The 144,179-nt window shown below is 40.4% G+C and overlaps 2 protein-coding genes across 2 annotated transcripts; one reads left to right on the top strand and one right to left on the bottom strand.

Moving 5' to 3' along the window:
* The first annotated feature begins 60,961 nt into the window (after positions 1–60,961).
* Positions 60,962–120,208, top strand: sema3fb (sema domain, immunoglobulin domain (Ig), short basic domain, secreted, (semaphorin) 3Fb). The gene is made up of 19 exons (XM_062415429.1): positions 60,962–61,174; positions 63,364–63,529; positions 97,730–97,890; positions 98,255–98,317; positions 98,852–98,971; positions 100,398–100,487; positions 102,201–102,294; positions 104,931–105,050; positions 105,321–105,460; positions 106,670–106,784; positions 112,025–112,094; positions 112,222–112,366; positions 112,579–112,801; positions 113,956–114,044; positions 114,212–114,253; positions 114,845–115,004; positions 115,392–115,472; positions 115,774–115,907; positions 117,410–120,208. Exons 2-19 carry the CDS (start codon positions 63,412–63,414, stop codon positions 117,857–117,859), a joined length of 2,415 nt encoding a protein of 804 aa, XP_062271413.1. The 5' UTR covers positions 60,962–61,174; positions 63,364–63,411; the 3' UTR covers positions 117,860–120,208.
* Positions 120,209–127,873: 7,665 nt separating this feature from the next.
* On the bottom strand, positions 127,874–134,927 carry camkvb (CaM kinase-like vesicle-associated b). Its single transcript, XM_062416090.1, has 10 exons — positions 134,833–134,927; positions 134,577–134,708; positions 132,641–132,715; positions 131,911–132,049; positions 130,957–131,077; positions 130,765–130,840; positions 130,046–130,182; positions 129,767–129,845; positions 128,463–128,550; positions 127,874–128,260 (listed from the first exon to the last, which is right to left on the bottom strand). Exons 1-10 carry the CDS (start codon positions 134,925–134,927, stop codon positions 127,874–127,876), a joined length of 1,329 nt encoding a protein of 442 aa, XP_062272074.1.
* Between the last annotated feature and the right edge of the window lie 9,252 nt (positions 134,928–144,179).

Below are 144,179 nucleotides of genomic sequence, written 5' to 3'. Positions count from 1 at the left end.
ACAAGTTGTGTAAGCCACCACACCTTCCTTCCTTCTTTTTACATTGGCAGCTTTCTACATGGCACATTCTTCCGATGTAATTATGGGCAGGTACTCATGATTGAATCATTTCTATCTGTGCTTTATTTTTGGTGTAAAAACCCTTCAAACACTAACATAAACTTTAAATCCCAATAGTGACAATTTGTTGGTGTCAAAGTTGCAAATTTTTATTCCGTTCCTATTCTGTGGTTTGTGAGTAAATAAAAAATGAGATATTTCAGGGTCTAGGTGTGAGGAAAAGGCTGCAGTCCATTTTAGATCCAATGTCATCCTCTCTGCAGCTGTTGGTGGAGGAGTTCCTTTATAGCCTATTACCTCACCATAACCGGGTTATGAAAATATCATCACTCTTTATGTATGTGCGTAAGGACAGAGGGTGGCGCTTCGCTCAGTGCTAAATCGAGAGTAGCGATAGATCCTTGTGGTCCACTCAGCTCAACTTGTCACTTTATAAGAGTTAGAAACCTAACAAAGACATAGTGGTACACAGGGGCGATTCTGTGTTGAGTGTATTCTCAGTGAATTCTCACATTTTTCATTTCTTTTCCTGATTTCAAATTGAAAAGCCAATGCGTTCACTTATTCTGCATGCCCATCGTGCAAGGAAAAACTTTGAAAGTTCATTTCCATTTCACAGGACATCTATTTCTCTTCGCTCATGTTTCCATCCTCCACTTTGACATCACTTGTTGAAAGCCAATGTCACTTCCATTTTCTTTTCACACTCTCATTAATGTTTCTCACTGTTGCAACACAATGCCAAAAATCTTCAGCGTAGAACTTTCAGGGGGGAAAAAACAACTTGTTTACTAGAGCAGAAAGTGTAGAAAGTGAGTCTCAAAGGGGGTCCGAGTTGCTATGTGCGTAGAGGTAATTATGTCAGAATAAAGGATTATTCCTCCCTAAATTATCTTTCAGTTTTCCAGCAGCTGTCGAGGGCAATTACAACTCTTGAAAAGACAGAATGAGAGAGAAAAGGAGAGAAGGAAAAGGGCCCAGGAGTCATATTTAGACATAAAACAGAGAAGCTTATGACATTTACGATATGTGCCTCAAGAAGAATTAGCATCCATTAGTTACAGTGCAACGTGTGAGTGCCTCACTGCCTTTCTCCAAAACTGTTTCCCCCACTTCTCTCTGGAACGAGGCTTTGAAATCTTTCAGAACATTCTTCCCTTGTCCCGATCTTCACCTCCCCTACTTATTAATGTCAGTAACATTGCCTTAATTTGTCTTGCGGTGCAGCATGCACCCATCCTGAACCTCAAAATTATAGCCTTACCTTCACTTTCTGTCCTGGATGACATTCAAAACAGTTTTTTTAAAGGAGAGAATTTGGTTTGCACCAGGAAGGACCTTGGAATTCAGTAAAACTATGAGTTAAGTGTCAAACCTCTAATGCCTTGTCGGCAGCTTCCACATAAACAACATGAGCAGGCACGTGGCCTCGCAGCACAGTCAAGCATAAATTAGACAGAGGTTGTGATCTGGGGCCCTCAGGCCTGTCAGCCATGGGAGTGAATGTGTGTTGGTGGAGAGGTGAGTAATAGATTGTCCAGAGGTGGAGAGAGAGAGAAAGGGGTCAGAGCAGGCTGGGGTGAGGGTCCGGCAGCAGACAGGCTCCCTCACTGTAAGTGTCTATGGAGCGAGAAAAGGTAACCAGAGCAGGGGAGCAGTGAGAGTAAGTGGACCCCAGAGGATGTCTGAGAGTATCAATAATGCTGGATGCTGTAGCTGCTGTAGCTGTAGCTGTGTGTGTGTGTGTGTGTGTGTGTGTGTGTGTGTGTGTGTGTGTGTGTGTGTGTGTGTGTGTGTGTGTGTGTGTGTGTGTGTGTGTGTGTGTGTGTGTGTGTGTGTGTGTGTGTGTGTGTGTGTGTGTGTGTGTGTGTTGTGTGTGTGTGTGTGTGTGTGTGTGTTTCTGTGTGCACAGTCACCAATCAGTTAGATATACCTTCAGCTTGGTCGTAGGAGGTCAGTCTTTTCTCATGTCAGAAGCACAGAGCATTGTAACTTCAGTACTCTGGGCCTCTGTTACCCTGTTTATTCTGATGACCAACATACAACACATGACACTTTATCATTACAAAACAAAGCTTCCAGCACCATAAAAACATTGCATGAGATGTAAGTGTAAGGTAACCTTAAGGGAGTAAGTAAGTAACTTTTTCTTTGAGAACCTTTCTAGTGAGCTATTTCTTACTTTTACTTGGGCAAAATTTCAATTAAGTAACAGTGCTTCTACTTGAGTAAGATATTTCAGTTCTGTCTACACCTCTGATTGTTAATATAAAAATATTGATTATAGTTGTATAACTCATAAAAGACTATATGCATTTAGTGTTCAAAGGTTACCAGTTAATTGCAACTTGGATCTTATCTTCATAGTTTTGGCTGTCAAGTCTTTGGATTATAATAACAATATGCGGACCAAAGATATTGCTATTGAGACTTAAGAAAATGGCAACATCACTACAATCAAGTCCAACAGGACAAGAAACACAAGTCGCAACAAGCCAACAATCTAGCCAGATTATCCAAACCACTTTATTTAGATGTAAAACATAAAGTAAACAAATAATTCGTCTTTACACAGGAAAACACAACTATAGGAAGTACTGTAGGCTGAATAAGTTGAAACATGAAATTGGTCTGTCAACTGCTGGGTGTTCACAAATAACAGTTTGGGTAATAATTTTCCCTCTCAGCCTTAATTTTCTTTTCTGCCTTCTGAGTCCAAAGCTATTGGTACTGATTGGAATGAGAGCCAAAATAAAGGTCCAAGGTGTAATTAATCAGAATTATTCCATAACCGGCTCTTAATAATTAGCTAGATTTGAACTTTGGAACAGTCAGGAAATCTTCATAAACCCAGGCTAATACTTGAACTTTTGAGCTTCATAGTTGTGGTGTATTTATATCTGTAGTATTTTCAGAACTATTCATGCATAACACACACAATGCTTGTGGATTATCATAATTCAGTTAGTTCAGATCTGTTGAAAAACTGTAATAATTAAATACTTTCAGTCATTAAACAGAATTAGTTTCCTTTTGAATATAAATCTGAACAGCATCTGCAGGCACGTACTCATACACAGTGAATTACGTGGAAACCCTGCCCTTATGACTCATGAGCAGAGGCCATTTTCCACATACTGAAACAAAACACTCAAAAACAGAGGAGTGGGTGCAATAACACATGCCTTTATGAATCACCTGCATGTAACCTGACTGTAATATAGTCTCATACTGTAAGACTGATATGTTAAAGTCATGAAGCTGATGAAACCTTTACTCTTTTACCACAGCTTTCTATGAAATATGAACCAGTGATTATAAATGGTTTTAGCTTTTTCCTGTGTGGATGTTGATGAAAGAAAGTGAGTGATGTAACCTCGGGGCACTAATTCTACCCTCTTACTGGCATGTGACTGCTTACTACATCATTTTTATAATGGGAGAAACATTGTTCACCCTTCCTTTAAGGGTTGCATTACATGCTGGAGGTGCCTTGCTCTTTGTGACTGGCTACATGTGGGGCCTTTTGTGCCACCGGTCTTTCTCAACTACTGTGTACAAGCAGTCACTGTAGCATTCTTCCTTTACAAACACTGATATCCTCTTCTTTTGCCTGACAATCATAGTGCCACCTATGGCGTAAAGCAGCTAAAATGACATATAGTATGAATCTGTTTCAGAACAAACTCTAAATAAGGAGCTTTTAACTTTTATGCACTACGCCTGCATCTCTGTAATTAGATTGTGGTTAGGGTTAGGGTTAGGGTTAGGGTGATTTCTGTGACCTTACACAATGGTACATGATATGCACATTATGTCATTCGGCAGCCAACCATAACAGCATCATGTCGCCATTTGTTGTTGTCTCTTAAGTATTTGTGTGATATATGTGAACACAAGTGTAACTTTAAAGTATTTTCTAATTTATACCTTAAGTGTCTGGTTAGATGTTTTTTGATGCTTTTTTGTGGAACAATGAGCAGCTCAAGTGCCTACTTTTGCTCTTATGCCACTGTGAGAGACAGAATTCAAGTAAAGTGGATTCAGCATCTTGCAGACTCATCCACACGATTTGAGTATCTGTCTGACGTATCCACTTAAAATGTTTGTCTTCATCATGATAAGACAAAAACAAAACAAAACAAGATGCATATCTTTTTCTCATGAGCTCATCACAGTCCAAACTGATTAAACCTCTCGCTTTGTTCAGTTTTTCCCGGAGACAGATAGGTTACATATTTTAAATCTTGGTGGGTATCTTGATTGCAAAGAGGGGGGAATCCAGACTTTCATCTCTCTGAATGATATCAAAGAGGCACTGATGTCTGTTGACAGAGCTAAAATCAGCAGCATCCCTGTAGTAGTATGACAGTTTCATTCCATCTGTTTGAGTGTGTTTGTGTTTGCCTGTTTATCTAAAACTTTATCTGCCTGTCTCCTGCCATCATTTTAGGTGAGTGTTTTACACGACAATGTCTAGTCCTCTGGATCGGAGACCCTCACAATGACTGATTAAATGTCTCCACTTTAGAGTAGATCATGATCAATGTCACAGAAAAGTAAAAAAAAGGCTGAGTTGTGCAATATCTGAAGGATGATTCCTGAACAGAAATACATTCACACAGAGTCTCATTTGATAAGGTTTTGTACTGACCACACATAACACAAAGTACTGCTGGGCTGAATATGGTAGTCTTTGCAGGAATTTGGTTATAAACTAAAGTATTAGACCACATAAAATATTTGCCATGGTGATGGCGCTACATGCATACACCAAACAAAATGCTGAAGTTCTTCTAGTTCAGCCTGAGTGGGACATGAATGTCTGTACAATCATGTATCCAATGACTGTTATGACGTTTCATTCAAACGAGAACTCAGTTGTCTAATTTTGAGAGAGTCAAGGGTCAAGTAGTTGATGTTTAACTAACATTACCAACATTTAGTTTTACAGACTATAATTCATAGTTTTTCCATTTTATTTCATGTTGATGAAGGTTGTAAAATTGTGTCGGAAGAAGACATATTTCTCTCCACACTCCATGAAGTCAGCCTGAGTGAGAAGTACCATACGGCAAGGATAATAAATAAAAAAACTGCAACAGTTCAGCAGCTAAGCGATCATATGGACAGAGTGGTGTATGAAATGCCATTTTGTTTGTTCCCTGTAGCCTGTGAATACTACATTACATTCTCCAGAGTGAGGTACTGAATATGACCTGTTTTCACAGACTTTTCCTAAAGGGGCACTGCAATTTTCCTTTATTAAGCCTTAAAGTTAGAGAAGAAGACGGATTATATTTCCTTCATATTGGGCATGACTACGTTTGGGCCTTTTAAGGAGTTCACTCAGTAAGTGCACACAGTATGCACACACAAACTTACACATATGTGTATGTGCATAGGAACATAGTTGCATGAATACACTTACAGAGCAGCATTATTTCCCTTGCACACATACCTAAAGCACTTGTACTCTGGAAGTTATAATAGGAACTCTTCATATTTGTGATACAACACAAAAGTCACCTTAACCTTTTCAAAATGACATGCTCTTTCAACTACACCTATTATGTTAAAAGGAGGCAGGGCATTTAACTGCCGATTTTGGACCAAATCTGACACCCACTAATTAACACAGCATTATAAACCATATAATAGGACAAAAAAAGAGATCCTGCCATTGAGAAAGGGTTTATTTGGGTAAGAAGTACTAGCTTTAAACCCTTGGGTTTGAGCTGCTTACAGAATGTTTGAGAGGAAAGGAATTTTAATTTTCAGAAATTCCAACCAACACAAGAAATGATACGTTTCCCACTCCTCCCAGCCCCCTACTGGTTAGCTAATAGGCAAGGGGTGATTGACAGGTCAGAGTCACGCCTTCTGCCTTTCAGACCTCTCCTTGTTAGAATGTATGGGCTTCTGCAAAGTTCATTTTTAAATTAGGTGAGCACTTTTTTTTCTGAGACATATAATCCTCTTCATCTTTGGCTATAAAACACTGGTTTAAAAAAAGAATCCATCGGTCCATACATGTAGCTTTAACAATCAATGTGAGTTTTACCTGGTAGATAACCATGAAAAGATTATCAAGATGTCTTAAAGTGTTCAGCATCATCTGTCTTCATGCCCCTTTGACCCTGACAGATTATTCTGCTCACTGTGTTTAGCACTTCACTTGGTTGTCATTCCTCTTTTTTCACCTCACATGTCCCTTTGTGTCATTGCCTGGTGATCTTCTGCATCCAGATGTCAGTCCCAGAAGGTTCAGGGGCTCCACTATCGGGGCTCTGCTATCTGCTGACACTAATCTACACTGAAAGACCAACAGCTAACTGCAAAAAGCTTTCCAAGTCCCTGTGTAAATCCATTTCTTTCCAACTGACTGGACACACACAAGACAGTTATATTTCTCTGAAATGTAGTTTACATGTCTGCAAATATGTCCTCGACAACTCTTGGAAATTCTGTGCATGAGTGCGTTGACATCTATGGATAATTTTTCCTGCAGTTTCAAATTTTTCAGATTTTCAGAACACAAATAAGTCTTTAACATGGTAACAAGTTGAAGTGAAAGACCAAACATTTGAGGTTTTTATATACAGTGTATCATCAAACAGTTAAGAAGATGAAGATGTGTTGTATGAAATCTCTATCAAACAACATGAACTGGATGTTGGTTCTTATTATCCAGTTATAGACAAAATCAGCTTTCCACATGACACAAACTCATTCAAGCGTTGTTGCATAACTGCTGCAATAGGGTCAAAGAGTAAATGCATGATTTGTGTTTCCACTTGAGACAGCTGACAGCCTGTTATGAAGAGACTCCTCCACGTCTCAGAAATCCCTCAGTTTAAACTTCCTATAACACTTCAAAAAACCCTTCCAAAACAGCCGTAAATATGTCAGCGCACGCAAGTGGTGCTCACAAGCATCGGGGGAAGAGTCGGCGTTGATCAAAGAGGAGAGAACACTGTTGTGAAATGGGAGAGCTTTGTGCATGGGGTTGATGTCATCTCATCACTCTTTGGAAGGATTTTGAGTCTCTGTTTACAAACACTGCATCACATAACCGGCGTCAGTATGATGTGTATTTTGTAAAAGTTGGCTTGAGTCATCACCAAAAACAACACAGAGTAAATAGAAGAAGCTGGTCAGTCCTTGAAAAACCAGTGAAGTGAAAGATACATTTTCCCAGTTTGTCTCCCTGTGTTAATTGTTCATTTATCTCTTGTTATATGACAGATATATGTCAAAAATCAGTATCAGAGTATTTTTGCACAAAAAACCTTGTCACTGTTGGAAGGGGAGGGGGAGGGGTATTCAGTTGGTTGCAATCTAAAACCTCACCACTAGATGTCACTAAATCCTACACACTGGTCCTTTAAGTATAGCACCCAACTGAAGGTGCAGTCAATGAAAAGCATATTTTTTGTGAGTGACACTGGCATTTAAAACTAATGATGTTCTACAATTAGGCACTACAGTCATTAAGCAGAGAAACAGCCTAACAACACCTAGTTAATGGACAGTAAAGCCTTGTCAAATGCATATCAACATACATGATCACCTACTCTGTGTCTTATGTGCTCTGCAACTTTCATTTATCAGATTCCAGAGCTTCTTTCCATTACATTCATGTAACACAAGTAAAACATGAAACAAGATACATTTATTGTAGCGCTTCACCACACTCAAGCACGTTTCAAGCCTCTGCAAGTCCATTTTTGCTGCGTACTGAGACAAAGGGCAAAAACATGTTCAGTGGTTTATAACAATACTTTATGCTTTAGAAAATGACGGAAAGTAATGGTGGGAAAGTAAATAATTTGAAATGACTGATCTTGTCTTTTAAGAAAAGCCAAGATATTGACTGTCAATGGACTCTAGTTGTGGTTTCTTCTGTTCCCAAAACATTCTAGTTAAACAAATTTGGAAGTTTTGTGTTTAGATTAGAGAGAAAAACATTTATTTATCAAAATCAACTTCATATAAAAAGTCATAACAAATCAGTGAATGTGTTGGCTGGTTAAAAATGTGGCTGCACATCACAGATGCAATTGGAGCCTAATTTTTCAAAGCAGACCTCAATCAAGGTTGTGGCCAAGGTAACGCTATGTAACCCCTGCTACTAAGTAACTGCCCACCTCCCTGTTCAGGCAATAAGACTTAATTTGAACAGGAAAATGTGGAGAAGGAACTAACATTAATAGGCACTCCTGGTAATTAAAAATGATTGACAAGCAGCCAGGTTAATCCAGCAATGCCAGCCTTGCATAAAATGTCCCCCTGAGCTGTTTTGGGCCCTGGCTCCGGTCTGCCCAGGTCCTAAGCACATGTGGCTTCCAGATGTTGCCTCTGGGATGGATGTGGTCAGGCACGTGGATGACTCTCTTAAGGAAGCACAGATACAGTGGTTAAAAGAGTGACAGTCACTTCCCTCATGAGTGGCCATCAAGGAGTAGTTATATTGGTAAGTCCCTGTGGTTTTCTAAATATGAGTATGAGTAATAAGAGGAATGATAATCAGTAAACATCATTGTCAGGCACTGCAGACACTGAACTGCAGAACTGTACCATCTTCATAACAAAAAGTCAAACGTACAAATGACACACTCAGTCATGAGTGATTTGTGCTATATATGTCCACACACTCACAAACTGCAAAAATATACCCAAAATGTCAACTCTGCTGTGTACATATCTTGTTGATTGGAGGGGTAACGGCATCAAAAGCAGTCAAGCAAGTCACTGCTGACAGCTTCTCACTGAAAATGACTTTGTTTTAATGTAAAAGCTGAGCCAATAATGATCCAGTGCAAAGACTGATGGATCTCTCAGTTTTTAAAGGTTTATTTTTTAAGCATCATGGCAGAGGCCTATGGCCTACTGCTTTGTTTATAGTGGAACGAAGGACAAGCTCTTTTTCTTTTGTTGTTGGAAAAGGTCATGTTTTATTTTCTAAATTGAAATGTTTATATCATCATAAAAAATCTGGTTGTAATACACTAGACCTGCATTACTCACTGACAGCATAATAAATGTGGGGCATCCTGGTGGCATCAAGGTTCAACATGATATGTGCCTACGTCATCCATACATCTCAACAATTTGTGGTAGTCAGGTCCATAAAAAGAAATCAGGCATTATTATCTGCTCTATTGTACTAATACTTCTCTCATATAGAAGACACACTGTGTTTTGCCTATGTGTAAGATAATGTGTTGTTACAATTTATGTTGGCACTGCCTGTGATCCTGTGGTCAAGTTTACTTATTTAGTGGACCAAACATTGACAGCATCCAAACTCCTCACAGTTTTATAAGGAAATTTCCAAGCTAAGTTGATGTATCCAGAGCCAATACCTCTGAATTGGAAAAGTATGGGCTGCCCTCAAGATATGTACCTGTGGTGTGCCGCAAGTAACACTCTGCCACCACGAGAGTCTGTAGATTGAGGCTGACATGATATACTTATGGTTAAATCTTACCAGACAGGGTGATTAAAAAGAAAGATGGGAGTGCAGGGAGAGAGGAGAGGAAAGGAGCAGTAAAGAAAAGAATTTAAGAAAAGAAATAACAATTGAGTGTTTTGAGAGGCTACTTCATTTTAATGTCTTGCTGCTTACCCTTTAAGACATTCTTCACTGTTACACAGATATTGTGTATTCCTTTTGGCCCAAGATGAAGGATGCTCCAGGCACAAACAAACTTTGCTGTCATTCATCCCTGGGATGAGAGCATACAAAGCTAAGACTCGTTCCTCTCCTTCAGACATCAGAGTTTGGACAACTGGACAGCGAACTCAAGTCAGAGTTTGCAGCTCTGTTTGATCATTTCATGCAGTTTTTGTGAACCCTAGAAAGATTCAGAGACATCCTCACCACGTGAGTGCATCCTGTTTCAGAGAAAAAAGTGCACATACCTCTGATCTTGACAGCAATCCCTGGAGAACAGGTTTTCATCTCTATTCCTGATAAATCTCTGAACAAAAACAAGAGATTCTGATATTCTTCAAAGGAGGCTGAGAAAATCTATAACCCGTATGGGCGGAGTCTTTCATCAATATCACATGAGGATCTCAGAGTGTTCTCATGTGAAGCTGGCAATGGGGTTTTGTTTTTCTACTGCAGCTCTGACCGCAGAGAGCTGGGTTTTTGTATGGAGCTGTGGGAATGTGGCAGTAGAAGACATAGTGTGGACACTGAAAACAAAGTAGGTCTTGACAGGTTGAAGGTCCTGCACAACGAAGCAATTGTATAGGTTTGCCCTCGGTTGTAGTTGATTTAATTGGCTGAAGCTGGATGGCAGCGCTATTACAACTTTAAAGCCTATTGCTAAATCATCAAGTTCTCTTGTGCTGTGTTTCTCAAAGAAAAGGTTTTTTACATTACCTGCCTGATGTTGGAAGGACTGGTTGGACCAAAAAAGTAATGTCTCCACCTCCATATCTATCAGGGCCATTTCTGCTCTACTGGCTACAGGAGAAAGGTTGAATTAGAATAAACTTCATTGCTACCAGGCTAGAGCTCACTCAGTGAGACTGTTCAAGAGGCACGCACTTACAAACTGGGGTAAAGAATTACATTTAATTATATTATTATTTTCTGTGTGAGTTTGCCTCCTGTATTTAAAAGCATTTAATCAGTGTGTATTTCTGCATCTAACCTAATCAAGCATATAATAGGTAACTGTAACATTAAATTTGACGTTGGATATTTCCGTATCAGTTAGAGTCTGCATGTCCCTTGTGTGTTTGCCTAAATTAGCTGTTTGTTTGAACTTTGCTTGGTGTTGGGGGTTTAATTTTCAGACCTTAGCCTGCAGCAGTGCTGTGATTTGTGGTCATGGAACATGGAAGTCAACATTGTGTTAACAATGGTGAGGAAAGCAGAAAGAAACAAATGAATAATTCAATCTAAACATTCAACAGAGCTGTAATCAAAACAGATGACAAGTGTTGAAACTGTTAAAATACCTCATTTGTTGAACAGCCAAACAACATTACTGTGGTGATATTAACAAACTGAGAATTACTTGCGTGTATTCATTGTTTTAAGCCTGCATTAATTGACTATTTGGCCATGTGGGGGCAGTGGAACAATCTCAGCTCAACACTGACATAATCACCTCATAAAGCTTTTTTTTATACAAGCTTGTTAGCAAACAGTTGTTTATTTTACACACATGTTGGATGTGAACAATAAGCAGAAAGCAATATTATAAGTCATTTGGAGTTGTGTTTTTGGTCAGTTGATTGGGTCCAATTATTACTTTCCCTTCAGGCCCTGTTTTGTGCCTCCAACTCCTGAGGGAAATATCTGACTTTTTAGCTGCTAAATGCTGCACTACTATATATTCACCAGCTCAACTCTAACTTTGTGAGTCTGTTGTTTGGTTTTGGACAGGCAGCTGCTGGAGTTTTTAAGAGCTTTATGCTTTAAATAAGTGTCTACAGCGTTTCAGAATTATACTAATGAGGGCTGTGAGAGTTAACCAAAATAGTAAAATTGTGAGCCATTAAACCATAATGAGCTGAAAGACACTAAAATAAAGGGGAAGAACATGGTCAGGTGGTAACAGTAAAATTCAGCAAAATGCAGGTGTTGGCTTGTCATGCAAGAAAAAATGGCAGCCTGGTCAAAAACTTGATGTGAGAAATTAGCAATGCAGTAACAGAATCTTGAATTGTATTTGATCAGCACTGCCTAGTTTGATAGTTTGAGTCTTATGAGCCAGGTCCGTTGCAGTGGATGGAATCGTTTGCATGAAGTTTAGGTCGAGTTGTGTTTATGCAAATACAGATACAGAGAACGGTTTATCAACTCACCATGCAGTATCTATCATACACCACACAGCTGCATCTTCTGCTCTCTATAGAAAATAATTTGAATCTGTTGACTTGACATTGCATTTAGTGTACTGTATACGCTGCATCACAACAGTTGTTTATCTTTTAAACATGCGGCTGCAAGCTGCATGAACACACAAAAATGTGTGACAAAATAAAATAAAAAATAAAAAATTCAATTATATCAGCACTTACACACATACTCTATGTTTCTATTTTTCCTACATCCCATGTCTGTGTCTGCTCTCTTCCTCAGGGCCTGTCAGCATTCAGGAGGTCAAGTATTATCCATCCATTCAGACTTTGCAGTACTGCTCATCAACTACAGCCACACCTGTGTGTCTGTCAGTGCTCTGACCTCTCCGCAGCCCCTCGGGTATACACAAAGACATGCACTGTATGACCTAGCACTTGCAGAACAAACAACTTTATTCATCTCCACTCGCTCTCCACCTTTCTGTCCTCTTTCTGCTCCTTTACCCACTTCACAAGAGATAGACACCAAAAGAAGGTCATTATCTGGCAGAGGGCTAAATGAACCACTGCTGACAATGATGAAAATCACAACAAATCTCTCTTTACAGGAAGCGACAGTCCAGTGGACTAGTTTGGGTCCCGCAGCAGGACATTGTGGTCGGTTGACCTGGAACTGATACTGTTCAAGGTACATCATGGAAGGAAATCCTCAAGTCTTACAGAAAACAAAGTAAGGGAAAGTAGCGGAAAGTCCTCTTGTGTCAGATTTGCACTGTGACGGTGTTGCAAGAGATCCTTAAGTCTTCCTGCTTCGGAAGACTTCCTGGCATAATCTCTACGCTCTGCTTTGCACATTGTGATCTTGCAGATTAAGCATGGAAAGAATAACAGCACCTGACCACACATTGCACACTGTATCACTTTCTTGGTACAGTCTATTGCTTCCTCAATGCTGTGTCCCAGAAAGGAGAGACAGGAAGCAGAGTGCATCGGTCCTGTTATGGACGAACAGAGCTTGGAATGTGCAGAATTTGTACAGAGGTTTCTGTGTCTGAGCTGTGGCTTGACCTCCCTCTGGGTCTCATCAGGCGTCTTTTGGCCTGAGACGAGAAGGCAGGGGGGACCGGCGCTTCACCCCAGAGGAAATGAAAAAGGGAAAGGTACCAAGTCACCGCTGACCTCCATCCCTTTACATTGTCAATCAGAATGACCTCAGAGAACCTGCCTACAACTTGTATGTCTGTCAAAGGGGCCTGCTCTGCATGTTTTAAATACTCAACAGTCGCTCATTTAAAAATGCATACACCACACTGGTGCTTTCACATGAATTGGATTGGGGGGAGCCTGCTGTCTATCAAAATGAACATTTCCTCTCTCAGTTTGACACATGACAAAGTAACACCTGTGTGATGCAAAACAGATCCCACACCATTTTCGAACCATCAAGCACTACAGTTGTTTGGATTTAAATGTCATTCAAACAGACCTCCTGTGCACACGTCGTGACTTTAAACCTAACCCTTCACTAAGCTTTGCCCCCTTCATTACCTGGCATGTCTCCCTTTAGTAGTGTATAATTCAGTTTGCAATGATAACAGTGGTAGATTTTACCTCTTGAATTTTCTATTTATTTTTAAAATGGTCCTAAAATGGTCCTTGATTCTGACAGAAGTAGACGAAAGAAGGGGTCTAATGTCTTGGCTGATCATGAATCGTCAGCTGAATTGTTGCCATTATTCTACAGTCTGACAGTCTCTTGATTATATATAATTATTTTTAAATGTAACTTGTAATAATAATAATGTAGTTTCTTAATTATATGATCCTCGGCCTTGGATGTAACAGTTTGTTTACTAATGAAGCTTTTAGTGCAAGTTCAAGCAGGAAGACCACTGCTTGTCATCACACTGAGCTCCGCCTTCTAATGATCATCTTAGCTGAAATTTTTTTTAGCCACCTTAGGTGTTTTGTCTCTCTCTGCTGTCATTGCAGTCTATGCCACATCACAGCTTTACCTCTGCACCACCCCACAGCATCTAGTGTCAGGGCCCTGTCTGTGGCTCCCCTGGGGGGGGGATATCTGATTGGATGTTGGTTGTAGGGCTCCATTTCATTTAATTGATGGGCTTAATACCAAACTTTCAAAATCATGTCATCTTGTGTCTTCCTTGATTGAATTGTAGGTAGTAAGCTAGTTAGCCTGCCCTTTTAACATTTGTACCTTATCTTAAAGCATACACAAACATTATTAAATCCATTCCTTGCAACTGTGCAAAAGACATCAACATTCAAAATCTTTATATACAGAATATTACTCTTATTATAGCCCCATGCAAACCACAATACCGTGCAGAGAAATCCAAAGTGATACAGGATAATATTGGAAATTGTTTTTTTGAAGGAGGGCTTAAGTAAATTTAGAGGCCCAATGATGAGCAAAGAACAGTTATCTTGGGTCTTGACTGTGATGAAGGAGCAGTTATCAGCATAGTGCATGAGTAGTGTTGTGACTCAGGTTAGGTAAATATACTAATAATGGCTCTTATTTAGTGCAATGGGTTTAGGGTGATGCAAAGAGGGTATGAATTGAGTCAGTGGTCTCGCTGTGCGTCACTGAGTAAACATGGAATCATCCGCCACTTCCTCCTATCTCTTCTTTGCATAACCATGGCTATGACCCTCATAAAAGTGATGAACAGTGTGTCTAGAGATGCTTACTCATGTTAACACTCAAAATCTTCGAAAGGTTAGACTTTCATCTCGTAGAGCACCTTTTACTGTTAGCTTACCTCAGATTGACAAAAACATACAATAAGTTCTCAAAGTCACATGACCTGTCTCTCAGTGCCTCCTCAAATCAGTATTTAAAAGCTCTCCTGCTGTCTTAAAGTCATAAATTACGTTTTAAGACATCTCTGGGCAGAACCGCCCATTGCTCGGTAAACATATGACATTGGTTAATGCACAGCCAGGATGGTTTCATGGGGTTCACTGTAATGCTACACCACAAGTTGGAGGGCATTAACTTTAATGGAAACAAGGGAGAGTGGAGCCTTTGCCTACAAGCCTCCAGTTCTACAGTGTGTTGGCTAACAAGTTTGTTTAAACATTTTCCTTCCTTCCTCACAAAAGACATACATTTCCCCTCTGTGTCTGCTAACAATGACTTTTATAGATTAGAGTTGTCAGGCAGCTCATCGGTTTATATATTGTGTTGTCTCGGTTTGCTGTTTTTAAAGGTCCAGTGTGTAAGATTTAGTGGTGTCTAGTGGAACCGGCTTGGCAGAAGATGGATATAATATTCATAAATATGTTTCAATTAGTGTATAATCCCATGAAAATAAGAATTGTTGTGTTTTCGTTACCTTAGAATGAGCTCTTTATATCTACATAGGGAGCGGGTCCCCTTCCACAGAGCCTGTCATGTTTCTACAGTAGCCCAGAACGGAGAAACCAAACACCACTTCAGGGTGACGGACTTTATTGATCTAGGATGGTTTGTCAGGGTTTCTGTGTTACTCTCTTATTTATTGACAGTATTAGTAATCAACATAGACAAAAGATGGTAATATGGTTTTAGCTTGCATGGTTTTAACATGTATCCAAAGAATTTGCAGCATTGTCAGAATCCCAAAGTTATGCTGGTCCCACAAGTATGACAGAAAATCTCAGGGAACATTACAGGTTAGAAAATGAATATTGTGATCGTTTACATTCCAGTGTCTTCAGTAGCGTCCTTGTTACCTGCTCTGTAATACTTTTCGTAATGCATTTCATCCTACACATCCTACAATCTAGTACTACTTTGCTTTACTTATGCGTTAATATGTGTGCTTGCACATTTGGTGTAAAATATTGGTTATCCTAAAAAATATCATACTTACAATTCGGCCATCTTCCTGCCTTGTATTTTGCAATAACTTTCATTACTTCCTTCGAATTTTACTTGGGTCGGCAGTAGGCCAGCATGGTGGCAGACAGGCTGTACCATCCACACCTTAATTGCCATCCATCACTTTAATGGTGGAGTAACCTAACACTAAGAAGCATACCCAATAAAGACAAAGTGTTCCCACCCTTACCTGTTCCTTTTAGCAAGCAGTGGTAGGAGGGCTCATTACGGCTCACATGGGGCACAATGTCATACCACGACTCATAAAAAAACATGGCCACAGCAGCTGTAGAGGCTATGCAGCTCACTTACACAGGCATTATTTATGCTGGGGGTGTGCAGGGGGGTTGTAACCATGGTTTGGTGCCCTGTCTGTCACGCTGCTGGAAGGGTCCAACCTTGAGTCGGTTTTTTTTATAAGCCCTTGGTGCCAGGGGCCCCCAGCTCACACTGGCGTGGGAAATGAGCCTACCATCAGGTTATGTGGAGGTTTTTCCAGTGCATTGTCGGAAGGACTTGGAGGTAGCAGGCCCAAAGACCATTCACAAATGTCCACTTGCACGTATTGCTCACAACCACAAACATTCAAATTGTCCCACTCTTCCTGGTGATTGTAACATTAGCATCAGAGTAATTTACGTGCCTGTTGGAACTCCTTATTTACCCACCATAAGCCTTACCTCTTGAATTGCTCATCTCTCTCCTGTATCAGATATATGTGTATTTGTAGTATGAGCAACACATTTGTGGGCCTGACTAATACACATCTTAGAGCTTCTGTTGTTTCGCTCAAGTCCCCCACTGAATCATCCCTCTCTTGGTGAATGAGTCAGCTGTGACCACAACGGATGTATACTGTATCAACCTCATATCTTCATTTTCACTATGACTGCAGAGGAGTTAATATCAAACACATAACGTTTTGGTCTGTTTTTGCTCTTTTCCCAGAAATTTAGAAAGAGGTGAATAGAAATAAAAAGACATTTGTTTTTAAAGTTTAAAACTGCAATAAAATCACAACTTCTTCAACCTGCTCTGTCCACCACTAGAAAAAAGTACTAATAGGAAGGCAAAGCACTTGAGAAAACACTGAGGAACCTGGTTTACCTACAGCCTTTTTTTTTTTTTTTAAACCTCTCTTTCAAACTCAGTGGACACAAACTGATGATGATTTACAGGTGTGAGGCTTGATTTTGGCAAATTTTGAAAGGTTTCATCTATATGAAGTTACACATAACTGGCATTTTAACAGCATTTCATTGAGTATATCTCCATTTGTGGAGGAATTGATGAATCTGATCTGGGAACCATGGATATATTTCATGGCAATTAATTAATAGAAAGTCAGTCAGTGTTGAGACATTTTACTAAAAACCATAAATGTGTACTTCATTGTTGTGCTATGAAATTAAGGGGGTCATCAATTGTACTCATCCTCTGGGGACCATGAATGTCTGTACAATTAATTAAGTTCCATGTTGAGATATTTCAGGCTAGATTAAAGTTGTGGACTGACTGTCTGACAGACTAACAGGCCAGCAGAGTCATCTCTGGAGTAACTTGCATGGCTGAAAACAGTTTTTAACAGCTGCTACAATATTCTTCAGTCAAATACATGTTTGGTTATGCACACTAAACATATTGGTGGTGCAGGCTGTGTGTGTGTGTTTATGATTATCACAGAAAATTAACAAAAAAGAATGAAATGTGTAGCATCTGGGAGGGTTTGACCCCCCCCCCCCCCCACACACACACACACCAAAAAAAAATAATCAAAACCCAAAAAATACAATCTCTATCTAATGGATAATCTCTCCTTCCTCTTCCCTTTCACACATTCCCAGCAGAGGTTCATAGTGAGTGTCAAGCTTACTGAAATGAACAGGTTTCACAGTATGACCTCATTATATTTAGTTGATCTAGTGTGGATCCAAGTTTTAGCACTTGCAAAGACTATGACTTTACTAACATTCACCCTGGGAATTAATAGAAATCTACAGAAGGCAACTGAAATTGGGATTAATTGACAAGTTAATTTTGCTTTGAGTTTTTCTAAACATCCAGGTTGTATCTGTAAAAGGAAAAATGGAAAAATCTGGTGGAATTCAGTATATTCAGTATTCAGTACCGTATTATATCTGTGAACCTGTTAAGGCCATAAAAAGTAATTTAAAACATCAGTCCAAACCCTTGGAGTACAAATAAGTTATCAGAAACACATTTTGTCCCACACAAATTAAAAATATTGCATTTAAAGTATGATCTCTTGAGAAATAAAAAAACTACACCACATCCTGTGTTTTTTAAGATATTATGATGATTATGATATGCATCATGCAACATCTGAAAGCTTATTTGCTTTTCACTCAGTGTTCCATTTTGTTTGTAGCCTATATATAAAGAGGACACAGCAAAGCTTGTCTCTTAGCAGGTGTCTCTTCTTCAAGCAGTCCCATATGTTCACTCCATCAAAGCTTAACATTTGACTCAGCTTCCTTTTGCCCATGGAAGTGCACAGACACAGTTAAGTTCCCAGGGTAGAGCATGAAAAAGCCTTTAGTGGGGTGTGTTCATGCACCTGTCGGGGTTGTATTGGAGTATTTATGTGCGTATTGTCAGTATGTGTGTTTATGCTCATTGATACACAAACTGCTGAATGTGCAGGTTCAAGACAGGTTGAAGACTGATGTTGGGACACATTTGTTTAAGGATTAAGTTGTTTTTGCACCTGTTTCAGTACTACATTAAGCCTGCCTTAAGAACTGCCTTGTATTTGTAGTAGAAAACAGAACATCCTGGTTTTTTTTTTTTTAATTTGAAATGTGTATAAACTGATATTTGTAACATGTAACATATACAGGAATTTCGTTTTTGTTAAAATAGCCCCTTTTAATACAAAAATACAATCTTTAATTAGTATCCAAGCAAATCTTATGGCTTAGCCATGATAAACATATTTAATTTCCTGCAGATATATTACTGTCTGGCAAAAGAGCTTAAATTGCGACATCTTGGTTGTTTTAGGAAATTTGGGTAATATTTATTGAGTGGCAAAATGCCATTTAACCAAACAATTTTATTTCGGGGGGGGTGATTAGAGGTTAACTTGAAACTCCTTTTTCTTATTATATTATTTCATTAAGACTATGTAATATTAACTGTTTATGAAGCTGCCAAATGTATTTTTTAAAGTGCAGGGAAATTCCTTTGTTTCCTCAGATATTTCACATGAGTCCCATCTGCTGATCTATATTACACTATATTAATCCTGCCAACTGCCACTTATCTATTCCCTACGCTAAACAATCAAAGATATCCCCTGAGCTTTTAATTCATCTGTATTGCATCATGGCATACATCTGGGACCAGTTGTTTGTGGCATTTGAAGCCTCCCGATGAGCGGATGGAACCTGAGACAAAGTATGTTCCCATGAGTTCATGATGTGCTTCATCTCCCCCGCTCCACCATGCTGCTGAGCCCAAACCGCAGCAGATGTTATTGAGTGCACATTTGTAAATATTTACCCTGGTGAGGAGCCTATGAAACTGAGGGAGGTGCACTGTCGATGCCGACGCTGAAAGAGCGGCAGATATTTGCCTCTGAATGATTCTGTGTTTTTCAATCTCGGAGGTCGCGTTGAAAAGACGCTGCACCAATACGGCACATTCCAATTTCACAGAGAAGACTCGAAGGAAGTTTAAACTCAAACTATTTGAGGCAGCCATTAGGTCTGGTTTTAGAACAGGCAATGATATGCTCTGAACTGAAGCCTATTGACAGAGGCATTTAAGTGATAGGACTGATAAGCTTTAGATAAGTACTTTCATAATACTCCCTGCAATGATTTCACATTACAGAGTTCCCTGCTGAGCTTTGACTGGTTGATATATACTGATTTTATCATGTTAAACATATGGCTGATTAGTCTTATTTTAGTAGCTAATGTTGTTTATGACCGTTGTTTTAAATGAATGGAAGGAGAACCCCGGGGAAGTTGAGGAAAACCCTGCATGAAGCGTGTGCTCCAAGAAACAAGGAAAGGAGGAATTACTCTTTGTCTGATATGAAGCTTGACCTGCTGCCAAGTGATGTATCCCAGGAGAGAGGGGTCAAAATGTGCCCCAGTGCTCACAGCCCCCTTCTTTCTAATGAAGATAAAACAGGCACACTGCACTGTAGTCTTCCTGGATGCAAGCCATTACCACAGCTAATTGGTAATTACTAGATTAATCAGCAAAAAGAGTACCTTTGAAAGAGTCACTCAAAGGCAGGGTTTTCAACTTGGGGAAGTTTAGAATTATTTTGGACTCTGGTTTTGTGCTGGTTGCTAACATTTCAGGACATCTTGTTCTCGTTTGTGCTCATATTTAAAATGATTTATGTCTGCATATTACCAATAAAAATGCACATCAAAGTAATTCAAAGATGCTATTTTATCCCATTTAAAATATGTGTTGTAAGCATTAAACTTATATGAATGTTGTTTCTGAGAAGGGCTTCTGTATGCCTCAGGAATGTTCTGAGCATTTCTGAAGTGCCTACATGGTGTCAGACATGATCTTGCATGTTGTGTCCATGTAGCTGGCAGAATTCCTTCGCTTGCCAACATGAAGCTCCTGGAGGGAATATAAGTAAAATAATTATGAATTATTTGAATGATTATACAAGCATACGAGATTAGGAAGCGCAGTGATCTTCCATGTTGCAATAACAGCCTGTCTATGTTGGTACAGCACGTCTCATTAGCACCATTCCCACAGCTGGATGTGGGCTAACAAGATAGCCGACATTCGCTCTCTAATTAGCTCCTCTGGTACCCCACATTCCCCTCTCGGAGCTCAGCACCGGCCTTGCTTTGCTCTGCCATGCAGGGGGTGAGAGATATTGATTGTGCTTCTTTAATGATAAATTCCCTTTGTGCTACGAAGGCCAGTTAGTGAGGTCTGTAGTACTGGGAAGACCTTTTCTCTGTGAAATGGTTTTGGCAAGGCAAAAGAAAAAAACATCATGACATATCCTTTGAGTTGTGAATCAGGAGAATGTGAGGCACCTCTATGTGTTTTGTCTGGAATTGGCTTTGAGTCTTTGAGCAGAGCAACAATGTAGAGGAGACACAATGAAACTCATGCACAGTATGCAGAAAATTTACAGTAAATCCTCTGTTGAATTTTAATGCATTAATGTGTGTTTTTTTGTTTGTTTGTTTTTTTAAAGCTAGACCGAGATGCTGATTCTTGCACATATACTAATGTTTTGCTGAACTGCCCTGTTGGTGACAGAGGACCATGCTCTACCATTTAGCAACCAATTGTTGGCAGGTCAGACATGACAGGAGCAGCAACGGGCAAAGGAGGGATGATAGGTCAAAAAGAGAAAAGGGAGTGAAGGGGTTAAGAGGGCACATTAAGGGTCAGAAATGGGGTGCTGCGAACAACTCTGGGTGAGCAACCCTTTCAGCCAGGGTGTAGAGTGTCTCCACACAACATGCCAGCGTTTATTTAGCACCAGGCAACAAGTTGTAGGGAAACCCAATCTCCTTGCAGGCAGCCGGCCGCTCCTCCTTCAGAAAGGGCCGCCCTGATCTTCATGGCGTCTCCCCTCTCTCTTGTCTGTCTTTCCTTGCATGAAATCCCCCGTTAGGTGACGTGGGAAGCCTCTTATAGCCCACCACTCAAGCTTTTCTACCGTGGCCAAGTCGCCACCTCTCGTGTTACAGAGGATGGTGGGTACTCTGTCAATGATGGCCCAAGGGCAGATGCGAAGCTCTGAGGGTGAAGTTGTAAGGGGGTGGGGGGGGGGTCATCAGTTACTTTCCAAGTATGGCAGTTTGAAAATACTCCAAAAGAAAGGGGAGCTGCTGGTGGATCTTCCTGTTCGATGTGCTTTCTGGACCACTTTCAGCATATGCAACAAGATCTTGCACATGTGACAGCAGAATAAATGCTCCACACAGTAACACTTTGTAACTGGCTGACCAAACATGCTTATCATTGATATGTGGTATAGTTTCCAGATGATCTCTGTGTACTATTTTAGGGATAGGTAGTTCCGTTTTTAACTGTATATTCAATATCACAACTGTTTAAGGGGGAATACCAGTGCAGCCAGCATATATGTTAGATGACTGATAATTGATCAAAATGATTAAAGCCAACCAAACATCTTCAAGGGAGAGAACCATGTTAATTGAGAAATGCCAGGATTTACCACTAAATACTGTTTCCCATCACTCAAAATTGATTATAAAGTGGCAATGGAGGCTCTGTTAGCCAGCTGTCACCCAGATAGATCATGGACAGGAATGACCTTTTGGCTTACTCATATCTCATTAGCATGCTAACATTGATTAGAAATGATCTGTGTAGTATTTGAAGGCTTAACTGTAGCATGATGTTGTTTGGGGCGGCATGTCAGACACACACAGAGTCGTGCCTGGCCTGCGTGATTAATGATGGGAAAGGTCAGCCAATATCCCTGGCTCTCCATTTCCAGACAACAACCAGAGGTGTAGGGTTCACTGTTTTCAGTCAGCAGTGGATTTATCAGGACTGTGTTATCACCCATGCATGTTGCGAGTCTCTGGACCATGCAATGACGTGGTTGTAAATGGTAACCCTTAAAGGACTTTAAAATAAAACCTAATGTCCAAAATGAAACTTCTGTGGTTATATTATTTTTAGGACTAATGGGTATAGATAAAGTGTAATGTATTACGCACTGTTATTTATGAAAAACACATACTTCATATTTGGTGTTGGTTATCTGAAATTTGAAATTATGTAAACAGTAATATTTTATAATGTTTGGCATGGCAGCATTCATTAAAGTCAAGCAAGACACTTAAAGATGAAAAAAATGTAGACTTAGTGATAGTAAATTGTATGTTAAGTTCCCTAATAGATCAAATACCTAATAAAAACTATTGATGTTTCTTTAAGCCTAATGGCTCAAAAAGTATGTTAGCTTACATTAGTGTCAAATACAAGAATTGACACTATAATGTATTCACAGTGTTATGGTAAAGTCTCAGTCATTAAGCTCTCAAAGTCTATACTATCATGTTTCTTAAGATTTCTTATGCCTATAATGATGTTTGCATACCAATAAGCCTGTCTACATAAATGTGTGTATGTAGCAAATAAGGAACAGATATCCAACATCTGTCCAACTTCCAGTACAATGTATCAGGAATGCCATTTTTATCTTTTTCAACACGTCATCAGCAATTTGACATGCACCACACACTTTTAATCACAAGTCCCATACGAATTCTATTTTCACCTGATAATCTGTTAAGTGACAAGCCATTTGTGGATTTTGTATGGAGACCTGATACTGCGAAGGTCTGTAAAAAATCAAGTGCAAACAGTTTTCTGATGGAAAGCAGATGTACAGAAACAAACAAAAAGTTAGCTGTAAAATGATGTACTATGTGGCAAACCCCTTGTGGTCGTATGACCGACGTGACTGACATACAGTTATAGTTTCTGAGGCAGATAACTGAGAGGCTGTGAGGTTATGGGAGGCCTAAAGCCTGTGCGTGAGCAGTTTGGTCAGACAGGCTCCATGTGCGAGTGATAAAAGTGTAAAACCATCCAAACAAAAGGCATATGAGATGACATCTCTATCTGTGGGGACCTCAACATTCTCACAGTAATGATAAGGGTAGTGCCCTGTGTGTGTGTGTCTGCATCAGTGTCTGACAGACTTCATACGCTCAGTCACTCAGGGGAATATACACTGGTCAACCCTATCAGAAAGACAAATATCTGAAAGAGTTTTAAAAAACCCCAGCAATTGCAATAAAAAAGTTAAAAAAAACCTTACCCTATTTAAATGTAACACATTTTTGAGTAAATCTCACCACCTTGCAATATATTTTTTCTCTTTTTATCTGTTTAGTGTACAGAATGTTTTTTTTTAAATTTATTATGGTAAGAAATTATTAATGTTTGTGCTGAAAGAAATGCTTGTCCATGCATTCCACTGCAGACCGCTATTGAGAACTACAGCGATGATGTGTAGCCACAGCCCACAAGCAATCGCAGAGATCTAAGTCAAATACCCCCATTCCTCATCATAGCACAACAAAGGTTTTCCCAGCAGCCACTTGGTATTCCGTGCGGAGAACTCGCGTGAAGATGCCCCGACCCACAGCGAGAAGAATCCCCCCCCCCCCCCTCCCCTTTTATATCAGGCATTGTTTTACATATGTCTGTCTTTTGTTTTGAAGTCCAGAGATTAGGCCTCACGTGGAGCGAGGTAGGTAATCCTCAAAGCAATACAGGCAATTAAGGTGATTAAAAGATAAGATCAATTTATGAAATAGGGCTATTTAATGCCAGTTATCACCAGGGATATAACTGAAGGCTCCAGAGACATGCAGGTAATTAACAGGGCATAATGGGTGTAAACATCAAGCGGTCACATGGGAGACACACTCAGGTGGAGCTCTGTGTTTTGTTCATTCACTCACACAGGCTGGAATCACTGTGTTTTGACATAGCACAGACCTTAGACATTCAGTAGATGGCTTATTTTCTTTTACCAGAGGGTCTACATACATTAACACTTGGTGACAGTGGGCATGCTGAATTTCTAGGACAGATTGTTCTTGGTAAATCTTGCTTTCAGTCTTCTGTAGACTGTGTGATGAAGCAGTGGCAATAAAGGAGCCAAATTCCTTTTTTAATACAACCAAAGCAGGATGCCTGGCATTGTTTATCTGTTGGTCAGTGCAGAGTGATGCATAGTACAGTTAGTGTGTCATATACCAGCTCAGTATCCCCTTGGCAGTATCCAGCAATATTGGATGTAATTTACACCTATTGGCATCCAACGCCAAGATTAATTCACAGCAAGTGCCAACATTCAGTGCCAATGCAGGAAGTTGTGTGCCCTATATGCTGTGAGGTGGAAAGTAAGTATATTTAGGCTGGTTTATTGGACTACTAACTTCAATGGACAAGGAGCACATCATTAACTCTCTGCTGTACAGTAGTTTGTGGGGTTACAGGTTACATTAAAAAAAATCCCTGTTCACTGTATTTCCACTCAGTGTGCGAGCATGGCCTTGGATGCTACCATATTTTCTGCTTCAGCAGCTATGTCCTGCTCTTTGTTGGTTTTGGAAAGTTACACTTCAGTAACTTGAGCCAGCGTTAACTGAAATAGATTTGCCAAACAAATCCAGTTTGCCAAAAACATAGTGTTTGAAAATATGAACAAGTATGTAAGCTAAGCAGCCAAAGACGGTTATGTTACCATGAAATACTAGTCTAGTCTTACATTTTCCCCCAATCATTCTTTTAATACTGCACTGCTATACATGGATCATCAACTAATGAGGTCTTTTTACCTTTTTATTTAAGAATCCTTTTACAAGATGTTTAAATGAGTTAGACGGAAACCCTAAAGTTATCTTAATTAGCTTGCTAGCCACAGCTGATAAAAATTTGAGAGTTGTAATTTCTAACAGCAAAGTTGAGGGTCACTAGAAATAAGAAGCTGCTTCTGTGGTCCTCAAAGGACCCATTGTTTCAAACATTATCAGTATGTTTGAGTGGTAAATCTGCTATAATTGGAAAGTGTTCACATGTATGAGAGTGCTCCACCTTTTTTGTGCTGCCACACTTTTTTGTTCTGCTGTGCTGAGTACTTATAGTTGAAATTATCTTAATTTTTCAGAAAGGCGCTGGTGTTGTCACTGTTGCACCTTTTTTCAGGCAACCAATCATATTTTAGATGGGGCATCCTCCAGTTGGTGCTCACAGTGAAAAAACTATGCCAAACCTATGAATAACAAATGGATAATAAAAAACAAATGACCGATGCTAGTCTATCATATAACGGCAGTTAGAGTTGTAATATGTTGTCTAAATATTGTTGTCATAGATACAAACCCATGTGCTGTGCTTCATCATTTTTGCCAGAGAAAAATGCTGTATGGACCTGCACCTGAACTATACCTTAACCTTGTTTTATATGGCATAACCACAATTTTTCCAAAACTCGCGCCATAATGAAACTCATAGGGTTTTAAAACTGTATTGACAGCAGAAATCAATGGCTCTAGTTTAGGGTTCTTATGGGCCAAACATGGGTCATGGGCTTATTAGGCGTCCCTCTATCACAAGAGCACCAACTGGTTTTAATAAAGTTCAGAATGAGGTTTTCCGGTTGAGCGGCGGCTAAGATGGCAGCTTAAGAGAGAGTCTCCCCCGACTACTAAGATTTGAGTGCCCATTAACTTGACGAACTCGATTTGAAATTGACGGAAAAGCATGGTTAAGGGCAAGACTGCATTGCGAGACAGGCAAAGGAAAACCAGATCTGGGAAATTTGCACAGAATACCGAAGCACACGGAAAACAGAGTCCGGAGTCGTCTCAAGCTAGCTCGGCTAATGATAGCGGAGAGGAAGACGAAGCTAACATGGAGGCTAACCTGAAAACCATTCTCGCTGAGATAAAAGATTTCCGACAAGACAATAAGCAACAACTCCAGGAAATCAAAGAGGAGATCGGCAAAACCAAAAAGAGACTTGACGAAGTAGAAGACCGTGTTTCTAACACGGAGGAGAGGATGCAGTCACTAGAAGAAGTGACGGAGGAGCTAATAAAACTACAAGCACACCTGGAAGAAAGACAGGACGACCAGGAGGGAAGATCCAGACGAAATAATATCAGAGTCTATTCCGTCCTGGAGGGGTCAGAGAACGAGTCCTCATCAATGATAGAGTTTGTCGGAAAACTGCTAAAACATGGCTTGTCTCTGACGGAAGACGTGGATCTTCATATTGAACGTGCACACCGGGCACTTGGACCCGCGCCAAGAGAAGGAGCACCTCCGAGATCCATAATTATTAAGTTTCTGAGTTACAAGACGAAAGAGAAAATCCTACGAACAGCGTGGCAGAAAAAGGGCTTTATGTGGAAAAATAAACAAATTAATCTGGACAATGACTATGCACCGAGTGTGTTGAGGAAAAGGCAACAGTACATGGAAGCTAAGAGGGTGCTGAAGGAAAAAGGGATCCGCTTTCAGACACCCTTCCCGGCCAGACTTCGAGTTTTTTACGCGGAAGGGACGCGCACCTACAACACGGCCGAGGAAGCAACGAAGGAGATGGCAGAGAAGGGGCTGCCGGTCACAGTGCTGAAACCACCCGAGACGCTGCTGGAGCGGATCCGGAGGCTGTCATGGTCGGTGAGCGGCAGACGGGAACGTACACAGACACACACACGCCGAGGACAGACGGTCAAAGACAAGCTCCAGAGATTCACCTGGGACCCGGAGCAGAGAGGTCAAGATACGGCCGAGTAGAAAATGATCACGCAAGTATTGTTTAAAAGGTGTTCGATTTGATTTGGACGTTTTTGATTTAAGCTCGGACATTGTTCGGCTATCTCTGAGAAGCAGAAAATCACTCCTCACTTCTGTGTTGTTTTATGAACGAGTGTAAAAGACTCTGAATGATGATGCTAAGAAAACACCCCCACTGCCAGAAAGAATGTTTAAAGCAGTAACTTAAAGAGATAGAATTTTTTTTTTTTTTTTTTTCATGTAACCATGTAACCCACGTAGCCTAATTATTACATCAAAGTGACGTATATAGGTGGGAGAGCGTAAAGGTTATTAATAATATTATTTTTATTTTTTGTTTATTTTTCTGGGGCATATTCTCTGTGCAAAGCTTCCCTTTTTTTGACTTCATTCAGTTTTCAAAGAGCCTAATCTAGGGTGATTGATATGTCGGGGGCACACCTGTGGATGAGATCTTGGCTGAATCCATTACAAATGAGGGCCCTCTTGCAGAAGAGAGGCTTTCCCTCTCCAGGGCCGCACTTAAACACCTCACACAGGGTTTTTCTTTTAACCCCACCTTTGGAAACCCTAACGAATGTTCTCAGTTTATAAGAGTTCAAAACCTCATTGGTTGTTGTTCTGTTCATGTGTTTGCTGCAGTTCAAAGCAGACATAGAGATGTCACACAAACTCTATCTGAAAACTGGAAAACAAATCTTAGTAATGGTACTGGCAAGTAATATGTTGAAAGTGGTCTCCTTCAATGTAAATGGATTACTTAATCCTATTAAGAGAGGCAAGATTCTGTCAAAACTGAGAAGGGAGGGTGCTCAGGTAGCATTCCTTCAGGAAACGCATTTATCTGAAACTGAACATGCAAAACTGAGACGAGGAGGCTTCAAACATGTATTTTATTCATCCTATAAATCAGGACATAGAAGAGGGTCTGCCATTCTTATTTCAAATCAAGTCCAATATGAACACATTTCAGAGAATAAAGACAAGGAAGGCCGATATGTAATGATAACGGGAAGGATCGAAGGGCTGATGGTAACTTTGTTTAGCATATATGCTCCTCCTGGGAGTGATTGGACCTTTTATAAAAAAATATTTGATATGATGTCTGCGGAAGCTCAGGGTGTGCTTATATGTGGAGGAGATATGAATATTAGATTATCCAAAATGGAATCTTCCACCTCCAATTTAGGACATAACAAATCCATGATTAATAAAATAAACTTAGTAATGAAAGAAATTGGCATAGTAGACGTTTGGAGAGAGTTTAATCCCACAGCCCGTGACTACACTTACTTCTCTGCACCTCAATCTACTTATTCAAGGATTGACTATTTCTTTGCATTTAAGAGAGAACGATTGAGAATTCAGTCATGTGATATTGGAACAATAGATGTGTCTGATCATGCACCAATATTAATGACAGTTGATATTGGTAATAACCTAAAGTCTACACTATGGAAATTGAACTCAAGTATATTGAATAACCCCCAGGTAAAAGAAGAGTTAGAAAAGGCTATAGATACCTATTTTAAAGAAAACAATAATGGAGAAGTGTCTCCTCCTATGGTGTGGGATGCATATAAGGCGGTCCTGAGGGGGAAAGTAATTTCTATTTCCTCATCACTAAAAAAACGTAGACAGGAGAGGCTCAATTCTCTATACACCAAACTCAAAGAATTCCAAAAAGAACATCAAGCTAAACCAGGGACCAAAGAAGTATCAATTAAAATTAAACAACTGCAAAACGAGATAGATGACATAACCACAGAAGAGATTAAAAAGAAACTGGTATTTCTTAAACAGGGGTACTATGAGGTAGGTAGTAAGGCAATGAAATTGTTATCATATAAATTGAGGAAACAACAAGCAGACGCCACTATTAATAAGATAAGATGCCCCCAGACTAAGAAAATACAGCATAGATCAGAACAAATTCAACAAAGTTTTGAAAATTATTATAGGGAGTTATATTCACAACCGAAATTAGATAATGAAGACGAGATGAAGAATTTTCTCGAATCCCTAAATCTTCCCACAATTACACAAGAACAAAATAAGGTCTCGATTGCGGATATCACTGAAATAGAAGTCAAGGCAGCAATATCAAGACTCAAACCACATAAGAGCCCGGGTTCGGACGGCTTCACAGCCGAATGGTATAAGTCTTTCAAGGACCAGTTGATTCCAAAACTGTGCCAGGTATGTAACGGAGCACTCCAAAAGGGAGAGATCCCCCCCTCATGGAAGCAAGCTATAATCTCAGTAATACCAAAGGAAGGCAAAGATTCATTAGATTGTAAACAATATCGACCCATCTCAGTGTTAAATCTAGATTATAAAATTTATATGTCAATATTGGCTAGAAGAATTGAAAAATGTTTGCCATCTCTCATTCATTTTGACCAGACTGGCTTTATCCATGAGAGACAGACCCAAGACAGTTTGAGGAGGACGCTACATATTATGTGGCATATCCAGCAAAACAAGACACAAGCTATGTTAATAGGATTGGATGCAGAGAAGGCGTTTGATTCAGTAAGATGGACTTTTCTGTATAAGGTGCTAGATAAATTTGGTTTTCACTCTACTCTGATAGAAGCTTTCAAAGCTGTATATAATAATCCAACAGCAAGAATAAAAATAAATGGCAGCCTCTCAAACTCTTTTGTTTTGGAGCGTTCCTGTAGACAGGGTTGCCCCTGTTCGCCACTTCTTTTTGCCCTTTTTATAGAACCTCTCAGTCAATATATTAGGCAAAACAAGCAAATCAAAGGTATAAATATAGCAGGACAGGAACATAAAATATCCTTATTTGCGGATGACGTGTTAATATTTTTATCCCAACCATCAACATCCCTACCAACTTTAATGTTGTCTCTGGATGTGTTTGGTAAATTATCAGGCTATAAGATAAATATTAAGAAAACTCAAGTTATGACTCTTAATTTTAATCTGCCAGATGATTTGGTAACTAAGTACAACCTGAGTTGTAACAAAAAATCAATGAAGTATCTGGGAATTAATCTTACCCAAGATATTACAAAATTATTTGAAGCCAATTATATACCTCTTAACCTTAAAATTAAGTCAGATATCTCCAGATGGAATCACTTACCTTTTCTCAGTCTAACTTCAAGGATTGAATCAGTCAAAATGGTGATTTTACCCCGCCTGTTATATCTTTTCCTATCACTACCAATTGAAATAAGTGATCGACAGTTCATTGAATGGCAGAAATTAATTTCTCGATATATCTGGATGGGTAAAAAACCAAGGGTAAAATTCAAAGTAATGCAATTATCAAAAGACAAGGGAGGAATGGCGCTGCCAAATTTAAAAGATTACTACTGTGCGGCTCAGATAAGAAACCTGGGCTATCTCTGTGACTCGCAGTTTAGAGCCAGGTGGAAGGAAATAGAAGAGGGAGGCTCTGTGGATCCGCCCTTACAGGCAGCAATGGCAGACAAAAAATGTGTAGACAGTCTTGCAAATAAGGATAACCCCTGGATAAAAGTAACACTAAGAACCTGGCACAAGGTTGTTAGGAAATACAATTTAAAGGGTGCAGAAAACATATTACGTTGGTGTGCTTATGACACGGATTTTATTCCAAATAGGACAGACAATAGATTTAAAATGTGGTCAGAAAGGGGCCTTACGGCTTATTGCTGCTTTATACACAATGGGTCTGTGAAAAGTTTTGACGATCTCAAAAGGGAATATGATTTAGAGAGGCAGGATTTTTTCAGATACCTCCAAGTAAGGAATCGATTAAATACAATTTTGACAGAGGACCAGAGAAGTGACATCCTGAAGGTTTTTGTTTCAATTTATAAGTCTGGGTGTGGAAAGAAATTAGTATCTAGATTATACAAAGGTTTCCAAGACGCCTCAAATTTTAACAGCATGCATATTAAATGTAGATGGGAAAGGGAGGGAAATTTGGTCATATCTGAGGATGAATGGGAAAACATTTGTACATTACAATGGAAAACCACATCCTCACATAACTGGCGAGAGTTTGGATGGAAAAACATAGTGAGATTTTTTATAACACCTGCTCAGAAGAGACACCAGGGTAGTGGAACAAATTGTTGGAGGATGTGTGGTTCAGATGTGGCCAATCATTATCATTTATTTTGGGATTGTCCGAAACTTTCATCTTTTTGGCATGACATTCTTGATTGTCTGGAGTATATGTTTCAAATGACTATACAATTTGATGTCAGCTCAATGTACTTTTGTACCACAGCGTTACATATCCAATCAAGAGCGGACAAATATTTAATGAAGATATTATTGATTGGAGCAAAGAAAGCTATAACAAGGAAATGGCTACAACCCAACGCACCGACACTGGAAGACTGGCAAGGGTCTGTTCACCAAATCTACATCATGGAGAGACTGACGTTTGCTCTAAAATTGCATTCGGAGAAATTTAAGAGTTGGTGGTCCAAATGGATCAGATATATGAGACCACGGAGACCTGAACTGCTTTAAATACCTCTATTACAAGGCTTGAAGTACCAGTCCATTAATCTTGATGGAAAAATGAGTAAATGTGACTTCTTTTGTTCAAATGTTCTTATTTAAAACATAGTAAAATGAGGGGGAGTAATAGCTTGGTTGATATGTTAACACAATTGTCCAAATACATGTTTTTGCTCTGCTCTGTATGAGTGTAATGGCGCTGAAATGACTTAGTATGTTTCTCCCTGATAAAAATAAAATTAAAAAAAAAAAAAAAAAAAAAAAAGTTCAGAATGAGGCAAAATTCATTCAACATGTGCTGAAAAAGTTCAAGGACCCCTAACGTGAAGATTGGATTCTCTCATTCTTAATGATTAACATTTATAAAGTGAAGTTTGGGGAAACAGTCCAGGCAAGCTTAGTCATTGAACGCAATCTTTCTGATGGAAATAACTCAATTTCAAAGGAGACAATACAACACTGCTGTATCTAGGCATCACTTTAGTATAACAGATGCACTGTGTTGCACGGCCGAAGTCGTAGGTATTTGATATTCTCCTGCGTTCAAAGTGATAATGAATGCATCAGTTAAACCTGATAACATAGGTTTAACATAGTAAAATGCTGACACTGAGTGACAGGACTTGGATTTTGTCCCTCTGGAGACCACACACACTGACATAATTCTGAACAGTCAATCATAGAGAAATCACTAGCAATAAAGATCTACATCAAATACAGCCAGAGTTAGCCTTGTGCCTCTGGAGCCTTGATGGAATGACAGAGTCAGCGAGCCCTGCATGCCAATGCTTGGTTCAGCAAGAACCTGGGCTGCTATTCAAGTCATCTTTCCTTTTTTCTAATAGCTTTATCTTATTTGTCAGAAGGAACTAATATTAGTGTGGTAAAACATGCTGCACTGTTCAAAAATAGCCAAGCCAGAAGCACTGGCAGCCCATATGGCCATAAATATGAACTGTTAGAGGAAAGAGAACTTGCATGCTAAGCATCATAAATAAAATAGCGTGCGTTGGATTCAGTCTTGAGTTGTTTTGCCTTCAGAGCACGCCTGACTGATAAGAATAGAGAGATGATAGTTGTGATAGCAAGTCCTGTGCTCCCAGTTTGAAGCTCATCAACTTCAACTGAGACATAGAGGCTCATCCCGGGAGACTGGGAGCATTTGATGATGATCATCAAATTATATTCCTGCATGTAAACTCAACCAAGTGAAGGGAAGGAGAACCATGTTCTTTGGAGAATGAGGAGGGTCTAATTATTATGACCTACATTTTCAGTTACAATTAAAAGGAAATTTCTTTTTATTAACCTGGGTCTTATTTCACCATTTTTGCAATCATTTCTATCAATTATGATAAAATTGTGCTCTAAAGGTAAATGCTGAGATTTGGGAACATTACTACAATAGTAAGTCAGATGACACAAGAAACATTAGAGGCCAGTCAGATGATCAGACATGTTGTTAGTACCTTAGCCAAATGATCCGCTTTATTTGGAAGCAAAACCAATGTGAGTGCTGCAAAATATTGGTAATATAACCAACAATTAAAACAAGAATGGCAGGTAACTTTGAACCTGATAATCAGTCTTATCAATGATGATGGATGTTTAGAATTTGACGATGAATTTATTTTTTCCCCTGGCTTTGCCTTAGATACAGAGAGTGAAAGTCCCAACGTCACATCTGAGTCAGCCTCTGTTTAACTATCTTAGAAAACTCAAGGCAATGTCTAATTCATTATATCATTCTAAAAACTTGTTTTCAGGAGAAAAAAACCCTTGTGATTATAGCAAAGCTAGACAAATATTTGGGTAACTGTAAATTGATCCCATACTTTCTCTTCTAAATATCATTTTTCTACTTTTTAGCTGTAATCTGTGTTGCCTAAAAATGTCACACTGTTCAGTCCTCGCTGTACTGCTGTTATTACAAATATTTCTTGAACCATCTGAAGCTATAGGTCAACTCTTTTTTTTTTTTTTTTTTTAGATGTTTAAGCTGCAATGGTCTAGTGCTTATGGGAAATGGTATTTATTAAAGCTAAAACTGCTAAAAACTATTGAATGAACAAAGATCGTGGATTGTCTTTTTTTTCAAATTCCAGTTTTTATCTAGGAGTGAACCACATGCCATATTGTTAAATAAGGCTGAAATTTTATTTTAATTATTTACATGATTACTGATGTCAATGGAATTTTCAATGAATTTCTTTTACCTCTTAAATATAGCCCAGAAGTTTTGTTTTCATTTGCAGGCTCTATAAAGCCCTAAAGACTGTGTAAGAGGCCATTCCATCATTATAATTTATAATGTCAGATTTATCAATCCATCAGTCAAAACAATAACCTCAGAGAGTGGAAATAAGTGGTCATGATTCACATATTCTTTGCCCTTTCTTACTTGTGTTTTGCATTGTAGGCTCATTTTCAATTTGGCAATTACTTTGGTAAGTAAGGTGTTATTGTAACGGATCAAAATCATCAAAAACACAACAATAAGACACATGTTGCAATACACCTGAATTTGAGACTCATGGGAATGAGGCATCATATACGCACTATTCTAGAGAAACTGAGACAAAAGACACCTCAGTTTCAGTTTGTTCTGGGAATGGCATTAACTCCATGATTGAAATATGAATTATTTAGTAGAACACCTCATATGTAAGTCTTTGCAAATATTTCCAAGTGTGGTATGGGAAACTTGGCCATTTGTTTAGCTTGACGATGATGTTGAATGATTCAGATTCCTCAGAGAGAAAGTGAAAAGTTCTTTTTGTTGGTGTGTGTTTCCCGTGTGTGTTTGAGTGGGTGAGAGTGCATTGACCAGACCCCTTGGCTTGACAAGTCTCCAGTGGAGGCGGTTTGCAGTAGAAGAGGGGCTGTAGAACAGGGACCAAGGCCTGTCACACTACATTCAACTGCCACCAACACACTAAAATCCACCAAGCCCTGCTCCACATCCATTGAGTTTAACACTTCAGACTGCAGCCAAAGGTCAATGTCTTTAAGGCGAATATCCACGACACTGTAACATGATGAACCAAAAAGAATGCGGCCACATTTTCTGTGAATGTAAAACACAGGATACTGCTTTGGCTCATCTTTCCAGCCGCACGGAGTGGAATTCATGTTTATTCCCTGATGGAAGTAGGATGGAAAGGCTAACTCATCTAAATGCTAGGTCAGGCCTTCACCATCAGAGCAGTTTTTCCACCCGTCTCATCATGACCTGGCCCTTTCTCAAAGTTCACTCCTTTAAAAAGCTCCATTGAGCTTCTGCTGGCATGAAGGGATTGGACCTCTGCTCCAGATCACACAATGTTGCCAGTCCTCCACCTTTTATTTCATTCATCAGTGACTCTGAATGCAAAGTAGTCATTTATAGGTTTCGAGCCCCCTTATGTTGTCATTCATGCCTTTTTCCTAATCATGCTGTGTTGTTTTGCCAGTGGTAGTGTTTCCCTACATCTGTTTCTTATTCCTCGGGGCAAAGCGGGAAAATAAATGCATCTCTATCAGTAAAGATTTAGAGTGGAAGGGTAATTGAGATACAAGGATATAGGTATCAGATTACTCCTGTAAAAGCCTTTGTTTCAAAAAAGACTAATGACTTGTTTCAATTCCCTTTCTCTTAGTTATGATTTATGTATGCTGTTTGTAAATTATTTTGTTTCACTCACTTCTTTGCCACACACACACACACACACACACACACACACACACACACACACACACACACACACACACACACACACACACACACACACACACACACACACACACACACACACACACACACACACACACACACACACACACACACACACACAATCCTCTAAAATCACTGTTCTACCCTGCTTTTTCTCTCATTGTATTTGTTACCCCATTACAAGCATTTATGATGCCCTGCAGATTTTTGGCCCACAACATTGACATATTATAACTTCATAAAGTTGCTATGGCGATTATGAAAGCAAACAGTCAGCTCTTTAAATATTCAACAGAATTGGAGTAACATTAGCATTTATTTGGAGTCTGCAGTTTCTGGCTACCAGACAAATTTAAAGTCAAATAGTCACATCCTTTTAACTCTGTTTTGGTCTCCTCCAATTCATGAGAAAAGAGGGTGTTTTAGCTGCTACATGCTCCATATGTTTACCAGGTAGCTGCTAACTTTTGTTTGGTGCTGGACAGGTTAGCACACAGTGAGTTTATCAAAGCTATTTTGCTGGAAACAGCTGCCGGCTGTGTCTGGAAACGACACTGACGAGAAGTTTCAAGGCCAGAAAACTAAAACAATGAGCTGAAAGATGCTAAAATACTCTGTAGAGCTGAGGAAGATAATTCTCTGTCGATTCATGACTATGAGTGACATATTTCACATTACACACAGTCATTTGATCCATTGTTCATATAAAAAATATTGATTAGTGAAGGTTTAAGTGACACATTTCATTCACATTAAAAAGATTGATAACATGGCAACAAATAGGCAGAACTGTGTAAAATACTACACCCTCCTTTTACAAGATATTAGGTGTAACTTTTTATGCTTAGAGAGGAAAAACATTTTTCACAAGAGACTTTTTGATGGGAATTATGACTATGGTTTCAGACATGATCAGTGTGGGTTACATATAATGATACATATTTAATAATTGCTAAAATGAAATGACCATCAGATGGGATGTAGTAATGAGTGGGTCAAGCTCTAAAACGTTGATATAGTCTAGACAACAACCGTATCTTGTTATTTATCTTGTTTTTAATTGGCTCATGCACTTACTGACTTGAGAAATGGTGGTGGTGAAGGGTGTAATCAGTGAGAGGGGAAACTGGGAATAAAATGAGGTATTTCTGTTGCAGACCCTGCAATATATCAGCTAAAGTGAAAGTGTAATGTTGTCACATACCAAAAACATGTCAGGAAAAACAGCTGAACGTACCTCCCCTCACCACTGTTGTTTGATTTGAATCAACTCCTCTGCAGTCACTGACCTTTAACTTGACACTTACCAGAGAAGAACAACCTTGACCTTATTCTTATTTATTTATTTTGAGGTCATAGCGATTGAAGTCTTTGGTTGTAGCATATGCTGAGGAATTACAAACGAGGATGCTATTGACTGTGCATCCCTGTGACTTTCACATGTTTCATTGCGTAAAGTCACAGATTAACACAGTATTAGGCGTTGTCACTGCATCACACTGCATCAAACTGCAAACACTGCACTCGTAATTTCACCCAACAGTTGCTGCGCAATTCCACATCTGTATTTGATGATGCTTTCAAGCTGAGTTCAAGGTAAGGTCACTATAGATTACAAGAAAGGTCACTACATTTTATTACAGACTGACAACTGGTATTTTAACTGAAGAGCATGAAATACAGTCATGCCTCCCATAGAGGAGACTAGCTTTCCTGTACTAAGATATTATCTACCATCTGCCATTAAATCTTGTATTCTACACTGAAACCAAATACTAATTTCAACCAACCACTGCTCTGCCCACATTATTTCAGCAGAGGATGTTAAATATTGCTGTACACAGGGTCTCTAGGCAGTCACCACACTGTGTTGTGCAACTTTCCTTGGGGAACAACTGTGGCTTCTAATTGCACCCAAAAATATGGGTGAGGGGGATTTAATAGAGCAGTGTTAGTTGGTGCCCTTCCCCAAACAAGTAAGTTTAGATGACATCAGCTTGTTCATTTTAATTATCCTCTAATCCTCTGTGCTTTGAACAAGGCTCATGCTAAGCTTGGCGGTAATGGGCTGTCATAAGTGAAAGTAGACAAGGTTCGGGCTTGTTGGGATAATCAACCAACTGATGAGGAATGGAAAATCTGGGAGGAAGAAAAAAGCAAGTGGTTTCTTTTGCTTTTCAACTCTCAAAATGTCCAGTGGATTAAATATTTTTGGCTTGTTGTCTGAGTTAGCAACGATAACAAAACAATTGAATGTTACCAAAAAAACAAACAAGTAACTCATATAATTGTAAAGAATATAAAAACATGGCAGTTTTGTACACTGGCTAATTTCATAAGCAGAACAATCAAACTTGAAACAAACTGGTTTGGATGAGAAACAAGTGCTTGATTTCTTTTCAGTGGCAATGTTGTTTTATTTGATTAGATTCATGTGACTTGTTAACATTTTTACAACATGATTTATTAGGATGGTGCTGAGCCGAACCCAGATGCAGACAGGCTTGTTTCAGCTGTAACAAACAAGAGACAACGTTTTTACAAAGTCAACGATTTTTTCTTGGTTCAGAAAGGACTATTAATTAAAATGTAATTTGGTAATATTCCTTGGCTTTGATCTTTTGAAAATGCAGTATATATACTGTATTTAAAATGTACCTGTTAGACAAGCTGCAACTCCGTGTGTGTGCAAGCCCTGTGAGAAAGTTAGTTGTAGAGCCATTTAAATGGTTAATTAATTAATCATATTGTATGTGAATTATTATCTATTATTATTTAAGGTTGCACAAGTTTAATATGTTTAATTACAGTGCTGTGGCTTTCTACTGTTATGCAATAGGATAAATGTGTGTTACCATAAATAATATGTTACCTTGCAGTGCCAATGAGCTAATAAATGTAAAACACATTTGAAGGTGTTTTACTTCCAAGAATTTTAACACGGTTCTGTTGTTAACTTGTTACAAGGCCATGCATTACAGTGCAGCACCGCAAATAGATAATTGAAGTAGTCACTTTAATACAGCACATTGTGAATGAATGTTTTGCTGCTTCCATGATTGATGTAACAGAGGAGTTATAGTTTCACCCTGCCAAGGAATAGGAATCACTGTGGTTTAAAATGTACAAGCTGTAATAAGTGGGCTGGAGCCTAAGTGTAATTATTTTTGTACTTCATAGGTAGATTATATTGTTGTGGATACATTACTCTATTGTCATAAGCTATTAAACTAACAATCTAAAATAAGCCTAAGAAGAACATAGATTGTAGTTAAATAATTACAGTGTTTCAGTGTGCAATTATGTTGGATCAATTTCCATTTGTGCTAATAGGCTGAGTGTTCAGATCTTTAAATGTTTTGTGCATTTGTGCATTTTCAACAATAGTAAACCCATTCATCACATTTTTCTTACAAAAAATGGCCTCTGTGTACTGTCTCTTTAACCTCTGAATGGGATGAAAAACAACTTAAATTTCAATTTTTGACTGAAGAACTAGAAAAAGCACAAAAAGTCCAGTGAAATGTAGGAATTTGACCTCTTGGAGGTGTTAACCTCAGATGATATCTTAACAGCTGTATTCATCTTCAGAGTACAGAGTGTGTGAGGGATGTTCTCTTTTGAAGTGTGAAGGGTAGAGCCAGTCAGTCTTTGCAGGTCAAAGTAATTACAGAGCGGCTTGAAGAGAGAGGCCAGAGAGGTCAGAGAGAAGACTGTTCTGGCCTCAGATTGCTACCTGCTATTGCCTGACTGTGCTCTAAAGGTTACTGTTAATACTGGAAGCATTAATGTGTTTAAAAGTGTGTTGTCACTACAATATGTCTTACTTTGACATCCTGAAGAAAAAGGAAACATTTTTATTTGCACATAAAGGACCAGTAAGAGTCAAATATACATCTACTTTTACACAATGGGTCATGTGGAGTGTTTAAGCAATTTTTGGTATTCTTTTTTGGGTTTTTTGGTTGATATTGTCGCCAACAACTCTACAACATTCACCAACCTTGTTTTCAGCAGCAGTAGAAAGCTTTTTTCAGTGGTGTAATGAACCCACTGTACACACCCCACCCAGCACCAAACAGCAGAGTAAGTAACTAGCTGGTGAACATAATGAAACATTTAGCATCAACATAGCCAGATATATTTCTCAGAAGTAGTTTGAGACCAAAACAGACCTTAACATTTGAAAAATTATTTACATTTCATGTTTATTAAAGATCTGGTATTGTGTTGACTGGTATTGACTTTTTGATCAATTTTTTTTTTTATGGACACTGAGTCTTTTTTTTAACCATGTCTGTGACATTTTATTCACCAGAAGTTGTTTAGATTTCCCCCCCAGCTAATCGGAATACTACCTAATAAATAATGCAAATTCCTACATCTTTACCTGGAGTACTGGCCGCAGCTGCAAACACCATTAGCTCTTGAGACGCAAATTTAAAAATTTAAAATAACAACACCATCACCCAAAGCTATTTTTTCTCAATATCAGCCCTCCTTTTGTGAAAACTGACAGGATTACTTGAAGTATTAGGCAACTCCATCATTTGCTGATGGCTATCACTAAATCATAACTGCAGAGCACATCTAAAGAGGAACTAAAACATCCAATACTGTCAAATGTACAGAAAACAGTCACCACACATGTAAACTTACTTGTAATTGAGATTGCCTACAGACCTCATGTGTTTGCTTTATGTGGCTGTTTAAAATTAGAGTTGTTCCAGACAAACGCAATCTGTTTCAAGATATAGAGATTTATTTGTCACAAGCATAATTTTACATGTACAATACAGTAAGTGAAATGCAGTAAAATGAAATTGCAACAACTCCAACAAACAAAAAACATAAGAATTAATAAAAATTAAAGTAACAGGGGATCAATATAATGATAAAAAAAATACAAAGTTACATAATGGGAAAAATAATATCACATAATCTATATGTACATGATAAAAAATAAGGTACAAATAAAATAAGTAAGAAAAGGGTGTTAAAGTTATCAATTTGCAGTGCGTACCTGTCAGTGTTTAAAAACAGTTTTTATTTGTTTCTGGTCCGTATGGCCTGGGAGAAGAAGTTCCTTCTCAGCCTCTCAGTCTTGGCCATGATGGAGTGGAGATGCTTGCCAGAGGGCAACCACTGAAGCAGTTTGTGGGTAAAGGTTAGGGTTAGGGTTAGGGCTGGTGAATGTCCTTAATGATGTGGTTTTACTTGGACCTGCACCACCTGGTGTAGATGTCCTGGAAGCAGGGCAGAGCTGTCCTGGTGATGCATTTGGAGCACCGGATCACTCTGTGAAAGACTTCCTTGTCCTGAGAGCTGCATTTGTTGTACCAGGCAGTGATGCTTCTAGAAGAGCAGAGACCGTACTGTGGTGGTTTAGAAGGATTTCCTCAGCTGCCTGAGATGATAAAAGCGCTGCCTTGCCTTCTTCATCAGGGTGGTGATGTATGAAGACCATGTCAGGTTATCAGAGAGGTGAACTCCAAGGTATCTGTAGCTGCTCACTTTCTCCACCAGGGTCATGTAGATCCTGAGTGGTGTGTAATGAATTGAGTGGAGTCCATATTCCTGCCTTGGTGTGTGACAGAGCTGCTGCTGGTCCACAGCTGTCTTCTGGTTTTCAGACACTTTGATAGAACACTGTAACATGTGCGCCAACCATGAGGTCAGTGTGTGGGAAAGCATGTCAGTCTGTGTGTGAATGTCAGTGATAGGTCATAACCCTGGTTTGCCCCAGATACCATGAATAGTCCTATGACAAGCAGGATTTTAACACAATCATAAATCATTGTTAGATCAATACAATCACTTGTATTTCATAGGACTATTCATCCTGGTTATAACATCATTTAATGTTTTCTCTTGCTTGCAGCATGTATGTACTACGGAGTTTCCCTTTCTCAGCCAAAATGCTGTGACCTTGTGCATACCTCATGTGCTTGTATAAATAGTCGCCTTTTACTTTGCCCTCATCACATCACTTTTTGATAGTGATCTCAGTCTTGGACAGCTAGATGACACATGTCGCCATTGCAGCTGAGATATCATGTAGTCTGCACCTCTTTTTATGCATCTCTCTCCATGTGAGGCTGGGACACATAAAAGAAAGAGCAAGCCTGGGCCTGAGATGAAAGGCGATGTCAGTCAGCATCCGCAACAAGGCTGCCCACCTGCTCCAAATACCACACAACCAGATAGCTAATGAGATACCTGACTGGATTAGCAAAGGGATGCTGGAATACAGTATTTCATTAAGGGTCACTGCTGGTCGGCTGATTTCAATCCAGCTCTGGTATTGAGCGGTGGCAGGACATGGATGCAGGACAATGAGGTGATTATCTGTCATTCGATAGCACTGCCAAATACCAGCGATGCCATGTTGATTGAGTTGCTATCAAATGCCAGGATCTGTGGCTCTGGGGAACAGGTGGTAAATGCTTTTCAGAGCTTCAAAAAACCCCTCCCATGTCCCCCTATTCTGCAGATGCTTATCTCATATAATATGTAACTACTCCTATTTTATTCCTTTGTGGACTTTTGCTTCAATGGCTGAGTTTACTTGCACAGAATAACCTTGCTACAGGCAATAATGTGGGAAGAGACCACAGGTCTACAGGGTCCTCTCAATTCTGAGGTAATTAATGGGTAGCTGGCGAGGTTAAATGACACAATTTCATTAAAATAATCCAAACTCCTACCAAAAATGTAGAACAGTTTTTATAACTGTGAAATAGAGAGAAAACATGTCTTGCTGTGTCTTGGGTCTTGTATTTGTTCTTTTGAAACCACATACATATTGAATCTACACCACCAATTAATTCTCAGTGCCACGCATTCACACATTTAACTGCTTGAGGTCTGCAGGTCATTGTACATTTATTACTTTCATAGTGAACAAAGAATATTACAATTCTACCTCAATTTAAGAAAATGTAATAAAATCAGAGCTATTTATTTTGCTTTTAGACATCAAGTATGGCAATTCTAATATCTGCTTTGATTAAAATCATTTGAGTGTCATTTCTGAGACATTTTACACACATTACAGCCGAATTTAGTGGAAGTCCCTGTAATCTCATTTGTTGAGTAAGATGGTTCAGCTGAAGATTTCCGCAGGTAACTTATATTCATCTGCAATGCATATAGATATAATTAAGGGTTTAAAAACGTTTAAGTTAACTTTTAAGTCCATACATGTTAAATAATGATATAATGATAACACACTGCTGACATACTTAAGTACTTACATTTGCAAGAGAAAAGCAGCTCAGCATGCAGACATGAGCCCCTATAAACCCCCAGGCAGTCATGACTCACAATTTTTGTCATGAGATAAAGAGCACTTGTCCTCAGTTGTCAGGTTTCTTGGAAATACAACAATTACTGTATATTTTGTACAAAAACCGTGACATTAGCATGGGCATTTGAGAAACAGACTCATTTTTATGATGAGTCTTTTGGCTAGACAACATATTTTACATTCTATAAACCACCTACCTTGGGAGACATACAAACTTACACATACAGTATATTCTCAAATTTTCTGTTTGATGTTGCAACTTGTGTAAGTTTGCTTCAGAAAAGGAGAAAAAAATAAAACTAAATACATTTTTTTTAAAAGAGAGAAGAAGACTCCAATACCAATATTAATGGTGTTATATTTTATTGACATTATTATGTATTTTTTATGCATGTGTTACAGTAGAATAAGTTTGACTACATGGTGAAAAGGTGAAAGAAATAAGATCTTTACATACCAATAAAACACAATTTCTAAAGTGTCTCTCATAATATGGTAAGCAGCTTAATTAGTCTGTATCTTTACTAGAATAATTACCTTAAAAACATAATTTTTGTATGTGTGTATAGTGCTTAAGTGTTGGCTGAAAAATATTTGTTTCAGGATTCTCAAATATGACAAGAGTTTAACTTTTTTTTAAAATCCAGGTTTGAATAGAGATGCCATGGATGGAAATACAAGCAGAAATGACTGTTGTATTAACCTTTTCATTTTATTTCTTGTGTTTTCAAACTCAACACAATGAAAGAGATATAGTCACCATACATCTTGATATAGAACATCTTTGCAGAATCCATTGTGTGCCAATAACTCTGCTGACTTGAAAACATAATTTTTAATCACATTGCACACAGTTAGACATCACATCAACACTGCGTCTTGGACATGTCCGCTCATAGTCAGGCTGAATCTTTGGCAGGCTGCTGAGATGACAGGGTTGTGAATAATAACAGTTTATGAGAGAGACAAATCAGCTCTGTAAGACTCAAGCGGTAAATTATTATTATTAGTGCGGCTATAAAGTGTTCGTGTTAGGACAGATTATGTGGATTTGTGCTGAACTCAAGGGGAGTGAGAAAAGACAACTATCCTCTCTGTTTGAAGCTGTGGTTTTATGTCAGTTACATAAAGACAACTGTATAGAAGCCTGTGTGTGCAGTGGATTATTTACAGCGCATGTCTGTTGGTGTGTATCAAATCAGGCATCTGCATTAGGAGGTTTATAAATACCCGTAAACCCGTAAACTCTGCTCTGATAGCTTCCTATGTTAAGAGAGAGACACCAGCTATTTATGGGAGCTGTTTCTTCTCACTAGTGAAAGTTGGATTTCTCTTTCATAGATGTATTTCTTATTGTCTTGTGAATTAACACACGCTTCAACCTGTTATTAATAATAGGTTCTTTGCTATTTAAATATACTTTACTTTAACACACTTCAAGTCAGTAACTTACCAAAGAGGCCAATATCAATTGCCCAATGGCAGAAAAATAGTTATTAATTAATCACTTTTTATTTCTAAATTAGGTTCTATAAATCACTTTCATAAAGGCAACAGTTTCAATGGCCTGCTGGTTTTGGCATCACTCTCACAAACAAATAAAAAGCCAACTGTGTCATTCACAATCACGGGTTGCTATGGGCTCTCGACAGCTTAAGGGAGGCTGAGCTGAATGGCGCTAATAGTGGTGAAAGTAACATTAGCATGGCTCTGATCTAGCACATGAAAGCAAGACGCGCTGGATTTGCTTCAGCTTCACCCAACTGGAGACACTTGTATGGTCTAGACACACAATGCTGGCAGAGAGTCCCTCCCTTTAACTATGGGGTGGTCGCCATGGATACCACATACTCAACACCAATTTCTATTACTGTACTCTCCACGTGGCACTGTGTGAAGGCCAGGCTACCTCAGAAATCAAACTCAAAGCATCAGAAATGAAAGCTTTGACTCTTCATGTCTGGTGAACGATAACAGGATTGAGGTCATTATCAAACTAACTTCATTTTGTAATGCGTGAGCCACAGGTATGATTTTTAATATGGTGAAAAAATTAAAGGTATGACTGGATTATGAGGGATTAGAAATGACTCGAACATACATATTGCTAACTCTGTAGCTAACCTTAAGCATCAGAGTCCATATGTTACTATAAACCTGCACATGAATATTCATTCATGAGATCCCCCACATGAAACTGTGCATAAACAATCTTCAACCTCAAAATGCCTTAATAATTCAAAACCCAAAGTTTCCCTGCCCGTTTCTCCTCTCTGTTTTTTATCAGATATTCCTTTTGCATGGTTGCTCTCCTGGGAGCAACAGTGCAAGGCTGGAGAATTTCAATCTGGTTTATTCATTCCCCCCCTCCATCTACTTGTCAGTGTGGATCATACAGTGCCATCTCTTCAGCTCCAACTCACCTAACCTGCCATGGCCAAAGTTTTTTAACCACCATCATACCGCAGACCCCAAAGGTCTACTTTTGTCATATCTCACCTTTGTTCTATGATTCCCATTTATTATAACTTTGTCAATCAGTTTGTTCCTAAAGACCTCATATCATTGATTTCTGTTTCTGTTTCAATTAGTGCTTTTTAAAAATACCGATAACGGTATTGGGGTCTTGGGAGAATCCAGTCAAAAGCACCCAATTCCACCTATGCAGTTTTAATAGATGGAACTATTTATTGGGTCCTAATTTAAAGTATCACACTCTATCAGGGGGGCAGGGGCATTCTGACACACACACGGCGCAAACACACATTTCCTCATGTGCTGTGTCGACAACCCTACATTTTGTGTTACACAATATATAAATGAACTGTAATTTACCTAATATAATGATCTGGGTTCTCTGAGCACCATGGATGTCTACACCATATTTCATGGCAATCCATCCCAGAGTTGTTGAGACATTTCACTAAAAACCCCAAATGTCAGTCTCATTGTGGCAGTAGCATCATGACGCTCATTTTATTAGATGAGTGACAACTTTGGCCTGCTGGTGGTTCTGTGAAAAGTCAGAGGATTACCAAAGTCAGTAGAATTCATAAATGCATGTAAGTTGTATGTATATTTCATGTCAATTCATCAAATAGTTATTGTGATATTTAGTTTTTGGAGTCTCGTTTTGAAGCCTTGAGTTTGTATTTGACTGTTGCCCTCTTGTAATAATGCTAATGGTGATTTCTGCTACCAAAAAAAAGACAAATGTACTTACTGTAAAAAACAGAACATCCAACTCCTCAGAGGGTCTTTAAGTGTGGCGACTACCTGTACCAGGTATTTTAACATGGGGTCTATGCTTTTGGAGCCAGCCTCAAGTGGCATTTGAGAAAGTGCAGTTTTTGGCACTTGGCACTCAGCCCCAGAAGTTGCCGGTCTTGATCTGTCCTTAAAATAAAGATTCATGTATTTTTATGTTATGTTATGTACATAGTTAATATGACCTTTGGCTGATAAGAAGAACATTCCATTCCTGGACTAACTTTCACTTCACTTCACTTTAATGTTCCTTCAAGTGAAACTTACCTTGCAGCAGTCATAAAAAATACAACAGGAGACAAGACACATCAATGAATATATTACGTAAAATGCATCAAACATCAGAAGCAAACAAGCTGAACACCTAGAAGCAGGAGATGTGTGGGCAATAATTGTGCAATAAAAAGGAAAAAGTGATCCTAATGCTGCAATGAGCATTCTTCCTGGAAAGACACTGATCTCTGTGTGTTGCTGTAAATAATTCACCATTTCCCAGTGACAGGCACATTCCCTGTCAATGGACCTTCAGTGTCCTCCAGCTACTTGTGATGTAAATGTCCACACAGCAGGAAACCCCAAGAGTGAGGTACAGGTAGTGATCAAATGAGGGTGTGTATGCATGTTTGTGTGTGTATGCGATACAAGGGAGGTCTGTGTGGCATTGTGAGTGTGTGTGTTTGCATGAATGTGCATGAGAAAGAGGGGGATAGAAACAAAGAAAGACAAAAGAAATGGGTCAAAGAGACTAAGCAGGACTTCTGTCAAAAATGAGTTGTGTAAGTCACTCAAGGCTAGGTCAGAGTTCACTGAGCAGCACGCTCACTACAACCTCTGGTGATGTTTGTTTGCTTAGGATGGATGGCCCTGTTTCTGTATACTGAGTGACATTCTTCTTCTTTGGTGACTGACAGGCAGACACAATTTATGTCAATGATCATTCAACTCGTACTTGAGGCGTGTTGAAAATCTTGTCATATTCAATTTGATGTATGAGTGCAAAGCTGGTCACCTAATCAACCAAATAAAACCAAGTGGCAAATCAAAATAATTAGCTTTTTCTTAACTTTTCTTCCTATAAATCTAATAAGACTGAATTTGAAGATGTTTAATGATACGCTAATCACACACAAACAACCCTGTAGTGATTTCTACGTGGTGAAAAATAACATAAAAACACCAAATGGTGCACTAATGCAGAAATACATCCATCTCTCCCATCTCTTTTTGTTGTAAGACAAGGTTAATCTCCTTGTCGCGTATCTCTCCTCTCTGATCACTGAGCTGTGTGTGTCACTATCCAGACCTCCATCGGAGAGGTGCTTGCTAATACTTGAGTCTGCTGCAGGGCTTCCTGCTGGGATAGGGGGATTATCTGATCACCTGTTCCACACTGCATTCTCTTAGGACCTGCTCACACCTGGTATTAAAATTTGTCCTGGGTGATCTGGTCACAAGTGGACAGCTTGACGTACAGTTGTGAATGCACTGATTGTGTATGTGAATGTGTCCTAGGCTACACTTAAAGACTGCCTATTCAACGGACGTCCTCTGTGTAAACGGAAGCACGTACTCATTTGTGCGCCAATGGTGTCATATTAAAGTGCAGAATAACGAGAGGAAGCTACAACATTTGTGCTGATTTGATTTTGCCCATGCATCAAGGTCTTTGCAAACTTTAATTTCCAGCAGACTAGGTATGAGGAGTGCATTGCTGCTTCCTGCCAGTTAAAAACAACAACGCATTTGGTCTTTGCAAATGGAAATGATGAACATGGGAAGTGACATCCGTGGTCACTTGAGACACGTGTGGAGACGTATGCTAATGCCACATATGAACTGACATACTCAGAGCTCGACACTTGTGATCGGATCACACAGGTGTGAACAGGGTCTTACTCTCTATCTGGGAGAGCTGCAGGTTTTAGTTGCAGGTGATGTTTTCCTCCTCAGCCCTCCCTCCGTTATATCCTCCCATTATAGGTGTTTCTCACCTGCTAAGTAGGGGCAGTCCTCCAATTACTCACCATTGAGGGTCGCTACTGACACCATAAATTTGCATGTATCCCCGCAGGTATTTCTCATGAGAAAACTTCTAATGTAAAGGTAAGGAGTCTCTCTGGCCAGAGTTGTTACCTTAGAGCTCACTCTCCTCGGCAACAAAAGATCCTTTCATCCTTTGTTATTCAAGAGGGAAATAGTCTGTGTGCCCTGGAGATATTTACTCACACGTTCCTGTAGTGGGCTATTTCCTACTGTAGGACTTCCAATAAAGGCAAGTTAGCGGTATAAACATTCAAGCCCAACGGCAAAGAATTACATTGGAGCCTTAACAATGGCACTTTCCTCAATTTCTAAGTCAAATGTACTGTACATTGCAGACTAAGCTGGGACAAATCTTTCAAACTCACACCCCAAGATATGCAAACAGTGATCTCCCCAAGGCCAACATGCTCAGCCATTGGCTCCAGTATGTGCTGTTGGGAGCTGATCATCAATCATGCAATGACTTAAACCTGGGATCAGGACACTATCTACAGACTGGATTTATTTTTCCTTTTTGTTTTACTTTTTATGAGGCGTTTATGATGAGTACTTAGCTTGTCATCAATATTGCCTGGAGCGAGCTAACAGCAACGGATCCGCCCTTGGAAGAAAAAAAAAAGTGTTTCTGAGTGCGTTCCATTTGTTTTAATGTCCTGGCACCCATCCGACCGGGTGACATTCATACAGTACATTGTCCTCAAAAACTCCACACTGTATAATTAGATATGAACCTCTGAGGCAGTTGCACAAATATGTTTTTCTTCATGCAAAACCAAAGAGGATGCTTTGAAGTTACAAGGAAAGTATTTTCTAACTGTTGGGAAAGGGGTTTTCAAGTGTGAGTCACTCTAATGTGCCAAAAGTCTTAGTAAATTTCGTGCATCAGGCTAATGTTTGATGCCAGAGAGCAGATTTGTGCTGGAAAACCCTCTTGAGGTGATACTGCCAAAAGGTCGTATAAGGAAAGCACAAAGGGATTTTTAGGGAAGGACAGAAATCCAACCAGGCCTAGAAACCAAAACATTTCTTGGTTCAAAAGGTTCATGCAGAATACTGTTTGATGAAGTCTGCTGCTCTTGTTTTGAGTGAAATGAAAGCCAGTGTAATCTCAAGCAGTGCGTTACTGACAAGACTGCTGAGTTAATGCTAAATTGAAAACTATTAAAGGACATGACAGATGGTATTCAGGAGAGTATGGTCGAGGGGGGGGGGCTTTTGGCACACGCCCTCACATAACCTGCTCGTATATCATCTTAGTAGAAGGTGATCCTCTATGGCACTCAACGCTATCAATAATTAGAAGTGCATAAAACCTAATTACTTTGTCGCCTGGAGCCGAGGGTAAAACATCTGTAGGAGGGTCAAGCCACATAGCATATGGAGAATGTGGTGACATCTGATCATGATGTCTTTTCCAGCTGGGACTTTCACTCACATATGAACAAATCAGAGGCTCTTTGTTATTGTTGCTAATGGGAAATAATTAAAGTTTCTCTGTAGAGAAAAAAATGTCATTGGTTTCTTTTTTATTGATATGATATGACATCTAAAAGGTTCAGCAGTCACAAGTCTTTTTAGAAATGGTGTCAGTGTTACTCTACAGGATAAGCTGTTAACATGTTTTCAAAGAGATTATGTCTTTGGTAGAATTATTATTATTTGAAATTAAAACTTTTCACAGTGACGTATTTGAATTATCTAGAGTACCTGGGAAACAGTTTTTTTTTTCTTTCAACGTAATTTTTTAGCAGCATGGTTTTAGAGATGGCAATGTCTGCTGGTGAATTTGTTAGTCCACCACTTTGGTCAAGACAAAAATATCAAAACAACTACTAGATAGATTTCCACAAAATTTTGTACAGACACTCATGGTCCTCATAGGGTGTATCCCACTAACTTTGGTGATTACATGAGTTTTCATGTAGTGCGACCAAGAGGTTGGCATTTGTGTTTTTTAGTCAAATCTCTTGACGGCTACTGGATAGATGTATCACCCTTATGATGAAAAGCTATGAATTCAGTGATCCTTGTATACCAACACACTAAACTAAGCTGATGAATATGGTATACATTATTCCTGCTAAATATCAGCATGTTAGCTTTGTCATTATGAACAAGTTGGCAAGTTAATATTAGCATTTAGCTAAAAGAGAGCTTCATAGAGTCACTAGCTTGGTTGTGGACTAAATTTTGTTCGGTGCAGCACTAACAATGAAATTCCAATCATCTCCATTGTATTTTGGATTGAGAAATCTCAGAGACTGATGTCTCAACAGTTGGGCAAATTACCAACCAAAACTAACTGCACTGGATACTTTTTTGCTTTGAGAAGATGTGTTTTTGTTTAGTATTTGGGATGAATGGAGCCTTTAACATATTTACCCCTGCCTTGCCTTGCATTGGCATGGCCCTCAATCAAAGTTTAATGTAAACATAATACCTTAGTAGGTCCAAATATAATATTTTGCTACACATTGTCTAATTCCTTGGCACTTGTCACATAACTATGTGGTCATAGAAAAGCAAGTGTTATTGGCTCACAAAGTTCAGCCCAGCAGCCACTCCCATTACATTATTCCTCCCAGTGGGTTTAGTTCACACCCAAACACAATTAGAGATTAATGTATAAAAAGGACTGATCATGTTTGTGTATGTCCACAAATGTAGTGTAGTGATTAAGGATAAATTTAAACTCAAAACCTAGAGTATCAGTGTATCATTTAGCGAAGTTGACAGTGTGTATTCAGTTTCCAAAGAAATTAATTCAATCCAGGCTTTGGGCCTTTAGTAGAGCTGGCGCTGTCTACAAAAAGAGAAGCAGAGCAGCCCAGACATGCAGGGCCCACAGCCCCTCCAGCACTATGGCAGACAATACAAGTAACTCACATAGAGACCAGGAGTTTTCACAGCACTTAAAACACAATGTTACAGCGTCTCCTGTCACGCTCAGAACTGCCATGCAGGCAAGTGGGGTTATTGTACTCAAGCTGAGGGACATCAAAGTGTATATGTACCATGCAAACGCTACAGCTAGAGATTGTTTAGGATGCTTTTGAGGATGACTGTGCAAATCCACCCTGTTAGTCTTGCACCTTAGTATCACCCATTAATCTTCATGAGAGCTTTATGGGCAATACTGTGGTGCCAATATGTGTGGTTTTGTTATTTCCTCAAGCTCACGCCTACTGTATCTCAGTTACAGTACAACAACAGAACGATAACATGAGTCAGCAAACTTGGATTTGGCAAAGAGGAAAACAATTGGTTTTAGGATTCCATTTTGTAATAGTTTATACATTTTGCAATAAGAGGTGAGTTTCCATCGTTATTGGGTGGTGTACATGCAAGCATAGTGTCACCCGATGATGCATGTAAGGCACACCCTTGAATATAAGAACTGTAACCATGGCACTGCTGTCCTGTGAAGAGGAAAGAGGCAAACGTCATCGGGAAAACGGAAACAAGGAGGGTACTTCAGCATCCTTCCTCTATGGCTTCACAGGGTGATTCCCAACCATTCTTGTTAATAGAACACGACTAAATATTTCCGTTTGTCTCCAATCACATGCAGGCCATCCATAACATGTGACCTGACAGTGAATGTGCTACAGCACAAATGGGGCAATGGAATGAAAATTACATTTTTACTAGGAAATCAGTATAGAAATCATTAGTGTTTGTTTTGAATTGTGAATTTGTATTTGAAAAAGAAGTTTGTATTTATTTATTTTATGCCATGATAGCACCTCGTGCCTTAGTGTTCTCCAGGGACCAGGGGCTACAACTGTTACTTCATTTTGTGACTCAAATCACAGAGTAATGTACAGAGTGCCCATTCTTGTGAGTTTTGGGCCATTTGTCAAGAGAGACAGCTACAGCTAGTTTGTTCCCCTTCCTTAGCTCTTCCTTAGTTGTTCCTTAGCTCTTCCTTCCTTGTGGGACAAGTATAGCACTGAGAGTGCAGAGGATTATGACTCAGTGAGCAGAAGAGTATGATTCAGTGACTAAACAGGTGTTGAAATAACATAAATGAAAAATAATGTCTAGGGGGACTCAGTGCTAAGTCACTTTTTTAAAAACTTTTTTTGGTGTACCCACATCACCTCAAACTCCATTGCTTACCCCTACCTCAGTTTGAGGTTTCCTCACGACTCTCCAACCAACTCCTAGAGGACATACCTGACCTTTCCTCCAGCTGTATGTTGGCTCTTCATTTAGGTGAAGACAGCAATATTAAAAGCGAGAGAGCAAGAGGTATGACAGGTGAGAAAAGTGTAGCCTTTTATTTGAGGCTGCATTGCATTCTGGTCCATAGATGGTTTTATAGTGTAAGTCAGGAGGTGGGTCACTGTACCTTTTCCGTGAACACTGGTATAATGCTGGAGGCTGTAGAAACAGGCTGGAAATAAGGCTGGAAATGTTAGGTACACATATAGATTTAACAGTAATATGTTTTAGGTTAATTTTTTAACTGCTATTAGCTGGGCAGGCCTGCTGCTATATGTAGACAATTTTACTTGAGAATAACTCTTCTTTAATATATTTATATCCCGTCATGTTTGAAATCCTGGGGGTGTTTGTGACTTCGTTGGTGGGATGGGTGAGGGTGTGAGAGAGGAAGGGAGTATCCTGTCCATGCAAAAACAATAGTTGTTGAGGCTAGTACTGAGAGTTTGTAGGATTAGTTCCTGTACAGAGTTCAAGATAACCTTTCAGCTCTGGCTTTGGCAACTTCCAATACTTAAACAAGGCTGGTTTACATGGTTGGCATGGAAATCGAGATACAGGAAAAATACAGGCTCAGGAGAACAAAAGTGGCACCATTTGTGGTTTGACTGGGTGGGTTAATTCTTGTTGTTGTCTTGAGTATCAATATAGACTGTTTTATATTAGCTTCACTTCCTGTTGGAGGTTATTAACAAATGTACAGATTAACCAAAGCACAGAAACTTAGATGATACAAGACTATATTCTCTTTTAAAAGTAACAGTGCTTAGAAGGCAATTCATAATGGGAGGGTACTAGGCACTGAATAACATAAAATTGGAAAATAGTAATACATTGTAAAATGAAAAAACATAGAAATTGTTGCTGAGTTGAAACATTTGCAACATTCTGGTTCAGGTCCATCTTTCGTTCTCCTTTCAGACACGGTATGCCTAATCAGCTATTTTAATAAGAAATTAGCCCTTTGAGCAATCCAGTGTCTGTTTGTGTTTTAATACTTTCATGTGTTAACAAATCATTGTGACACTCTGTTGAACTCATCTTCTTGGCTAATGATGTCTACAATCAAATCATGACATGCAGCAACAGTGTAACTGGCCAAGCAGGTCTGAACGGTATTTTTTTCCTAAAGCAAACATGCCAGGGGCTCATTTAGAACAGTGGATCCATGATATAAGGTTATGACCTCTGTGTCTTATCGAAAGGCGGGAAGTGAACGAGAGCTCAGAGGAAACACTGCACTCTTACCAACTAGTCCCATGACATCCTCAGGAAGCATCCATGGAGCCAAGCAGTGCCAAGTCAACAACATAATAGATAAACCGGTGGGAGAGAGTGTACAGATTGTTTTTTATATCACTGATCTCCACCTAAGTTAGGGTTCATTTACACCCTTCCGTTATTTTCAACTCTGCTGGACAGCCATTATGTCTGGCATCTTTTCAGGCAGAACTGAGAAAAGTTTAACTTTGTGGAAGAGGGCTTCTGACATGGACTGAGTGCTTTTCTGTGAGTCAACCTGAAGCACATGGTCTGCTGACAGAAGCAGAAAGACTGGTAGCAGTTATTAGCATGGTGGTTGTGTAATGCTAAGTGTTAAAGACTTAGCAGCTGTGGGAACAAAGAGGGTGTCATACGGCCTGCTTTTTAATATTATCAGCACAAGATGAGGCAGCTCTTCATCAGCAGAAATGTGAAATTAACAGACTGTGCCCGGACTCTGGATTATGAAAAAACACAAATTAGAAACAACATGATTATTACTATTTAAGAACAAACTGAGATATATCAAATGGAACATGTTTATCGGCCTAAAAGTTGGTTCAACATTTTTGGAAACATGCTTATTGTGTTTAAAACTATTCCTTTAAACAAACACTTCTGCCATTTTTGTGGAGTGATTAAAATATAAAACGATTTAACAACTGATTGTCTGACCTCTGTCATTTCCCCCAAGAAGACATCATGGACCACATCCAGTGGTGACACTGTAGTCGAAAGACTTTCATGCACAAAATAGCAAAACTCACCTTTGGCCAAGAAAAGTACTTATGTTGATGAAATATTCCTTTACTGTTAAAGTCATTAGAATTACAGAATCAAGAAACAACAACAGCTAATCATTTTTCAAATCACGTTTTAAAAACCTTTCCCATTTCTCTGTGACATTTATGGCTACATTGTCCTGGGATGGTAGCAGGACCTCCAAGATAAGTAGTTTTACAGATCCCAATACATAATCAGGGTCTTTGTGAACATGATTTCTGTTGCATGCATATCTAAACACTTCAGTGGTCTAGTGATGTAATCCAGTTTATACCTCTCCCAGGGGTTCAAGCAGCACAGCATAAACTCTGTCCTTGTTCAGTACCTCCCAGAAAGTTGGTGTGAAGAGGAAGTATGACGCATACAAATTATGAATCATATATGACCCACCTAGAGGACTTGGTTGTGTTTCCTTTAAAAAAAAAATCAGACCCAGTCCTCTGCTGAATGAAATCACCATTCAAGCTTTGGTAGATGGATTATTTGTTCAAATTTTGCCACTCAACTTTACAGTGACAGCCAAAAAAAGACCCCAGACGGCCAGCCACAGAGAACAGAGGTGTATTGAGAATCTCAAAGTGAATTAGCTATTTCTCCACGGGCTGATGTCCCAGTTTGTGATTTTATTCAATTACAGAATATTTACCTTTCACATAATGTCAACACTGATGTAGAGCAGTGGTGTGCAGAAATGAACTCACCTGTTCCTCAACACACACATTATATTGTGTCTGACAAACTCACAATTTAAAATGGGACACAAACACATGCGCGCACACACACACACACACACACACACACACACACACACACACACACACACACACACACACACACACACACACACACACACACACACACACACACACACACACACACTGTGGCACGAGTTTGTTTATCCAGCTTGGCCAAGACCAGTACAGTCCTCCTTCCCTTCCCCATTTGATGTGTGAAAAGTGGAAGGAAATCAAAGTCATTTCCCTCATTTTGGCCGCTGTGGCTTGTGGTTCCCTGGGGCAGGAGGGGCGAGACTGGCAGTAAAGTATCGTTGAGCCTGCACGGTCTGGGAAGTTTATGGAGCTCCACGTTGCCAAAAATAACAGAGGAAACTGTTGCTCAAAGTCATCAAGCACAGGTAGGGGAAAGGGAAGATGGTCCAAGCACTAAATCGTAATCTTCAGTCCAGGGAGTTGCATACTTTAATTCAGTGTGATCAGAGAACCTGAAATATCCGGCCTCCTTCCTCTCCTACCTAATTTGTTAATTTGCTTGTTTAACTGCCTCACTCACCTCCTGAGATGAGAAAAGTTTGTTCTAAACACTCTTGAATTGTTGAACAAGTTCTACACTGTTGAGAGGTTTCCTGTGATCTTGATACGATGCATTTCTTTTCTCATTTAAATGCAAATAACTTTGAGGACATCATCTACAAAAAGTGCTTGGAGCAAAGCTTTTCTCCTATCTGGCTGCAGCACAAGGTGAATGCTTTCTGACTGCATTTGAAATATTACTAAATCTTGTTGTTGGCACAACAAGGCAGATTTAGTTTTGTTTGATGGCTTTGTGCATGCATGCCTGCACATGCATATGTGTGTGTGTGTATGTGTGTGAGAGAGAGAGCAGTGATGGATTGGCCATCTGAAAATTGGGCAAATGCCACAAGGGCCGCCTGACTATGGCTGCTTTGGCCACTCAGAGTGGGTCATTGCATTCAGAGTCAGACTGGTCATTGGGAGCAATGGGAGAAATCCTAGAGGGCAGTTTGCTATGTGGGCCACTTGAGCACTATTCTACAAAAACAAGAGCAAGTGTGCCGTTTGCCGCGAGACTGATGCATCGTTTACTCAGCAGCAGCAATCCCTGCCCCCCTAGGCCAGTTTGGGTGACAAAAATCCAGGCCTGTTTTTTGTGTCTTAGTCCATCCCTGTGTGTGTGAGAGAAAGAGCGTGTGTGTGTTTGTTCCAGACATAATACTTTCAGGAATCAGTATTACGTTCACATGTCTGGCAATGAGGTAGTCATAGCCAATGTGAAACAAAGAGCACATTGTGATTTAAGTCACGATTGGGCTAAGGTGAATAGCCTACTGCCCCGCTGACTCTGTCCTGGAAGCCAAGCAGCATTAATCAGTCCTGTTAAAGTAATATGATTACTTTTTTCAGTGACAAATAGTAGTCTAGGGGTTGGGGAGGTAGCCTCTACCAAGAGTGTAGAAATGTACATACCAGTAGTTATTTGCTGCCAGCTATACATGAGTATTTTGTCCACAGGACGCTCAGTTGGTTAGCCTTAAATTGAGGATGCTACCATGCTACATGTGGTCACTCTTTTAGGCTAAACTAATGTTAGCTGTTATTCAGAAAATACCTTCTAACCCTAGGCGTCCTTCTTGTTAAACCACATTGTCCTGTTTTCTATTTCCAGGTGTCTTGAATACAGAAGATGTGACTTGCCGTTTGGAGGCTTTGGAGTTTTTTTTAATGCATTTTTGACAGAGATAAGGTAAGTAATGAGCGGTTTAACCTGTTGCTGACTTTTACTTTTAAAAGCAGGGAAAACACAAACATAAATAATAACACTAACAATGGCTCCTTTCCATTAAATGTCCCAGACTACCAAATCCCTGGAACTAGCTCACTGAAAGGATACAGCCATCATTTATGTTATTTATTCCACTTGTGCTTTTCCTGCTTTGACAAGTCTAAATGTCAGCTGTGAAAAGGGTCAATTAGAGATTGCTGTTCTTTTTGTCTGTGGTTGCTTGTTAATTGATACTGCATCATGCTGTTAGCGCTCTCTCCCTATTAGGGTCTGTTTGGGTCAACCGCATTTTGGATCGGGGTAATTATCCTCAGGTCTATTTGAACTGTGCTCAGGTCCCTGTTAGACTTTGTCTTTTTGAAAAAACATAATTTATGCACATTGGGTTTTGGTATGTTTTCCATGGGTCATTTGTTGTATTGAGTCCAATATTCTGGGCTGAGAGAAATTCTATTTGTGATACCAGACTGTCCTCCCATGGGATGCATCAGTTGTTTCAGCAAAAGCCTGATAGACAGAGTCAGAGATGGTTGGATGGGTAATTTAAATGTTGACTGTCACATGAGTGACTGTTTTCATGCCTACTGACAATCAGTCTTGGTTTCTTTTAACAATGAGCATTATTGTTCCCTAACCTTAACGAAGTGGTTATTATTATAAGCATGAAGACCAAGGTCCCTTTTCTTTAACAAAATAGTAATTTTAATACAAGCCACAATGTTTCCCTAATCCTTACCAAGTAGTTTTTCTGCGTAAACCGAACCCAATCTCTATGACAGCGATGTCAGATCAAAAAGCAGTTTTTATTCTTGCTTTGATTCTGATTTGTAACAGCTTTTGAAGGCATCAGATAAAAAAAAAACGGTTGCCGTTCTGAATGACTGTAACAAATGGAATATTTTGTCTTTAGTCTAAACAGAAATAAGAAAGATCATAAAGTTGTGAAATAGACAAAACAAAGCAACAGTAACAGAAAATTCTTGTCACCACATTTGCAGTTCACCATGACAGAAGCTGAAACCCTACATGGGTCAGCACAAAACACAAAAACACAAGCAGCCTCTATAGAGCATGCAACAGTGTGTCATATCTCTCCACACTCATAAACACTGGGATTTTGTTTCAGATGATCTCTTGAACTGTGTATGAATCACAAATGCTGATATAACACCTGGCATCTTTCCATGCCCATGTCCATGCAGAGCCCCACAGAAAGAACTGTTCACACCTCAGCTGGAATGCAGGTTCCTTTGCAGAACATTAAAACAACTTCATACACCACTAGATAGATGTCAACAGCTGCTTGGAATCATGCACTAGCAAGATTTTTATCGCAAATATTCCAGTTCAGACCCACTTAGGAGCAATACATCCTTCTGGGTAATGTACACAACTCACCGTGGGTTTCCATCAAGCAGAAAGTGAATATACATATACAGTATAAGTGCAATCGACTACATGCGGTCGTCACTGGCAGCCAATTGTTTAGTTCCTCAGAAAGCTGGACCAGGTAAGGAATGTGAAGCCATGTGGTTTTGGACAAGCTAAAGGCCCTGCTTCTCTAAAAATCTGCTGTGTCTTTACTGAATAGATAACTTGTCCTGAAGAAGAGGAAGTCTGCTTAGATCCAGTACACTGATCCTTTTCTATTTTCCTACTGCCAAGTCACTTTAAAAAAGAACCTTTATGTTGGGTCAGACTGCAGAGTGAGTGCTACAGAGCCAACATCATGGCTTCATATGGAAGAAAAGATGAGCAGGACAGCTCCTTTTGACCTCATTGAGCTGGCAGCTGAACACCTGACAAACTTTCTCTCTAACTCGCAGACGGGCTTAATGGTGAATCGGGTGCATGCAATTTAAAGCTCCAGATTGAATGAGGTGCAGATAATGCAGGTGTGAAAGGACACTGAATGGAATATGATTTAAAATGGGGAAATGTTTAATTTTCTCAATGAGCTTTAGAAAATCTTCACAGGCGGTAACTATGTGGCTTTAAAGTGTCCAATCAGTGTTTGAATAGAGGAGCAAATTAAGCATTTTAATTGACATTTTCCGTGTACCATCAAATGAATTACATTTCTCTCTCTCTTTACAAATCAATGAGTACATAACCCAGATAAGACTTTTAATTTCTGATAAGTTGGAGCCAACAATCATTACATTGTTTGAGCTCTAAGTCACTAAAATTGACTTTGCAGGTCAAACATTCAACAGAATGAAGCTGATGTAACACTGTAATAAACTTGTACAAATGAAACTTTTACCCAATGAATGATAAAGTTAATGTTATCTCTATAAAACAGGCTTTTAAAAGTATTACTCAGGTAGGTAAAAGTGAACTTGTGAGCATGTAAAAAAAGGTATAAAAAGGATTTAAAGGATTTTAAAGCTGGTCACTTGTTGATTGAGAGAATAAGAATACATGTAGACAGCGTATAAACTGAATCTTGTTGAGCATTTCCCTCTAAACCTTGTGTGTGGGTGGCAGATGGTGGCTCTCTGGTTGTCACAGAGATAGAAAGATGGAAATACAGGCGACTGATTCAAAGCAAACAAACACCTCCTGTGTGGAAGACACTCTGCCATACTATAGCAGCTGTAGAAGGGGAAGGAGACCTGACACAGGATACACAGGAGCTATTTTTTTTTCTATGGTTATCATCATGCAAGAAGCCATCTTGTAAGGCTTTAAGTTATGAACCACTGGTGGTTCGGTGGTTCGATGGTTCGGGCACATGGTGCTAGACCGGTGGTTTATCCAATCACCTGCCAAATATTTTTTTAAAGTGACTGCCCTTTATCAAACAGCTTCCATGGACAACTTCTTAGATGGTTCTGTGTAACAAACCATCGGGCATATCAGGTTAAGTTGTTATTAATAATTAAACTATTCATATTAGTAGCAGTCGCTTAAAAAATACTTCATACATGATAATAGTATGATGATGAACTTGGCTACACTCACAATTTATAATATTTCATCATCATCATCATCATCATCATCATCATCATCATCATCATCATCATCATAATATTACTACAGTAAGATCTATGTCTTTAACAAAGCCATCAAGAGACCATAAATGTTGTATTTGTAATCATTATTTAAGAACGTTTGCCATTCATTTTTGTACTAACAGAATATGGTAAAAATGTCAATGTCCTGTTGTTTCTGTAGTTTGTAACTAACACTATTGGGCCATTAAATGTTGTCTAGTACAAGGCACTCCATCTGCTCATACAGATACAAGTTTGATAGATTTGACATGAATTCCAATTAATTTTTTCTACAACTCTCCAAATGTCACTGTTTATAAAAGTTGTGACTAAGCCTTTATTAAATCCATTAATGAGCGCAGATTTCAGGTTGCCAGATTATTTAAAAAAATCCCAGACCGTGTTTGACCACTTATTTCCAGAGGTGGGAGGGCTGCAGACTGTCTGGACCGAAATAGGCTACATTTATTAACTTCTTTCATCAACATATTTCATCAGTAGTCCACTTACAACAGAGTTATAATGACTATTACATCCATATTATGTATACTTTTAGAACTGCATTATTACCAAATAGAAACCAGACAATAGAATTTTTCACAACCTGAAAAGCCCAAACTTTGCTCTTATTTTGGATTTATAACTGATTTATAAAGTCTAAATAAATGAATCGCTTAACATTTATAAATCCATTAGTTACAACTTAAAATCAATAGAGGGTGCCTTTAAAAAAAAAAAAGGAGAAAAAAAAGGAGAAAAAAAAGTGGTGCCAAAATTTCAGCCACTCTGTGAGTACATGTTAAACATCTAATTTAAATCACTATAGTGTCCATTATTCTTAGTCCATTCTCCAGCCAGCTGACGGCTTTGACAGCATACAGTGGTTGTCAGTAACACTGTGGTAAATCATGTCTCCCCCGGCTGGCTGATGGGCGGCTCGGCTCGGCGCTGCCCGCCCTGTGGGTGTGTTTAAGGCGAATGGGCCTCTGCATCCACCTGCTAGCGCCCTGCCTCCCTACAGTCAGGAGCGCCCAACTTTCCTGAGGAGCACACGCTGCGTGCCTGGACCCTTTTTCCACCACAGGGACTTTGTTTCAAGCTGCTTTTTTCCCCACGAGATGTTGATTGTAGTCGTGACACAACACATTGTCGCCTCGCGATCCCGAAGATTGAACTAGAGAGACAGTTTCTCTCTTTTTTTTTTAAACTGTAATTTTCTTATTGTACACTGACTCCTCCGGGGCCAATAACCGCGCATTGTGCACAGGTACAGTCTGCCCCCCGCAACACGGACTGTCCACAAGCAGCACCGGGATTTTATATTGTTGTTATTGATTTCAACTTGGAGGCGAAAGTGACCGATCTATTGGAATTGGTTTGTTCAATGACTTGCAACATTGGATCTGAAGTTATATTCGGAAAGCTGTAACAAGGTAGGTCAGATTACTTTGTCTTGATGCTTTCAGGTTTTATTTTCTATTTAACCTGCCTCATTATTAATGATATACAGGCGTACCTGCGTGCAGCTGCGCGCTTGTTTAATTCTCATAATTATATTTCTCATATTTACAGCATGTCTCAGTTTATTCTCTTGCTAACATTTTATTAAAATACCAAACCATAATATTCTAATTTAAAATTGTAAACCAGTGTAATTCTTACATTAATCTTTATTACTCTTTATTTAATTGCTGTTCAGTTTGCCGTGCGCTCCAATTCCACACCAGACTGTTTACAGTTCTGTTGTCCATGTGTAGCCAAGCCTTCCAGTCTGTCACACACAGATTTCAGTCTATATAATGTTTCAGCAACATTGATACATGAATACATTGCATGCATTTTGTGTTCTTCATTACAGGCGGTTCACACCCGCAGGCATAGTGATATATTAAGGAAGTTTCACGTTTTTTTTTCTTATTCTCATAATTTTACCTTTCTTGTCAGGCAATCGGTGTATTTTGATTAATTAATTAATTGATTGCGTTTAGTGTTTAGTGTGGAGGATGGTAACAAATAATTAGTCTTCCTCTAATATTTTGGATGGTCACCAAATGCTAGTGGATCCTTTTATTGCCCACTGAGCAGGATTCGGGGGGAGGTTAACACTGTCTGGAGGCATGTTGCAACATTACGCACTGATCAACTTGTGGTTATTGGCTTTTGCCTTTATATATATAGTTTGTTTTTGAATGGTTCTCCAAAATATAGCAATTTAAAACTTGGAGACATAAATAATGGATAACCGTAGAGCATCAGTAGATGTTATGCCCTTTCATCTGTGGGAATTAAGCTATTTAGACTCATGATGGATTCAAATGGTTAAAGTTTTCCATAAATGTTCCTTTAGTACATTTTAAGTGATGTATTCATTCAAAAACACACATTTATTTCAAGAGAATATATTTTTATAGACTTGTAGTGTACAGTTAATTGGCCCCCTGTTTTTCACTCTCCTCAGTACCATTTGTGAGCAGTGCCTTGTTTGATTTCATCTGCTTGTGCGAAGGACTTGGCCTCTGTCTCAGAATAAACAGCTGGATGGTTAACAAATTGTCAGTAAATAGCTGAGGTTTAAACAGCTGGTTATGCTCATAAAACCACTCTAGCCAACCAGTCTGAGCTCAGCCTGGCTCTGCTAACGTCTCCCAACGTGTGTTTGTGATCCAAATGCACTGTACAGTGTCTGAAGCAGAAGTGTGGTTTCAGTATTGGGAGAATAGCCTTGTAGAGTCATCACACTTTCAGAGTCAAATCCGTGAGTTCAGAAGAGTGCAGTGAAAAAAAAAAGTTTGATCAGATCTCATGAAAACAAAGACGTCACAATGGGCTGCAGAAGTGGCAACACTGTAGATGATTAATGGGCCAAAAGTGGATTTGATGGAGATTGGTCAAAGGCAAGAGGTGCCCTGTTAGACAAGTATTTGTAATGATATGTGACGTATGTGTGGATCATTGCGGTTGCACTCTGCTGATCATTCATTAACTTGAGATGTAATTGATGACCATCACTGCATTGTTTGGAGGACTTGTTAAAGTGTTCCAGTCAGTGATTGAAGTTGCGACCATTTGTTACTCCTGTAACAGGCCTTTGGCAAGAAGTAAATATTTTACTTTAAATTGTGCCCATCCCATTTTTTTTTGTCTCTTACTCTACTAAGCGTGAGGACGTGGTATAACCTGGTATCAGGTGAGTCTATAATTAAAGAGCAGTACATATGTATGGTGTCATGAAGTAGGAATGTGTTTGGGGTGCGTGGAGAAGAACAGAAGAAAGGCTTCTCCCTGTAGAGTCAGCACAATCTTTCCATCCGTCTGTCACACGTGCACACAGTCATAAAAACAAAGATAATTTTTTCCAAATGGAAGTGTGTAAAAATCTCTGAAAGTTTGGCGCCTCTGCTTTAGGACTCATCAGTTTTGTGAAGCTACCAGAAATCTGGGTGTAATCTCTACACCTCAGTACTGCGTTGCCAAAACTCACAGAGATTGGTCCCTTGAGACCCATTGGTTTGACATGCCACATAAATTTATAAACAAAAACAGAAACAGACTCTGGCAGATTTTTAGTTTTGGTTTGGAGTTTAGAAGGGATGTACTCATATGTTCCTTTTTGTCCCTGCAGAGATTTTTTTAAAATCACGGTTTGTGTGCTGCTGGAGGTTGGTCGACAATGCAGCTGGACGGTCTGTGGACGGTCCACATCCTCCTGGCACTGTCCAGCTTGGTTCTCGGGAACCCAATGATGAATGACTCACTGGCCGCACCTCGCGTCTTCATCTCCTTCAAAGGTATGACCCGAGCTTTTCTAATTAGACATGCATTCATATTGGTTTGACTGTCAGTCATCCTTCCCTCTTTTATCCCCCCTTGCCTCTCATTCCTGGTTTGCGACTGGTGTTCGGATGTTTCCAACTCTTCTCATTTCCTCCTCTTTTGGGTCTTCTCTTGCTGGTTTCTTAAACTCTGCCATGTGTTTGCTCGTTCTATGACTGATGATATGACAGTTGTGTAATTGGAGCTATTGCGGCTTTGATAAGTGCCGCAGGTTTCTGCTGAGGAAGAACTTACAGCACCACCAGACTCTTATGTTACACCGCAGAGCTACGCTGAGCAGACCACAAACAAATCATACAATTCTCATTTGCTGCCCCCTCCTCCTCAGACCTCCAGGCATTGTAATAATCACCAGATGCTTCCACTGGCCTATATTGCACAAACAATTAAGAACGTAAACAATGACTGAGCAGAATCACACATCGAAAATAATGTGTATATCTTGTGCATAAGCATTTTGAAACAATATACATGATTATTGTTTTACTTAATCAACTGCAGTGTCTTTATCTTCAATCATCTTTATTATGGAATCCCTAAATTGGAGCCACAAAGGGAGAAGGCATAATAAGGAGCATGTAATAACTCTATGAGCATTATGTGATTATTCCCTGGTGAGGCAGACGTGTGCTTTAGGGGCTGTTTTTGTGCGTTACGCTGGCCGTGCAGATGAGGGGAGATGGGTTGCTGGGTTGTGTGGGGTGCAGAGTGAGAGAGGGTATTATCAAGAGCAAATTGCCAGGATCAGCCAAGCAGAGCGACGTCCCGAGGCCTGTCCTGCTAGGAGATCAAGCCTTTGATTAGCATTCAGAGAAAAGCCGAGGGACCGAGGAGCAGCGCCCCTGTTTGCTTTGCTTTCCATTTCCCACCGCTCCCTCGTACAAGTTGACTTAATTAAGTGGACTGGCACAGTTCATTGTTGAAGGCGTTTTCCTGCTTTAATCAAGTAGGATTTAACACATCAGCGAGCGCACATCCAGAGCTCAGCAGTTTTATTTTTTCATTTGACCAAATATCATTTTAGTCAGTTCTTTACACAAAGGCTGTGTTGTTTTTAGAGAAGTGTGTAAACTATGTGTTTTATAAAAAAAAAGGTCTATTCTACTCTATCGGCAAGGCTTGACTGTGAACAGACTCATTGGATGCTTTTGAATAGGTGCATTTTTGGATGGCTGAACTCAGCCGCAATACATTTGAAAGCAGGAGAGTACAGGCACTATTCTTTGGCTGACAAGCAGGTTGGAAAAAGCTTGCCTCTCTTGCTTACCTGTGTGTGTTTGCCTCTCCAGTCAATATGAATTTCACAGTCTACTGCTGCTGCCTCTCTCAGAGGAATGCACCCCCTGCTCCATTCAATATTATGACTCTCTCTCCCTTAATTGCTTTTTGAAAGGCCCATGTAGTCCTTACCTTGGCAAGCTGGTTGCACTTCCCCTGATGTATCATGATGTGTTAAGTTTTTGCTTGAGCTGTTTGAGAAGGCGCATTTTGTCTGAGCTGCAACTTTCATAGAACACAGTGTGACGACAAGTGTGGACAAAAGCAAGTTTTTAATGTTGGACTGAGTTCGAGGGAAAGAATGTTTTTAATAGTCAGTTCCCTGTTTTTAATTATTGATCATTACGACATTGTGTCAAGGAAAAACTTAAATTGCATCTATAAAACTGCACGTTTCTCTCAGTGGTGAACTAAACATGTTCCAAACTGATTAACTCGGTAGCTGAGGAGTGAGGGTAAGAACCATGACCTCCATCTGGGAGGCCCTCACTTCCCTATTAAAGCAGGTAGAGTAAATCATGGGAACTAATTGCTCTGCTTTGGCTTCATGTAGTGTGCACAGCTTTTATGACAAGGGGGAACACCCTCTGCGATACTGAAAAAAAAACGTTCAGAGGATATAAGGTTTAGTAGGAAAATGTATCTTTTTATATACATTTCAATAAGATTTGAGTTTCTAAAGTCTGAGGGATAAACCTTGGAAGGTAGACTTTGTTCAGGCTTATCGCGTCTTGTGTACTAGTAAGCTGAGGAGAAAGGGCAGAGTTAGCAAGAAGTGTACCTAAGTTTAGCAAATAGGTGTAATCAATGTCAGATGAGCAGCCTGAGTGTTTTTGAACAATGAGGAGAGGGAGTGAAACAAATCTGCCTTAGATAATCAGTTGACATTTTAACGTTAGTTGAGACAAGACTGCTGTCGCCAGAAACCCCCAAGAGACGGATCATATCAAATAGTCTGTCTGGAACTGCTGAGAATCTTTTAGTTTGAGTTAACAGTCTTCCATAATGAATCAAAGCTCTGAATGTGTTGCTAGTGGTGAAGTAATGAGTTAAGTCAAGACGTCGGATTGTAAAATAATTAATTGTTTGGGGATGGATTCATTTATGTTTTACCTGAAGGTATTTAAATAGATTTAGATGTAATATTCACAGTCTGAAGTGTTACATTTAAGGGTTAGGGTTAGGGTTAGAGTTAATACAGTTAAGTGCTCAGTTGCTGCATAGGTGTCTAAATTAGTGATTGCTTTTCATCCACAGGGTTGAAGTTGTTGTAAAGTATCATTCTAGGTTTTCTTCTGTTAAAATTTACAGTTCGAACAAATCTGAGCTGTCCATCACTGTAAAATAACTGAAATAAAATGTGAAAGAAGCACCCTGACTCTGTGAGACTCCTAACTCATATAAGTGCATTTGTGCCGCAAATCCATTAAGAAGCTGACCGTTTTATAAGTGCAGTTTTTTTCCCCCCTCATGTATCACACTGTGAGGTATGAGCACAGAAAACAGTACGTTTTCTGAATGGACAACAAACACTGCGGGAAGTTTTATCGACCGTGTTTTGAGTGTAACAATATTGCAGTTGGCCCACATTCCCTCCTTGATATATTTGAGTTCATGCATTCAGCAGATCCCAATCTAAATCCATGCCTGTGGCTCTTCTATTACAGGCCTTATACCACACATAAACATCTTCCTTATCTGGGCTGCTAAACCTTCATTCACTTAAAATACTACAGTCCCACACTCCCATGCAAAATTGAAGCAAGGTGCTGACTACGCTTTATATGCACTTGTTTATATGGAAGGTGTAACTGACGACTAAAAGCTTTCAGAGATATTTTAGAGATCTTTAAACACAGGCTTTACCAAGTTTGCTTAGATAGACAGACAGCAGGTAAACGCTGGTAGAAAGTAAACACAGACACGGGGTGGAGAATCTCTTCAATTGTAAATTTTCACTTTGAAAAGCTATGCAGACGTAATCTTCAGCTGAGGGTGGAGCCGTGTCTTGTGCCACAAAGACCACGTGAGAATGAACACACTGCTCCTCTCACCTTCGATCACTTGCTGTTAATCAAATTTGAAACGGCTGTTGCGACAGCTACAGCAATAGAATTATGGCCCGTCAGTACAAAGGAAAAGTCCTTTAAATACCATAACATTATAAGGATTACAGCACTCCCCGCCGCGTCCCCCACCCCTCCCACCGAGGCCAAATCCACCGGGACAACACCAGAATGTGGGTCAACTTTGCCACAATACATAAGCTCACCGCTGGCTATGCAGGTGGAAGTAAAAGGAGGAAACCAAGCTTGTCATTATCTCAAATATTTCTCATCTGCACGCCCTCCTGTGAAGGGCTAACAGCAGGCTCCTATTTTTACTCCTCAGCAAAGTCTTTAGTCTATATCGGGTGTGAGTGTATGTGTGGATGAGTGTGTTTGTGTGGGTGGGTGGCAGCGTGAAGGGTTAGAAACTCCCCTTTGGGGTTAAATGCCAGGCATTCTGGTATGTGTCGGCCCTTGTTACACACTGGTTATGTTTCCAAAATGTGTTTTTAATGTCTGGTAATAAAAACAGATGAGGATTACATTTTCAAATGTGAGCTAAAAAGCAGCTCAGGAGCATATCCTTACAGGGAAATAGTTGTTTTAATAAATTAACATTTTATCAGTTTATCTCTTGGCCTGCCCCTTTACTGCCTCTCTGTCACTTATGCTGGTAAATATTTAAACTGTTATTACTGTTGTTCACACAATACATTCCAGTGGTTACTTTCTTCTTTGCACTCAAGAGGTGCATTAGTGGTCAAAATTAGATTATTTTAGAGTCTTACCACTGCTGACCTGACTGGCTATGGCAGCATGCATTTTTGACATGGAACTGACTGTTGACTCAATATTCACTTGTTGAATGAACAACTATAATGTTGTTTCTTTGCTGAATTTGCACCCAGGCTCCTCTTGCTGCTCTATGACGTAAATGCAACATGACTTGTATGTTTGCTCAAGGTAATCATCATGCTTGAGGGGCCGGTATACTCAGACATGCTTTTCAGACACACCTTTTTCAGAGGTTGTATTAGGGGTGGCTTTGCAAGGCCATTTCTGTAACTATTCAAAATGGACAATATGACACTCCACTTCCACACCCACACCCACTTCCGAGGTGATTGGCCAGCTGTGTGGAGGTGAGAAAGTCATCGCACTTGTTTACATTCTTGACATAACCATTTCATTTTTAATGTGAACATCCATGTGCGACGCTATGAATGCCATCCAGGTGAGATTGTCTGAAAATGAGCTCATTATCCCTGCATTTAAACGATACCATGTCTCTCCCTTCTTTTCTCACTCCGCCTTTGAGTGTAGCCCTTGGGAGCAGCTAGAAACATTTTCATCGTACAAACCACTTCAGAGCGACTATAAACCAAACTTTAGCCCCCTCTTTTCCTCTTCTTGTTGCAGGTTCGCTGGATACCTCAAGTATACTGGCACAAACCTTTGCCCTAACTGTAATATTGCAGTATTGCCGAACCACATGTAGAAGCCACGAAACCACTGCCCCAGTAGTCTGGCACCACTGCTGATGTTTGGCTGTGATCTCTAATTACTGTTTGTGAGGGCTAAGTGCATATAATCCCACAGCACCAAAGTAATGACTGACAAAGCATTGAAAACCACTATTACTCTGGCCATGTCCCAGACCACAGCTTCTCTCTCTCTACAGCAGCTAAGCCAGGTTATATTTAGTGTAAAACTCTCTTCTCCCTCAGCAGGCACACAGCACTCATTTGTAACGCCGTGGTAAACCATTGAACACAGTCGGCAGGGTGGTGACGGTGGTTTAAGTGCAAACGCAGCTTGGACTGGCGCAACTTGCACTCTGCTGTGATCCAGCTGTCAAGAGCGTCACTTAATTGTTAGGTCCTGGTCGGCCAGAAACCATCCTTAGCTCTGTGCACAACATTTGAAATTTGATTGAGTGGGTGTAGAGAGGACAGTGAATGTTCAAGCAAAAGAAGGCTGTGGTGTGAGGTCTACTCTGCGAAACATTGTTAATCCTCCACTTACATGACTTAAGAATTGAAGAGTCCTTTCTACTTAGTATGTGTGTGTGTGTATCAAGGAGGCAAACCAACAGTAGCTCCCCAAGATTTGTAGAGAGGGATTTGTGGTGCATTTAAATCAGATATCCGACATCACTGTGGAGCAATGTAAAATTCATTCATGCGTGACTTTGCTTATTTATTATTGAGGTCTAGAAAAATGTGCCAAACTGAAAATAAAAACCTTTGTTACACATTTTACTCCACAGTGAGAAACAACCAACACTCATTGTTTTCAAAGATTTAAATGCTTGGAATGCGGCCCACCTGCAAGTGCTTTCACTGCTGCTATAAAGCACTTTAAGCCCGATGAAGCTAAATGTTTAGCACATTATCAAATTTTTTTCAGTAGCCCCTGAAGCCTTTATTGCATTTCAATCTAAATGATGCAGCAATCATCCCTAAATTAACTGTAATCACCGGCCAGGCACTGTCCTGTTTCAAACTGAAGGCATGGATGAGCAACTTGACAGATATAATCGCTGAACGCTCCAGTAGCCTTTAGGTGACAGGTCAGGAATCAGGAATCGATTAGCTGCCTGTCTGCTAGCCCTTATAACCTAATCCATACCCCCTATTTGGTAGATGACTGATAGGACCATGATTGCATTTTATTTCCAGACCAACTGCTACATTTTTCTTTTGATTGAAATGCAATGAAGATGATTGGGGCTGCTGGAGAAAAGCAACAGTGCACTTTGCATGGGATTTGGTCACATTAAAAGCAAAACACAAGTGGGATTGAATACATCTGTGTAGATGGTATTTCATTGTGAGTTTCATAAGATTCTAAACCCAAATTCTGAATTTATTACTTTAAAAACAAACCCCTGTTTGTCATTATAGAGATGAAACAAATTGAAGATAATATAGTGAGGTTTTTGCATTTTTATTTTAGCCTATTTTACACACGCCAATAATTAATGTTATGTGTATATTGCATTCGAATGATTAATTCCATGATTACCATTCTATGATGTAGCACAAATTTGCCTCCGTAAATCTTGGCAATAAACCTAAACAATTTCTAGATCTGTTGGCCACATGCAGCAGTATTATAGAAGACTGCACTGCTCCCATTCGCACCCCTCTCTTTATCAGGTATATGTGTGGGACAAAAATAAGATGAGTGTATCTGAGCCTTTCATCACATTGCCCCTGAATCCAGCAGTAATCTCATGTCCGTCTCTCACAGTGCCAGTTTCCCTCTGCAAATAAAATCGCGGTCAGGGTGTCATCTCAAAGCTGTGTCAGCCAACCATTAGCACTGTCTGCGCCTCCCACCTAGCGCTGATGCTGCAGCTCCTGGAATATCTGTTTTATTCTCTCCTTCCCATGGCTGTTAAATGCACACAAGCCCGTCTTTATGATGGCCCATGAATCGCGTCATTGTATTGGAGTGTTATAGAATATAGTCACTTGGCACCTCATTCTACTTGATTCTCATGCCATATGGCCGCAAAGTTGTAAAGTGTATCACAGGCTCCTTGGGTGGTCCTAATGTTTGATAAAAGAGGAGAAAGAGGAGAAAAAAGTATCCACGCCTGTCTCTGTATTCTCTTTCTCTGACATCTGGCCAATGGTTGTTGGATATATTGTGTGCGTGCAGGTGAGGACGTGTTAGCAGGTAACTAGGATCTTACACCTTTCCACCACAGGGATTAGGGAGAAACTGAAGGTGACAGAGTGCTGTCTAAATATAGTCTCATCTTTGAATGCTCGTTTTCCTTCTGCAGTTCGGTCTGTCTTCCCTATCCCGCTCTCTTCCACCTGGCATGGGAACAGCAATAAAAGCACTGAGACCAGGGTGTTTGGGATTCCTGGCATGGCAGTGCTGCTCACTTTTAGCATCTGCAGAAAGAGAGATATGTTGTGTTCAGTGCATGGTGTTGCCTCTTTGGTCTGGGTTTCACCTGCGGAACAGCCTCCTGAGTCGGGTTACGGGCCCTGTCAGTTCCTTGCCTCGAGTGAAACTGAGATCATCTCTGAAAAAGACTGAGGACCCAGTGTTGTCTGTCCGTCTTGTCTTTCACGGGCATGTTGTTGCATCTGTTGCCCCCCTCCCACCCCGAAACCCTCCTCACCAGACTGGAAAATACCAGCCAAATTGTCCAGATAAAGTGAATCACTTTCTCCCCACTGGTGCAGCATCTCCTTCCATATGTTTTTATTTATGGTACTACAATTGTATCCTTTTTTCCTGCTGTACATGATATGGCCAAAAATACAGAATTAGAGCAAGCACTACAAACGGAGCAAAGCTGCTACAATTATGTCTTTTATGTCTATGCAGAATATGGACAAACATGTTGGAGCAGTAAATGATTCCACATGTTGAAGCTAAGTTATAAGACAGTACTTGGATATTTCCTGTAATCACAAAAGCTGCCATGGCAAGGTTTTTCTCTCTGTATGGTGGCTGGAGAGAATGTCAGTCACGTTGTGGGAGCCCTGTCGGATGTGATTAAACGTTATAAAAATGTACCGTGATGTGGAGGAAACTGTCTTTCATATGCTTTTGTTATTAAACTGTCTTTTTGTTCAGGAAATTGTTAACAGATAATGATGTGTGTTTCTGGACTTGACACGCAGGCATCCAGATTCATTTTAATCTGCGACTCTTTCTTTCGCACACCTGCCAAGCTTCAAGGTTGGTCCTTTTTTTTTTTCTAGGTGGCATAATTAAGACTTCCTGTGGGATTTTGTGTCTTTTCTCACCTGAGAAAACAGGGCATTAGTAGAGACTGGATAAACAGGTTGAGGACTCAGACTGGCTTTGTCTCTGCACCGCCGCTGGGGCTGAACACAGTATATTCTTAGCGCTGGTGTTTCTCTTGTGGCAGATTAAGGTGTCAGGTAGAATAATGGTCCAGGCGGATTAGACAAGTTTGTGGCTCCAGCTCCAACCTGTGCCCAAGTTTCATTATGCATTTACGCTTTGATATCTCCTCTAAAAGTGTTACTTAAAAGAAACAGGATGAATCAGGTGCAAAGAAGAGAAGGTTAATAGAGGTGGAGGTGAAAACATGAGATGGAACATGAATTCTGTGGCCTCTAGGGCTGCCCCCAACAAAAGAGTTTCCTAGTTGACTAGTCCTCACATGTTTATGATATTAAGTTAATTATTTAAATATATATTTTTGGGGCCTGAGAAAATGGTTTGAGTTCCAGGGCTGAGAGAGAATGCTATAAGTTGTTAACACTGTGCTACATTACAGAGAAATAGAAACTATAATAATGAGCCTTTAAAATATACATTTTACAAGCGCACAGAGCAAGCCCCCTGTTAACAGCAATGCTAATGGCTAAAGTGGTAATGAGTCTTGCTGTGTTGTTCCAACAGAGATTAGCTTTTGATCTAGTCTTGTAAATGACAAGACACAGTGCCTGAATGGATTCTGAAGGTTTTTTTCCCTGCGAATAATCACCCAACTGAAATTGCTCGATTAAGACTCTTCTCATTAATTAACAATTGGTCGACTATTAGGGGGCAGCCCTTGTGGCCGCACAGGTGAAAAACTTTAAACTGAGCCACCACTATGAAATGCTCCTTTGTATTCACATCTCGACTCAGTGGTGATTTGACCCCCCCCCCCCCCCTCATTCAGCTACTCACAGACAAATGATGTCCCTCAGATCAGGAGTTAAAAAATTGTACTTGATATTTGGTGCATGAAAATGTTGCATGATATTCAAGTTTTAGTAATCTCCTTTCTGGGATTCAGCAGTTCTCTTGTAGCCAGCCTGTTAAAGTGCTCCCTTCAGCCCCTGCATAACTCCTCCAGAATACTGCAAACTGCCTTCAACCTCTGCAAATTCTCCCGTATCACCTCCCTCCCTCCACACCCTCCACTGGCTGTCTGTAGCTACTCGTATCAAATTCAAAGCCCAATGCTGGCATATCAGCCTCTTGAAGGGATCTACACTCCAGCCCTGCACACTGCCTCTCCATGCTCTCCGTTAAGGTGCTGACTCTTTTCTACAAAATGCCAATTCCTAACATGTTCAATCTTGTCCCTTTCTTTTGGCTCCCCAGTGGTTTCCTCACTCCACTCTGAACAGTAGAGTCATTCCTTTTTGCAATTGTTTGCTTTCAAGTCATCTTAAGAAGTACCTCATATCACCTTCTCTGAATCATATCCGCTTTCAACTCTTTTGCACACTATTGCACTATTGCTTTATTTCTTTGTCCTTTGATCTGATTTAGATCTGATTTAATTCATCTTGCATCACATCTTTTTCTTACTTTGAAAGAGGTGTTTTTGTGGTCAAAAGCATACGGGGAATATCTGATTTTTGCATTTTTGCTTTCCTCACTTGTGGTAATCTCTTGGCATATAAATTATATTACTGTTGCATATGTGGTATGTCACTCTAAATAAGTACATTGTACTCTAGCTTGTGGCTGTCATCATGACATAGATTGTATATGGACAGTGTACTTCCTGGTCAATAGGAGTGCAAGTGAAAGTTTGGTTAAAGACCGTCTTAATGCTTCTGTAGATCCCTGAAGACGTTAAGTACATGGGAGTTTCTCCGAAAGTTCAAGTGGGAGGGCACAACCCTGACTGGGGAGGTCAAGGTTACTGCCCTCCTGTGATCTACGGCCTTCACATAATTTTTCACCCTCTGTCAGAGAAGGATTAAGTTTCAGATGTGTCTTGCTGCCTACACTGCTGAAACTTTGACCCGCTGATGTTAACCCTCTTAAATATATGCTATGACTGATGGCCAAAACACACCAGGCACGGACAGGGTGCGACACGTCTGCTGTAACATGGTAAAAACGGAGTGTGTCCGTTATAATTGACTGAAGCTGCTACACTGACCACGGAAGCTGTGCGTGTACATTGCTCATCTCTATTTTTACACGTCAGGTGTATTGTTTTCGCTCTACGTGCGGCTATGTGGCCCTCCAACAGGTACACATTACATAGAACTATAAAATACGAGTACAGCCTGTTTAAACTGATTAAAATAAATACCTCATTGAACCAGAGGCAATGTAACACAGCAGTGTAACCTTTTGTTTTTTTTTACATCACACATAAAAATAAATCAATGTGTATCCGCGATCCTGTAGTTAAAACGATCAAGTTAATTAATTACCAGTACCAGCTTACTCTTCCAAACCCTGCAAATGCAACGGAACTACATTATCACTTGGCAAAACTCAACATGCATGTAGTGACGGAAACAGAGTTCGTTCAGCGGGTAGAATACCCCCACTCCCTGCCCCGCCTATGTGATACGCCACATCCGTGTCTGGTGTATTTCAGCTGTGAGACTGCACCCAGTACCGTGAAATTAAAATGAGGCAGAAAACAATGCACGTCCTTTAGAGAACACACACAGTCATAGATGCATTTTACAAGTACAGCACAGTACTGTTTAATAGTAGCTGAGACAGAATTTTTGCCATATTAGGCCCTGCAAAAATGGAGTAGTCGGAGAGTAGAGCTATGGTTTTAGGTTGTTTCCAGTAGAATAAAATATTAACTGGTTATTGCAGAGAACATTTTCTCTTGGTAATTAAACATTTCTGATGTCTTGGTGGGATGTGATGATTTTTAATTAAACACACTTTGTAACATGGCACATATTGTGCAATGTTACATATAATCGGTGAGCAGTAGAAGTGCTTTTAAAGAAAATTGCATGGCTAGCATGCTTTGATCAGTTGTAATGTTCCAAGGTTTTTAGGCTTTACAGAAGATACACAGATAGTGACTTCAGAAGTTGGTTAAACCTTTATTATGCCTATGATGGTGAAGCACTTGTCTTACATGTGGATGAAGAAACTTCTTAAATATTTGGATTTCACAGGGCTTGAAATGTGCAGTGTACAAGAAAAGAAGTCATCCATAATCTAAATAAATCTCACATTGTTCTCTATATGATGTTTCTGGTTGCAGTTAATCAGTGGTAAATCAGAGCGGCAGGCTGAATTGATTTGGGTGGATTACGTATCAGATCAAAGCACAAAACGGAGACTGATCAGAGCCAGACCTGGTGTAGTTTAGCTTTATGTAACAATTTCAGAAAATTTTAACTTGTATGATAAAATACAGACACAGTCTAGCATTTTGACCTCAGTTACTTTTAGAATCAACATTCAAAAGCTGCCTTTCAGTGTTTTAAACCAACACGCTCAATATCTAGCCTCATATGGTTTTGTTAGAAGGTACTTTGCAGTTTAAGTTTTGAATTCGTAAATTTTAAGCCATACTGATCATTTATGTGGAGTTCACTCAAGCATTTTAAGAGTAAACCGCAGTCAGCATTTCACCCAACCTCCCAGTCCTATCCTTTCAGCGTGTTTGCCCCCTGCTTCCCACCTCCTCATCTGGTCAATGATGAGGTCATATACTATTCCTCTTTGGTAAGGGGAAATGAGGCTGTTTGGAAGACACACTGAAGAGTTTAGCCCATAAGAGCCCTCAGGCATAATACATTGCATGCACTTTGATGCCTTTGTAGTGGCATGGTTTTGAAATGCTGATTTGGAGATCTCCCTATTGCTGCCTCCTGCCTGTTGGTGGAGTAGGTGTTAATTGCAATGTGTGGGGATGGACTCTCGTTCACATCCATTGAGGCCTGGCGGGGGCTAGCTGTGACCCCCTGGCAGGCTGTTTTTGTCAGCGACCCATCCTTTCAGGCCCCCTCCTGCGGCGGTGCCTCCTCTTGATTGGTGAGGGAGTGAAAAAGGGGGAACCCTGGCAAGCAATTCCCCTTGTTGTTGTTGTTGTTTGGCGTCGCCCACACACTCTTCCCCCTGTGAAGGTCCTATAGCCACAGGCGTTTGTGTAGGTTTGCCTCTTATTCACAGAAGTTCATTCACATTCTGGGAGACCTGGGGGTGGGCGTCAAACTGGCATCAGGCCTTCTTTGTCAATGAATGCAGCGCACAGCATCCCGCAGGCCTTTCTGTGTGCTTCCTATAGATTCCTCAATCCAGGTCCAAGGAGCACCACTGTGGAGCTGCAAAGGGAAGACAGCAGTTTAGAATGGAGGTGAAAAATGAGGTCCTTGGATGGAGGAAAAATGAAAGTCAAGAGGAGCAGCAGAGGAGACTGTTTACATCCTCTGCTCCAGCCTGGCATGCTGCCAAAACAACCAGTGGGCGATGTGTTGCACTATGAAAGCACAGGGGATTATGAGTATCAGGGGGAATATTTGTGAAACTATTTTGTAATGCCCTAATGTTGCTCACTTTGTTCAATCACTCACCCCTCTTCTTTCATTCTCTGATCCCACTGCTTGTCTGAGCGAATGTACGTGCTATTGAACTCTTATTGTTTTGTAAATCTTAACGTGAGAGGGGGTGGTGTTTCTGTGAACACTAATGTGTCCCTGTTTGACTTCTTAACTCAGTTGCTTGTTTCCCTGCTTAGCCATTCAATGGAGGGTTAATGAATACTTTATTGCCACTTTACTGTGTAGATCTTAGCGGCTGTATTTAATTTCCCCCCCAGGGACGTCCTGTGGCGTTTCCCAGAGTTTTGGAGCAGCCTACTTTGCATTTCCTTTCTGTGAGAAGACAAACGGGCCTCGAGTCCAAGATGAACCGCTCTGACAGAGGGAGGGCAAGACATAGAAAAGAGGACGGAGAGAGAAAGAGAGGCAGGGAGAGTACAGGCTAGAATTTCACTTCTACTTCTTTGCCCCCGAGTTCTGAAACAGTCCAAACTCTCTCTCAAGGGCTACAGTGTGGATCATTTTACCCCCACACGTTTTTTCCCACCTTCCCATTTTGGACGTGCTTATGTTTTATCTTCCAGACAGCAAGGGTGAGGAACAGAGGTGCAAAAAGTGCAGAAGGAGTATGTTAGATGACTTTTCCAGGGCAATAGTATTGCACACGCAATTCCTATCATTAACTGTTGATTGTTGGACATGTCTATATCCTGTTTCTTAACTGGCATTCAGCTCCACTGGTGTGTAATTAGGCAGCCATTCATACATTTGTCACAATGGTGGTTGTATTTCTGATACGTTCACTGCTACAATAAAGTTCCTAACTCTATTTCAGGTGAGCAAAGACTGATATCATCATGCTCATAACTCTGTCAGATGGAGTTCAGTACTGCAGCTCAACTGTGACGAGTGTTTGCTATTTTAAAGTTGTAATTAAGTCAGTTAACCTCCCCTTTTTCCATCACGGTGCACAACCGGAGAGGGGTTCCAGGGGGTCCCAGCGCCCACCTCTGTCACACGCTGAACGCTATGGTGAGCGATGGCTTTTTAATGGAGGCCTCCCAGCAAAAAAAAAAAAAAGGAGAAAAAAAAGGCCTTAGCTAGTGGAACCAACCTGAGGGGATATTTAAAAGGCAGGCAAAAGAGCAGTAATGAATAAGCAGCCCTTCTTGTTTTCTTAAATGTGGAAGCAGCATAGAGTAAAGGTAATTGATCGGAACTAATTAGCAGCGGAGAGATAAACGATGGTTAGGTGAGATGCAGCGCTTTTAATGACACACTGTGGGGATGGAACTCACTGTGGAATTAACTCTTCAGTGGGTCCATTGAGGCTGCAAGCCCACGGTTAAAGCTCAGTCATGTGTTTGTGTCTAAGGGTTAATCTCAGAGGCACTTTAGGACTCTCTAGCTTGGTTGGAGTGTGTGGAAATTGTTAGTTGATCAATGCGATTTTCTAACATAACTTCCAAGTTGTTTTTCAGCTGCAGGTAGATTCTAAAAGGTTTCTTTTCCATAGGTGAAGTGTTAAATTGGGAATAAAATTGCTCTTTTTGGGAGTGTCTGTATTGCTTTTACTTTGGTAGGTGCTTATCATAGTGTTTGATTCTGCTGACTGTGGTCATCAGCGCTGACATTGAATGGTCCTGTGGTGCACATTGTCCCATACCAGTCTATGGTCTCTTACCAGCAATGGCAGAAAAGAAGAACAGACCTTTTATTTTGTTTCAAGATGAGAATGAATACCTTCTCTGCATCAAAAGAATTCCATAACTCAGACTTAATTATGATGACTCCATTTATTATGATTTGCACATCTAAAGGAAAAAACAGGTGTGTCTTCTGGCTGCAACTAAAGCAAAAGTACAAGAAAGCCCAATAAAATTAAATCAACAAGGAAGTATAAACTATGCAATCTTAAAATTATGTGCTGTTTCAGTTGCATAATTTTAGCATGCTGTTTTCATCCCGTATAGAATCCGTCAAACCAAGTTCTGTCAAGTCCTAAAATAGCTTTAACATGCAGGCACCAGGATTGCTGATAGATGCAGTGATAAGTCTTTTCACAGCTGGGGCCAACCTCTGCCTCTTCATCGTTCTTAGTTTAACACGTCCCCAGTTCTCTCTCTTAGCAACATGCTTCAGCTGCTTGACGATGGTTGCCTCTTGAGATGACAAGAAAATTCACTTTCATCCATGAATCAGAGGGAAGGTCTGTACCAGCTACGAAAAGAGCTGTCATGACCCCGGACAGTCTCTGACACACCTGATAGTTTACACGTCAGAGAGTTTCTTCTCCTTTTTAATTATATTGCATATATTTTGAGTTTAATGTGATGGAAGCTTTCATGTCCTGTTAAATGCGTGTTGATACGCCTGCGGTAGTTATGATTTCTTTTTTTCTCAGTGGTTTGTTTGTCTCACACATGGTCTTCTTTGAGTACAAAGTTAATCTGATTTAATTAAATTATATTTTCAGAGTGGATCTAAGATATAGGACTATGCTATAAGACCTTTAAGTCTTTACCATCTCTGATGTGGCACACAGTTAATTTCATTAGAAATGAGGATTGGCCAGAGATGAATGTTATGAGGTGCAACTGTTTAAGGCTCCATTTCAATGGAACCTGAAGCTGCAGCCTTGGTTCCGACTTCATCCCTCACACGCTTGTTAGGAAATAAAAAGGCCTTGAGGCTGATTGTGATAAATATCATCTGAGAGAACGAGTCCTTGCCAGCAATACATCATTGTTAACCTCAGTGTGCTGTGGAGTGAGCGGATATTTATGACTTATCTCTCCTTCGAGTCAGGAAAACCACTTGAAAAAACAGCTGTTATATAAAGCTATGTATTATCTTATCCTGAGAATATAGAGTAAAATTAATATATAATAATGTGCACATGTAGAAATGTTAACTCTTTGTATGCATGACTTACTACATACTACAGTCATTGTTCCCAGATCTTTTTTTTTTTTTTGTATTTACCAGCTTACCCACATTATGTTGCTGCCAAACCCAAGTGTCGACTCTTTTATGGTGAAATGGACAATATACTGCATGCCATTAAAACATAATGCCACTATTACACGTCTTAGTAACTTTACTGCAAATTGCATGTGCTTCACTGCTGGCTAAAATACAAAGCATGATGTAATTGTTTTTTGGTGCAGATTTTCAAATATTTTTGTCATATTGTCAGACATCCATTAACATCAGTGTGGTGTGAAAACCGACATGCCCAGACTTCAAACTTGTTGGAGATCATGTCATCTTTGATTTTTGTCAAATTTATTGTTGCATGTAAATACAGTTGAGAGTTAAGAACTGACTTATGAACAGCAAACTCGTTACCACAAGAAGCTATCAAATTCAAATATCAAAGCCTGTGTTGGCATGTAATTCAGCATGTAGTGAATTAGAAGTTTAAATCAAATCAAACTGAGCATGATGTTCATTGTAACAACCCGTTGTGTGTTTTTGAAAAAGGTTGCCATGGTATCATATATCTAATTTATAGTTAATGAGATAAAATATGCAAAAGCACTGGTATGACCCTCTAATGATAATGTACATCAATTAATCTCCCAGTATTCCCAGTGGAGATATACAGCTTTAATCGCACATTATTCTCAAATATTGCCTTTGCTGTGAACTCTTCTCTGGCTGAGATACAAGCCATACATCTCTGATGAATACTCGACATTCTCAAGATAAACTCGCCTGGGGAGGTGGATTACTCTCTCCCCACACAGAGGTTCCAGAAGAGCTGTGTTTTGACTTGTCTGGCTTAATTGCTGTGTCAATTAAAATGTTTTTCAGAAACATCATGTAGGCGGGGCAGGGGCCGGGAGAATCGCAAGAGGCTCCGTCTTGTTCACAGCTGTGCATTGCCTCCAGTGTTGATGCAGAGGGAGTCAGAGAAAGTGAGGTGGAGTTGTTCGGGAGGTTAAGTACTGGCAGCCAAGCAAGCATTAAGAGTGTGTTCCTGTCCAAATCAGATGAATATATTGCACTGAGATAAGAGTAAATGACAGGAACCTTTATCAAGATATAATTGCAAAAATATGAGATGAGCTAACCTGGAAGTGCTGGTGATGTAGGGAGTGTAGATCTGCGCTCACGTAAGACAGATTTTTGGGGAAATTGTCAAAGATTGAGCAGTTTCCAGAAAAGAAATAGATGAACAGAGTAAGGGACTTATTCACAAGGAAAGCATGTGGCAGTTGACTTAACATTCTAACTTTGAGTCTGCTCCTTATCACCAAGGCTCTCTGTGTACCTACTGTGCATCAATGGGGCCAATGATAACATGCCATATTAACTGCTAACACATTGGAGCTGAGTTTTGTTCTGTTTGGCAAATGTAACAAATTTATTAATGTTGAGAGAAGGACCCATAATGGGCTTCTTACCAAATTGAGGTTTAATTGCAGGTTGCTGCCGGGCCACAAAAGAGTGTGAGAACGAAGCTTTTCCCTCCACAGTGAGGTTTGCTGGGTCTTTGGTTCTTCATAGAGAGTAAGGCAGTGTTCAGACCAACTTTGGTACTGCATTAAAAATAGCTCATTGATTGCAACGGGACCATTGCACACTGCAGAGCTTGTCAAGCAAGAAAGCTTAATCCGGATCAACCGTTACCATAAAATCTGACAACGCATTGCACTGGCCAGTTGAATATGTGCAAACACACATTTGTAACGCTTCTGCCATTTGGCTAAGAAGAAAGATGAAAGAAATGCTACCTCGGTGGATAACTTTCCAGAGTTGCGAGATCCTTCCTCTTACAAACCACTGTGTTTTTGCATATAATTAGCTTTTAAAATCAACATTATTCAGACTAAACAGCAGTAGTTATCTTTTCTTAACCTGCCTCATCCAACGTGGACCCTTGCATTTTTTTTAACATCACGCTATTTTCTGTCGGAACACCCATGAAAGCCCTCAAGGTCCGTCATAGCAGAACACTGCCTCAAACCAGGATAAAGTAGGTATTACTGCAATTATCTCAGTTACATGGGGCCCTGAAAATGCTTTTGTTCTCTTTTACTTTTTTTAATTTTCTTGTTCCTCCCCATTATTTGTCTATCATTTGTGTCAGCATGGATAAATGGATACATCATTTTTAAAAGGGTTTAGTGTCCAGTCTAAATTGGAGTAAACAAGCGAGTGCCTCCTCAGTGAAAAAAAACTTTGGGCCTTGGATGTCACCTCCCTGCTGGTTTCTTGTCTTTATAATCTAGGAATTCACTCTGAACAAAAGCTGTATTTTAGCCACTTTGCAATCTATACTTCCGGCCTCTCCCCCAGCTCATTACCCACTGCCAGAACTGCTCAAGAGGAGGGCTTCAAGGTCACAGAGTAGGATATCCTGCCTGTCAGTCAAACGTCAGGGCTGTCAGATGTGTCTCGCTGTTGCAGATTTAAACCCAAGTGAGGAAAGACAGACTGGTCATTAAAATCTCGCAGGGAGGCCGAGTTTTGATTTTGTCGAAGTGCAGTATATTTCCACAGCTGTCAAGCTGTCTGTATGTCTGCTGCCATGTGTGGATGTCACCTGAGGCACGACTGAGTCGAGAGAAACAGGTTTCCTCTTGGTTAATGAGGAAGAGGCATGATGATGGGGGGAGCAGACATGAGGAGGTGTGTGGGCGAGATGTGATTGGCTTTTCTTTTCTAAAGTGTTTTGTTTTTATAGAATCTCTTCAATTTCTGTCCCAGTGCTGACCCCGGGTCATATGGGATTAATATTGTGACCAGAGGATGAATGTAGAGGATTTTGATTAAATTAAGAGTCTCCTGCCTCAGTGGAGGTGCACCACAGGATTTAGAGCAATTTTCAAGGAAATATATGCTGGGGCTACCAAACCTTCTTTCATTCCAGTGACCCTGAAGGAACTTGCAATGGAAAATTAAAGAATGAAGTAAATGAAGAATGATTTGAGTGGCATTTCAGATGGAAAGGATCTTTACAAGCTTGCCTAAAATGTTTCTAGATATTAGTTGCAGTTCTCTGACCAAAATACTTTCTTTCAGTAACCTAGGTAGCACTGGACAGACAAGTATTGCAGTACAGCACTTGTTTGGTCCATTTAGACTTTTCATTATTTCTCCTGTCAGCCTTATCCTCCACTCCCACTTACTCCCTGCTGTGTTCTGCTGCAGCTTGAAAAGTTATAAATGACTTTGGATTTGGAGGCCTTTTGTGCAGGGGAGTCCCTTTATAAACTTCAAATGTTTGGGGTCAAGGCAAGGCTATCATGCATTGAGGAGAGTTATGAATGTGTGAAGTGCAAGTTTGTTATTGAGATGATAAAAAGAAGTCATAGAGGTGTCGACTATCATACTGCTCCAACTAACAACAGAATGGTTGTTTGAGGGAGTGTGGATCTTTCAAAAAAAGGAGGATGAGTGTTCAGAAAGATACATAATGCTTTTTTCCCACCTGGCTGTGGTGCAACACTACTGGAGAGCAGCAGCTCTGACCTCTAAGTGCACTCAGTCTCTCGGAGAGATTGCAGTTAGTGACAGCCAACGATGCTGCCCCATTAGCTGAGATAAGGCAGGCAGGGATTGAGAAGCTCAGATCAATGAGTCATTACGGGGAGTGCAGAGATCTGGCCACAAACGCTGCCAGCGCGAGATGCTTATAGTCATGGCTTAGCGGCAACCCAGCCCAGCAATCCCTCAGCCGCTTCCCACCAACCTGCAGTAAGGCCAACCTGGTACAAAACCCAGCAGGATTTTCTCCGGATTAACAGTTGATTCCATGTCAAATATGCTATCCAGGAATAATGACACAGGGCATCAACCTTTTCACCTGACACGTTTCAGATTGCCAGAGCCAGTAGGTCTTGGCATGACATGGTTTACTCACAGTCCCATTTATGGATTCTGCTTTTCGGTGGAAAGTAGGGGTTATCTCGTCAGCCCAGGTGTTCTTTTATATTCAGAGGGTAACTGTCTGGTAAAAGAAAGATACTTAACAGGTGTTTTCATCCTAAGACCAGCAGTAAAAGGTTTTAAAGCATAATATTGTTTTATAACAATGAAAAGTCTTTATTTTCATAGTTTTGGCCACTATTTCCATAAGTAATGATAACATTTTGCTCAAGTAATTGTTGAAATCTGGGGAAAGGATAGCAACATCTGACATAGCAAGAAACAAACAGTCAGTGATTATAAACACATGAGATTATCTGAAACCTTTCAGTTGGAGGTAAACTGAAAGTGAGCACATCCAAAATATGTGTCATAATCCCACTTTGGACTGAAAAACTGCACAACTGTGCACAACTATCGCAAGCACAGAAGGTCAAAGTTAAACCCCAAAGCCGGTCTATACAACCAGTCTGATTATCTGACTGCTTGAACATCTTGACAAGCTTTTCCTAACAGGAAGATCATTGTTGACCTCTCTTGGTGGCTCTGACTATTTCTTTAGTGTTCATAATGAATGATGAACAGGAAATTAATGTTGTGGTCCTAACAGCGACATCACCAAGTCAGCAGACAATGGTCACATGTTTGTATCATTCTTACAAGTTGATCCACAGTGTCCCTGTATTGGTAGTAAAAAGCAAGATAGATGCAGGAATGTGTCTTTTTAAGGAATCTATTAGTGCAGTTGATGTGCCGTGCGCTGAAAATGCCCTTTCTTCCCTGAGGCTCAATATGTTCTTTTAATAGCCACTCATCTGTGTTACTCTCTGACTACATTTTGGCTGATATTGATCAAACATGAAAGGGGAGCCCTTAAGTGAATGTGTAAAAAGTCCTGAAGTCCTGCTATTCAATGATTGATAGTTGGTATTTCCCTCATCAAGGTCACTTTGCCAATTTCAGTGCGTAGCAGAGCTGCAGGGCAATCAAGTGATGAGTGAGGAAGAGGGTTTGTTTTGTCTCCTCAGATTCTGACTTACCAGAGGGAGGTCAAGCTGAGAGAACGACTTTCAATCACAGTGGTACTTCAGCCTCAAGAGCAGGAAAGAACACGGCTGAAAGGAGAAACTTGGAAAATCGATTTTTGTGCCACCAACATATCTGCACATGGCTAGACATGAGGCTGATTGGGACGGGCTTTTTCATGTCATTACAGCTAACACAGTCCATCTGGGACACAACCACAGTGCTGGCACTCTGCAATAAAATCCAGTCAGAAAGAGCAAATTAGTTTTGAGTGTGTTTTTGTTAGCCATTTGATTCGTGTAATGTATACACACTGTTAAAAAAAGAAGATGTATGATCCTGCAGTTAGAGTTTGGCCAATATAACCTGTGGAGTGTCATTTCAACCCCAAATCGTACTAAATATCATAGTTTAACCTGGTCGCACCTGAATTTGCCAAATACATTTTGACAAGCACATTTCCTTTTGACGTGTTGAAATAGAAGCTCGCTAAATGAGGTCCTGCTGGGCTGTCAGCGAAGTAAGAGCCGTCAAGTTGCTCACTTATGAGCTCCTTATATAAGATTACATGTCTGTATTGCTCCTTGGTCAGAGTGTAGTGGGTGCAGACAGGCAGCAGAGTTTTGTTCATAAATGTCCCACCTCTTTAGGTTAATTCTGTTTGGCTGGGAATGTGAGAAAAAAAGAAGAAGCTTCCCTTGATTTAGAAAGCATATTGCCTGAGTTGGGGAAGAAATGAAGTGTTTATGGTGGGAAAAAAGAGGCCGTATTAAGGATTAAGGGGGGAGGGGTTTAAGGAAGAGAATGAGGATGCTTTGGCTGTGTGTATCTCTTTTCTCTCCAAGGGCTGAGGTTTTGGTCAGCATTGCCAAAGAAAACACCTCCATATTACACCTCAGAGGAACCAATAAGAACCTTTCACACGCTTCTTACTTTCGTTCATTCTGTGCTTTCCATCTGGAATGACCTCAGTCTTACTTTAAGAGCATGTTTTGCATGTGTATAGTAACTGCTGTAATGCACACTTTCAGTGTGTATCACATTATAGTTGTCCTTCATGATTACATTGGGTTTAAATATCCCCAGATGCCCAATGTCTGAAACCATCACAAGTCACACTTGTTGTGTGCGAGCTACTTAACCCGTGTGTGCGTGTGTACAATTGCATGCTATGTAATTATCTGTTTGTGTGTGAGATACAAAGGGATGAGGCCCAACAAGGCATGTCATCAGCCTGAAGCACACACACACAAACATCTCTTTCTCACCCACTCTGTCTGTCTCTCTCTCGATCCATCTCCTGCAGTTATCAGGCTGATTTTATCACCCTGTTAGCTGCAGGGAGATTACCAGTGACAAACTGGGATGGCTAAATCGGCTTGGTAAACTCTCTGACCCTGAACCATCCCCACCACCACCACCACCCCCCTTTATCCACTATCTGCCTAACACCACCTTACATGGACATAGAGCGTAGTCGGCCAAAATAACTGTCTTAACAGAGATAAAGCTCCGATGAACTATCTAGGTAAAGACTGAATATTAAATGATGAATGCCCAAATAACTGAATCAGGACAAGATGCGATCATATAATGATAACTGATTTGAATAGGAAACATAAAAAGGACAGTTGTAAGCAGTGTCATATTCTAAATGTCAAGTTTCATGGTTAGAGTATTGACATGTTAATGTTCTAAAACTCTGGATTGTACTTTTATGTTTGATTTTAACATCAACTGAAACAGAACCAGTGAAAGTCTCTGAAACATAAATTGGTCAGGTGGGGACAACCTCTCCCACTAGATTGATTCCTCATGTCTTAAGGGAACCTATCATCTCGTTCTGACTCAGAAAGAGGATAAGAGTGCAGAGCTTTAGAAGGCCCGTTAAAACGAACAGCAGGCTTATACCATCAGAGAGCACAACGGAATCAGTGACTTTTGCTCTTCACTGTCTTGTAACCACAGGATGGGTGGTTGCAGAACTTTGCTGGTTCATAAAGGGTTAACCCTGTGACCCTTCATTCCCATGGGAGCATGCGTTAGGGATACAGACCATTTTGGACTTCCCCTGGCTGACAAACCCAGCAAGGCAGCACCAGCCGAAAACAAAAAGCTGTTTATAAAAGGCTAATCGCCTTCATTTCAGATGAGCGCCCTTTGAATAGTGAAAGTAAGTGATGAGGCAAAGTGCAATGACTGTGCTGACATACACATGGAAAAATAGGATTTGTCTTCTAATCCCACTTCCTGTCCCCAAGGCCTGGGAATCAGGGGCACATCGGAACTCACTGATTGTTTGCCTCAGTTCAAAGAAGGGATATACGAGAGAGATGTCTCATCTTCTGCTTTCATCAACATCATATGGCTTATCATTGCAAATATGGCTGATGATTATCCAGAAAAACTAAGTGTAAATACTAATGGAAATACAATGGTAAAGGCTTGCTTCTCCTCACCAAACATCCCTAAAAGTGAAACTGAGGTCAAAACACAACTTCTCCTTCACCCTGCCCCCGCCAAGGAACAGGAAGATAAGCGCTGAGGTGGCACCTCATGCACATACCCAGGGTGAGGGAACAGCGGGATCCTGGTGGGAGGAAGAAACCTGGAGCAGAGCCACAATGGCTGCTGTCACAATCTGTCCTGCTTTCCTGTCATTCTCAGGAAGGGGCTGGAACAACTGGACTCCCACACTGTGACCCCACACTGCTTCAACAAATAAGGCATTCATAAGCAAAGGGCATTATAGTGGGGCACTGGTGTCAGATACATTAGGTTGCTATATCCTGTGTCTGTTGAATTGTAAATCTTCCACTGACCTGTCAGGATGCACCTGAGAGACACAGTGATGTATTGTCTCATTGAGACATTTTCAGCGCTGCCTGCCACAGTTTTTTTCAGTGGTGGGCTGCCAAGAAAGCTCTATTTTAAATGTACTGTTTTCTAGGATAAGATGATACTGATATAAATATACTATCGGTTAATTTCCCTCTTTGGATGGAAAGTTCTTGGAAATACCCAATGGCAAAGTTGCACCGGATGCTTAGTTTACCAGAACACAGCATGGAAAACACTTGACATGAGGCTAACAACAAAAAGGAAGATTGAAAACCTTCTCTGGCAACCTGCTTTTTGGATGCAATTGGTTGTGTCTGGCGGTTGACTTTAGATTAAGATATTCTTCATCACACCAGAAAGATCACAAAGACCATCATTTAATAACATTTAAAAGAGAGAATGTCAATCATGATGATTATTAAAACTTTTTTAATGGAAACCTTTTTAGCAAGTTCTCACAGAGCTGACAGATCCACTGTAGCTAGATCCAGCTTTTGAAAAATCACTTTGTAGCTGAAATTTGATGACAGCTGTCTATAAGATTGAATGGAACTGAACTTAGACTCATTGAGAGTTTATTAATTAAGCTTTAATAGAGCCACTGTCATTTAAAAATCGTTTCAATGTCTCTCCCATGTCTCTTCTAGTTATATTTTTTTTGTTAAGCAGAACATTTTCAATATTTTCCCCTACAGCCTGAGTTTAAACCCACTCCATTTTCAAGAGTTTTACACAGAGAGAGGGAGATCCATCTTCATTACAACAAGGCTGTTCTGGTCTCATAGCGGTGTTTCTTACCCAGACAGCAGAACCACAGATTGGTTCAGTGTCTCTCTACCTCTGAGTGTGTCCAGTATGTGGGGATTATACCCTGACATGAAGCTGAGACATGCCAGGTGAAGATAAGAGAGGCTAAAGGCAACAGGGCTCTTTCAGTCAGGGCTGTATGTTTAGTCTTTGTGGTTGCTCATCAGAGGGTCTTCTGCTAACTCTTCAGTGCTATGCATTTCTTCTTCTGGTACAAAAACTTCAGTGCTTGCTTGCCGGCTACCTTCCCTGGCGTCTGCACTAAATCAGCATTAAAATTAATTTACCGTGATAAATGTATTCAGGAAACCAGAAAGTATGCACATAACTGTGGCTAGACAGATACCATATACCAGTGATTCATTGGTTCACAGGGTGTAGTAATTCATAGTCTTAGTGCATGTGGTTCTCCGCTGAGCTGGAACTCTTGGCTGGGATGTGTTAGAGTGATGGCAGAGATGTTGCAAACACAGCTCTTGCTCGATATACCCTCTCCCTCTTTCCTTTACTGCTGTTGAACACAGGCTCATTGCGATTCTGGACAGGCCATCCAGTAATGCCACTTTACCCCAGGCAATCCCTGGTTCCTGATTCCACTCAGGCTGAGGAGAGATAACCCTGACCCTGAGCTAATCCCAGATTAAACCAGAACATAAAGCGCTGCCACTGGTGCCCAGTGACCTCTGACCCCCTCATGTGTCCTGGCTCAGGGCAGGCTGTAGTAGTCCTGCTGACCAACACTTGCAAAAATCAGGTTTTATCCAAAAGAGTTCAGAGCAGGTTAGGGAATTCTTCTTCATTCTTCTTTTAAAAGAAAGATCTAAGATTACTGCAGACAGAGGCAGCAGCCTGTAACTATTGGTAGAGTCTCCTGTGACTGACAATGCAATTCATTCACAATCACAGCCTGTAATATGGAGGTTACAAAAGGTTTGCAGGAATTGACAAGCGGGATGGGAACAGGGCAAGATGTGTCACTGTTGAGCCAGAGACGGTTAATAAAGCACATGTCTGTTAAAACAGAGCCGTGTTTGTGCAGATGTATGCGATTAGATCAAGTCTCTCCTGGGAGGATCTCCTTCCCTTTTGGTTCTCCACATTTCACATCCTCCCATGCTGGATCTCTACTTACATACATTTTTGCTAGATGGAGAGAGAAAGGTGTTCATTTGTTTGGAGAGCGAATGCAGGTCCAATTGACTTCAAATGTATCAGAGATTAGTAGTTTGACACCTAAACAAGGTGAAAATTAAAAGGGAGAATGGTTATGTCTTTTGTGATATGAGTAATGTCAGCTTTGGACATGGATTGCTTCTTTCATGTTGTTCAACCCAGAGCACACATCTGTCTGTTGTTACAAGAGTTGACATGAAAATCGAGACAAATGTCCCCACAGCTGCCCCCACTCTCTCACCCTCTCTGCCTGTCCATCAGCATTCTGGGCTAGGCAGGCAACAGGAGAGGGGCTTAGGTGATGGGAGCCAGAGGCCCTGTGATAAGGCCATCTCTCCGCATGAGAGCTCATCAGAGCTGACAGTGAATACAAATTGGTGCCATTAGCAAAGGGGGGAGAGTGGATGGAGGAGGGGCGGGGCACTACAGTGCCTCCTAATTATAGAGCGGGTGAGCCCCCCAGGTCGGCAGGGGAGTGGCGGGGCGCAGGGGGTGCAATGGTAACGAGGTGGCGACGGTGGTAAACAGTAAGGTGTCACGTCTCACACCGACACAGAGCATCAAGGTGCAACTTTTGGTTTCGATGAGGTCAGAAACAGTAGTTAATGATGTGTGATATGGGAGCGCTTTTACTGCATATCCATTATGAATGATTACATTTAACATGTGATGAGACAAGAGAGGGTCACACCTTTTCCCTAGTGATGGAGCTAACAGCAACAGAATACAAACACCATGCCATGAATAGCTAAGTAGCTTCTTTTTATTGTGGTTTAACAGTAGGTGAACTAGGCAATTAGTAAAATCAAAGTAATTTTGTGTGTTTGTATGTGTGTTTGCATGTGTGTTTGCATGTGTGTGTGTGTGTGTGTGTGTGTGTGTGTGTGTGTGTGTGTGTGTGTGTGTGTGTGTGTGTGTGTGTGTGTGTGTGTGTGTGTGTGTGTGTGTGTGTGTGTTATTGTGCTGTTTTCAGGATTCACATTATTCATTATTATAGTGCACGGTGCCAGATGATTGTAGGATGACCAATAGTAGACCAATTACCATCTTTGAATGTTCAACAAAGCACTTTGTTACTATAATGGAGGTTTAACCAGGTGTTTAAGCAGAAAACTTTCAAGAAAAAAACATTTTTACACAAGAAATGAGGATAACTTTGTATAGTTTTTATTCTTAAATATATTCCATCATCTGCTTTTTTTGTGTAAGTTACTGCAGTTGACCACAAACAAGGATTCTCTTCATTGTTTTCCTTAAGTTGTCAGTCTGCTTCAACTAAAGTGCCTGTCAGATGATCAGACTATTTCTGAAACCCTCCTCCACCCTCCTTTGCCTTAAGATTTCGATCAAACTCTGCCCTCTAAGGTTGTAATTTCGTACAAAGAGATCAAGAACTTTATTGGTTAAATTTGAAAAATATAGCCTACAGAGTAAAATTACTAGTAGTTAAAAAGTAAAAATGTTTTCATACAAATTTCCAATAAAAGAATTGTATTGCATCTAAACTGAAACAGCTAATCATGACTAGTAAATATGTTCATGGTAAAATAAACAGTGTGTACAGTTTTGCAGTAACTGCAGAGAAGTGTTGTTCTTGTGATGTCATGTTGTTAATTCAAGTTTGAAGTACACTAATAGCAAAGACAATTGGTCCTGTAGATGCTTTGTAGGTATGGGCCAGGTGTTTGCACAGGCATGCTGTTATGTCTGTGTTTTCTCTCCTAGCAGCAGGCTGCAGAGCCTGTTTCTCCACCAAGATGCAAACACACACACAGAGACAATGTAGCGAAGCTCGACTGTGTCGCTGAGAACACATCACAAAAGATTACCACTCATTTGTGGGCCAGGCTCTTTGGCATTACCAGTGGGTCAGATCATATCTCTGGATCCTGCACCCTTGCATATCTGTTATCTGGTGAATAACGCCTCCTATCTGATGTGACACAGTGGCCGAGCCTCTGACCGCTTTTATTATCCTCCGTCCCACAGAGTGACTAAGCCGAGGCGAGCAGCTGCTGCGTTCTCATGCTGTTATCTTTCCTTTTCATTTAGCAGCGCAGCTAACCTCATACCCAGTCTCCAGTAATCACAGAGGCATTCTTTAACAACTGTGTCACTTCTCTACTGGCTTTGAAGCATACAGCTCACACAAACCCAAATAACTCATGTAAATGTTTGACATGATGACAAGTTGTGTTGAAAGAGGCTGTTGAAGGAGAGTGAGGGAAGGCGCTGTGGACCTCGAGAGCCGCTGTTTAAAAGTTACTCTGCTAACGAGATAGCAGCGCAGGTGCCAGTTCAGCCTTCCAGTGGCCACACACTTGTCCAAATGGAGGAGAAGGTTCTTTAATCTCATGTTAGTGTGCTCAGTGATTGCCCCTATATTAGGTACTTCCTTATCATACAGATACAGGAAATCACTGTGAGAAAGATTAAGCTAGATTAAGATAACACAGAACCACAACAGCTCTCAGATACAGGCATCTGGATATGAGCCAATTCCATCACAACTATGTATAGTTAGATAATGTATTCAGTGAGATAATTTGAAATTATGTCATTTGCTGTTATATATACACAAATACAAATACAATGTACAACAAGTTTCTTGTACTTTTGTGTGTTTTTTATGGCTTTTTCAGGCCACTTTGTAGTGAGGTGCTAATTAATTTACACCAGACAGTTAAATGCCACACAGCCAGTCAATAGTTACATTTTGAAGTTAAAGAGCAGATTACTCCAAAAAAAAAAACAACTAATTTACTTAAATACATTTTTCCATATTGAATTCAGACCAAAACATCATGAAGAGAAAAAAGCCAAATATATTTTTAGACCGTGAACGATTGGCATGCTTGCAATAGATAAGTAAACAGAAATCTGCTGAAGCAACATTAAAAGGCAAGGTATCAGGATGAAAACAGGTTGACACAGTCCTCCCAGATCAGACAGTAGATAGCAGCTGCCCGTGTGCTCAACCACAGCCATGATTCTCAGGTTCATCTCCACTTTCTTGGAAAACATAGCAAACAACATGAACTGTGCCAAAGAGAACAAATGTACCTTTTTAATATTTCAGTGACTAAGACGCATATAAATTAATGAGAAAGTCTGAGACTTCCTTACCTAAGTCTCTTAAACCTGTGGCACTGCCGCTTGTGGCGTCTCAACTCGTTACTGCACCTTGTTAAAAGTTGACCCAATCGCCAACAAGGCCTTGCAATTTTCCAAAAAATGTCTCTGAAGCTATTTTGTACAGAGTTCCATCACTGCTGTTCAAATGAAGCATGCCTTCTGAAGAGTAACAAGACTTTCTTAACTGGAGTTTTCCTGCTCTGCATTGACAGCATTCAAAATATTTGGCCGGGATTCCTGACAAGTGCTGCCTTTGATGTGTGAGAGCATGCCACCTCTCCCGCCCCCTCTTAAACACCCTAATTATCACTCCTGCCACTCCGGTGTGTGTGAACTAACGCACCTCTTTCTGACGGGTTGGAAACTGCCTCAGGACACTACTCAGGTAGTGCAGCTTATCTGTGATGTGCCAGGGGCTAAAGCGGTATTTTTGTCACATTATAAGACAACATCAGAATACTGAATCAAGCATTAAACACCACATTTTTCTATTTTCCGTTGTTTCAGTCCAATTGTTGAGAGTTTGTGTGTTCCAGCTCTAACACTTAATCTTGAACACTGTTGTTGCTCTGACTCTCGGACAGAAGGATGGGCTGATGCAGTGGCTGCAGTTTCTAATTATCAGCCACATGTACCACAGGAGAAGACCACAGACCTGTGAATGAGCAGGTGATTGCTACACACTTTGCTCCACATTGCTCATCCCTTCCTGTGCAGTGTCAAAGCAACAGAGCGCAAACTTTCCCATCTCTCTCCCCATCACCATCCCCCATCCTCTTTACCCTCAGTAGTGCTCTAAAGGGAGTAGTGCCGGCTTCAAGCAGCAACACGCTCTGCTCTGTCATTGGCAGGGGCCTGCACTTTTAATTTACCCAATTTGAAACCAGAGAAATATGTAGTGGGTGGAACCCCCATATCAGTGTCATGTAGCGAGTGTGCGCTGTGCCGTCGATTGCCAGCATGTGTATATACTCCTTCTTAATTCTCCAACTCTCCTTCTTGCTGTGTCGATACTTTGTTTAAACACAGTCCAGTGTTTTCCATGATCCAATCACTTGCCTGATGCTTCTTGTAGATTTGCCAGGAAAGTTAATGTGGGATGGTCTGTGTACTGTTAAGTCATGCTGGATGCAGTAATCGTTCCTTAATGAGAGGAAGCTCTAATGTTACGAAGGCACACAGAGGCATAGGATGCATTAACAGTTGAATATGATACATAAAATCCCGTTTTCCTCTTTCCCTTGTGTGACAGCTTGGGGGGGAAATCATTTAATATAAGACACAGTTAGCCATGTGTGCTTTCTTATTTCTGGAGATGTGATCTTGAGAGTGTACTGCATGCCAGTGAAATTTCCCTGTCCAAACATATTTCCAAAGTAAACTCGGCCCGTGGGCTATTAATTTAAGATGGAGAGATATGCTATAACATGTAGGCCTGCAGCCCCGGAGATCACCGTCAGCAGCCAAGTATTCTCTCAGGAGGAGGAGGTGCTGGCTCAGTTTGACAGTGAGACATGTCTCTCCTCCATGTTTCTATACCTCATTTAACCAGGCAAGCAGACAAAAATACATTCTTATTCATAATGGTCTGAGGAAGGGGCTGCAGGAGGATTTCCCGTCAGACTACTGTATTGTACTACGAACCACTAACTAGCCCCACTGCAGCAGCTGAGGATGAAACACATTTGCACGCACCTGCAAACATGTATGCAAGAAATTAATATGTGCAGTGTTTTCCAAACTAGAATGTTCAGCAAATGAAGAACTCAGGTACTCAGTTACAGCAACCTGTTTTCCATCTCAGAAAAATAATCCAATGAAAGCATTAAAAATATATTGGCCAATAAATAAAATAAACCATCTGTTTACTTTTGGCTATTTGGCTCTTTATTTTAGTGTTGGCGCGGCCTCACTGCTACTGGATTGCACTTTTTTTTCCATAAATACCGACCGTGCAGTTGATATTTTGCTGTTACAGGTAGACATTGTGTAACCTTTCCTAAAGTGACCCAAATTAGACAAAATGGAAATATTTAAACTTTTTTGTACACAGAAGGGGTTAAACTTATGTATTAAAAATCAATTTTATTTTCTACAGGGAAAGTCATTCTGATTAATCTGGGTGTCAGATAAACACAACGCTGAATATTATTGTGTCTCACCAGCACTAAATGTGAGGAACTATGCACAGACCTCACCAGCAAGCTTCATGGAAATGCTGCAGTCTGTCTCTCTTGACTTGTGATCTCTAGCTCCTTACAGCAATTGCTCTGATGCCGACATTTAACTACAATATGTCCAGGCCTCATCTTACTCGTATCCTCATACACCGACAGAAACCTTTCTTGCAGCCAGAGCTGGAGTGTTGAATAGCGGGAATTGGCAGTGGGCTGTGTCAGCCAGCAGCTCCTTCAGATGCTGGGAGAGAGGAGAGGATTGTCTGTGTTCAGCAGACTGAGGAGAGTGGACCGGATCACCTCTCACTAGTGGACTGAGCTCCTACTCCTGTCTAATCGTTTCACTTTCTGTACACTACTACACTTGCGCTACTTGTAAACATGAACAAGAAGGATTGCACGCGAGCAAAAAACAGAGACAGGTCTCATAGACTAACCTGTTGTTTGCGTGGCAGTGCAGGTGTGCCAGTGTAAGAAAGTAAATGAATTGAGTAAAAGGAGAAACATTGAGTGCGAGGATCAGGTTCCTTCACCGGCTTACTTTCACCTCGAATAGTACCATTGCCATTCCACAGAGGGGAAGCGGTGCGTTTTCCGAAACAAAGCCCCCGCTGTGTGTGCGCAGACCCCCCAGAGTGAACCTAAACCGTACACGCAGTAATGGGCTACTTTAAGAGTTTATCTGGCTCTAATACACACACTTGTACACTGCTCCCAGCCTCTAAATCTCCAGGATAAGTCTGCGTCTGCGGAAAATGCTGTCATGCCCTAATGTGGCTGACAAAGAGCACAGTAGTTCAGACTCTCTTGAGCCTTTCCTGTTTAAAATTGTGATCTCCTACTGCGAGCTTGCAGTTGTGTGTTGCAGGGGAAACTGTGGATTGAGTGTGCAGTTAAATATATAAGAGATCAATAAAATGTGACCAGTTGAATACATAAGGGTTCTTTTGCAAATGTAATTCATCTTTGTCTTTGATAATTTAAAATGTATCTTAGTGCACGCTCTTGTCCAACTTCTGTTATTTTGGGGATGCATTTTCTTTCCTTTCAGTGAGGAGTTCTATCACACACTTTAATACAATCATACAAATTCATCTTTATCTTTTCAATGTGGGCTCTCTTCATCTGGCACATAGCAGCGCTGGCTCTCTGCATGTCTGATTGTGACTGGGTGTTTGCCTGGCACCGGTCTCAGTCCAGGGACCTGCTGGGCTTGTTTCCACAGGCAGCCTGAACCCTGGAGCACTGTAGCAGCCGAGCTCAGTCTGCTGCCATTATACGTCCTCGATCAACATTTCATCAGAGCACAATGCCATGTGCCCCTGCCTGAGGCGAAGGTTGACTTTGGGACTGAGCTGAGAAAGGCTGACAGAATAGGGAAAGATGTCTAGTAGCTGGAACGCCATAACACTTTTTTTTCTACCAGATTTCCTACTTATTTTTTCTTTTCCTTGTCCCAGTTTCATACAGTATTTAGGATTTCGCATGATGAGCTCCATATGAAAATCCTGTGTAGTTTTAACCCTGTAGAGTGTGGCAGGCTTTAGCCTCAGACAGACTCTTTAATGGTCTCAGATACTTCACCTCTGATTCATTCAGTATAATGAAAGAGCAAAGTCTCCTGCAGGGTTTAATTTCTTTAACAACACCATCTAATAGGGGTAGTTCCTTGTGGTGTAGTCTACATTACAATTAGGTATGGAAGATGAAGTGTGAAGAAAGGTATTCCATTAGAGTTCATCACAGTGGACCACGTACAGGCTGTGACAGAATTTTGTCATGCTGTGGAGGACATTGAGGCCACACTATCTATGCATTATCAGATGATTGTGCGCTTAGAATACATGGTTGTTTGTTTTTTGAACGTTCAGCTCTCCGTAGGGTGTGTTGTTGCTATGTACTGTTCACATTCTCTCTTCAGCTGACAGATGGTCCCATCCAGCTACTCTCTGACAACAAACACACACAGAGGAGTTGCTGACAACCTGCTTCAGGAAGGGCTTTGACTGGCCTTCGGAATTTGTGTGTGTACAATATGCGTCTTATCCGGTGTGTTTCATTCTACACACACATAAACACTAGCAGATTGCCAGAGTGTATGGGGACTCATCATTCAACTTAAGTCGCCAACATAAATAATCACAGGGTCTGACCACATGTTGCAGCTCCTTTGCACAAGGGTCTGACAGCTGTCAATCACTCTGCTGATCTGTAAACATTTCTTTGGTGGGCACGGCTATTAAATCAAACTGTACAAATATAGCAAATCTAATGCTACTAATCTATGCTTATTGACGTAACCCCTGTGTTAAATTTAGATCTGGCTGGAAAGACTGGTAATATCAGATTCCATAGGGAGTCTGTTTAAAAAGGTCTCTAGATGGTGTTTATTTTAAGGCCCAATGGTGGACATGTTGATGGCTTTGCATGCTTTGGTGTCCAGACCTCTTCAAACTACCTCAAACTAACTCGACAACCTCACAAGAATGTTTCTCGGTGACATCAAATGCACGGAACATGACTGTGCATACAGAGCTTGCAGAAAAATATGTGGTTATTTATCAACTACCCGAAACATTTTCGAAGTCTTGAAATGATTCCTGTTATTAGGGGTTGCTTTTAGAGCCCGACAACCCACGTTGACTTCATTCCACATTTCCTTCATTTAATTATACTCTAGCACACCTCTGTTCTGATGTAAATAGTCAAACACAGCTAACTGTATTTGACAGGTTATCCTCTGGTTTCCCTCCACCACAAGTTTGGTTGCTAAATCAACACAGAAGTATTTGGCGTTACCTCAAAGTGTGTTCCTCTGTTTCAGCTTTCTGTGGTCTGTTAGTTGTAGAATAAAAGTAAACAATGAAACGGGACTTTCCTGCTGTTTAAGTGGGACCTCAGTGTTTGTCCAACAAAATGCGAATGCCACCCTCTAATGCCTCTCCCCTATAGATTGTGGAGGAGTGTGTTTGTCTATGGTGTGGCATGGGGCCTTTGCTGTCTTAGCAGTGGCTTTTCTGCCCTGCCTGTACGTGGTTGCTGAACCCAGAAGAACGTATCAAACAAAGACTCCAGCACATAGCTTTAGGAAGATTGGGTTACTCTCGACATGAGAGGACGTGTTGACTGCATTGTGTTACCAAAGGCACACACTCTTCTGACCTTCAGAGAGTGGTGTCCAACCAGGGATGGAGAAGTTGGTGATAAATGGTGTGAATTTGTGGTAAACATCATATCTACCAACGTCTGTCTTTTCTGGAAGTCACGGACAGCCGGTGATGAAAGACTTTCCAGGTCTTCTGATCCACTCGGGCGGTATTAAGCCATCAACACAGTGTGACAGACACTCAGTAGCACTTGTCTCTAATGTGCGGTGTTCAGTTACAACGGTGTTGGTGGAAAACCATCAGATAACTCCAGACGGGTATGCAGGAGTGGCATGAGGAATGTGTCAGTTGTGCATGCATGTGTGTGTGGAAATGTGCACGTGGATCGCAGCTGTCATTAATGGATATATTTCTGTCTCCGTACAGAGCTGAGATCTACCGGTACCGCTCATCACTTTGCCTACCTCCTTAACACGTCCAACTACCGTATCCTGCGTATGGATGAGGACCATGACCGCATGTACGTTGGCAGCAAGGACCACATCCTGTCCCTGGACCTCCATGACATCAACAAGGACCCACATATCGTAAGACCATGTCCATACTTCCACTCATCCGTACCTCTGACCCCTCTTATTGGCTGTAATACTGGGATGAAGTGAGCGCCTTTACCTCAGCGCTCATAACAGCTGCCCCTAGGGCAAAATGTTCTGTTCTATTGCCCCAGCAGCAGCAGTTTTGGTTAGCTCATGTGTAGTTTTTGTTGGAGTGCCCTTTTTCTGGTCTAGGGTCATTAAAACCCTGTAATTGGGTTATGGGAATCCCAAGTGGACTAATATTAGCCTGGGTGGACATCTCTTTTGCAATTTTAGTCCAAGACTCCCGTAAATGCCAGTGATGTATAACGGGTTGGATTGTAACTATGAAATGTCCTCTGTTTCCCCCTCGCAGATCCACTGGCCAGTGTCCGAACGAAGAAGGATGGAGTGCCTTGTGAGTGGGAAGGATGCCAATGTAAGTACGCCTGTTGACAGCAAATGCAATCTCAGGAGCGTTATTCATTTGAGGTGATTTCCATCAACTCGATAGCCTGAAAACAAAAATATGTAATTATTTCAAACCCATTGAGTCAATGTCTTACAGCTCCCTCAAATAGGCTTTTGTGAACAGCCGTTTTAATGTGAGTAATCCATTAAAAAAGGACTCACCTGTGGGGTTTCAAATTTGGCACAGTAAAAAGCGCTGGTTCCCTTCTGTCTAGCCAAGGAGACAGGAATGGATTGGGCCAGAGAAGCCCAGTCAATCTCACCATCGTCCTCTCTGCCAGGCAAGGGTGGGGGGCAAAACACCACTGCCTGATAGTTTGATATACTGTCCAAATATATATAGTATGTAGCAGTGTATTACCAGTTTATTTTTGAATGTGAGTCACTTAGGCTTGTGCATACTGTGAATCTGCAGGAGCTGTACCAGTAAAATACAGCTATGAATGGCTTTTCATTTGAATATTTAAGGCACTTATATTGACTCTGGTCTTTGTATCTCCAGGAGGAGTGTGCAAACTTCATCCGTCTGATCGAGCCATGGAACCGAACTCAACTGTACATCTGTGGTACAGGAGCTTACAATCCAGTCTGTACCTTCGTCAACCGCGGACGCAAACCTCAGGTTAGATTTAAAGACTCGGGGGATGAACTGGCCAAGAAAGTGGCCTCTCAATATTAACTTAACAAACATCCATGCTGACAACAAACAGCTTTCTCCATCTGCATCATGACTGGCGCAGCTGGGCCGTTCTTTCTTTTCCCCCTCTTACCCAAGTTTTGCTCTCCATCCACCTTACACTAGGTTCACTTTATGATGATTTTCCTCCATCATTAAGCCTGCTTGTGGTACCATGTCTCTGCGTCTGGCAGCACGGCCAGCACAGCTTCACTAGCATACAGCTGTCTTCCCCAGTGAGCTATTAAAGTTACTCTGTTTAGTCTCAGCCTTTAATGGGACCTCTTGAATTTCCTAAACCAAGCCAGGCATCACAACCTTGCCCTACTCCCCTTTAACACCTCTCTCTTCCTTAAATATAACACTTGTTCCCTAATGATGATCAGGGGACTTTTATAAAAGAGGTAAATCAAAAGTAAATTTCCCACTGGACTCTCCCGCGAGATCACCAAACAGTGCAGAGAACTTGCAGCGGCAGTGAGGCTTGCATGAGTACCTTGTTGCGGACGATTCCTACATGAGCCCTTACTAACGAAGGGCTTCCATCTATCCACTCACCTATCCATCCACCCCTTCATCCATCCGTCCAGGCCACCCGCCAGCCTCTACCATGTGAGAGAAGTTGGGTAATTGGAAGTGGGAGCTCCCATTATGGGGTGCCAGTGGAATGTTCCAGTTCTACTCCATTAATGAGCGGGTTGTTATTTTCTCCGTCACATTGAACAGACATGTCCGAGTCGTCCTGTGAGCACCTTTCTCAGTTGGCCTGCAGGGTTTTATATGATTGCAAAAACATACAATGATACACTCCACACAGATGCATGCTTACACATATCCTGACATACACAAGGAAACTTCTTTTTGTGATTAATAATTCAAGGCATCCAGAGGGATCGTTTGATTTAGGCACTATAGGGTATATTCTTAAGTTCTCTGGTGCTTTAAGTGCAAGTCTTGTAGCTTTTGTAAACCGTAATGTTTTGCTTTGGCAGAAGCTGTGAGGAAAGTATATGTACCATACTGTGAGAGACTTTATTGACTCAACCAAAGGACAGAGAACTAATATTGTTGCCTTTTCCACCGTCTAGTCAAGCACAGCTACACACAATTTTGCGCACACACACACACACACACACACACACACACACACACACACACACACACACACACACACACACACACACACACACACACACACTTATTTGATCATGCACTAAAATTTCATTCATTTCTATAGTATTGGTTTGGGGAGTTTCTCATCATCTCTGGAAGTCAGGACAGATTCAAGCAATCTGGAAGGAGGTCAGGAAGGTCTCTATCCTTCCCCATCAGTGGCGTAACATCTAGACTGTGTTGCTGTCTCCTGTTTTAGACATCCATGTATCTGCAGATGGCCCAGGCCAGAGGAAGGGCTAGCCGCGCAGCTGAACCCAGCGCGGTGCACGAGACACTTGGACTAAAGGTGCGATGTGGGCCCTGTCTGCACCGCAGCCCTGCATACTGCCCGGGCTCGTGGTCACCAGCAGCATGCTCCCTCTATTTGTGTCTGAGCGCATTTGTCAACACCATCTTTAACTTGGCCATTATTTGTTAATTTCCGTAACATTTAGCATGCATATTTTCCAGTCCGTGCACAATCCTAAGGTTTTGTGTAATGTGGAAATGCATTTCATGTCATTTTGTTGTATTTCACTCATAGTTTCTTTGTTAGCCTCATTGTCTGAGCACCTTTCTTGTCCGTCATTGTCCTTTTAATGCTTTGCATTTGTGTTAAATGTCAATCTTTTGCATGAGAGCTGGGTTATCAAGTGGAAATGGCTTCTCAGGCTGCAAAGAAATTTTATTGACTTTTACTAGAAACAAATTAAATCAAACAGCCTTTCACTGCTGTTCAATGCATGGCATATTCATTTTGCATCACAGCCACAGTTTCAGCAGCGCCCATGAACTAGTTATCTGAAACATTAATCCTGCTTATCAGAGACAATGCAGGATGTACCCTCCCGTTAGTCCTTCACCCCACCAAGCCGTCCACCTTATGTAGGAATGTGGTGCAGTCTCTCCCACAGAGGCGGCACGACTAGTCAGCATCTGACCTACTCCCACAGCAGGCTCTGTTAGCCCAGAGCAAACACCAGCCATCTGTGGCCAACTAGCTGTGCAGCAAAGGAAATAAAAGAGCCACATACTTGAACATGTCTCCACTGTTTGAGCTCTCCAAGCACTTTGAAACACTTTTGAAGGACATAAGGGCTTTAGGTGAAGTGGGCTGCTTTGAAACACTTTTTCTAGTCAGATTGTTGTTTTTTTTGTTTTGTTTTTAAATCTGTTGCAACTTTTCTGAAGGGTCATACTTTACAGCAGGGTTGTAAAATCACATTCAGGGCACAGTTTCCCTCTGGTACACATAAATGTTTGTGACCTTTTTTTACACGTCAGCATCTGGCATGGCTGGGAGTGAGCTGCCAGCAGATTCTTATTTGCACGCATAGTGATTTTAATCAAAGATGAGTTGTGAATTGCACTGGGGTGTGTGTGTGATCCAATGAAGTGAGTTTGGCACAGTGCCATAGTATCTCCTCTGCTTTAGTACTGATGGACAATGACAGAGATGTCTCCATCTCTGTCCCCGTTGGGAGTGAAATATGGGGATTGGACATGCTCTGGTCTGTGAGGCGGGGCCACAAGACATGTCATCGCATGCCACTGATTCATTTTCCCCTACTCTCATGCGCAAATCCCTGCCAATCACCTTTCAGTGCTTGCGTGCAGGGATGCCACGAGCAGTGAGTATCAGTCATCCAGCCTCCATCCCAGGCTTGTTTTCACTGTGCTGGATTACAGGTGTCAGCGGTAGGCCTGCACAGCCATAGGCAACAAGAGGCATATTTGGCATGCAGCTTATTATGCCAAGAGAAGCAATCCACGACACATTGTTTTCTGCAGTAAAGTAGCATGGAGATGGGTTAGAAATTCCTCGCTTTCCCCGCATGTATTTTTCTGTATGAATGCACACTCATTATTCTAATACTTCATCCCCCATCAGGCCATTCAGCTCCCACAGTAGTCAGAGGGAGCACATGCGCTGCCTCATTTTCCCTACACAAGGGAATCACTGTGACAAGATGAAGAGTGGTGAATTTATTGCCATCTCCATATGATTTTTCCATTTCAGGAAGAAATCTTCCATTTGGAGCCGGGCAAAGTGGAATCTGGGAAGGGAAAGTGCTCCTATGACCCGAAGCTCAACAGCGTGTCAGCTTTGATCAGTGAGTATCATCTGGGTTTGGTCACATGAGGACGTAAGCACGGGTACAGTCCAGCCTAACTCCTTTTAGGTCTTCATAGCAATGGCAGTCTCATGCCATATGGATTCCTCATCTTTTATCTCCTGTTTCTTCAAGTGGCCTCCTCTGCCTACAATTTATGTTTTTGGCAAAGTGTGTGAACAAAAAATATTTATCATCCTCCAGTGATGTCCGGGAAGGTCAAGTGTCCCTTTCATTCTGTGCCCATTTCCCACAGTGAGCTGCTTTGTTTAATCGACCTATCATTAAAGCTGAAGGAATTTTTCCTTGTTAGGGTGGAAATAATAATAATAATATGTGCCTATTAATATTTGAATCTTCCACTGGGGAATTAGTGGATACCAATCAAAATACCTCAAGCATGTTGAGAACATTTTTCTTAACTTTTATCATCATTTGAAAACTAACATTTTCTATTTTTCTGTTTTACAATGTCCTTACTTACATTTAGATTTACAGGCAGGTGACAACTTAATGGAAAAACCTGACAAAACAAGTGGAGAAACATACTTAGTGCAGATGGGGAATGAGGGGTCACTAAATGGTCTAATGGGTGTGAAAACGAGGGGAATCATATTATGCTATGGCCTTTGCAGTCACCACATGTTAACCCATCTGAAAAGCTTTAGGATCTTTTGGTCATATTAGACAGCCCTCACCGCCACCATCATCAAAACACCAATTAAGCGAATATCTTTTGGAAGAATCCTATTCTTCTCCCCAACAGAGTTCGACAAACTTGTACGATCTATTTCAATGAACATTTAAGCCATTCTGGAGGCTCATGGTGGACCAACACCTTACTAAGGCACTTTATGCTGTTTTTTCTTTTAATTTGTCACCCATGTGTATACACACCTTTGATCTCTTTTATTTGAGTAAGGACTTAAGTATGTCCTCATCTATATTTACAGTTTATCCATCATGCTACAGGAAAAGAACATGTCACAAGGTTCAGTCTGGATACTGTGGCTTATCATCTGTTGTAGCCATCATGACAGCAGTGTCCTCTGTCCCTTTGCCCAAGGTCACTTAGTCATGTCCAGACCACACAGTTGCCACCAGTGAAAGGTGATATTCTCCCTGTGGAGTGAGACAGTGGGTGTAAATCACTGGCACTGCTTTCCCACATTAGCGCAGTGCCAGCTGACCAGTATGAAACCAGTGTTGTCATCCAAGATGGATTTACCTCCCACTTCCACCAGTTAGCATCATACAAGGGACACTGTTGTTAGTTGTGATAAGGATTAAGAGCCTTGTGTCACGACAATAGATTTACCACTGACCACAGACTGCTCAGCTCTCCACCACATTAGACATCTCATCATCCGTGGACACTTTAATGATATATCATCAATCTCCATATAGCACTGCTGAGGACCATGACATTGAATATAATGGTGGTAGGACACTGTTTTTGTTTCCTCGGCTCTACCTCCTGCTGTCTCCGTACCCCATCTCTTAAGAGCCCTGACAGTCACACCTGCTCTTGTGTGGGGCCCTTATAGCAGCTGGAGGACCAACACCTTGCCTTCCTGTGGCTTAACAAGGCTGTCGTGTACATTTGTTAGTCTGCACACATGGATGTGCTCATATTTTATGCCTTTATGGAGTGTGTGTGTGAAGGCTGTTTCAGGAAGTCTGAGTGCTGTTTGGGTGAACGCTTTATTTTACATGTCCCATAATTTCCCAGGAAGTTTCCTGGAAAGCACTGATTACAAGGAAAACAGAAACAGTAAATTATGTAAATACCCGCACATTTATTTTTGTATTTATGAAGAAAATCTTAGAAAAAAACTGAAACCAAAACCACAAGAGTAGTGTAAAGTATAGAGTGTGTTTATATACTCTAACATAACTGGAAATATTATCATGCCCAGCTAACTAGCTTACTACATTAGTTTGTGGGTTTTTTCTCCATTCTTCATTGTTTATGTATAATACTTTACCATGATATTAGGGATAGTTCTACCCTGCAATATTCAAACAGTGCTGCTCCTATTTACATGTGGTATGTTGCAGGTTGTGCAAAATTTCAGACCCTTTTTACAGTTTTCTTGTACAAAACAAAATGGAAACATCAAAATGTCTGACTTTTAGCATTAGCATAACCTTACAATAGCTAGCTACAGGTGGTAACTTCAGTAGAGACAGTTGTCATTTCAAAAGTAAATAAGGGGACTTGGGCTTGGGTTAATTGCACTCTTATTCCAGTGCACATTGTCACAAAATGTGGCAAATTAAATAGTCCTGTCTAGAAACCCTGTTAATAAATTACAGTTATCAGTTCCTTTATAGGAACGTTTTAGAAAACTATGGAATTATTATACTGTTTTGTAACCTTTAAAGAATGTATCACTTGCATCTTGAGTTACAGTATCTCCTGACCACTTTGTGTCTAAATGAAGACAAATGTGTCGGAGATGACTTTGACTTTGACTCTGAGCTGTGGTGTGGAATGACAAGACTTGACATATTGGCTTCAACATATACTTCTTCTGAAATAAAAGCTGTGGTGTTTTGTGCCACGGGTGGTGCTGGAATAATGTCAGAGTCAAATAATTTCACTAAACTGAACTGCTTTCTCTCTTTCTCAGATGGTGAACTCTATGCGGGGGTCTATGTTGACTTTATGGGAACAGACTCTGCCATTTTCCGTACACTGGGGACAAAGACTGCCATGCGAACAGATCAGTATAACTCCAGATGGTTGAATGGTAAATATCCTTTCTAGCCTATAATGATGCTCACGGCTTTCATCCAGTGAATTCAACCTTCCTGCATGACATTTCTATTCACAATCCAAACAGGGGTCCAAATCTATAGCTGAAATGTAAAGAGTCTGGTGTTTGCATATGTTTTGAATCCCTCAACAAGTGATAAACAGGAAATACTTCCAGTTTATAAATTATTATAGCCAGATGTTTTCCCAAATCCTTCCTTAAACTTCCTTCACTTAAACATCTCACCATCTCGTCTTCCCACAGATCCCACTTTCGTCCATGTACACCTCATACCCGACAGTGCAGAGAGAAATGACGACAAGTTGTATTTCTTCTTCCGGGAGAAGTCCTCTGAGATGGGCCAGAGTCCTGTGACACAGTCCCGTATAGGGCGCATCTGCCTGGTGTGTACACAGTGAGGAGCATGTTTGTTTTGGGGTATAAACATAATGAAAAGAAAACCTGCATCAATATGAAAACAGGCTGGAGTCTCCTGAGGCGAGTCACCCGCTGTGTTTCAATGTTTATGGGTGCTACGCTAGTATTTGGTCAACGCTGATGTGCTGGAATCCACATGTGTCTTTAACCTTCCTGTCTACAATGCATCCCTCTGTCTGTGGGATTGCCCTCTGACCTCTGACTCCATGATCTTCTGACCTTTTCTCCCTGGTAGTCCTAAAACACTTGAAGCTTTTAGTGTACGCAGCAGTGAAAAAGGCACAGCCTTTTAAAAAACTTTCTTCTAGAGTGCTTTTCAGTTAAACTTACTCTACAAAAGCCAAACAGTATGCCCTAGAAATACACAGTCCCAGTGAGTAACATAAACAAACAACAACAAATGTCAGGTAAGCTTGTGGGGCATATTACAGTGTTTATGCGTTGTGTGTGTGTGTATATGAGCTCTCTTAAAGGTTTGCTTGCATGTGTGAGCTTTACAGCAGAGGGAGGCATTGATATGAGTGAGAAAATGTGGCATACTTGTGCTCGTCGCCTCAGCTGTTCAACATTGTATTTATTTGAGGGGGTCAGGCGCTGACCCGGCACACAAACACTCATCCCCCTCTCAGCGGGCTCTGCCACGGCCTCCTGAGACCCGGTCCTGTCATTCTTATTTCGCCACACATCTGGATACTCTTACTACCATTCTCTGCACCGGCCTTCCACCCTGCACAGCACCAAAAATACACTCAGCCCCATACTGTAATTAGACTGGAAATTATGAAAACATTTCAACTCCCAAAATGGGATTCATCAGAAGTGCATGAAGAATGTGAAGCGCTTTCAAGGCTGCAACAATTTAAATGAAATATTAAAATATACGTGCTTTCTCATCTTCATAAAGATGCATGCTACTGGTTTCATGTCTTTCTTACTGGGATGGATACTGGCCTCACTCCACCACAGATGGAAGAGTCTAAATAGTAGGAGACAGTGTTTACCATCCCCAATCCCCTCCCCCATTTAGCTTCCTGGCTTTGTAAATCAACATGTACTGTATAGTGTGCGTGTGTTTGTGTGTGTGGGTGGCTCCACCTGGGTTTGTTTTCAAAAGGAGGATGTGAGTATGAGAGAATGATGGAGAAACTGTCTTGTGTCTTCACCCTTCTGTGCAGAATGACGATGGGGGTCACTGCTGTCTGGTCAACAAATGGAGCACCTTTCTGAAGGCCAGGCTCATCTGCTCCGTGCCAGGGGCCGACGGCATGGAGACACACTTTGACGAGCTCCGTGAGTACAACCCACACTGCAGTGAGACCAGGCTGTGGTTGCTCTCAGTAGAAGTTGTAATCTGTTGATTACTTGGTGGGGGTGTTGTATACACTTCCTTGTTAAGCAAACAAACTGCCAGCACACTTTTCCTTTGAATTCTCTGTTTTCTTTGCTTTGTTCATTTCAGCCACTGTGGCTATCACTGCTTGTATAAAATAACAAAAGTATGGGATTCAGATTAAATCATTATTGTGTCAGTGTGGCTCTCATAGATGAACAGATTCCATATAAGAAAAAGCACTTACCACACACCAGTTTTCTCCTTCAGAATTTTCTCTCGATTCAAATGAAATTTGTCCAGGTCTCTCATACAAGCCATGTAAATATAGCCTGCCTTTCTTTGTAAGGAGAAAACCATTCTTTGGCATAAGCATTATAATGCTGTGAGTGTCACACATTCTTGACTGCCTCACATTTAAGTCTCGGGCGACTTGGCTTTAGAAAGGCATTTTTTAGCATCTAACTTCATTTCAAACTATTCTCTCTTTATTTCCATAACAGCACAGTGTTCTTAATGTTTGTGCAGTTAAGAGAGTTTGGTTAACATAAGTATGAGACATTTTCACAGAAAAAGGGTGAGAGATTTAAGATAACTATATGAAAATGTCCTTGCATGAGTCTTATAATTATTACTGCTTTTTTCCAAAATGATGAGTATTTTTTAAAATATCCTATAAAAGTTAAGTTTTATCAGACAGGAAATTACCAACTATCCTTTAAATACATATATATATATATATATATATATATCTTTTTCTTTCAGCAGTTAATCATTTTGACAGTAGGTATCGAATGACAAAGAAAAAAGACAAAAATGACATGACTGGATTTATTTCAGACATATCCATTTACAGGTTCCTGTCATGTATGATCACATTTGAAATATTAAGAGGAGAACTGTAGGTTTCTACTGGAACACCTGCCAAACGTTTACTGCACACACACACCTACACACACACACACACACACACACACACACACACACACACACACACACACACACACACACACACACACACACGCGCACACACACACACACACACACACACACACAAACACACCAGAGCTAAGTCCTTGGCCCATACTGTACCCTACCTCTCTCATCCCACTCCCATCATATGGTCCATACAGCAGACTGTAATGGGAATGACATACATAATCCCACCACTATAGTTGTCTTTCAAGATGTCTTAACAAAATTGTCTGGGTTTTTTTTTTTGTGTATGGGGGTGGCCTGATGGCCAGCAGATCAGATCACCACCCAGGAATGTGTGTGACTGTGAGACTGTTAACCTCTCTAAGGGAAGCTCTTTCTCTTTCTGTCTCACTGGTTTAAAATAGAGCCACAGAGTGATAGGGGAATGATGCGTGAGGTTACTGTTGCTCTTGAACTAATCTCAAGAATGAAAAGTGCCATGCCTGTTGAATCTGATGATAGCTATTTGTCTCGTTATCTTGCTGACACATCCCTTGCTTTTATCTCAGCCTGCCAGCAGTTCCTGCCAAACACAGTTTTGTTTTTACAGGTGACATTTAGTTTATCCCTCTTTGAACAAATGCAAAAGTGACACACACTTGAAAACTCTGTGGCCTTTTCGTGTGTAGCCACTTCACCAAAATGACATGAAAAGTGTTCTGAGTGGCACTGGGCTCACTTTGCCTTTACAAATGAGGGTTCTGTCTTTACTGGTCAGATCAGTGTTGACACAGGCGTGTAAAGCAGAGTGGCTTTGTGAGAGGATTGGAGATTCGTCATGGGTTGGTACTGATGATACATTTTAGGAGATTGCTTGAATAAAACTGTAAATGTGTAGTGGAACAGGCTGGTGAATGAACAAGGACAAGCATGACATGCCCATAGAGAAGGAAAGACTGCACATGTCAGTTGGAAGAGCAGCCATCCTTTCCAAGGACTCCTAGAGGGGACGGTAAATTGGATGTTATTAAGTTTCATGCTAATGGCTTCACATTTACTGTGTAGTATGAATGTTTATAAAGCTCTTGTTCTGGACAGTTTGTCTTTACAGAGGAGAGTAAGGTTTTTAGAATTTCACGAGGGCAAATGGGTCTTTAACTACTGCACAATGAAAGCAGGTCATTAAGGGTCCACATACATATTATTGTATGTAGTAAGGAGGCAATAGATGCATTACACTGCACAGCTGAAGATGATTTTAAGCCAGAATGGTTTTGGAGCGTTCAAGTATCCATCCTAAAGGGAAAAGATTCTAAAACTCAACCTCTTTCTTTAAAAGTTTTTATTAAATGACTCTACAGTCATTACTGAGAAGTTGGTTGAAATATCCAGACCAGCTGTATCCCTGATGTGGTGGTCCTCAGTGGAAAGACATTATGGCAAAGCAAGCCTGAGACCTGGGGAGTTTTTACAGTTGGAATATGTAACACATTTGGCATTACCTGACAACTTGCACCTAAATGAACCAAGGTCATTTGAAATACAATGCCACAGTGCTTTTGTTTCTCAGTAACATACTTAAAAATAGAAGAAGCTCCTGCATTTCAGAGAAGAAATGCTTTAAGTCTTTGATCAGTAGCTAGACAGATGCAAAGGCAGAGAGCAAGAGAAACGAGTCAAATAAAGCAAAAAGAGGAAAAGATCACAGATATATATATATATATATAAAAAAAACACAAAGGCTGATCAAGCAGAAAATGTATTTTCTGTGAAGAAATGGGAAGTATGGCTGCTAAGATTCATATTTTACACAGACACACACATAGGAAAGTCAGTTGTGGAATCTGGACCCTTTCCTAGCTGTTATAAACATGCAATATCCCCTGGAGCTAAGCCATCATGGCCCTGTCAGGATAGCTTTTATTGCAAATCACCTTCCTTTTTTTCCATGTTTTCCTCAAGCCTTGATCTGTTTTTAGCAACCACATATGAGCGTTGTCCATAATAGCTCTATCTTGGCCTCAGTGGTATCTTGTGTGCATATGCGCACACTTGCGTGTTCTTGCGTGCAAACCTCTCATTTCTGCTGTGCAACAGCTGTATGTCATGACAAGGATCATCTGTTGTGTGACAGCCAGGACAGCCCGTAGTGCTGTGTCCATGCTAACCCATGACCGTTCCACTGCTCCGGCTGTGGCAGCTGTGGAAGATGGCATGGTGGTGTGTGTGTGTGTGTGTGTGTGCGTGTGCGTGTGCGTGTGCGTGTGCGTGTGCGTGCGCGTGTGTGTGTGTGTGTGTGTGTGTGTGTGTGTGTGTGTGTGTAAGGGTGTGACTTTGGGGAATCTGGTAGCTACTGAGAAATAAGGACAAAGTGCCTGCTATCTCTCAGCTTTATTCTTTTCTCCAGTACTGAGCTCAAGGCTGTAGACAGTCCCCAGAGGAAGGCTTGACTGAACAGACTCTCTAATGTGGACAGGAACAGAATCCAGCAGTTCAGATTCAAAGACAATGCTCACCCCCTCCATGTATCATTCTATCTGCATAGCAGCTTGACAGCTAATTTCTCATGCTGGTCTATATGGGACTGCGAGTGCATAAATCTGAATTGGTGTACTTGCATTTGATCAGCTCTCCTTCAGTATCCACACTTTCTGGGCTCTAAAATGTTTAGCTTTTTACCTTCCTTGTCTTGCTTGTTGAATTTCTCACCGATAGCGTCTTTACTCTGCGGCCATTTCCATGTGCACAACTAGGTTGGGAGCACATTCTCTGCTTCATGCCAAAGGCCCTCGTCCTATTGTAGGCAGTGAACGTCTCTCCTGGGACCAGTATTTAGGTCAGGTACCGAAGAGGAGAGAGACTTATCACCCATCACGTGTTTAGACCCTCTTTATTTGTTGTAGACCTATTCTCAGTATCAGCAAAAGAATCATCTAAATCAGGCAGTGTCCAATGTCAGAACTGTATGGCAGAGTATGTGAATGATTTTGATTTAGAGACATCCGAAATTGGCTTAAGAGTATGTGATGTAGCTCCTATGGGAGAGAAGAGATATTTCCTTTCCATCAAAGTATAAGATATGAACTGTGGACGCTGGAAGAGGAGAATCCCAGCACACCATGTTTAAATTTTCTGTCTCCTCAGAGGGGGTCTCAAGTGGCACAGTAATCACGTTGCTCTAGTCTAGACTTTATAGAAAACCAGACTGTTTGGTTTCACAGCTCTACATTTTAATATCATTGCTCTGTGTCTGGTGTTTAGATTGGATTGCTTCGTTTAGGTAGGTAAGGTTTGGTTCAAAGCCTCTCAAGGTTCAGTGTCTATGTGTTTTATCTTGTCAATAAAGCCTTCAGCTAAGGTGTCCTTCATGAGGCTATTCATTCAGTTTCCTGTTGCACAGTCAATTGCTGCAGTTTTAAAACTACTGTATGGATGGGCTGTCTGGATGCAAGAAATCAATTTCTGGTCTAAGTTTCCTGTCTTATCCTTTCTACTAGAGTATTAGTTACTGTAACTTCTTTCTAGCTACTTTGGCAGTCTGATGGTTGATCAGTCAGTCTACTACTTTGGTCCAAACTGAAATATCTCATTAAATTGATCGACTATTGAATGGATTAACATGAAATTGTGTGCAGACATTAATGGTCTTCAGAGGATAAATCCTCATGACTTTAGTCATCCCCTGACTTTTCCTCTAGTGCCAGCACAAGGTTCCATTTATGGTTTTGACAGCTATAGCTCAACAACTATAGCTGTACTATAGCTTATATTAATTCAGTAAACATCATTATGTTAGCATTGTCATTATGAGCATGTTAGCATGCTGATGTTAGCATTTAACTCCAAGCACCGCTGTCCTTAACTGCACATCTCACAGACGCTTGCATAGCTGTAGACATCTTGTTATTAACTATTTTGACCAAGTACAAGGCAATGAGTCACCCTCATTTACACAAACACTTAATACGCAGCACAAATGATCACATGATGCTTTGACTTTTATACTTTTAGTACAGTTATTGATTTCAGATATTTAGACACAATCCCACTTTGCTCATTATCAAAGTTAAGTAGTCAGTATAGTGTGTTTTTCGAACAAAGATGAAGGGTTATCTTCTTTGTTAGAGCATCATTTTATCCTGGGAGGTGTAGCCTAAAGGTCTATCAGAGAGGTTGGATTGACTGTGTAAATATTAGTAAAGAAGAGTGCTTGCTATGGAGCATCATGTTTCCTTTACCCGTTCTCTTTGCACTGACGTGATTTCTCTCTTTTCTCTTATAGGAGATGTTTACATACAACCGACACAGGACACAAAAAACCCTGTTATATATGGAGTCTTTTCTGTCTCGGGGTTAGTGTTGTATAACAGATTCTATATATGCACAACACAGAGATTGCATTTCTAAATTGGAGTATTTGTGCTTTTTTCTCATTGAGTTAGATACATTTTCCTGACTTTTTTTCTATCTACTACATAGTTCTGTTTTCAAAGGCTCAGCAGTTTGTGTTTACTCCATGGCCGACATCCGCATGGTCTTCAATGGACCCTTTGCCCACAAGGAGGGTCCCAATTACCAGTGGGTGGCCTACACTGGGAAGATCCCCTACCCTCGACCCGGCACAGTGAGTCTCACCCCTCACTGACCCTGAGCATGAATCCCACAGCAACCTGGCATAACAATGATTATTCTCAGACTTAAACCTCAAATAGAAATATCTGATGTATAAACATCGACACCAAAACTCCACATATTTCTACAAAACAGGCCCTCAAATACATTTTTTTCATGTGATTATGTCCATTTTCAGTGGTTATGCTTGTGTTTCTGTCTCAGTGCCCTGGAGGTACGTTCACCCCCAACATGAAGTCCACTAAAGACTATCCAGATGAAGTAATTAACTTCATGAGGAATCACCCTGCCATGTACAATGCTGTGTACCCAGTACACAAGCGCCCCCTGGTGGTCCGTACCAATGTAGACTATGAGTTCACCACTATCACGGTGGACCAGGTGACAGCTGCAGACGGCAACTATGAAGTGCTCTTCTTAGGAACTGGTGAGTGTTTGTAACACTTTATCTGGATTTTATGTGATAGAAACAGGAGAGTGTGGCAATTCTCAAAGTTTTTTGACTAGTTGTAAAACCATCTTTTGTATCATTGTTAATCATTTCTAAGTGACCATGGTGATAGCATGAACATGAAGTCAGTCTGAACCCATGAACCCTTTTGATCAGAGTCAGAATGCTGAATGACAGTGTCGGTGGGAAGTTGAATAATGAAGAAAAAAATCCCCCCTGTGAAAATAAATCCCATGTAAGTGGAGGGATTGTCTCCTCTGTAATCATTTATCATTAAGAGAAAAGCATTCTTACCTTTTGTGCTTGAGTGGAACTTTAACCAATCAAAGGGTTTGTACCTCGCTCTATTCACACGACGTAAACAACAGGAGATTTGTACCTGCAGGGCAAGGGTGGATCAACAGCGGGAGGGAGAGAAAAGAAAAGGGGGTGAGAAGAAGAGGAAGGGTGGGGTGCGGTACAGTTAGGATATCCATCACCTTAATCTTGCCCACTGGTGTAAGAGAGATTATCTATTTGTCTTTTTGCCTCAAAGCTTTAATGAGACCCCAGTATGACAGCAGCCACCGCACAGTGCGCAGCCCTCACATGTTGCATATGATGCCTCTTAACTGGCTCCTTTGTTCATCTGTGCATTACGGGGAGGAGAGTAATGGGTTTGTGTGCGATGGCGGCCGCTGTGGAGGAATGTGTGTCCTTTCAGCTGCTGTCAGAGGCAGTCTTTCAGCCCTACACCAAGACTCAATACAGAAGTCATAATAAATCTCAGGTATCCTTCTCACAGGAATGCCTAACTCTATACAGAAATCAAACATGCCAGAGAATGTCTTATGGGATCCAAATGAAAAGGTCTAAGGGAAGAAGGAAGCTGAGGATGACAGGAGAGGTTTGTCACGGTGGTGGCAGCGAGTACACTAAGTGGAACAGAGCTTCACATGATTGAGAGGAGCTTAAACTCAAGAGAATCATGTGATAAAGGTGAAGAGAACAGTGGAGCCTGTTGATATGAGGATTATCCTTTACTGGAGTTTGCTGAGAGAATAAAATGGGAACCCAAGGGTCTGTTGACAGAGTAAAGGTGTGAAGTTGCAGGTGTGTAGCTGACAGGTGTGTCTTGTGCTTGTCCACAGATAAGGGGACAGTTCAGAAAGTCATTGTTCTCCCCAGAGACGACCTGCAGACTGAGGAGTTGGTCCTGGAGGAGGTAGAGGTTTTCAAGGTGAGCTTTTCTTCATTACTCTTTTCCTCTACCATGCCCCTTTCATGATCATTTTCTTCTCCTTTCTTTTCTTCTTTTTCCAATTTGCTAGCACCTTTGTATATTGCAATCTCATCTACCTTAAAGATAACGCACTACATTCAATATATCTTATTTTCTCTATCAAGGTCCCTACTCCAATTACAACAATGAAGATCTCATCCAAAAGGGTAAGCATGTCTGTGCAGCGGATTTTCTTAACCTTTCACTTAACAAGAAAGGCAATGTATGAAAGACACGATCTGGAAATGTCACAAGCCCCATGTATATACTTGTGCTTCCCTGTTGTTTCCCTTCATAATTTATAGCAAGGCATTTAAGTCTGCGAGACAATGAAGAGAGAAATATGGAAAACACATTAAAGTTTAGTCTTGTCTTTCAAAGTGATTAAAATATTTGGGCTCCTCATGTCATGACATCATTGTAGAGAAAGAGAGTTAGTATTACACACATCCTGCCAGACTGATGAATTTTAAACAGCTGATCATAAAATCTGAAGGTGCACGATGATAGCAACCTGATAGAGATGAGCTCAATATTCCCCCAGATGAACCAGAGCCTGCTGCTGTTTCAACACTGCTCAGGAGTAGATTTTACACTTATGTCATTATATTCTACTTGGTTAATGGAGTGTTTGGCTCGTCTCAGTGCAGCTGTCCCGCAGGTTGTTTTCTCCTATATTGCATCCAAATAAAAGCCTAATCAAAGTGCTGTCCAATATTTCGTTTAACGCCACTATCCGTCCGCTTCTCCCTCAACAGCAACAGCTATACGTGTCGTCTGAGATTGGGCTTACCCAGTTGGCTCTTCACCGGTGTGATGTATACGGTGAAGCCTGCGCTGACTGCTGTCTGGCCAGAGACCCTTACTGTGCCTGGGATGGCAAGTCCTGCTCCCGCTACTCTGCCTCGCAGAAGAGGTGAGCACCAAAAGTGGTGTTAGCATGAGTCACGCTAACTTGATAACTAACTGACTGACTCATTTGGTGTGGTGAATGATGCTTGAATTAAACTGCCTGGATGGCTCAATGGCTGTTTAAGGCATCCTAATCTGTTTTTGACAACACATTCATCACAATCTTTGAGTAAACTGTCGCTAACGCTACACTAATAAATGATATACTTGTGGTATTAAAAGTGAATGATGGAAAATCACATATTGCAGGGACATATTAACATAATGGGATCGTGCTTTGTGCTTAGATCGAGTAAAATTTGATAGATGAATGGCTTCATGTGTTGTTGAATGGCTTTGAATGGCTTGCGGTTGCTTTATTATTTTTTTCTCTCCTTATTCGGCACTACTGGTCTGACCCCTTTAGACGTAGCCGGAGGCAGGACGTCAAGTATGGGAACCCCATCCGCCAGTGCCGAGGCTTCAACTCCAACAGTAAGACACATATTCCTCAAACCCCTTGAGTTCCCTTTTCAGCTTCTATTGCTTCTATTTGTTTATTAATAAGCTCGGAAGGGAGGAAGTAATGATATGTCTCATTGTCACAGCTCAAAACAGTTCAAGGTGCTCATTGTGGTAGGCTGAAATAATGTATTCTGGCAGCTTTATGCTAATCTGTGGAAGCCGTGTTGCTAAAAGGACTTTGATTTGCCACAACTGAGATTTTGGACCTAAGGAGCTCATGGTAATGAGTGTTTGGTTGCCATGGAAATCCCATTCTCTCTCTGCCCTCCAGCCAATAAGAACACTCTGGAGATGGTGCAGTACGGGGTGGAGGGTAGCAGTACCTTCCTGGAGTGTCAGGCCCGCTCTCCACATGCTGTCATCAAATGGCATCTGCAGAGAGATAACAGCGACCGAAGGAAAGAGGTGAGCCGCCAGATAGTGTATTCTTCAAGGTTTCTGGTTATATGAGCATGTTGCATTTGTGGGTAGTTAACTCAAATGCCTATTTATCCACTATAAAGTACAATATAAACTTCCTGAAGTGATGGATTTAGCTTGAACTTTCCTGAACCTGACAAGATGAGCATTTCCACAGATGAACATGAAGAATGTGCCTTGGACATCTGTCTATACGTGGGTGGGGACTATTTCATTGTCATCACAGTATTTTATTTCATGTTGTTACTTTGTTGTCATGGAGAGATGGAGATTTATAAGCAGTATGACACATTTAAAAACATGTTAACATGATTAAGTGATTCAGGCTCTGAGGCCTCCGACTGGCCCAAGCGAAGGACACATAAAGGGGGAGCTGAGAAAAAGCCCTCTGCCGTGATATACAACCCTGAGGCTCTAGTTAAAGTTTTATTGTGAAGCTATGTAGGGTGCTGCCTCCCTTTTATTGACTATTCTGTTGGATGGTTTCTATTCCCACAGGCAGAGTCGACTTTGCTGCTGCCTCACACATCTGATTCTGAGCAAAAAAGCTGTCATCACCTTATCAAATTCATGGGTGTGGATATACAGAGAGAGATGGAATAATGGAGTGATATCAGTCATTACAATTACAATTTTTTTAAATAAAGGATATTTATCTACCATACAGGCCAAGATGGGATCAAGCAAATACTTTATTCAGATTCTGAACAATTACAAGCAGCATCCAAGTTCTTGCACTCATATATATGCCACCTCATTGGCACCATTTGCCTCACATCACACTACTTTTGCTCAGTTATAACTCCATCATATTTAAACTCAGAGGCGTCATACACACTCTTTATACATTGGTGTCAGGATCTTCAATGTCCATCAAGGATACACATCCATGAATCCTACTAGAAATCAGAGAAAGAGGGGCTCCTTTTAACTTCTTGGCTCACAGTGATGAGATTCAGACTTTTTCTTAAGAACGTAACTTTGTAGCCAAGGCAGCAAGAACTCTCTATGAAACAAAGAGGCTATGTGCAAAAGCAGTAGATTGTTTTTGTTTTGAAATTCACTCATTGATGTTTCCTGATTGGTTGTGAAGTGCAGGATAAAGTTTGACTGAGTTTGCATTTCTCACAGTTCAAACCTTCTGCTCTGTTTTCCCTTTTTTTGATTATGTGGTTGAAGCGCAAATCATGCTCAATTATTTAATTAGTTTTGGAACATGTTTAAAATATTGGATGATGAATGTTATTTTATATATTTTATGGGCAGCTAAACTTATGGATATATGTATGAGGAGTATAAAGACAGGAAATGAAATAAAAGAACACAAAAAATGAAGCAGTATGATTTATAACTACTTCTTGGTGTAGGGCCCATTTACTTCAAGTATAACTATGAATGGTTATACAGATAGTAGCTTTGCGTTAGACCTCTAATGCACAGGTTGTCAAGTTTTTCATAAGCTGTTTTTCTCTGTTTGTTCTCTGCAGATGCGCTCTGATGGTCGGATTTTAAAGACAGAGCAAGGTCTTCTCCTGCGGTCTCTGCAGCCCTCTGACTCTGGCATGTACCAGTGTACGGCCACGGAGAAGAATTTCAAACACACGCTCGTCAAGCTGCAGTTGGTGGTGCTGTCGAGCCGGGCCGTCAACAACGTGCTGGTGGAGGGTGGGGGAGGGCTGGTGCCGTCTCTCCAATCCGGCAGCACCCAGTGGACCCCCAGCGCAGGCCAGTACAAGGACCTGCTGACCATCCTCAGCCAGCCAGAGATGAGCCTGATCAATCAGTACTGCCAGGACTACTGGCAGTTCGGAGACCCGCTGCTGGGCGCCCTCAAGGCCAAAGACCTGAAGGAGCTCAAGGAGCAGAAGAAGCCCCGCAATCGCCGGCATCATGGGAAGGGGGAGGAGAAAGAGGAGCAGGAGGATGTAGAGACATGAGGAGCTCAACTTTGTCTCTGAAGCACCCTCAAAACACCCCCCCCCCCCCCCCACCCTGTGAAAACTGGGAGAGACTCATTGAGAGTAGCAACGTGAAAAAATTCCACAAACCGACAAAAAAAAAAAGCAAACTGAGAAAAAAAGGCTTACAAACACAACCCCACATACATCCTCTCAAACAGTAAGATATATGATACACAGTATTTATTGTAGGTTGTATATAGTATCATTCTGTGGATTTCTTTGTACTTATAGAAAAAAACATGCTCTTTGTGTATAGGTACCTTTGGGGCGAATATTATTGTTATTATTGATGTTGTTAATTTTATTGTTGCTGTTACTGTCATTACAAAACTCATCTGTCAACATCATATGACCTTGGCGACTGTTTGGAATGTGTTATCAGGCATGTAAGCTGTTATGAGTGAGCTACAAGAGGCTCTCTGTAACGGGGAAATGAGTTGTTGATAAGGGGTGATGGGATCTCTGTTGTTTCTTGCTTGCTTTGACTCGATGCCAGGACTCTTTAATTTCTGGACACTCCAGGAACGCCTGTGGCGCAAACTCCTCGCGGCTGCATGCGAACAGAGACTTTATACTGCAAGGGGACCATCGACATACTGTATGGTCCCAGTTATTGTGGGGAAACAGTACTTTTTCCATGGGAACCCAGACATACTGTACAGGATGTTCAAATATTCTCACTGTTGTAATTTGGCCTTTTAATAGAAAACTGGTCTCTTGCCCTTTTTTGATTTTTTCTTCTATTTCCTGCTTTATTGGAGGATTGATTTGAAAATAATGCAGCATGTACGCTAATCCCAGACACAAATTATAATTGAGGAGATTTGTTCAATTAAAGAATGAAAAAAGAAGATGCATCCTCCATTGTACTCCATGTTGAGTAACCTGCAGCTTCTCTTCCAAGTGGCCATGAACTCCAGTTTAAAAAAAAAAAGAATCATAGATGAAAGGAGCAAGCATCAGATCAGTTTTTATGAAACATGATAGGAAATATAATGGTTGGGTTATTTTCAAATGCAAACCTCCTTTGAAATGAGAGTGCGGTGCAATAATGGGTCATGGTTTTGCACAAAGGGCATTATTCTTTTACTTTCAAGGGACATTGGCTGGGGCCAAATGTAAACAAGCACACTTGGGCATACTATAGTTGACTTCTGTGAAAAACAAATCCAGTTTATGATGGAAATTGTTGCCCGGCAGTGTTAGCTCTGAGCACAAGACATCCTTTGTTCTTTCTTCCTCTGACATTCATATGTGGTAAAAAAATAAAAATAAAATAAATAAATATATACACAACAGAGCATTGTAACAATGTTGTGACACTAACCAAAATATTGGGAAGCTGGCTTTCATTGTGTGCATGAACCTGTATTTGTACTGTAATTCTGATAAGATACTGTGTGGTTGTTGTTTTTTTCTGTTCTTCATCTCTAGTAGTGTACAGTGCAGTCTGAGAGACATTCTCAGTACAGCTAAAATGGGTAGAACAAAGGCTTTAAAAAGATGTCCTAGCTCCAAACATACCCCTGTATAAAACATGAGCATCTTTTTGTGCACATAAATATAGATTTTGTCAGAGTCAACTTGCCTTGCCTCTTTGTATAGGTGGCAAGTAATACGGGAGAGTGTTAATATGTTAACTATAGTAGAATATTGGTTACACAGACAAAGCCAGTTTTATTTAATATGAGGATGGGATAAAAAATTGATGACTGTTCTATTGATTAGAATTTTATGCACATTCTCTAGTACACAGTACTTTTAAAACAATAATACCAGTTCTCCAGGAAGTTATATGACAAAGGAAACATGTGGAACAAGGTGAAAATGTGTTTCATTCTGACACAGTGGGCATTTAACACACCTTTTCTAGCTTGTATTCAGGCTCTTTGTCTAAGTGCGAAGATGCATCCATAATTCATACAGGGGTAGCTGTATCTGCTCCTCAATTTGGGATTTGTCTGCATTCCCAGAATCAATCATAGCCCCTGATTGTCTCCTCCAAATGAGACCAGGGCGAATACAGCAAAAAATGCAAAGAAAGGATGTACAATTTGTTGGTATTTTAAAAAAAAATGTGTCTTTAGTTTTTGAGTGTTTTTGTTTGTTTTGTATTTTTTGCATCATCAGACTTTATGAAAAAAGAAAAAAACTAAATGCACAGAGGTGATGTTATTGTAATGACTTGTGTAAATTACTCTTATCTTCCCTTTCCATTGTTGTTGCTGACTAATAAATTAAAGCTCTATATTTTATAAGAATGGAATGTTCCCCCCCTTCATTGTGATTGGCTTGATACTGGATGTTTTCCATGTTCTGCTCAGAAACCCTCTGGATCCTTGGAATAAAGTTGTACCTGTTAAAGAGATATGAGCGCACATTTGTATACAATACACACATTGCATTTGTGTTTGTAATGGAAATATTGGAAGGTAAAACTCCTTTAGTGAAACACTGGAGGATACTTTCTCTCTGTTTCTGCAGTATCTGAGTGGCTTTAACTCTGGGCCTAATAGATATGGATTATGCGAGTTCCTAATCCCCATCAGTTAATATGTTCAGATAAGCCTTTATCAGTACTTAAAGGTTCATTAACTATGAATTTTAGTGTTCAATAGTGCTGGGTAATCAGGGTATACCTGTGGGAGACTGATGGGATCAAGACCTGGGTTGTTAATCAATACTAATTTCTCAGCACTTTGACCACAGGCACATCGTTTTGCATTTTAAGAATCACTTGAAATTAGAAACTGCTTTTGCAACATGCTCAGTAATGTAGGGTAATGCAACAAGCAAATGTAGCAGTTTTATTGTGCATTATAATGTATTGTTTCTTTGTCAAACCTAATTAGTACAAGTATTACATATTTTGAAAACAGTTTATTTGTGTCCTTTATAGGCTACCAGAAATAGCTAAAGTCACTGATAGACCCTTTTCACAGTAGACATTTAAACATTTTACAATAAGAAAATAACAGGTGAAAATAATACGATTATAATAATGGTTGAATGTCAACGAGCTTATTCAGTTTCAGAGTCCTGGTCTCGTGCCTTCTGGCTCACTGTCATTGGATAGAACGGAGCCATCGTTAATGTTGTTAGTAAAACCACTTTGTTACCTAAGTTACCTAAATAAATACAACCTGTTAATGTTAGATAAAGTTCTCTTCCAGTTTTTCTCCTCAGGATGAGAACAGTACTGTAACTTCAGTGACAAACACAATATCGCCTTATACAACAAGCTAATCTTCAACAGCTAAGGCTAGCATTAAGTCTAGGTTGTTTTGTTTTTTAAACTCTTCACTAATGTTAATTGTTAGTTATGAATATTTTCATAAAAGACAATAAAGTCACATTGGCCCAACAGAACACTCAACTGTCTGTATGGTTTTCTAACAGACTGGATGGTTGTTTTTTTACTTGAAACATATTTTTTACACATATGTTACAATAGTACTGACTCTAATTCAGACAGAAAAACTGATGTTAAAGTAAACCTATTTGCTTTTATGCTTTTGTTACAGAAAATACAATGATGCCACTCACTTCTGGGGACCCTGAAGGAAATTATTCACCTCATGGGAAACCTACTTGGCCTTACAGATCTGGAGTCCCCAGACATGAGGTCTGCAGTTGCCATTTCTTCTTTCAAGTGCTGGATCTTTCAAAGGAGGCAGTCCACCATACTGTGACCTTCAGAGAACATGGAAACCAGAAAGTCTAGAAATGTTGCAAGTCTTGGATCATAAAGTCATTTAGCCAAATTGAAGGCATTATGGGCTACTATTGTCATTCTGCAGTCATCTATGGTGTAATATTTCATGAATCTCAACACTTTCAAGATTCCCTAGTCAGCAGTTTCATGCTATAATTCATCAGATTGAATGGTTGATGAGAGTACTGTATGTGCAAGCAAGACTTCCTCCAGCTCCTGAGGGGAACAGGCTGTTGTCAGGTCAGAGTAGTGTGCTTTAGTCAAGCCCATCAGGATTTCTTGCACATCATAAAAGCCTTGATGGCAGAGTTGACCCCTGATCAGCCCAACAGTGACTCACATTCTCCCATAACTATCTAGGTCAGGAGAAATGTGATAGAGAAGAAGAAGAAGAAGAAGAAGAAGAAGAAGAAGAAGAAGAAGAAGAAGAAGAAGAAGAAGAAGAAGAAGAAGAAGAAGAAGAAGAAGAAGAAGGGAAAAAACTATCTGGGAAGAACAGGAGGGGTTCACAGGGAGTAAAAGAATATAAGATACCCCCCACCTCAGCACTGTATCCGGTTCTCAGGGTTAGGAATAGAACATCTTTATGGGACAAAATAAGCAGAATATCTTCTAGGGCAGCATATTTTTTTATATGTACAGTACAAATGCAGTGAATCTGCCTGACAAGGACACATCACTCCACTCTTCACTCTCTTAGGGGTTTAACATTGCTTCATAAAGGCTTGTGTTATTCTATATTTTCTATACTGTCAACAAAAGCCAACAATGTATTAGCCCGTCTCTCATTACTAACCAACGTGCAGGTAATTGAAATGAATGTAGGCTAATGATTTATTGCCACTACAATGCCACACATGGAACAATCAAGCAAGAATATTTGGCCAGTATAGAATGCAATAACATTCTGCGATGTAAATAAGTAATAAAGAATACATGTTTACTAAATACTCAAATCAACACAGATGGTTAATAATTCATGCAAGTTAAAAACATAATAAGAAAAGCAGAAGAAGCAGTGATGCAAAGCATGTTGCTTTCTTGTTTTCAACTACATAAATTATGAATAAAAACTTAGCAGAATGCAGATGACATTTATTCCTTTGTTGGATGTGTTTTCCTTTGTACTTGACTGCAAACTCACAGATTGGTGCACAGTGAACACTGGTTTGGGGATTGGAATATGCACTACATGTAACATGTACGTATGTCACAATGTGTCAAAAATGTCAAAAGTTCTTTGTACAAATAGAATGTCATCTGTACAGTCTTGCGTTGATGACACTTCTTTAAAACATGGAGATGATTGGTTTGGAAAACCATCACAGAGCATTCCAGGCATCAAATGACATTCAGAGAACTTTTCATTCCTCCTCATAGACAGAGCTCTGTTCCCTCCACTTATCTGATCCCTACAAATGAACAGCGGTGCAGGCGAAGGGAGTCTGACAGTCTCGTGAATAGAGGGCACCAACATTCAGGGTCAGCCTCCCTCCCAGTGGCTGCTATAATGAAATCTGTGTCATCATCCATCAAAGCAGATGTAGGATCAAATCGCATCAAATCCAGCCACCTCTGTGTCTGAATCAGAAACTGGCTTGAAACCAAGATGGTGAGCCGCATTTTTTAGAAATTCAAAACTACCCACAACAAAGACTGACCCATCAGAATCTGATCAGACATTTTTATGCACCATTCTTCACGACACAACAGACACGTATTACTGAAGGGCATTATCTCCACGGTGGCATATCACATGACATGATGCCAAGCAACGGCATCACTAACATCTTTCAATTTCTTATGTGGCATCCTGCTCTGCCTTATCGCTGAGTCTGATCTGGTGTTCAGTGGCTCAGAGGCAGTCATGGCATTCAGTGGGTATCTGCTCTGTGTCTCACAGTGAGAGCTGTCGGACACTTACTGCATTGTTGAAACAGAAGGACTTGAACGTTGGATAGTGAGAGGCAAAAGTTTGGCATGCCATGAAACTGGTTCTTTGTTCATAGGCATCCTTCTGAAGACCTACAGCCCTGACCAGTGTTAAAAACTAAAGTTGGTTAAAGAGATGATGAGCTAACATCAAGTTAATGCCTCAGCCTGGTTTTGCTCACAAACTAGGTTAAAGAGATCAAGCTAAGAATGTGATTTTCTTTGATGCATAACACCCTATTTTTGGCCTCATATTGTTAGAGTTTCTCATGCAGCAACCCAAAATAAAGTGTGGAATTACCATTGTGGCCAATGGTACCTTTTAAAGTAGAGAAACAAAGGCAGCAATACTGCTCCCTGCTGTTTTTTTGCAGTCACAACAATAGTTTTCTTACAGCTGCATTGCATTTTGTAAACCAGCAGATGGCAGGATGCAAATGTGTACTATACTACGGATTTACAGTAGAATTACCAGTGCTGTCTATTGTAAATAAATCATCACAAAACCTCAATTTTAAAAAGAACAAAATATACAAGCTCGTAAATATGAAATCTGAAAAGTTTGTACTATGATGTTTTATTGATATATGGCTGTCATGTTTGTTGAGCTGTGCTGCAAGCTATAATCTTTTGTTTTATTTATTTTTAATGTTTTTGCTTTCATAGAGCACATTACCACAATTTCATTACCACAAATGAATCTGAGTGAAATCTAGTTTCTGAAATCCCAAGTCATATTGTTTCCTCTATATTATCTAAGGATGTTAGTCTTCTAAGACTAAAAAAAAAAAACACAAAACAGTCTCCCAATACAAAACCTTAGTACTGCAGGTTGCTTATGATATTGATGCTTATGGACTTTTTAAACTTGTTGTACTGGTGATGCTGTCGTAATTAACAGCAACATTATAGATTTGTATTGTTAGACCTCAGTGGTATGCAGTTAAATGAGGCAGAGATGTTGCGATTGATTACTTTTTAACCCCTGCATTGCTAAAGATCAATGCTACACACCACATCTATTCATCACTATCACAATTCTTTACCTAAAGTATTATCATCAGTTTGAATCTGAAGCCTAATGAAGTTACCTTTATGATGAAAAAATCAATAGTGGTGAATCAAAGTGCTTATTATTAGCTGAACTGTGGAGGACCCAGTGGTTTGTGTAAGTAGATATGTTCTTGTTTGCGCTTGCTTAAGTATTTATGTAATTGATCGAACTACATAACTCAATCCAAAATGTAGAGTAACTTTTTCAGCTGCTATTTTAGCTGAGTTGGTATCTAAGTTTTATTTTGTTAGTCCTTGTGAAAATCTCTTTTCCTCTCGGCAAGGACAGGCTGTGATCAATCGTCTTTTCATCCCAGCATTGATGGTTTGGAGAAACAGGAAACTGACACTTCTCTCACCCCACCACTCCTAATGAAGTCATCCAATGACACAGAGACTGAGTTAGCATCCCCCTGAGCCCCACTGACTGTATGGATGGCTGCATATGATTGTACAGTGGGCATGAAAAAGAAAGAGGCTCCCAAGAGGAAGCCTATTTAAACCTTAGAGGGCCTAGAAAGAGTGTTCTCTGCATTATTATAATCAAAGGCGATGCAGTTAAAGTATCCTAGAACGTGTCACCAAATGGCACTGCTGGGATTTTTCGAACACAAGTTCACACCCCACCAGGATGGGTGCTAAGCTTGTGCTAATTGAGAGCGTGTAACACAGATGCTCTCCTCCGGATTAGGGGGAACGTTTGACGCAGGCTGATTGCCACATTTTCTCTAAATAATCTTGCAAATCTCCAATATAGCCATCATTGCTTTGAAACATGTTATGCACCTGTTGTCCACTGATTGTCCAATTAGAAGAAAAATGAGAGAGGATCACAGATGAGTAAACAGATGAATTAAATTTTATTACCATCAAAATCATCAACTCAGTCAAGGAGTACGGTACAGAGCTCACAAATGCAGGACAGGACCTACAGGTGACCACTGGTCCTGGCAAACATCACATCTACAAATACACCTTTAAGTGCATGGCAAAATGAACAGACATGGAATACTAAATACAGTGAGAAATGTATTGGAAAAAAAGCATTGCTTTAAACTGTGTAACAGTATTTAAACTGTTTTTATTTGCCATCTAAACAAAGAGAACGGACTACATGAAATTATCTATTCACATAAAAAAATCTCTGATATTCATCTTATTAAGCATCTTGGTAAAATCTAAATATTTATCTTAGACAATGTAAGAAATAATATAGTGGTATAATCTGGATGACTGGTGTGTCTACCAATCTACATGAACACAAATCAAAAGGAAATCAATGTATAAATAAAAGACGACAACAAAGTCAAACTTCAGATTCTACAGATAATAAATATGATACATTTTTCTCCAGAGCAGTTGCTCCTTTTTTTATCTGAAACACATTTCCATATAATGTGCGCAGGAAATTCTCTTGACAACAAGGTTGGGTAAAGTCAGACAAGTCACCTATTAATTATACTGACAATATGGCTGCTGTCTTTATGTGACCAGGGAATAGAAACCTGTAGTTCAGTGTATGTTAGCACAGGAAATCAGGTCCCCCGCACACACACAGAAACACACTTATCTGACAGCAGCCATGTGTTAGTTAAGTGGCCCTGATGAACCTGACAGCTGGCAAGGACTATAGACTTCTATTTACAGATACATAGACTGTATTGAAAGGACACGAAGAATCACAGTTTCTGCAGCCAGTCGAATATTGCTCAATTTCCTGTAGAGTGATTACAGAGACCTTCTTCTGTAGTTTATTATTAATGCTTGAGGGGACCAGTGACAAGAAATTATAGATTGTTATTACTGTTCATCAAGTATGAGCTGAAAAATCTATGGAATTAACAAATAACTGAAACAGTTGAAAAACAAGTAAATATGAAAATAAAAAAATATATAAATAATAAATAAATAAAGTAGTTCAGAAATGTCATGTGCTTCATACTTTTTTTTCCCCAGTACAATACAGGTCAACAAAGCTGAGTTGGTGAAGATGGCCCTAGTTACCACTAAGTCAAAATGATGCACGTCTTCCCTTGAAAGCCGCATGTGGTCAGAGTTAATGCACATTTTCTTTTACAGTTACAACCAAATATTAAGACATATGTGGCATTAGAGTCAATATGCTAACGCAGTGTACAGAATCAAATCAGACTAGATACAGGTAGACTGAGATCTAGCAAAAAAAAGATTTCTGTCACATGATGGATAAAGATGTCATGACGTCTGCTAAAAAAGAAAAGCTACAAATTAATTTGGATGCATAGAACTGCTATGTAATGAAGACTATCTTTTGTTTGTTTTTTCACATAACTTACATTAACAGGAGGGGCGCAAAATGAACAGTAGTAATAATGTAAAGTATGCTTTTGAAAGGAACATTAGCCTCGGCATGGCTTGTGGCAAGAGGCGAGAGTGTTGTAGCCTTCAAGAAGACAGGGTTTGCAGGAGCACATCTTTATCCACCAAGTGGCTGTGAAATGTGAAATTAACAGCAAAAAGTGAGAATGCATGCTGTTTTGGCTACTTCTACAAAGGTCTCTATGTACAGAATCTTCACACTTACAGCTATGAGGTTCTTTCCTGAGCAGGAAGTTAGCAAAGGGACATAGTGTTTGTGTGTGTGCTTATGTGTGAAGCTGCCTAGTTCAAAATACAGTACTGGGCATAAAAACTCCCAGTCAGCAATCTCAGTGTTGTTTAATGTACAATTACTGGTTAGTGTAGACAATAACAGATAGCAACGGTAGCTATAGTTCCCCTGTGTTTTCCAACTTAAAGAGGACCAGTACTTACCAAATATTACAGTACATGGTCGAAATTTCAGAGACAAAACCTTTCTATTTGTATTCTTACAAATACTGTAATTGCAAAATTGGTAGTGAGAAGTTGGCCCCCAAGTTGGCTCATTGAAAAGGAATCAAAGCTGTTTTCAGCACAATTATGTCTTCCTATGTACCACTGAGAGACGAATCAGAAAGAAGACTTTAGCTGTAAGCCACAGCTTGACAGCATATCTGTTTGGCCTCTAAAACTCAAGTGTGAGGACTTGGATGTGGTTTATAATCTGACGTAAAACACCAAAGGGTCAGTGAAAAAAGGTACAATACGTGTAAAAAGAAAGCCAATGCAATGCGGCACTCAGGAAAGGTTAGCACACAGCCTCCATGAGATGAAACTAATGCTGCAAGTGAGAGAGAAGCAGAGTCAGTGTCACCATGCTAGCAGCTAATGTACAGTGTGCGGGGGTTGGTAGGGACTGTAGATGTCACAGCAGCGAGGGTAGGGGTAGTCTAACCCTGCTCATCCCCAGCCTCAGCGCCTGCATGGAGAGCAGCCGAGGCTTCTCCATTACAACGTGATGTGGGCTCAGCCTCTACCGGTGCCGGGCTTGGCTGCTGTGGCTCCGCGGCTGAGGCTGCCACCTCATCTCCGGCCTCTGGCGCTGGTTGGCTTATCTCCGCTCCTGCAGGGAGCTCTGTGACTGTAGCAGGTGCTCCCTCAGGTGCTCCTTCAGGTGCACTCTTGGGTGCTTCCTCAGGTGCAGCAGCAGAGGGGTCAGCAGCAGCCTGAGGAGCTGCAGGGTCTGCTGGGGCACCGGCTTCAGGGCTGGTTGCCCTTGAATTACTCTGCTCAGGTGCTCTAAGTCTCTTCATGATGGTGGTGACCCGCACAGCTTTCTGTGGGAGGAGGCAGAATAAGTCGATCTTAAATAGGTTCTATAATCTGAAAACTTGCTCAGAGAACATAAAGTCTCATTGGACTACCTCAACTCACAGTTATACAAGACTGCATTACTATAGCTCCTTGTTCATGAACCATACAACTACTGTCAAACTTTGTGATGAAGAGCTTCCTGAGAGAGAGAACAAAGGGGCTTACCTTCCATTTGGCTCTGGCAAAGTTCTTTTCTATTTGTGCACACACATTTTCCTTGATGTTCTTATCTGAAGCTGCACCGCCAGAGATCCTGTTGTCCAAAATGGGGGGAAAAAACACAACATCACAACAGAGTTCACTTTATGCTTCCCTCTATCTTTGGATGCCACTGGCTGCTGCACACGGTATTACTCAATTTGACTGGAAAAAAGGATTTTGCAAGGACTGCGCAACCTTTAAGGATTACTCTGATTATTTCTCAGCGTGGGCATTTTCTCCTTGTTTTGCCACTGTGAAAATCAACTGGGTGCAAAAATGGAAATTTGCTGGAAGTGCCACTGTCCAATACACACAAGTAGGGCAAAACAGGTAAAACAAGTCCTTTCAACACAAAAATACACACACATAATAAAACAACCTCAACTGAAGAACTGCCACAACATGTAAGAGATAATGTACATGAGGTGTATCTACATAAGAAGAAATTGTAGATAAATAGGTCACAAGGGTGTTCCTCTACCCAATCTTTTTTTTTATTAATATTGTGGCACTCCAAAGTACATTATTGTTCTCATACAAATGCCACTTATGAAGAAAACTAAAAAGCACTGTGAGACTGTATTTGCTGCAAGATGCTGTGAGAAAAAAAACAAAACATGAAAATGTTAATTGGTTTATGTTTCAGATTGTATATCGCTTTGTATAAAAATGTCTGCCAAAAGAAATATGTTGAATATCATGGGTTTTTTTTATATTAGTTACCAACTTTAATTAGGACTAAATGTACAGCTGAAATTGATGGGAATGTGAATAGTTCAGCAGGTGTTGGATGAAGTGAAATTTTGACCTGATGAGATGGTACAAAATGAAAATTCAAGGGATTGCCAAAAATGTTACCCTGTGAGGAACATGTCTGTACCAAACTCATTGTCTGGGAACAATGAATATCTGCACCGAATGTTGTGGCCGTCCATTTGGATATTTTAGACATTGTCATCCAACGTTGCTGGCGTGGCTATAAACTGTGCTGAATTGATTTCAGGCAATGTGGCTAGTAGCTTTGGTTGTCAATTTAATGTTAAGTAAAGCATCAGCATTGTTACTAGGGTGTCTTGCAGTCTAATCAGCACCCATTAAGAACAATGATTGATGTGATTGATGATGTTTCTCAACACAATTTTAAGGAGCATGTCAAACAAGGAAGAAGGTCTCCTCTATGATTCAGTCTATCTGATCATGTTAATATATTCTGATAATACTGCTGTGATTTAAGTGGTCTGCAAATATATCAAAGCTCTGCTGCCTACCATTCATGGTTTATAGCCTCCTGGGCTGTCAGTCTCTGGTCTTGATCCACCTCCATCAGTCGCGCAACCAGACTCTTAGCTGTCAGAGAAAAATCACACAGAAAAAACTTAAAAAAATTAAATTAAAAAAAGGTTTATTCTACTGATAGATGGGAACATAAATATGATGTGTTTGATCACTCCAGAGGTAAGAAAAGAGTAACTTTCTTGAATTTGAAATGTTTACCCTGCAAGCTGTCATTGTGTTCCCTCACAGCATTAATTTTATCCTAAAAGTACCTGAATCAGAGATCTCATCCCAGTACGGAGAGTCAAACTCATAATCGCCTGCCAGGATCTTTCGGAACAGGTTCTTGTCATGGTTTTCATAATCCTCCTCATCAGTTTCATCGTAGAAAGGGGGGTTACCTGACAGCCTGAAGTAGCAAAGACAGAGAATATCACATGTTTAAAAAAAAAAATAAAAAATTCTTTAATTCAAGGCTAGATACTGGTCAAACAGGTGCTGGAGGTTTTATGGAAGGGCCCTGATGAAAGACACTGAACATCAGTTAAAAGCTTCCCAATTCCTTGTTGTGATGAAAATGCATCTCTTGTCTGGGTTTTCAGCTAGTTGCTATGAGCTGAGTTTGGGTGATCTTCCAGTTCTAGCTTCATATTTCACAAACAAGAAAACAAGCAAGTGTTTTTCCCAAAATTATTAATTTAAGTAATTTAACTTAACCTCAGACTGAAAAGCAGTGTTTTGCTGCCTCGCTCATTGGTAGTTTAAAGCCTGTTTCACTTCTGATCACATTCGCTGTTGCACAGTGTTACAATGTTGACACCCTGAAATACACTTCTACATCACAACAGTAAGGTAATACACCCTCATTTTGCCAAATAATATAATATAATGATGCTGATATATTTGACTAATGCATTAAAGTATATGAGCAAACCCCTGTCTTATGGTAAAATGAATACCCTTCTGTCAGCATGTTTATGTCACAACTTACAGTATATACATGATGACACCTGTAGCCCAGCAGTCCACAGGCCTGCCATAGCGCTGTCTGCCAACCACCTCTGGAGCTGCAGAGGAGCACAGAAACTTGATAACAAACTCTGCAAGCAGGCAACTACATCACATTCTCCACTGAACTGTTTGTAATGTCTTATTTGCCATTTGGTCAATTTAAAATTCTCACCTAGATACTCTGGTGTCCCACAGGGGTCTTTGATTAGTCCGTTCTCAAGCTTGGCAAGATGGAAGTCACTGATGACTATTTTAGAGTGCTTCAGGCGGTTGTAGTAAACCAAGTTCTCCAACTGTGTAAAATGACATATTACAATGACAACAGTTAATGTAATATTCATGTTTAAGGTCTTTCATTGTGGTCATTAATATTCAAGTGAAAGTTTCACAGTTTGAATTTCAGTGAAAGGCAGAAATAATGAGCTGACCCCAAACAGCTAAAACTTTAATTATCCAGTGCAGGTTAAAATGAATCAAATGTGAAACATTCAGTTTAAATTAACCATTTTATTATTATTGGAATAAAGCAACATGACTCAACTATGTTTGAAGAAATGCATTTTAAAAGCTGGCAATCTTACAGGGAGACTTGAGAGGTACTGAGACAGAGAAGCTGATCCAGGTTTTTATATAAATAATGGTTACACATTCATTTAAAGATAGAACGAAGAAAGCAGCCAAATGTTGTGTAACAGAAAGAGGGTCAGACACACTCAGACAGTGTGTGCCCGGCATAGTGTAATGAATTTTAAAAGATAAGTGGCATTTTAACTGAAATTTGCAAGTTATTTTGTACATCACAAATGACTAAACCCTCTCTCCAAATTAAATGAGTTGCACGCCACTTGAAATTTGACTAAAATGTCAGTAAGCATATGGAGAGCACATTTTTCCCAGAGTGCTAGTTAATGTGATGGTTCTGCATAGAAAAATGTGCATTGTAAATTAGGCATTATATTTTTATTCTAGTTTCAGATGCTTTATTCAAATTAGACCTCTTACATTATCTCACATCAGCAAAGATGCTCATTGAGAAAACATTATGGATTATTTTTTGCATAATAAATTGATAGATATGACAACACAGATCTATAGTATGTTTAAAAGTCCTGCACTAACGTGTTACCTTAAGGTTTCTGTGAACAATATGGAGGGAGTGCAGGTAGGCGACGGCCTCCAACACCTGGCGCACCACGTTGCTGGTATCTCGCTCTGAGTAGTAGCCTTGGTCCAGGATCCAGTCAAACACCTCTCTGCCTGTTGCACTGTGGCAGAACAGAAAGATCCGTCATATGTTGCATGTTTAATGTTGGTAGTTAAGAATGTGGTGTTAGAGACGTCTTTTCCAGGTTTTTTTAATAGGAAGCAAAAAAACCCAAAAACTGTTAACGTAGAAACCTTTAAATGCCCTTTTACACTATATATGTTGTATGTTAAAATGTTAATTATATCCTTGAGAATATTATCTGTCTCACCTGTTTAAAAGGGAAATGGTTTAAATCTGTTCCCTATGGATGTGTCTGTGGTCTTTGATCATTTCCTTTGAAACCGGAATTCCTAAACCAACAAATCAAGTGTCCTCAAAGGATGAGTATCATACATTTAGCATATCTATGGAAATGCATCAAATTCCCCAAGAACACACGGCAATGAGAATGGAGCAGCTAGCAAGCAATCATATCTGAATACCAAATGAGTGGAGTTCAGAGCTGTTCTCATATCTGCAGGGCCTCAGGCTACAACAGCTCATTCCCCACGAGTGTATAATCAACACATAGAGTTCAGCTTGCCCGAGCGACCGCAAAGACAAGCAGAAAGCCCCCCCCCCCCCCAACTCATCAGACATCTGAACTCACAGTTCAAGGAAGAGGAAGTACTCCTTTTTGGTCTCGAAGACATCCACCAGTTGGAGAATGTTGGGATGCTTCACCCTGAGGAGATGTGTCATAAGGCACAAAACAGAGGGAGACACAGAGAGAGAAAGAGAGAGAAAGAGAGAGAGAGAGAATGATGTCAGGACTTTTATAGGAGGTGACGTTTGCATCATTCATTCAGTTAGAGGAATAATGCAAAGGGTTAATGCTCATGAATAACACACTACAGTAGTCATAGAAGCCAAGATAAAAAGCAGCCATGAAGAAAGCAACATGAAACCCCACAACATAATCAATTAAGTTTACTTCTCAACACAAGTTCTGGATACTTAACTGGCCGTCCATAGATAAGCAGATTTATGTAATCTAATGCATCCATTTGGGCATAAAGACAACCATGCAGCAGGATGGTGCTGAACAGCTGACCGTGCCTTTGACAACCACAGCACCAGCTGGCAAACTTCATGGTGAATTTGGTCTGTAAAGCTATATATTTGCAAAGTGAATAATGAAAGTAAGCTGCCGGGTGTTGAGCTTCCACAGGAAAATGACAAAATAATCCTGTTTCCTTCACGAGGATTCTTACTTTTTTGTAGTGAATGTAGAACAGGGTCAAAACAAGTGTGAAGCTGAGTCTGAAATGGTGTTTTTATTCATTCAATCAGTTAATTAGTGAGTGGACAAGTGATCTTTGGGACCTTAGTGCATCATTGTCAGTGTTTGTTACCAGTGACAACACAGGTGTTGTAGAATTGTGGAGTTTTTAAAAAAATGATAAGCCTGTCCTTTGGACTATTTCTGTTGTAATGTGGGGATCTCTGAGAACATGTGCATAAATTTGACATTTACAACTCAAACTTAAAATAAAGCATCAAAAAGTGTATATATTTTACAAGGTATAGCAAATTGTGTCTCTCGGTAACTGATTAATGATTATTCTCTGCAACGGGGATGGAATGTATAAAAAAATGTGTATATGTGCAGTGGATGTTCCAGGTTATGTAAGGTGCATACTGAAAACATACTGGATCGTGATTGACTTCAAAGCTAAGTATAATGTCATAAAATCATCCTTGTGCGTAGACGTCTTGAAGTCAGATTTAAGGTGAGTGCAGAGAAACTTCACTGTGACGTTTCAGTGATATAACAAGAAAGAAAAAATATATTTTTGTTTGGAGGGGGACTTTAAATCAGTGGTATTAGCAGTAGTGTCAAAACCTGTACAAGTGACAAACGCAGGATTCTTAAGTCAGGTATTAACAATATAAAAGAACTGATTCATACTTGAGTGAGAGCCTCTCTACTTAATGCTTATATTGAAGCATTTTATATTTTGAGATTGCATTTGATGTTTTGCCAGCAATATTCACAGCTTTTGACAATGTCACTATAAACTGTTTCATTATTCATTAAGCCCCCTCTCATCATGAGACCATGAAAAATGGGAGCATCATCATCCCCGTTATTGAGGTGTCTAAAGTGTAATTTGCACAAGAATATCCAAAGGACTCTTAGAAAGAAATCACACCCCCATCTTCATCTTGCTCCAGTGCTTCGCCTGCTGTCAGCAACAAATAGTTTGATAAGGCCCAGGTTATGCTAATGTGGGCTTTACTGGAAAGTTAGATAATCAGAGAGAAGCTGAGAAAAAACGTCTCAGATAAACAAGGCTGCGTGTGATCACTCAGCAAAATGAGTTCTGCTTGACTTTCTGTTTTTAAAGAGAGCGCTGAGATTTGTTCTCTTTTGTTTTCCTTTTTGCAAATTGATGTAATCTGTGAAATCAGCATTAAAGAAGATGAAATAAGGAAAACAGAAACAAACTAAAGACCCGACACAAAACTAATCATGCATCATTTAACGCAGAAATTCAGACTCCAGATAACATAAATCACAATGAAAAAAAGAAGCAACTCACATCTTTAAGATGAGGATCTCATTTTTCGCGGCCTTGCGGACTTTCCTTCCATCCTTTTTCAGGAACTTTTTACATGTGTACATTTTCATTGTAGTTTTGTCCTTGGCCCTGAATATTTCACAGAACTCCTCCCTGAAATTAAACATTTCAGAGTCAAACACATGGCACCTTCTCACAGATTACATTTGACTCTCGAGAAAAGTTATAAAGTATGGTTTAAAAGTTTGGCTCTTCCAGCAGCTGTTGAATTACTTACGATTTAACAATTTGACCCAGGTCATATTTGTCTGTCACATCCGAAGGATTGTTGTAATCCTTCTTTTCCCCGATTGTTAAACAGCCAAATGGCATGGCCGCTCCTGACCTGTGGTAAGAAGGAGAGACGGGGAGAGAATGGGATGACAGAGATAACATTTTTCATTAATCTCTCAGGGTGTTATGTAATGGTGTCCCACCTATAGCTAATGATTTCTCTTAAAGTTGTACCCACACTTTGCCATTATATTACAGTGGATGATGACTTGGCAAGAATATAGCCCCCTCTTAGTCATAAAGAATTACTTCAGTAATGCTGAGAAAGCCTTTCGGATATATGAGAGCTAAGATCCCACCAGGCAGTATCAATGCAGCTGATTGTTTCGTTTAACTTAATGTAACAGAGCCTTTCATGATCCTGCATTAATAAAGAGTCATAGAAGGATGTTAGGATTAGCTAGGGAAATAGCACTGGAGAATAAGTCTGGACTGAATGGACCAGTGCTTTTCTGAGGGGTTAAAGTTGCAAACCACATGGATCAGGGAGAAGAAAGAACAGCCCCTAATATGATCGGAGAGCCCAATGAGGCCACCGCAGCAACAAGTGAAGCATTTCCAATCAAGAAAAAAGGAGCCAGCAATTATAGGCAGAGCAACCAAGCACCCCAAGAGGAGTTAAAGTACTTTACGAGCTCTGCATCAACACTTTAATTGCGCTGCAGCCTCTCCGTGCCTCTTTCTAACAACATGGAGTAAAATGTGAGACCAGCCTATCCAATGTTACTGAAGGTTTTCTTTACTGAGAATTAAATGTTTCATAGTCAGCTTAGCTGGAGTTGTTATTTTTGTTTTTCAAGGTACAGTCAGGGATAGAAATAGAAAAAGTAGAAAGTTTGCTGTATTTAGCTGCAACAATAAAACATTCATGCTCCCATGCAGTTAAGAAAGTGTATAGTTTGTGTTTGTGTGTGTGAATATATGTGGCTGAAACCTAGACTATACACTACTGCACTACACTTTTGTTTTTCTTAACATGAAGATGAAAAACAAAAATGCAAACAAACATTTTTTTTTATAAATATTCCGAATTTTTGTTTGTGTGACCAAGATATGGACTAAATATAAAATAAACTTGTCATTGCTCCTCTGGTGGACAACATATGATAGCAACACTGCTTATGTAATTACCTCCAAAATATCTTCTGCATTCCTCTACAGCAACTTCTTGTCACATATCAGCCAACATATATGCTGATACTAATACATCTGCATTTAGCTAACATCAGTCCAGCCAATCTATGAATCAGGCTCTGTAATATACATTATTCATTTTGTTTCATTGAGGGATTTAAAGAGAAATTCAAACCCCAACAATCATCTTGATTTCACTGACCTTCATTGATATAGAAGTGTACACCAGGACACTGTATGGTGTTATTCCAGGTGCAACAAAGCACATGTCTGATCACACCCAATCATATTGATGATGCTTGGTTAGGTCAGAGGTGAAACAGAGATGGCAATGAGAGCACTGCTTTTCAGCCTGGTTTCAACTGCTCTTTAAGTCTGATCTCAAATGCATGACTCTGATATATCATGGTGTATGTTTTTATGACGGTATGTCATGTTAAAGTATGTTTTCTGGTTTCTGGCTAATTCAGTGACCAATCAATGCACTCCATCACATTGATGCAAATCCAATTTTGCCATGAAGCAGTCCTGCTTATTGATTTGCACCATTGCCCACAATGATCCAATATAGAGGAACAGTATTAAAGGGACAGCTCCTTCTGCCTAAAAAGTGTGGCAAAATATCTAGTTTGTACAAGTGAAAGGGAAAAATGTGGCGTCAGTTACAACAATTAAAAATGTGTGTTCTACTGGTTCAAATCCACAGATGTGTCCTTGAACGTAGCACAACACGACTCATTACTCCAGTAAAGCTGTTCAGTACAACACTGCAGCCATACTGACTGATACATGAAGCTGATTGGAAGTAAAGCATGGCATTTCTGCAAATGATTGCTCAGAAAACTCTTCTCCAGATGAATAGAGAAATGAATAAAGGGGGAAAATATTTATATCCTAACTATAACATCCATCTGCGCCAACAGTCTGGGTGATGGATGTCCACATGTAAATAAGCTAAGCCAGCATGAGGAGTAATGTCTTATGTGTAAGAAGGCGAATCTGTTTGCTGTGGCTCCGTGAACCCACTCGTAATCCAATCTAAATGAACAAGGCTCAGTATGGAGACATCTCAAATTGCCGAGAGAAAACTGTGATCTCTCTGAACTTCCTTTTCTCATCTGGGGCACTGAGTCTGTGTTGTGCAGTCAGTGTGAGGGGCTGACCTCTCCTGGCTCTCTATCTCTTCTCTCTCACTCTCAATATACTGTAGCTACATGTCTCTCTGTGATGAATGCCTTTGCTCAGTGAAGGTATACTGCGAAGAGGAAAGGAAAGTTATGCAGGGCGGCAGTTTAAATGGAGCTATTCTGAGTAGATGTGGCAGATGGAGCAAGGCATTAAGAAACACGTCAGAGAAAATCTCCATTATGGTAGAAAGCATTTATATTCAGCAAGTAGCTATAACAGTCCACAGGAGTGTTACAGTTGTTGAGAAGGAAAAATAATTTGGAGGAAGAGAGAGAGAGAGAGTGAAAGAGAATGGAATTTGATGCTGATGAAATCCAATAAATCTAGTAAAATAACCAAGCAAATAAACTGTCTCTCTGTGGTTTTGGAAAAGCCTTCTGAGTCCAGTTTTTCGAGGATTCATTTCATAGATTCATGGTGGACCTGTCAAATAAAAGAGTGGCCAAGGAGACATGAATATTCGTACAAAAAAAACAAAGGAAGATAGGTTCAGAGAAAGCCTAAAAGTGCTTCCTTATATTATCTTGGTCGGCCTCTCCAGTTTTATAAAAGTCAAGAATGACTGTAAAGGACTATAAAGAGAATTTGTGAAGCATTTGAAGTGGAAAGAGCCGGATGCTGGCTGTATCACATAACAGAGGCTGCATAATGGGCCCATTTGGACAGACCACCATCAGCAACATTCGAGCATTATCACCTCATGTTCTGACTGTTATCTACCCTCCGGGAGCACCGATCAATGGCTCGCGATGCTTTATGGCCCAGTTTGTGATCTGGGTCCACAAGCAGAGCCAGTTTGGAGTATCTTGCTATATCACCAAGGATTTTCTGTAGATGTATCAAACATTTACAGGAGGGAAGATGGATAGTGATAAAGATCTTGGGCTTATTAGGAGGGCGGGCGAGGAGATAAGCAAATTAGTTTTTTTTGTAGGGCTTGTTGAAATCAATGAGAAACTCTTATAAAACCTGTGTCTGGGAAAATCTTAGGATTTGGTTAAATGCAACACTTATGTGCACTGTGTCTTTTTAACACAGCAATAAGGATGATTATTTAACCTGTGTCTATGGTATAATGTTACCATACATAGCACACACAGCCTTTACGCCATTTTTACTAACCACACCTTGAAATTCCTCAAAGAAAGTACTTTTTGCCTGTTTCCGGAAATCATTAATGCAATGTTTAGTTGATGAGTCCGTCCTCCTTTCACCTCTTCCTCCTTCCATTCCCTCTGGCTCAGCAACTAAATAAGGATGTACAGTAAAGATCAGACATAATGCATCACACTTATGCTGTTTGTAGGCCATTACAGATGTACTGAAGTGAACCCAAGCAGTGCTGAGCCTTAACAATTATGTACAAACCATATTTTAAAATTGCTGCCTTATGTTAAGTGGCAACATTTTTGTCAAATTCAGAAAGTATGTTTTGTTACACTGCATGGGGGTCATGGACAGGATGTCACGGTGGTGTCATAAAGCACAAGATTATGACACAAGAATTGAGGATTGCATCCAGTCTCCCACATGTTCTAGGCTTAGGAAACACTTTGTTAAGGTCATGAGGTAAATATTGAAGATGTCGATCAAGTCAAATCAAATTAAATACATTGCAAGAGATGTTTTCAACATAAACTTTTCTTCATTATGTTTGAATAATCCTATTAGCATTATGTTTCCTATAAAACATTTGTTACTTGTAATGACAATCCCACAGAGAATTATTGATCACCTCTCCAGCTCACCTCAGTTCTGTGGAGCGTTTGAGTCACTGTATTGGTTGTAAATCATATAAATGCTCAGATGAACCCACTGTTTGCTACCCAGCAGAGCAGACAAACAATGGAAGAGATTAGCAAGAAAGCATAGTGGAGCATTTAGCTGCTAAAGAGACATATATCTCCCTCAGGGGATGGAGACCAAAACAGAGCTAAAAATAGCATAAATATCTGACTCCAGATGAATGCATGAATGAATAACACATTTTTAAGGTGATATGTCAACTCCACAATTTGAGAACCACTGCATTAAACAAAGCAGGAATTTCCTAGCCACTTAGTAGTTTACTAGCAGTGTAAATGGTTTATAATCAAAACCAAACACTGTAATAGCAAATATAATTCTAAAATCTGTTCTTTTGGGCGGTAAATGTGAAGCAAAAATTGCATCAATAATTAGTAAAAACTTTAAATTTGAAGTGAGCATTTGCCCACATATTCTTCTGTGTTGATTCCCCTGAGCAACAGTCTTGAGTGTTTTGGTCATACTCATAATTCTGTTTTGACTATGCTCAGCTCAGCCATCAAAAATATCATCTCTCCCTCTCTGCCTCTCCGTCTGTCTCACTCTGCTCCGTGGGATTGGTTGGAGCCTTATCCCCACGAGGACAGACTCTCTATTAGGAAATAAACATCCTTGACATTCATTTTCTTTCATCCCTGCTGATCTCCCAGGATTGCCCAAGAGGCTGTGATAGCACTTTGCCTTCAGCTGAAAAGAGAAGATAAGGTCAACAGAGATGGGCATGGCCACTATTGTGTAAGTCTTAACAGAGACCAGTGTGAGAAAGATGCTCAAATTGTTTCCACTCGCTATCTCTTCCCATGAAGAAAGTTGCCAGTAAAGGGGTGAGGGAAACTATGGCTATTAAATTGGAAGCAAACATGAAGACTGGAGGATAACTGAAAACAAGATAACAAGTTCATATTGCTTTCAGCTCTGTCTGAGGTGCAGAAAGGAACAAGTCTTCCAATAATACACAGGCCACAATTACACTGGAAGAGAGGTTAAATCACACCAGAAAGTTTTATGTAATGTTAAATAAGCCAGTGCAATCTGATTCTGAAAACCAGATACTGAAGTGGTCCGGCTGCATATTAAATTTAATATGATTTATTTTCAAATCCAGCCGCATGCAATCTCAGACTGTTTTCTGGTTGTGCATAATATAACATCAGGGACCCACCCACAGAGAGGTACATTTCATCCATCCAGGTATTAGTATTTGCTTTTAGCTTTTTCATCATGCTTATATATGATGATGTCAAATACATGTCATGTGTGGAGTACGAGGTGAACAACACTTAACCCTGAGGTCAGACTGAGATACAGTCTCATAAGATTTGATATATCATAAGCCTCATCTAACATGTCTAGAGTCCATATCTGATGTGCAAAAAATCTGATTTTACTCAGAGGTGTGAACTTTTTTAGGTGTGACAACAAAGATTTTAATGACATAACAACATTGCAAGTGTAAGAAATCATTTTCAGGCGTGGACACATAACACATCAAAAAGTAATACATATGGGTCACTATTGAGAGGAGTGCAGGTGTAGTGAAGACAGTGCGCAGGGCTGAAAAGATAAGTTGCTTCTTCTAGCAAAAGGATAATAATTATGTGTTTCGATAATGTGTTAATTGTGTATTAATTGTTTATGTATGTTTTAATCAAGCAAAAATATCAGCTTCTTCAATGTAAGGATTTCATTGCTTTTTTCTTTATAAAATCATTGTTAATTGAATATCTTGTTCCTGGTCAGACAAAACAAAATGTGGGTTATGTGATAGGCATTTATTATATTTTCTGACACCTTACAGACTAATTCAATTAATTACGAAAAGATCACTCAATATTGATTATACTATCATTAGTTGCAACCCTACCATAGTTCAGAGTTATTATTTACACAGAAAATCTGGCCACTACAATATATAATATAATATATAATAAGCTCTAAAATCTTAACCACCTTAATTAAATTGCTTCACTTTTGAGATTTATGTAGAAATTCAACTGGATAATGCCACTGGAACAGGATGCTCATCTTAATAGCTCTAAATTATTGAGTGTCAGATTCTTACAAATAAGCTTTGATTTAAATAACATGGTGGCAGGCCATAATTGATGTTCACACAACAAAAACACTATCATCTCATTCATTTAGATCATACAAAATTTGCATTTGCAGTTATCATCCTCTAAAAGGCACAATACAAGGCGTGCAGAAATAAAAATGCTACTGATTGTTATTGCTTGCATCCAGTAACAATAAGATCCCATTAATGTCAAAGCTGTCTGACTATGATAAAGGGCCAAATCCATTAGCGCTGAGATTTACTCTATGAACAGTGGTCTCAAGGTGGAATACTGATGTTGTGTAATAAATCTAAATTTGTCAGTACATGGCCCTCGCAGTGCCTCTCTGAATATTTCTATATAATCTGAAAAGATGGGCAACAGAGATGGAGACCAAATCAAAGAACTTTATATGTATATTATTTCACAGTATACAGTACAAACTGCATTAATTCAGTGGCGATTCAATGTATTCAAGGAGGCACTCCTCAGAAACTCGCTGGGGAGGAAGAAACAACATTCTGCAACATCATCACGCCGCCTCATTACTGCACCTCACAAGAATTATGTCTTTTTAAACTTGACTTTAAGGGGAAATGGCTTCTTGGAAATGTTGACATAAAAGTTTGCGTGCACTGTCTCGTGGGTTTTTCACCACACTAATTAAAGTTGCAATTCAGCATATTAGGCTTTCTGTTTCAACCTTTGCAGGGCCAGCGGAGGAATGCAGAGCGGAGAAGTCCACGATGAAGGGAGAAGAGCGGGATAATAACAGCAGATAGGAAATAAATGAATAGATGGAAAGTTGCATCAATAAGCAGCATGTGTGGTGCGGGATCAGGATGAAGATTGTGGCAAAGGTTTTAAAAAAGTGGGCGCATACACAAATGAATTAATTATTCATGGCTGACAGGCTCCTTTTCCACACTGTGTCTCACTGGGCCTGCGGTTCGTGTCTTTCTTGTATCGAGGAATCGCTGTGTCCCGGGGTGCTTGCTTAACAGTGTGCTAGGAGCAGAAGGAAGGCAGCTCTGGCAGTGTGGTAATAATTACCAGCCTTCTCTCCTTAGCCCTCTTCTAATCCCAGTTTGGTGCACTGCACTACTTGTCGGTGTCAGCCTCACACATGGTGAATCTCTCAAGAATCCATTACAGCTCTCATTTGTTTGCCAGACATGACGCAGGATTGATTTTGTTTTTGTTTTTTATATCTCCCTAGAGCTTGTTCAAGACGATGGACCCTAACCATTCAGTCGCTTTTAGGAAACGATCTCTCTATGTGATGTCATTCATTCAAACAAGTTGCTGGCTCTGTATCTGACTCATATTTCTGCATTCTTCACTGAATGGGAGTGCAATGCAGTGCAAGCAGTGAGTGAGCTTGAGAAAAGACTCGCTTTTTCTCCACTTCACTTCCTTCTCACTTCCCTCTGTCTTCCTGTGCTATCACTCTCTCCCAGCGACACTCAGAGCCCCTCTATGGCGAAGCGGTTGCAGCGACAGCACAACCTTGCAAGAGTCACAAAGCAAATTACAGCCCCTGCTTAAAACAGCCTCTAAAGTGGAGGTGAGAGTGCAGAATCTCATCACATCTACTGTAAAAGAGTCACATTTATAGTTGATTTATCACCTCCTAGGACTGGCAGGCTGCCCTTTATACACCTGTTACCCACGGTACCAATACTTTTCATCTTCAGAGGGGGGAAACAAAAAGCACAGGCTTAATTAGTAAGGAGAGTACACCAAAATGTTTTGTTATCAATTTCATTGATGTTATTACAAACCCGGTGAACAGCTCCTCAGAACCTGTGTGTATTACAGCCTGAGGAATCACCATCTCAGAGCAACATGCAGTGGTGCTTTTTGTTTCTTTTGGCACGATGTACCTGCAAAAATGACTGGATCAGGATCCACAGCTCACAAGAAGTAACTTCAAACATGGAACACAATCATCCATGATTTTCATTTGTATCCTTTGACTGAACTGAGTCTTTATCGTCCTCCTTAAATCTGCCAGCTGCTACAACATTCCTTAAACAGGTTCACATTCATACAGGAAACAGCTGTATAACAGAGATAACCAAACACCTACATTACAGTGGAGTGCAGTACACCAGCAGGAGCACTTCACTGAGGATCATAAGCTGATGATTTAAAGAGGCCAAAAAAAGGCATTTTGTTGCATTTTGTCTCTTTAACCTGCAAGTCATGAAGACATTGTGAATATGAGATGCTGTGGTTTTGTTACATCAATTATTAAACTAATTGAAGCTGGTAGATAAGCTGACGATGCTACTGGTGCTTGAATGGTAATTGTGGGCTTGGCTTGGTTCGCCAGGGAGACAGATTTCATTTCCTGCATTTAAAATGTGCTGTATGGAAGGTTTTGGAACTTTTATTTTCAGTCTTTCATTTTCTTTCTCTTCATGTCTGAACCCATGCACTCCATTCTGAGATGTATTCACAGATAATAAAGAATACATAAATCAAAAAAATAAATGAACTAGGTAGTAGTAGGTGATAAATCCAGTGCTTAATCAATAAAAGTTGTCTTAAATTGCTCAAAACACAATAAATGTGCAGTAAATCATTTGTGTTAATACTACTAACCATACTAAATGGTAATGCGTGCAAATACATTTAAAATTAAAGCCGCAAGCGGCGATGGCGGGCCCTCGCTCACCCATGCCACCGCGGGGCCTGAGGCATGGCGGGGCTGTGGCGTGAAGCAGAAAGTGAGAAAAAACCTGGAAGGAGGCCAAAAATGCAATGTTTCGTTCATCCAGTAGGGGGCAGTCACAGGTAGTTACACATATGGTCTGGTGTGGTCTGGTGTGTTCAGGGCGGCCACTCATCAGTCATGTGAAGTTTGGAGTGAATTGGACAAAGCATGAAGGAGTTATGAGAGGTTGATGGTTCATCCACCAGGGGGCAGTAGAGTGTAACAAAACACAAGCGGTTGCGTTCAGGGTGGGACAGTGATTACACATGTGAAGTTTTGTGGAAATCGCACAATGATGATGTAAAATATGGCACTTCCTGTTTCCACTAGGGGGCGACACGAGTGAGATCGCCTATGAGCGAATGGAGACGTTGAGGTCGGCAC

This window comes from Scomber scombrus, chromosome 3 (assembly GCF_963691925.1).
Source record: "Scomber scombrus chromosome 3, fScoSco1.1, whole genome shotgun sequence".
Taxonomy (NCBI): domain Eukaryota; kingdom Metazoa; phylum Chordata; class Actinopteri; order Scombriformes; family Scombridae; genus Scomber; species Scomber scombrus.
The sequence above is the reverse complement of the archived record's forward strand: the minus strand, read 5'-3'. Positions and strand labels throughout refer to the sequence as shown.

Coding starts and splice junctions, on each gene's coding strand:
- sema3fb (XM_062415429.1), top strand. CDS start 63,412: ATGCAGCTGGACGGTCTGTGGACGGTCCACATCCTCCTGGCACTGTCC. Junction 100,488..102,200: donor ACGAGACACTTGGACTAAAG/GTGCGATGTGGG, acceptor TTTCCATTTCAG/GAAGAAATCTTCCATTTGGA. Junction 112,802..113,955: donor AGTGCTCTTCTTAGGAACTG/GTGAGTGTTTGT, acceptor GCTTGTCCACAG/ATAAGGGGACAGTTCAGAAA.
- camkvb (XM_062416090.1), bottom strand. CDS start 134,927: ATGCCATTTGGCTGTTTAACAATCGGGGAAAAGAAGGATTACAACAAT. Junction 132,716..134,576: donor GAGATCCTCATCTTAAAGAT/GTGAGTTGCTTC, acceptor ACATCTCCTCAG/GGTGAAGCATCCCAACATTC. Junction 131,078..131,910: donor TTGTTCACAGAAACCTTAAG/GTAACACGTTAG, acceptor CATTTTACACAG/TTGGAGAACTTGGTTTACTA.